This window comes from Desmodus rotundus, chromosome 5, assembly GCF_022682495.2.
Source record: "Desmodus rotundus isolate HL8 chromosome 5, HLdesRot8A.1, whole genome shotgun sequence".
Lineage (NCBI taxonomy): Eukaryota > Metazoa > Chordata > Mammalia > Chiroptera > Phyllostomidae > Desmodus > Desmodus rotundus.
Window position 1 is genome coordinate 71,451,012 of NC_071391.1, and position 144,179 is coordinate 71,595,190.

The window sequence follows — 144,179 nt, forward strand, 5'->3', positions numbered from 1 at the left end:
GGGAAAATAATTGAAATGTAAATGCAGATGCTTGGAAATGCATGGACCGCCCCCCCCCCCAAGCATCACTATGCATAAGTATTTACTCTATTCAAGAGGAGAGGCTGCTGGAAAAAATACCACTACTTTGATCTGATATGATGTTTGGGTGAAGAAGTTAGGAATGATAATATATTCAACTGGAGAAGGTGAGGTATGGAAAGAAGCAAGAATCCCCTATAAAGCAGCTGCTTCTTTAAAGAGAAATCCAACTCCCTCAGCTCTGGCCACATGCGTTCCAGGAGGAAGGAGGAAGACAAGGGGAGCAGTGCCAGAAAGACCTATGTTGGCAGCTGAAGCTAAAAAGGAAAAGGGCAGCAGGCACAAAAGAAAAGCTAAAAGAAAGGAATTAAATTCTTTCTTTCTTGAAACTCAAGATCTTCTAGTGATTCTACTTCTTTGTTCCCCTCTCATGCCCCCACCCTTTCTACTCAGAGACCTTTTTAGGTGTGTTTTTATTCCGAACTTGAAAGTTACTGAACCATGGTCTTGTGCTGGAAGTTTAGCCAGTGGGATCTGGCCTGGTCACTCAGGGAAGGGAAGCTCACCCTTTAAAAACATTTTGTTTCCTTGCGCTGTCTCTGGACTGTGCATAAAAAACACTAGAGCTTGAAAAACTAGCTTGGTGCCATATTGTCTATGCCTCCTTTGAGTAAACATGGTAGGATTTGACCAGAGGAGGAAAAATTTAAGTGATTTAAATTTATGTTTGCTGGCTTCTAGGCTTTGTAATTATCTTGACATGCCTTTGGTGTCCAGTAAATTCCTTGCATACTGCAGGCACACAAAACATTTTTGTTGAATGAATTAATGAGTAACAAACATATCTACTCTCACTGAGCAACAATTTATATTTTCTGAGTTGGTACTAAATATAATAAGTAAACCAGACTCAAAATTAAGTTTCCATGCATTAAAACACATGTAGAGACAAATGAGTGTATTTAGCAGGACATTACTGAAATTCATTGGAAAAGGAAATGTGGAAGAAAAAACTAGTAAGCTTCCTTAATCAAATTTATCATGAGTACTAAAGTTCTGTAGATCTTAGCCAGAAAAATACAAAAGCCCTTGCAATTTGAAAACATGGTTAGAACATTAATTTATTTCTGCAAAGTGCTCTATAGAAGTTCTTAGAAAAATAGAAATCATGTCTCACAAGATTACCTCTCCTTTCAAAGAGGTTGTAAGGAGTGGGAAGTCTTTAGGGAATCACTAAGAATATGTGAATGATGATGTTCAATAAATTCTTATTTATCTAGAAAGTTCCATAAGTTGCCCCAAATTCCATTTCATCTGACAAAAGATCTGATCAGAAAATTGCATTTCTTTTTATTCAGGATGATGAAAACCTTTCGTGGAGATCCCGGGCCGTTCTTATAGGACGAGAATGTGTGTAATACCTCTGAAACCTTGGTCTTACCGCAAGTTGAGACCTAAACTGAGGCTGATACTGAAGAAAATTGTGTCAACTTCGTTTTTTAATTGAGGAGGGTACTATTTGCTACCAACGCAATTTCAAATCTTTTTCCTCTCAGAAAACATCACGCTATGTTTTAAAGAAAGACAGTATAACCCAGTGGCTAAGAGTAAGGACATCAGCTTCTGACAAGCATGCATTCAAATATCAGCTGTTTAAGTGTGTGACAATAGGCAAGTCACTGCACCTCAGCCTCAGCTTCAGGTCTGCAAAACGGGAATAATGAGAGCCAGGGTTGTTGTAGGAATTATGAGAAATGATACTTTGTAAACACACTCATGTCCAGAAGACATCCTGTGAATGATAGCCATTATGATAATAATTATTATTCCCATCATCACCATCATCGTTTTACATAGAGAGATACCCTTCACCCACCCCTCACCCCAGCATCCAATGCTTCTTACTGAGCCCAATGTCTCTGCATGAAGAGCCTGGAAAAAATCAAAACCCCTGTGGTCACTGATGCCATTCCCTAAGCCCAAGTATGGGGGGCACAGTAACAATCACCTAGGACGTCTAGACCATTTCATGTCTTCACAGCTCTTATTAACTTGTCACAAGACAGTTACACCATCTGTTCTGCTTGAACAAGCACAGAACAGATGGGCTGGCTCATTCAGCCCAGAAGGCCGAACAGTTATTTATCCAGAGTCCCCTGTTGCTGCCCAAACAACAATATTCTAAAAGAAGTGTGGTGTTCACTTTAGATGTCTATAAAACGTAACTTCTGGATCTTTTGATTTTCTTTTTTTGCCAATTTCATTCAACCCAAGGAGAAAAAACCTTTGATCTTTCGCCAGTTTCATTCAACCCAAGGAGAATAAACCTTTGATCTTTTGCCAGTTTTATTCAACCAAAAGAAAAGAGAAAAAGCACAGAAATAATTTAAGTCTATTATTTCTAGCCACTTTCATAATTGTCATCATTAGCTCAGTCACAAGTAAAACATGCCATAATTTAAGTTTCTCAACTTCAGGATAAATCTGCTTACCAAATGGTATAGGCACTTCAGTAAGTTTACCTGCATGTACTTTGTTATGTGGTCATGTTCTGGTGCTTTATCAATAGTTGGAGGGAAGTCCAGTCTGGAAACTTTTTGAAATCTCACCTTCACCAATCATATTATTGCATAAGTATATGAAATGTATTGTTTAAAAATTCAAACAAACCCAGCCAATGCATATATAACTACACACACATGCTTGGAAACATGCATATATACCTTGGAGTCCCTATAATTAAGGTAGACTTGGGTCTATCTAAGAAATAGTATATATTAAGACAGAGGCCAGGCAGGTAACATAAGTAAGTAAAGCCAGAGGTTAGAAATAATTGCCTCTCCCAGTCTTATATATTTTTTCCCACTTTTGTTGGAGGAATGGATGCCAGAGAAATACTTTTTTCCCCACTTCTACCACAAGAAGAGAAAGTCTGCAGTGAATGTGTGGACATTGAGCAGCTTGTGATATGCCCCACTTGACTGGGGAACTTGATGAGCAATGGTTAACAGCAGAGTGGGGAGGTCAGCAGGGACAGTGAGACCCAGCTCCAGCCACGGCTGCCACCTGTGAATGTAGACTCCGCTGTCACCTCTTCCTTTCTCTTCCCTCCTTTCTCTTCACCCAAGATAATCAGAAATCTAGATATGTACATAAAAAATCCTGTTTTAAAAAATGTTGACAACTGCTTGATATGTTTAAAAATACAATGCAGAACAAATAAATATGTCTATATGTTTGCAAGAGGAAGCTGACATATGAGTCAACAGTTTGTATCTGAAGCAAACTAAAGTACCCCTGACAGCCTCTTGAGTGAGAGGTGAGACATGGTGATTGGGAGAGGGAATGGAAGATGGCTCTCTGGTTTTAGACGCAGACATCAGTCCGTGTCATCCACTGGGATGGGGGACACATAGGAAGGAGCAAGTGGGAGAAAAGTATGAGTTTCATTTTGGACATTGATCCTACGTACTCATGGGACATCTGGGAGGAGAGATTTAGCCTGGAGACAGATTTCAGAGGCATGGAGTACAGGAAACTTTGGGAATAGCTGAGATGATCCAGGGAGAGCCAATGAAACAAGATTAGAAGACTGTGGGTAATACCCTGGTAAACATCAATATTTGGAAATGGGGGTTAATTAAAAATGTTCATAAAGGAAGATGAGAAGGACTATCCAGAGAAGTAAGAGAAGAATGAGTACATTTTAGTATCAAGGAATTTGAGGAAGGAAGAAGGTTTAAGGAGAGAGCCATCAACTATGTCAAATGTTGCAGAAATCTCAAGCCAGCCAAGGGTGGAACAGTATCCACTAGATTTGGCTATGATATGTCACCAGAAGCACTGTAGTGAATAGGAAGTCAATGGCGCCCTCAGCTGGGAGCTCAGCCGGTTAGAGCCTCATCCTGATACACACTGGGGCTGCATGTTCGATCTCGGGTCAGGGCACATGCAAGAATCAACCAATGAATTCATAAATAAGTGGAACAACAAATCAATGTTTCTCTCTCCTTCTTTCTCTCTCTCTCTTCCTCCCTCCCTCCTTTTCTCTCTCTGTCTCTCTCAAATCAATTAAAAAAAAAAAAAGGGATGTCAATGGCATTTGGGGTCAAACCTGAATTTGGAATTCAGCTTTACCACTTAATGCATAATCTCAGACAGTAAAATACTTATCGCAATTTCAGTTTACTCATCCAAAATTGGAGATCATAATATCTACATCACATGGCTTTTGTGAGAATTTGTGATAAGCAAAATAAAGCCTCTATCCTCAGGTAGCTTATGTTCTCGTGGGAAAGATAGTCAATAAAATACACAAGTTAATATATAATGTCAAGAAGTGACAGGAAAAAAGCAGAAAGCAGAAAGTAGTGTGAAGGATTACAGAGTAACTTGGGAAGGTGGGTAGATTTTCTATTTTAACCTGGTAGAGAGGTTACCTTCGAGAAAATGACATTTGACCCAAAATTTGAATGGCAAGAAAGGAAGACATTTGATGATCTGGGTGAAGTGTAAAGGTCCTGTGACAGGAATGGGTTTGGCCTGTTACAGAATATTAAGAAAATCGGTGTGGCTAAAGTGGATTAGGGAAGTATAGGAGACAAATTCAGAGAGGTGAGCTGGCCATAAAAGGAGATTAAAGTGTAAACTAAGAATAATAAGCCATTGGAGAGTGTTGAGTGAACATGGAGGTGATGTGCAGTGATTTACCTCTGTAAGAGATCTGTTTTCTGTGTAGAGAATAGGATGCTATTGCTGAACCAGCAAGACATGATGGAGGTTTGTGCAAGGTTGCAGTTGGGGAAATTCAGGATATATTTCAAATGCAGATTCAACAGGGTTGGCCGATGGACTGGATGCGAAGTGTGAGGACTTGACTTCTGAATCTTTGGACCTAATCATGGAGTGAATGACGGTACCATTTTTTTCTTCCTTTAAAAAAAATATTTTATTTATTTATTTTTAGAGAGAGGGGAAGGGAGGGAGAAAGAGGGAGAAAAACATTGATGTGTGAGAGATACATTGATTGGTTGCCTCTTTTATGCACCCAACTGGGGACCTGGTCTGCAACTCAGGCATGTGCCCTGCCCGGGAGTGGAACTGGTGACCTTTTGATTGGCAGGCCAGCATTCAGTCCACCCAGCCACACTAGCCAGGGCAATAGTACCATTTCTTAAGAAGGGTCAGACCTGTTGAAGTATGGGATTTTAAAATCTTGAATAAGAATAGGAGTTCTGCTCTGGACATGTTAAATTTAAGAGACCTATTAGACATCCAAGTGGAAAGTTAAGTAGGCTTGTGGGATTTGAGAGGGAAAGTAGAAGCTAGAGATATCAGTCTTGGAGTATGATAGGGCTAGATATGATCATCCAGGGAGGGAGTGTAGATAGAGAAAAGGTCCTGTGACTGAATTCTCCAAAGTTTAGAGCAAAAATTCTCCAAAGTGGTATGAGCAAAACCAGGAGATTAGAGCATGGTGACCTGAAGGCAAAGCTGAGAACGTGTTTTAACAGATAAGATGTAACAATTGCATCAGATGCTACATAGAAGTTGAGTTTGATGAGTTTGTGGATTGTACCTAACCTTTAAAATCATTGGATTTGACCTTTTTGAGGAAAACCACTTGCATATGAGAAAAGAACAGCTTCCCTGGATTCATGGAAGCAAAAGTCTACTTGGAATGAGTAAAGGAGCAAAGAGGATAGGTAAAGAAATGGAGACAATGGGTCAAATTTACTAATTCTTAACATCTACAGGAGACACAAATCCCTACAAGTTTTATGCAGAGTTTTGGGTGAATGGCAACAAGCTGTGTTTCCCAGGAACAGAAACTATGTCATTCACCATAGATTTAAAGACCTATGTCTCTGATGCTCGGCACTAGAAGGCCCAGGGGCTGGCCCAGCACTGCCAACACTCTCAGACTAAACTGAAAGAGGAGGCACCTTCACCAGGTGCTGGTTCCCTGCTGTGGTCAAGGACATGGGGCTTCCAGCCATTTAAAAAAGAAGGGGGAAAAAAAAGGAAAAAAACAGCAGCTTTTGTTTTCCATAAGTTGAGTCCCTTTGAAACTTCACTTTAAGCCCCAGCCGAGGGGCTTAGTTGGTTGGAGCGTTGTCCCGCACGACAAAAGGTTGTGGGTTTGATTCCCCGGCAGGGCACACACCTAGGCTGTGGTTCCATCTGGGTCCGGGTGCCTATGGGAGGGAGGAAACCAACTGATGTTTCTCTCTCCCATCAGTGTTTCCCTCTGTCTCTGTCACTTCCTCTTTCTCTAAAACTCAGTAGACATATCCTTGGGTGAGGATTAAAAAGTAAATTTTAAAAAAGTTAAAAACAAAAAGCATTAAAAAATCTAGTCTCAGCTTTGAAAGATTTTTCTAGGCTAAAATAGCGCCTCTGTGTGACCTCTAGTGGATGTTATAAAAATGCAGCCCAAGCATTCTATTTTATATGAACGTATTTGAAGACAGCTTAGAAAAATGAAGTTTTATAAACCAAATGATATTTCCTATTGTATATACTCAATTATTCTTATATGTATAAGAATATGTATATTACTGTTAATGTATACAATAACAGTAATATAGGATCTAAATGGTATATAAATACACTTATAAGTGTATAAATGAAAGTAAAACCCAAATATAACAGTATAGACTTAAAAAATGTTTTTTACCCACCAGGCAAATGGTAACTGTAGGCTGGGTTTCAGAGAGACAGTTAAGTGGTCATTCTCCATCCATTCACAGAGCTCAAACTAGACTTTAAACTTTACTTCAAGAGGGGAGGGGGTGTGTGGAGGTAGAAGAGGGTATGGGGGGATAAATGGTAATGGAAAAATACAATAAAATGTTAAAAAATGTTATTGGTATCAAAATATAAAAATATGTATGCATAATAAATGTTTATGAAACATTAAAAAAAACTTTCCTTCAAGATACCATATGAACAAAATTGGCCATTTTGCTGGCCTCTCCTTTTGTAAGAATTGGCAATACAGAAGACCTAAAATGGTGTTTCTATGGATGGTTTTGAATAAAGAGGGCAAATATATCATAGAATCTGAAACGATGTACCTCAGAGCCTGCAGCATCTGCTCGTAGGAATTTTTAGAGAATGTGGGCATGACCTGCTATGGGTTCAACAATCCTCCTCAGAAAATGTCAAGCTCTGTGAGTAGAGGACTCATGTTTTACAATATTTTATTTCTTCTAGCAAAGCTGGTACCCAAGCGAGTTGCAATAAAAACCTGTTGATTTGAAGAGCATGAAGTATGCTCCTAGTAATCACTGAGAAGGAACTGTGAGAATGAGGGGCTCCAGCAATTTCAAAATAACATCCATGAGGAATTCTGAGGGTTCGAGAGCATATCTTTCCCCAAGTGAACCATCAGTGAAAGCTGTCAATACCACGGAACTCATATACTATGTGTATGTGCAACAAAATCCTTGGATGAGTTGACCTATCTAAATGACTTCTATTCTTCTGGGCCTGACATTTGCAAAGTGGGGTCCCTGGGCTTGCAGCCTCATCATCTTGGAACTTGATGGAAATGTAAATTCTTGAATCCCACCCGAGACCTACTGAGCCAGTTCCAAGCACTCTGCTTTTAATAGGCTCCTCGGTAAATTCTGATGAAATCTGAACTTTGGAAACCACTGTTATTGGCCATACCTATACTGATAAAGACTGAAGATGCTATTGTGCTCTTCAGGCACTTGGGGAAAAATTGTTTTTCATTAAATAGAAATAATTCTTCAAAAAATGAGGGACAGCATTGCAGATACTGATACCTAACTCATTTTTTCCCTAAATATAACAGCTTATTTGGACATAGGCAAATAATTATAAAAGTAGCTCAATAACTTCCCAAAAGACCCATTTTTCTCTTGAAAGTCATGGTTTTGCAATAAATACTCATTCTGATATAAATTAGACAATTTCATACCCATTTCACAAATATACTTCCTTTGTCACTGAGATTACCTGCAGGTGGATTTTTAATGTGGCATTCATCTTTCTTAATATAAAGCTCTTCTTCCAGTACTTCCTTAATTCTCTTATGTGGCTCACAATATAAAAATTTCTTCCCTATAAAGACATCAACAAAATTGGTTATGTATAATAAATTCTTCCCAACCTTCTAGCCATTACACCTACATGAATGTCTTTTTTTTTTTTAAGACATATCCTTCTATACAAATGCAGATGATTTTCCTTGCAGACTATTTTTGGAAGATCTCTTTCATTCTGGCTTCTGGTTCTTTTTTGGTACTTCACACTTCCATATAATTCCAACTTTTGGGGTAGCTTAAGATACCTCTTTTAAGTATTATGAAGAAGCTAATGTCTTCATTAGCTTCAGGAAAACTTTCATTTATTCAGTAAATTCTTATTAAAGACCTACTCTGTGCCAGGCATTTGGCTAGGTAGGAGCAATGCACATAGCCATGAATAATTCAGATGTGTGCATAGAGTCTACAATCTAGACATATAACAGAACAGCCTCACCATTATTTAATAATCGTTTTTTAGAGGATGCACCTGAATTGTAGTAGTGAACCACTTATGGACAAATGACTGTGCTGGCCTCTAAACCTGACCCTGTAGGGACTCTCTGCAATGGTGGAGAACAGTACCATTTGTTCTAAGTACCTTAGTCATATTTCTTCAGCTCTGTGCGATCTGACCCCGTCTGTCTCTCCAATCTCTCCTGCCGGCCTTTCTCTCATTCTCTAAACTGCAACACGGCCCTTCTGCCCATTCCCACATTCTACATTCTCTGTCTAAACTGTCTGTCTCCTAATTGTTTGCCTGGGTAACTTCTACTCAAATTTCAGGAGCAGCCTTAAATTTCAGTTCTTGAGGAAAACGTTTCTTGACTCCACAATCTTGAAATGCCCTTGGTTTCTTCTTCTCATACTACTTTCCTCTTTTCTTTCATTTCACTTATTGCAATTTATCTATGGTTTCATTTAGTTTATATACAATTACTTGTGTAATGATTAGTTTAATATACGTCTTCCTTACTAGACCATAAATACCCTAAGGGCAGGGATGTCTGTTCAGTCAGCAGAGTCCTAGAACAGAGGTTGGCATAATAGACACCCAGCAAAAGTGTGTTCAAATAGAACTAAGCATTGTTAAATTGGATAGAGCTCAAGGCCATTCTGTGTGCTTGTCTGCCAGTGTGGCCTTGTGAGTGTCAGGAAATAGTACTTCTAGTCTCAGTACTCAAAAGCTCAATGCAAAGAACCGTGGAAAACCTAAACAACCAAGAACTTTAGCTATTCAAGATTTGACTTTAAACTCACAAAGACATGGCAGGTGTCTCATCTTTTCCAGACTAACCAATAAAGAACACATGTGAATAAATTGGGCTTATGTGCAGGCTGGCCCAAATGGGGCAAGAGACCTGCTGCTGCAGGCCGTGGTCCCCGGCCGTTGCTGGTCATGAAGACCCACACACCCCCTTAGACACAGACAAGGTAGAGATACTTTGTACCTCTCACTCTTGTTTCCCCACCGGAGACCTAGGAGTCACATGAATAAGAGATGGGGTCAGCAGTACTCCAGTTTAATTTCAGGATAAACTTTTTTGGTTAAAGTTTAGGCAGAAAAGGTTTTAAGAAATGTGGCAGGGCTGGCTTTAGCTCAGCAGGTACTTCGATTGAAGAAATGTGGCTAAGGAGGAAGAAAAGCCTAAAACAAGTCAGTAGAAAGGAGGAGATCACCTGCCCTAAGTTCAAGTGTTCTGACACATTTCAGCCCTGCTGCGTCAAGAATTTACAGAGGATATAAGCTCCTTCTTTCTCTCTGCTGCATAGAATTCCATCATGTAAATGTACCATAGTTTTTTGATCCACTCGTGGGGAGAGGGGAGGGGATAGTGGGAAGAAGAATTTTCAGGAACTACTATAAAGGACACATGGACAAAACCAAGGGGGAGGATGGAGGCGGAGGAGGGAGGTGGGTTTGGCTGGGGTGGGGTGGAGGGGTGGGGAGAAAATGCCGACAATTGTAACTGAACAACAAGAAAAAAAAAGAATTTACAGAGGAAATCACTAAAGGTTTTGAGGAACTGTAAAAAATGAGGGTAGAAAAGAGCCAGTATAGGCAAATATTCCCTGCTCCAAAAAAGAAATGAAGGAAGGAAGGAAAGAAAAGAGAGAAAAAACTAGCAACAGCTTAATGTTGATCTTCACCAACATTTTGAATGAATTGGTCAACAGCATGATTGTGAGTACAGTGAGGAGTTGTGTTTACTAAGTGATAAGGACTGCTGAAAACATTATTATTCCAGACTCAACTATTCTTTGTTTTTTTAGTTAGGAGATAATAACAATTGCTATAATTTATTGAATGCTACTATGACCTAAACATCTTACATATATTATTTCTCTTTCTCATAATTACCCTATGGGTAGATATAATTATTCCTATTTTATAGGTGAAAAAGTAACTCCTATGTCACAAAACTCATCAAAAAAGTAAAAGCCTTGCCTACCTGACTCTTCCAAACCCAAATTACTAAACAAGCTAGATTAGCCAGATGTACCCACAATGTATCTGCATTTCAGCAAGGCATTTGATAAAGTGTATTTGTAGGAGACAGAATGCTCATGCCAAAGATGCTGACTGACAGGTCAGGGGCTACTAGAGACTCTTCTTGGACTTGTTGAGATCATCTAATTTGCTAATTTGGATGTAGGAACTGCCAGCAAACCCTACAAATGTGAGAATGGCAGAAACTTGGCGCCTGGCAAACTCAGGACTCACAGGGCAACTTCCATATCTGGAATGAAGTGCTAAAATCTATAGGATGCTATTAATGGGGATAAATGTAACATGTATCTAGGACCAAACAAATTAACTGTATAAGTAGAGCATAGAAAAGGCCTGGCTGAAGTATTTTCAAATGTACAGAGGACAGGAAGAGAAACTACGGGTGTCATAGACTGCTTTTGTCAAATGTGTTAATAATATAAAGTGCATGCCAAAATAGCTAATAATGTTCAGATCAAAGGAGGTTATAGTTCCACCACACTATTCTAATCTGATCATATCTAGAATACTGGATTCAATGATTTAATAAAGTGGAGAATATTGGAAGAGATCAGCCATCATGAGGAATGTGCTATAAATTATTTCAAAGGTAATACTGAAGTCTGTGAAAGATTGATGGGTGCTCAAATCAACCATTATTTTTCAAGGATAGAATTCTATAATTTCAGTGAGAAAGGACTACATTTTATCTGTGTATTTTTAAGAGCAGATTTGTGATTAAGGAGTTGAAGCTGTAGAGCAACTGAAGACCTTTCCAAAAAATAGACTGAAGACTTTTCCAAAAAACATTTGAAAATTGAATGACTACTTTGTGTGGGTGTGAACAGCCTGTCTCTACCTAGGCTGAGGCCCTAAAAGGAGCCTTTCAGGGAGGCTGAGGAAGGAACTGTATATGCCCAGACCCTGACTTTGTGAGCTCCAGATAGTTTACACTCTTGCCTGTCAATTCATCACTCAGTTCCCTGCAACTCACCCAATGCCTAGCATGCAGTAAGGAGTCAGTATTTGTTGAGCCCATGAGTGAATGATTAGGTCTACCTATTACACTTACAACTGCAGGAATAAAGAACCTTGAAATTCTAGCATCTTTAATGGGAAAATTCCCAGATAGAATTTTGTCAAAATAAGGAATTACTTAAACATATTAAACACTTTAAAATACTGAATTCAGTTTCTCTAAGGCCTCTGCATGATGTTGATAATAATAATAAAAGAAATGATGTATCATAATCAGTCATATTAGGGCTGATGCCAATGGAACAGGCCCTTTCACCAGGAGGCCGAGGTTCTGCGACTTTCTGATGAGAGGTCTTGCGGGAGGATGGTGTATGATCCCCTGGGGTGGGAGAGCTGAGTCTCTTCAGCCCAACCCGTCCTCCTGGGGATGGCTGAGCACAGAGAGAAGTGGAACAGAGACAGCTTTCTAAAGAGGCAACGAGGAGATATCTCAGAAGGGCTGGCAACCACTCGAGTTCCTCTTTGGCTTATTATTTTCACCATCATCGTTCCTTAGCGCCTACTGAAAACCTGTGGGGATCTGGGGACCGTGAAATACCTGTAAATTCATGGAACAATATGGATGAGTGCTGCAACCTGGTGTGGACTCAAGTTACAACAACGTCGGTTCTAACTGTGCACCAGAACTGCCTTTACTTATTTGAATATTGTCTGTGCATTTGGCAGGGAAGAGAGGGGACAGCAGAGTGTTAAAAGGTGGCCTATAATTGTGAGGTTCTAGAAAGATTAGGTAATAATGTATGGACTGAAAGTCCAAGAGATGAGAGTTTAAGTATTTTAAGTATTTCTCCAGCACTGACTGAGTGACCCTGGTCATATCACTTCCTTTTTCTAGTCTAGACTTCAGTTTCCAGGTTTGTAAAATGAAGGAATTGGCAAAAATGATCTACATGTTTCCCTGTATAAAAATTTTGTTTTATTATATATTTTAAATATTATATATAATATTTTAATAATTTTATATATACATTTTTTTCAACACCTTCCAGGCCAATGTCGCTACCAACTGTCTCAGGCTACCCGGGGAAACAGACGATGCTTTCTGCCACAGTGCCATCACCTCTCCCTTTGCCAAAACAGCAGCTCCATCCCCTCCCTCCAAAATCTTCTGGGCTTCAGTCAGTCTCACTCCGGTTTCCCTGTTCCCTTCTCACCAGTTCTCCACACTGCATGTCCCTCTGTGCACGGTCCGTGGCTGCTGGGGAATACACCTTGTTTGCGGGATTCCTGGGGGCCGCTGGAGCTGGGCTCCCAGCGAGCTCCGCACCCCAGCTCAGCCTGCTGCCGAGGCTGCTCCGCGCTGCGGCTCGCCTCGGGCGCCACCACCGTTGTCATTACCACCACCTTCTCCACCCTCCTGCCACCAGTGTCTTTGACACTGGCCTCCTCAGCTCCGCCGCAGGCTGTGGGAGAATGCGAGGCGTCTCCGGTTGCCGTAGTGACTACGGATCCTCCCCGCCCCCAGCCGCTCTCTGCAAGCATCTCCCCAGCCCCAGGGGTTCCTGGTGCCCTAGGAGCCACCAGCTGCAATTAGTTACTGACCAAAGCAAAGGTCTTGCGGTTAATCTCTCCTGTGTTCCTCACATCAGTTTCGCAAGAGAGACTTTACTATTCTCTGGTAAGGAAACAGATTCAGAAATAGCTAAAGAAATTGTCTGAGGCCATACAGGGAGGAAGTGGCACAGCGGGAATCCTAATTCAGAAAAGTCTAGCACAGGAGCCCAAAGAATAATCACCTAAAGGAACAGGTAGGAGCGGGAGCTGGTATTGGACAGGTGAGTTGAAAGTAAGGTCGCTGGTTTTACACAGTACTTACGCTTAGGGTATCCACTCCCTACTACACACACAACGTGACTGAATAAATGAATGTTGAGGATTCTCAGCTTTTGGATTCTAAGTTTTTATTGTCGATATTAAACAACTCTTGCAGTTTCTAAGCACTTTTGTATATTCACAATCTATTTCAATTTATACGAGGTCTGTCAGGAAAAAGTCCAGCCATTGTTAATATAAGGAGAGCAGTTTGTGCCACAGGGACCAGAATGCGCATGTGTGAGCAATGACAACTTCACTGTACTAGTCAATGGGGGCAGTAGAGCTGTTGAGTGAGCATGTGTACTGTGTGGTTGTCACATTCAAAATGACTGAGCAAGTAGAGCAATGAATCTGCATCAAATTTTGCATCATGTTTGGTGAAACATGAAATCACCCAGGTGACTGAGCCCCCGTACAGCCCAGATTTGTGCCCTGTGCAACAAAACTAAAATCACCTTTGAAAGGGAAGAGATTTCAGACCATGGATGAGATTCAGGAAAATACGACAGGGCAGCTGACGGTGTTGGGAAGAACTGTGTGAGATCCCAAGGTGCCTACTTTGAAGGGGACTGAGGTGTCACAGTCCCATGTACAGTGTTTCTTATATCTTCTTAAATAAATGTCTCTATTTTTCGTATTACATGGCTGGATACTTTATGGACAGACCTCAGTATACTCAATTTTCCAGATGAGGAAATCATATTCAGAAAAGTTTGATTTGATAGCAAATGGGAAAATTTAGAGTTCTATTTGTAGCCTGAGGTTTTTTCTGTGTTGTTTTTGCAGCCATATAGAAAGGCTTTTTGTTGTGTTAATTTTATGAAAGCTCAATGTTCATTATTTTACAGAGTTAAATAGTTCTTTCTACAAGTGGCAACCAAACACCTGCTTCCACTTCACCCCAGAGACAGCCACTTTTACCTCTTTTGGCTGATAATTTATTTTTTACAACCATATAACCAAATGCTCATTTTGCTGTTATTTATTTTTCAATTTTTGGTGTCATATATTGATTTTCTACTATGGAAGATGAGAATTTAGTTAGCGTTCATGCTCACCACCTCACATATACTTACCACCCCCTCCAATTGCTAATACAGACAAGCTATAATTTTGGCCGGAGCATTTTATACTACCATGACTATGTAAACTCCCATGACAACTGCACTAGGTAATATCCTATGGTCACTTTTCTCTTTGGAGTTAATAATTGCCTTGTTTTTTAGTTTGCTTGATTTTTAATGTCCTTATACTTATTAATTCCCAAACTCTTCATCCTTGTGTAAATTCGTTAATATGTCCAAACACATGAGGGATTCTATCAGTTTCACCTTTTCTACAAAATCCCTTTTAGAGAGCTGGCCTGGTTGGTTGCTCTCTAGGCCTAAGGACTTCCCTTCACCATCATACCTCTCTCCTGCATTCCATCCCTTATTTGTTAATCCCATCTTTTTCTCTTTCTTGGTTTACTCATTGTTTGGTGGAGCGTATCTCCAGTAGCACTTTGAGAAATGGTCCATGGGAGATAAAATGTCCAAGTCCTTACAGATTTGCAAGTGTCTTTATTTTTCTCTCTATCAAAGTAGAGGTCTAGCCGGATAAATAACTCTAGATTGGAAATAATTTTTTTCCTCAGAATTTTTTATCCTCAACTAAGGACATGCTCATTGATTTTAGATAGAAGGGAAGGGAGGGAGAAAGAGAGGGAGAGAAATATCTGTGTGAGAGAAATGTTGATTGGCTGCATTTTGTATGTGCTCCACCAGGAGACCAAATCCGCAACCTAGTTATGTGCCCCGACTGGGAATCAAACCTCAGACAACACCCAACCAACGGAGCCACACCAGCCAAGGCATTTCCTCAGAATTTCAAAGTCATTGCATCCTTGTCTTTCTGGCATCCACTGTTGCCATAGAATTCTGATGCCATTCTGTTTCTGTTCCCTTGTTATAGGACCTGTTTTTTTCTTTCTAGAAACTTGGAGGAGTTTTGTTTGTCTTTATTATTCTGCAACTTCACACATCTTGATATGGGTCAAATTTTCAAACCATTTTGCTGGGGACTCGGTAAAACATTTCAATCTCAAATCTCATGTCCCTCATTTTAGAGACTTAAAAAAAAATCACTTTATTGCAGTGACTTTGCTTTCTCTGTTCTCTCTGGAACCTTGTTATTTGTATGTTAGATCTCCTGATTTGTCCTCTAATTTTCTGACCTAATTTTTTTTTTAACTCTCACCTAATGACATTCTTTCATTGCTTTTAGAACAAGGAAGGGGAGAGTTAGGGGGAGAGAGAAGCATGTATTGGTTGCCTCCTGTTCATACCCAGATGGGGTATCACTCACGCTTGGACGGAGGATGGGACCCACAACCTAGGTATATGCCCTAACTGGGAATCGAACCCACAACCTTTCAGTTAGGGGATGATGCTCCAACTAACTGAGCCACACCAGCCAGGGCATGACCTGTTTCATATTTCTATTTTTGCACTATATTCTGGGAGATTTCCTCATTATTTTCCATTTTTCATTTCTGCTATCATGTTTTTAATTTCTCAGAACTCTCTGAATATTCTTTTTTATATAACACCTTGGCTTTATACCTCTGAGAATATTAATAATATACTTCATTTCCAATGGTTTCTTCTTATATAATTGTTGTTTCCTCCAAGTTACCTATTTCTGTTTGTTTTGGCCTCTGTTTTAGTAGCTTTCCTCTATCTTCAGGTGATCCTTTCCTGTCTTGCCCTTTCTAATAGTGCAGAATATGAATCAGTGTACACAGGTGGGCCTTACTGACTGAAAGTTTCACTGGTGGGTGATCTGTCTGGCTGTTTAGTTGGGGACCTCTGATGTCAGTATTGTAAGGTCTATCTCTGGAACTGCTCTGATACTCCAGGGGGTGTCTCCTTCAGTCTCCCTATTGGTGGGTATCTTCAGTGGGGTGCCAGCACCCTGGGAAGTGTGTTGGAGAAGAGAAATGAAGACTCGACATGGAATTACCCTGTTTCACTATGGTGGTCCTGCTCCCAGTTAGGCTTTGTACCTTCCAGTCTAGAAAGTCTGACGTCTTCCACAGAATTACCTCCAGCCACCTTCTGGGGTTGGGTCATCCATCTAGTAGCTCAGAATAAGGGAACTGAAGGTCTAATTGCTTTATTTTTATTGTGATAAAGTATAGGTAACATGAAGTTTACTATTTTAATCATTTTTAAGTATAAAATCGATGGCATTAAGCACATCCATAATGTTGTACAGCCATCATCACTATCTATTTCCAGAACTTTTTCATTGTTCCAAACAGAAACTCTACCCATTAGACCAGTATTCCCAATTTCACCCTTTTCCAGCCCCTGGTAATCTCTATTCTACTTTTTCTCTATGAATTTGACTACTTTAGGTGCCTCTTATAAATGGAATCATACAGTAGTTTTCCTTTTGTGTTTAGCTTATTTTACTTAGCATAATGTTTTTAATGTTCATCCATGTTTAGTATGTATTGAAACTGCGTTCTTCTTAAAGAATGAATAATATTCCATTATATGTATATACCACATTTTGTTCATCTGTTCATCTGTTGATGATCATGTGGATTGTTTCCACCTTTTACCAATTGCTGATAATGCTGCAAGGAACATTAGAAATTGTATGTTTGAGTTCTTGCTTTCAATTCTTTTGATATGTACCTAGAAATGGAATTGCTGGATGACACGGTAATTCTATGTTTAAATTTTTGAAGAACCATCAAACTTTCTCAAGTGGCTGTACAATTTTACATTCCTACCAGCCATGCACAAGGTTTCCAATTTCTCTATGTCCTCGCCAATATTTGTTACTTCTCTCCCTCTCTCTTTCCCTCCCCCTCTCTCTCTCTCTTTCTCTCTCTCTCTCTCTCTCTCCTTTCATAATAGCTATCCTAAGTAGTATGAAGTGGTATCCCTTTGTTGTTTGGATTTGCATTCTTCATATGACTAGTGGTGTTGAATATCTTTTTATGAGCTTATAGGCTATTTGTACATTTTTCCTGGAGAAATGTCTATTCAAGTATTTTGCCCATTTTGAATTGTGTTGTTTGCTGTTGTTAAGTCATAGGAGTTCTTTATATATTTTGGATGTTAATCTCTTTTTTTTAAATATATTTATTGATTATGCTATTACAGTTGTCCCATTCCCCCCACCTCACTCCACTCCATCCTGCCCACCCCCTCCCTCCCATATTCCCCCCCCTATAGTTCATGTCCATGGGTCATACTTATAAGTTCTTTGGCTTCTACATTTCCTACACCATTCTTACCCTCCCCCTTTCTATTTTCCACCTATCATCTATGCTACTTATTCTCTGTACCTTTCCCCCCCTCTCCCCTTCCCACTCTCCTATTGACAACCCTCCATGTGATCTCCATCTCTGTGGTTCTGTTCCTGTTCTAGTTTGCCTAGTTTGCTCTTGTTTTTGTTTTAGGTGTGGTCGTTAATAACTGTGAGTTTGCTGTCATTTTTACTGTTCCTATTTTTGATCTTCTTTTTCTTAGGTTACTCCCTTTAACATTTCATATAATAAGGGCTTGGTGATGATGAACTTCTTTAACTTGACCTTATCTGAGAAGCACTTTATCTTCCCTTCTATTCTAAATGATACCTTTGCTGGATACAGTAATCTTGGATGTAAGTCCTTGCCTTTCATGACTTGGAATACTTCTTGCCAGCCCCTTCTTGACTGTAAGGTCTCTTTGGAGAAATCAGCTGACAGTCTTATGGGAAGACCTTTGTAGGTAACTGTCTCCTTTTCTCTCGCTGCTTCTAAGATTCTCTCCTTCTGTTGCATCTTGGCTAATGTAATTATGATGTGCCTTGGTGTGTTCCTCCTTGGGTCCAGCTTCTTTGGGACTCTCTGAGCTTCCTGGACTTCCTGGAAGTCTATTTCCTTTGCCAGATGAGGGAAGTTCTCCTTCATTATTTGTTCAAATAAGTTTTCAATTTTTTGTTCTTCCTCTTCTCCTTCTGGCACCCCTATAATTCGGATGTTGGAATGTTTCAAGATGTCCTGGAGGTTCCTAATCCTCTCATTTTTCCGAATTCTTGTTTCTTCATTCTTTTCTGGTTGGATGTTTCTTTCTTCCTTCTGGTCCACACCATTGATCTGAGTCCCAGTTTCCTTCACATCACTATTGGTTCCCTGTACATTTTCCTTTGTTTCTCTTAGCATAGGCTTCATTTTTTCATCTGGTTTTCGAACAGATTCAACCAATTCTGTGAGCATCTTGATAACCAGTGTTTTGAACTGTGCATCAGATAGGTTGGCTATCTCTTCCTCGCTTAGTTGTATTTTTTCTGGGGCTTTGAAGTGTTCTGTCATTTGGGCCATTTTTTTTTTTTTTGTCTTGGCGAGTGTTACTTTAAGGGGCGGAGCCTTAGGTGTTCCCTGGGGCGGGGTAACACTGGTCGCTGCACAGTGATGCTGTACGTGGGGGAGGGGCCGAGAGGGAGCAATGGCGCCCGCTCCACTCTCCACCGGACTCTAATCTTTCACTCTGCTACCCACAATCAAACTGGGCCCCTCTGGTGCTGGTTCCCGAGTGGGTGGGCTTGTGCACTCCCCAGGCCCCTGTGGGTCTCTCCAACGACCTCTCCTGCGAGGCTGGGAGTCTCTCCCGCTGCCGCCCCAACCCCCACGGGCGTTTTCAATCAAAGGTTTGAAGCTTTATTTCCCAGCGCTGGAGCCCTGGCTTGCGAGGTCTGCTTTGCTCCCCGCCGTTTGTCTGGTTTATCTGTGCATGAATGTGGGGCCCCGGGGTACTACCCGCTGCTCTGCCTGCCCCGTTCTCCACCATTCTGAGTCCGGCCCTCTCGGCCTATCTGTGCGAATGTGGGGCCGCAGGGTCTGTCAGTGGTCAGACTGCCTGCCCGTTCGTCCCACACTCCACCAGTCTGGGTCCCGCCACGGCCACGCGAGTCCTCTCCACCCCGGTACCCGTCTCCGCCCCTCCTACCGGTCTGGATGAAGGTTTATTTTTTATTTCCTTGGTGTTGGACTTCCTTGCCATTGGATTTTCTGTCAGTTCTGGTTGTGTGAGGAGGCGCAGTGTGTCTACCTACGCTGACATCTTGGTTCTCTCCTTTGGATGTTAATCTCTTATAATGTGTATGGTTTGTAAATATTTTCTCACGTTTCATGGGTTGTCTTTTCACTTTGTAGATAGTGTCCTTACTTGATATAAAACATTTAAATTTTGATGTAGTCCCACTTATCTAATTTCTCATTTGATACCTATGCTTTGAGTCATATCCAAGAAATCATTGCTAAATTCAGTATCATGAAGATTTTTTCCCTATGCTTTCTTCTAAGAGCTCTGTAGTTTTAACTCTTATACAGGGTGGGGGGAAAGTAGATTTATAGTTGTTAATATGGAAAATTATACAATAATAATGATACAAGAATAAACTTTGTATTTTACATATTTATCACTAAAAACCACTTTTGCCTCATCCTGTATTTAGGTCTTTGACCATTTTGAGTAAATTTTTGTATTAACATTATAGTGTGATGCAGGAGTCCAACTTCTTTTTTTTGCATGTGCATATCTAGTTTTCCCAACACCACTTGTTGAAAAGGCTATTTTCTTCTTCCATTGAGTTGTTTTGACAGCCTGGTTAAAAGTCAGTGATATATGTCTTGGCCAGTGTGGCTCAGTTGTTTGGGCAACATTCCGTAAACTGAAAGGTCACAGGTTCAATTCTCCGTCAGGGCACACTCCTGGGTTGTAAGTTCAGTCCCCAGTGGGGGCATGTGCAAGAGGCTCCAAATTGATATTTCTCTCTCTCTTTAGAATCAATACACATATCGTTGGGGGAGGAGTAAAAAAAAAAAAGCCAATCATCCACAAATGTGAAGGTTTATTTCTAGACTCTCTATTTTTTTCCATTGATCTATATGTCTATCCTTAATGCCACTACCAGAATGTCATAATTAACATAGGTGTCTAGTAAGTTTTATTTATTTTTAATTTTTATTTTAAAATTATATTTTATTAATTATGCTATTACAGCTGTCCCAATTTTCCCTCCTTGTGTCCCTCCACCAAGCCTTACCCTGCTGGTGCTGGCAATCCCCACACCATTGTCCATGTCCATGGGTCATGCATATGTGTTCTTTGACTACTCTATTTCCTATGCTGTGCTTTACATCCCTGTGATTATCTCTGTAACTTCTAATTTGTACTTCTTAATCCTTTCAACTTTTTCACCCGTCCCCTCAACAGCCCCCATCCCCTCGACACCCCATCTGGCAACCATCAAAATGTTCTCTGTATCTATGATTCTGTCTCTGTTCTGCTTGTTTATTGTTTTTTGATTCAATTGTTGATAGATATGTATTTGTTGCCATTTTATTGTTCATATTTTTGATCTTCTTAAATAAGACTCTAACATTTTGTATAATGCTGGTTTGGTGATGATATACTTCTTTATCTTTTTATTGTCTGGAAAGCTCTTTATCTGACCTTCAATTCTAAATGATAGCTTTACTGGGTAATCTTGGTTGTAGGTCCTTGCTTTTCATGACTTTGAATATTTCTTGCCAATCCCTTCTAGCCTGAAAAGTTTCTTTTGAGAAATCAGCTGACAGTCACATGGGGGGTCCCTTGTAGGTAACCAACTGCTTTACTCTTGCTGCTTTTAAGATACTCTCTTTACCTTTAACCTTTGGCATTTTAATTATGAGGTGTCTTGGAGTGGGCCTCTTTGCATCCATCTTGTTTGGGACTCTTTGTGCTTCCTGGACTTGCATATCTATTTCCTTTACCAAATTAGGGAATTTTTCTTTCATTACTTTTTCAAATAGATTTCCAATGTCTTGCTTTCTCTCTTCTCTTTCTGGCACCCCTATGATGCAAATCTTGGTACACTCGAAGTTGTCCCAGAGGTTCCTTACACTATCCTTATTTTTTTGGATTCTTTTTTCTTCTTGCTGTTCTGATTGGGTGTTTTTTGCTTCCTTATATTTCAAATTGTTGCTTTGATTCTCAAGTTCATCCACTCTTCTGTTGTTTTCCTGTAAATTATTCTTCATTTCACTTAATGTGTTCTTCATTTCTGATTGGGTATTTTTTATGCTGTTGATGTTACTGGGCAGCCTCGTGCTGTTCCAGAACAGTTAGTGACTATCTATTGCTTGCCACTTAGAGGCATAACTCTGGACAGGAGTTTGGTAAAAAGGAAAGGGGTTGCTTATCTAAAAGTTGTATAGTTTTGAATAGTGGTAGGTTTCTGCCTCAGGGCACCACTCCCTTTAAAATACCCAAAGACAAACAGCCCTGCCACAATCTGCAAGTTCAAGAATGCACCTGAAATCCATTTCCCACTCCTAAAAGTACTATCCTTTATGAAATGCAGATAACTGAAGAAGGTTCCCAGCCATGGTTCAGCTAGCACTGCCCCTTTTTGTGTGGGACCGGTTCCTGAGACCACAGGTTTTCTGGAGCTTGGCCACACGGTCTCCGGGGAACCTGTGGTCTCAGGAACCCAGGCTCCCCACAGCCAACTAGGGTCACCAGGGGAGGGGAAAGAGCTGACAGACCTTGTGCTTCCTGATGCACTCCATCTAAAGGTCCTCTTCTAGAATCCCATGCACGCTGGAAGCCAGTGGGAGTGTCCAGTTTCTAACCAATGAGAACTAATGTTGGCCATGTTTGCCTTTGCCCCTCTTCTGGCCAACAGACTCCATAAGGGAGCAAAGTCTCCAGTCACACATGCTCTGTACAAGCTCCCTTCTGCTGAGCCATGAGTTGCCCAGCTGCCTCTAGCAATTTTCCTCTCCTGGCCCCTCCCTTCATAGGGAGGTCAAGCCACTTCTAATCTTCAATCCTGCCTTGGGGTTTTCTCCCTGCCCCTGCCTTCTCCAGTGATTTGGCACGAACCCTCTGTCTGACTGAAGTCCTCACTAAGTTTATTGAGCATCCTTATAAATAGTGTTTTGAACTTTGCATCTAGTAAACTGCTTGTCTCTGTTTTGTTTAGTACTTTTTCTGGAGTTTTGTTCTGTTCTTTCATTTGGGCTGTGTTTCTTTGTTTCCTCATTTTGGCATCCTCCCTGTGTTTGTTTCTATGTATTAGGTAAAGTGGCTATTTCTCCCCGGCTTGGTAGAGTGGCCTGATGTAGTAGCTGTCCTGTAGGGTCCAGTGGCACAGCCTCCCCTATTACCCAAGCCAGGTACTCAAGGTGTACTTACTGTGTGGGCTGTGTACACCCTCCTTGTATAGTTGACCCTTGATTACTGTTGTCACATCCAAGATCAGCCACTGCCTGTGTTCTGACTGGGGTCACACAGCATAAGCTATAAAGTGATCCTCAGATGGCTGCTACTTGTGGTGGGCTTCGAGGTGCCCTGTTGAGGCCTAACTGTGAACCAAGGCTGGCTGCTACTAGTGCTGTGCCTGGGGCAACTTGGCAAGAGGTATGGGGCTTGCTGAAACCAGATGCTGCTTGTTGGAGATAATTTAGGAAAATCTGAAGCACAGGTCAAGACAAGTCATTCATATGGAAAAGCCACTGGAAACAGTTTGGGTGGGCCCAAACATTGAGTGGGGCAAGGCCTCAGAGAAATCACCAGAGTGGGGCAAACAGTGTGAGCCAGGTTGATGGAGTCTTAGATGTGGCTCCCACTGTCAGGGCAGGGCTCAGGAAAGGAACAGTGGCTTCTGTCAGCACTTCTCTCTGGGAGAAAGCTGCCCCCTAGCTCTCGTCCTGGTGCTAAACAATTCAGTTCCTCCCCAAATGTCTCTGGTGCATTTTACTCAGCTGCCACAATCCTGGAGCTCAGAGTAAGTGAGTCTAAGTCTGTGTGTGGATCCTTTAATAGGATCTGCCATGGACTTCAGAAGTTTCTGTCTTTCACAGCCTCAATCCTCACTGGGTTTTGCAGACAGAAATTATGGCTTCTTGTCCTGGCATTGGAACCCTGGGCTGGTAGGCCTGGTGTGGGGCTGGGACCCCTTGCTTCTGAGATATCCCTCCTGATTTTTAGCTGCCACACGTGGGTGTGGGACCAGCCTGTTCCACATCTCCACCCCTCTTAGTAGTCATGTTATAGTTTCTTCTTTAATTCTGTAGTTATAGGACTTCCATTCAGATCAATTTCTGATGGTTCTGAATGATGGCTCTATAGTTTAGCTGTGATTTTGATGTGATTTTGCAAGGTGGCAAGCAATGTTTATCTACACCTCCATCTTGACTTGGAAGTCACTGGTGATATCTTTTCTAGTAAGTTTTAAAATCAAAAGCGTGAGGCCTCCAAATTTGGTGCTCAGTAACATTTAGTACTTTTCAAATTGCTTTCATCATGTTTTATAGTTCTCAGAACAAATGTTTTGCATTTCTTTTGTTAATTTCAAGGTAGTTTATTCTTTTCTATGGTATTGTAAATAAAATTGTTTTCTTAATAATTTAACTTTCAGTTTGCTCACTGATAATGTTTAGAAATACCATTGATTTTTATACATTGATTTTGTATCCTGGAGCATTGCTGAATGCATTTATTAGTTTTAGTAGTTTTTTTTCCCAATGGATTACTTATGATTTTCTATATACAAGATCTTATCATCTGCAAATACATGTACTTTTACTTCTTTTCCAATCAGATGCCTTTTACTTTCTTGCCTAGTTGCCCTGGCTAGAATTTCCAGTACAATGTTTAATAGAAGTGGTGAGAATAGACATCCTTGTCTTGTCCTTGATCTCAAAGGAAAAACATTCACTAGTAAGTTAGGATATTAGTTTTGAGTTTTTATAGATGCACTTTATTGGGTTTAGGAAGTTCCCTTCTGTTCCTACTCTGTTAAGTGTTTTTATCATGAAGATTAGCTATAGCTCTTTGCTGTGTTATTTTACTGGTTGCTTTAGTGTTTATAGTATACATCTTTAACTTTTCACGGGCTGCCTTCAAGAGGTATTATACCACTTCAGGTACTTCAGATATAATTTAAGAACCTTCCATTTCTCCCCTCCCAGCCATTACATAATTGTTGACATACATTTTACTTTTAGATATATTACAAACTCCATACAAATTAATATTTTTGTTTAAACAATTATCCTTTTAAATACTTATTTTATAAATCTGTATTACAACATTTACTTGTACTCTATGATACCATTTAGGGTATTTTGAGAAATCACAAACATTTGAAATTATCTTTTTTATATGAGTAATAGTTTTTTTTTTTTTACCACCTTAACCCATTTTTAAGTATTATATATAGTTACATTGTTGTGTACCATTTCTAGAACTTATTCATCTTGCAAACAGACACTTTATACCCACTGGAGACCAACCCCCTATTCCCCCCAGCCCCTGGCAACAACCCATCCTACTTTCTGTTTCTGTGAGTTTACATACTTTAGATTTCATAAAGTCATATACTACATGTCTTATTGTGACTGATTTACTTCTTTAGCATGTTCTCAAGAATCATCCCTTTTCTAGCATGTGACAGGATTTTCTTCTTTTTAAAGGATTAATGATATTGTTTTATGTATATACTACATTTTCTTTATTCATTCATCTGTTGAAGGACATTTGGGTTGCTTCCACCTCTTAGCTATTCTGAATAATAATTTGGGTGAGCAAATATCTCTATATTTTTATATTAACCCCCTATCAGATACCTGCTTTGCAATTATTTATCCCATTCTGTATGTTTTCCTTCCCCTTGAAACGCCTCCAGATTTCTATTATTTATCTTCTCTATATTGATTTTTTTTCTTATTCCTATACTGACTTTTTCATTTCTAGTAAAAAATATATAAAATCCTTCCCAACAAGATCATTCCTATTTGGTCTCCTGTTCTCACACCCAATTCACTTAAAAACAAAAAGATTTTATGTATTTATTTTTAGAAAGGGAAGGAGAAAGAGAGGGAGGAACATCGATGTGTGAAACATTGAGTGGTTGCCTCTCAGCATGTCCTCAGCCGGGGACCTAGCCCACCAGCCAGCCATGTGCCCTGACTGGGATTAAACTGGCGACCTGTTTGCAGGATGATGCCCCATCCACTGAGCCACCCCAGTGAGGGCCCAGTTCACATTTCAATTTCCCATAGCCTGTTTCCACTCTCACCATGTTATTGAATTTAGTCTTTTGAAGGTCACCAAGTACCTACTAATTTTCAAGTCAAGCTATGCTTTCTCACGTTTCTTTACCTCTCCAGTCTCATTTGACAATGATTTACATCTAATTTTTTCTTGAAAACATCCTCTTGGTTTCCCAAACTGCATTTTCCTGACTTTTCTGCCACATCTGTAGTGGTAATGTCCCCCTTGCTATCATTGTTCTTTACAGAATTTCAAACTCATCAATGTAGATATTCCTTCAAGTTCCCTCTTTGCTCTTTTTTTGTGTGAGGGGGGGCAGGTGGCGCTGGTTGTGTTCTGTATCTAGATCTGGGTTGTAGTTACATGGGTGTGTTCACTTTGTAGAAATCACCAAGATTTATGAATTTCACTGTTTTCTATACCTCTGCAAAATTATACAAAAATTAAGCATATTTTAGTTAAAAAATTAGTGTGAAAATTTTACTCTCAAAAAGTATGGTTTATTTTGATCAAATAAAAAGGAATTATGCAATTATTATTTTTTCCTTTTGGTATCCAATATGAAAAAGCTTGGAGATAATTTAATATCAGTTGTAGTAATTGCAATATATTAATTTAGGTGGTGTATTTCCTTTTTTCTCCTCCTAAATGGCTTTTGATTTTCTTTCTTTTTTTTTTTTTTAAATTTATTTATTGTTATTTAATTACAGTTGTATGCCTTTTCCCCCATCCCTTCACCCCACCCCAGGCTTTTGATTTTCTATTCCCAATTATTTATTACATGTTTTAAATTATATACCACCTGAAATCTTTTTGGGAACAAATTATTGGTAAAAATAAGTTTAAAATTTACTGTTTACCACATTAGAAAATGTGGTTACTATTCTCTTTTTTATTTTAAAAAACTAAAAACAAACAACAAAAACAGAATGGCTTATCCTTTTCTCATTTTAATTAAAATATTGGTATGTTCAATAGATGGAGGCAAAACCCAAAGAAATTTCCTTGTAAGAAGTTATACATTGTATTGTTACTATATTACTTTGTGTTAATGGTACATTAATAAAAACTTGGTAGATTTTTACATTTTGTGTTTAATTCTATAGATCTTGAACACATCTCCAGAAGTCATTTCCATCTTCTGCTTAGTAACAGGGAAACTGAATAAGCTATGGATGTTTAATGCTTTGTTTTTTCCTCCAGAGAAGTATTGAATAGATGCTGTAATCACTTTGATATCCCAGTTTCTAACATTCCTGATCTAAATTATTTTTTTAATTTAATTTTTAAAAATATTTTATTTATTTATTTTTAGAGAGAGGGTAAAGGAGGGAGAGAGGGAGAGAAACATCAATGTGTGATTGCCTCTTGCACACCCCCCACTAGGTACCTGGCCTGCAGCCTAGGCATGTGCCCTGACTGGGAATTGAACTGGTGACCCTTTGGTTCGCAGGCCAGCACTCAGTCCACTGAGCCACGCCAGCCAGTGCCTGATCCAAATTATTTTAAAAGCCAACAAAATCCTTCTTATAATAATTAAGTCATCTTTTCTAATTTGTTGAATGTTGTCAAATGGACTATTTTCAGACAATTATTTTGCTTCCTACCGTGCCATTTAAGGAGAAACTGCTCCTTCCAATTACAAAGGGCTTCTTGCTTGGGATTTTAAAATTCCAGTGAATAGGTGAGATCATTTTTTTTTTTTTTGGATAATTCACAGGACTCTGCAGTCCCAAGGAGGATATACCCCTTAAATTTGGTGAAGAGATACTCATATGCCCTTACTTGCTATGGGAAACAAAAGGATGAAATTAATCATTGCAGAATATCTAATTTTAAAAATCAATTTTACTGAAGCATAACTTATGTACAAAAACTTAATTCCACTTAATGTATAGAATTCAGTAACTTGGGCAGTTGTATACTCATATATCTACAAAACTACCCCTATAATCAAGATGCAGAACATTTCTACCACTTCCATAAACTTCTTCCTGCCTTTAAAAACTGACTATTTTTAATGTGAGAGAGAGACATCCATTGGTTTGCCTCTCATACATGCCAAAGTCTGGGACTAAAGCCACAACCCAGGCACGTACCCGACTGGGAACTGAACCAGTGACCTATCAGTTTGCAGGATGACACCCAACCAACTAAGCCACACCAGCAAGGCAGGTGCTTATGATTTAATGGAACTTGTTTACTTATGTTTTATGCCATAAAATGCAATTTGCTAATGGTAATTTTTAAATCCTCAAACACTACCATAAATAAACTACATAAAAATAATATGAAAGAATAATGAATTTTTGTTATAATTATTTGATAAACTGGTGGTACATGGATGTTAACATTCAAGACCACCACAGATGAAAAGCTGTAATATTTAATCATGAGCTTTCTGGAAACTTAGTTCATGACAATGGGTGATTTACTTAACCTCCGCTAGCCCAATTTCCTCATTTCTACCATGGCATTACCTCCTGCGGTTATTGTGAGGCTCACACGAGATAATAACGTGTGTGAGCACCTAGAGCACAGTTGGTACGTATTATCCCTTTTCTTCTAGGAGTAAAGTGCCCATGTATCAACTTAATCGCATTTTATTCTGCAATTCAATAACAAATTCACATTTGTAATGTTGCAACCTATTAAAAATCAGGGTTTGATTATCATCTCCATTAATATCCAGAAGTTAGAATTTCTCTAAAGTAATCTGACCTAAGGGGTAAATTTCCTAGAGATCAAACCTGGAAGTAGGGAGTTTTTCTTCCAAATGACACTCAATATTAAAGAGTTTTCTTTTTCTAAATTGTATTTCTTTTTCCAATTGTATTTGATTTCTAATAAAATCAAAATTGTAACTAGCCAATTTTGAAATGTGTTTAAATGATAATACCAAACATTTAAAAAAGAGTCAATGATTATCTAACTTTTGAGTATACACTGATGGATATTAGGACTCTAAAGAAAACGTGCTTTAAATAAAAGTTAATTGCATGAGAATAAAACAACTTTGAGGCTATCTAAATAATCAAATCTCTGACATAGAGCAGGAGACATCTGGCAATGTCTGGAGACATTTTTGGTTGTCTCAAGTGGGGAGGCGGAGTGGGAGGCGCTCCTGACATCTAGTGAGTAGAGGCCGAGAAGTCTGCTAAAGATTCTGCAGTGCCCAGAATGCCCCTACGACAAAGAACTACTTGGTTCCACTGTCAATAGAGTTTGAGGAACCCTGACATACTTACTTCTCTAGATGGACTTCAATAGCTCTTCATTGTCTAAATGTGCAGACTAAAATCAAAGGAATGGAGAAAATAACCCTAATATAACGTTTCTCCCTTTTGATTCTTTTTATAAGCTTTGCTTATCTTTGAATAAGAAACATGCAGAAGCACACGAAAGCAAATCTGAACTCCAGTCCTTTTATTCTGGAATGCGCCCAGAAGGAGCTGTTTCTTGTATGTCTTCATGTGATTCTCTCAGCACAGCTACGTCTTAGCCCTAGAATCCCTCCAAACAGGATATGCTTTCTGAGTTATTAAATTGAAGAGTGAAAAAAATCTGACAGTCACATGATTTTTGAAATAATGGCAGGCTCACTTTCTCATTTTTTGACTGCTAAAAACTGTCTCTATTTAAGGCAGCTATATCTGAAAAAGGAGCTCTAATGACTGCTCAGGAGTTGATGCTCCTTATGAACTCACATTAACTCTCCAATGATGTTTTCCTAATTTTCAAGTACTTTACATCTAGTAGAGATGAAATGCTGAACCTATTATAATAGAAAGAGAAGGAAGAAAACAAATTAGGCAGCAACTTGCTCTTATATTTTTTATAAGCTATACATTTCATTAAGCAGATTTTCTGCTACTCTGAGATCCTCTGGCACTCATGGTCATGGCAATGCCATTGAATTCCTAGTGAGAACAATTAGGTTTACCCAAGTTTCAAGTGGACAATTAAAGCAATAAATCAAAAATGAATGCTTTTGTTTGCGTTTTCGTTCAATTTTCTCAACATTAACAAGACCCATCACAAAAAGGGAAAAAGTTAGGTATGAATTTAAAAGAGCAATTCATTTACTAGGCATAGAGAAACTGAACATAGAAAGAGCAATAAGCCATTTTCAATTCCAAGGCCCTGGATTCATTCTGAAAATACATTTTCTCTCAATCTCATATCTTTAAGTCCTTGTAATTATTTGCCGAAATACTTTTGCTTTATTTTGCCTATTTCCTGAGTTTTTTCTTCTATAGGAGACTGGTGACACCTAGTAAGGACCTTGGAAAATGAGGCTGGCATTTTTTCTAAGTGTGGAGGTGTTTGGATTCTTGAAAGCAGCTCTATGCTGCATATTTTACTGCAAAGTCATGAGAGGAACTACAATACATACAGGAATATAAAGCTTGAGCTTTTAAATCTTCAAGGATCCAAATACCTAAAGCACGAAGGACATTTCTGCTTGAAATGCTGGGTAAGGGAACCCACTTAATAGCATTTTTTGGGAACCTACCATGTCATAGGTACCTTATCCACACTGCAGCTCATCTATTCCTTGTCGAGCTCTAACATGATAGATATTATCTCCATTTCACATAGTCAGAAACTGACTTTATTTGACCAAAGTCACACATAGATGGCGATCAGTATCTGAACCCAGATTTGTCTGGTTCAACGTTTAGTTTCTCCTAAGTATTCTGCTGTGCCTAGGGGGAATGTTTCTGGCATCTGGACCTGCCCTGTTCAGGAGAGCAGCCACCATTCAAATGTGGCTGTCTGAACTGCGGTGTGCCATAAAATACACATCGTACTCTGAAGACTTACACTAGGAAAAAAGTAAGATATCTCAATAATTTAAAATGTGTATTTCATGTTGAAATGAATACTTTGGATTAGATTAAATAATGTGTATTATTAAGATTAATTTCACCTGTCTAAGGTGGCTACAGAAAAAAACTAAAAATTACATAGGTGGCTCACATTATGTTTCTTTGTGGCAGCTCTGATTTAGATCATTTCTGCTTAGGTTTCCAGAAGTAAAATTAAGGGTTTCAAAGGGAAATTTTCAGGAATTTAAATCACCAATAGTTACTCGATCCTTAATTTACTGTCTTCTAAACTTAATAAACAGAGATCTTAAATTCCCTTAGAGAAAGCACTTCATGTTGCACAAATTAAATGGTCACCTGGTAACCCTACAGAGGGACCAGAGCACACCATGATAAACTAATTACAGTAAAGGCATAATCAGTGACTTTGTGGTTATATTTTGTACCTCCCAGTTCCAGAAATTCCTAGAGCCATTTCAGGCAGGGTGAGGATGGTATGTGTGTCAATCAGGAATCAAGAACCGATACAGAGGTTTCATTTTATTATGGGACACAGGTCTCAGAGCAAGTGCTACTTCTGTGGGACTCTTTCGATCATGATGTCCTAGCAGAGTGGTGGGTGTAGTAATAGATGCCAATGAATAAAAATTATAACTAGGACTCTAAATCCCATCACTGTGGTAGGTTGTGGGCCAGAAAGCTCCCCAGAGAATTGTATTTAAGATTAAAAAAACGAAGTCAACTAGTTCCACTGTGGGCGTATGAATTACGATGTGTCCCTTAAACAATGACAAAAGGTCACCTCTTTTTCAGGCATATAAGTTAATTACAATTAAAGCCTTAGTTATGAAAAGACTCTCTATTTTTTTAAAGGAGTCTTTGGATAAACTGTACAAGATTAGAGAAAATTTTGTTTGCAAACTGAGGTATTTAGCCCTTTTAAAACAAACTGGAAATTATTGATAAGTAATGTAGTCAAAAGCATAATTAGTGAATGCTTTCTAATGACAGAGGTGTCTAGTAAGTACTAAGAAAAGCATAAAGGAAGCAAACAATATAAAGTCTGCCCTCAGGGATGGAAGGGGTTTCCATGTATTAGCTGAGTGTTGTGAGGACTGGAAGCCAAGGCCTAGTTAGATCTCAACTCAACTCCTGATCAGATTAAAAGGTGGCTTCTTGGACCCTATATTTAAGTGGAAAGCTTATGTAAAATCATAGATGCAACTCATTCTCAATTAAGAAAGGACCCATGGGATCTTTGCCTTTCAGATAACTAGGCAGCCTCACTTAGCAGTCTACTGGGATAGAAGGGATCCTGTTATATTGTCACTGTCTATTAGCTGTACCTGTCATTTGGTATCACCAAATTGGGCCATACTGAACAGAAAGCAACCCTCACTTTCTGCCAAAACCCTTGTATCATAGATACTGATACTCTGAAACCCAGGAATGTCCTTGCCTGATAACATAACATAAAATAAAACAGAGAGTAAACATAACTGAAGATAACATAAAATAACTGAAGTTCTCCTAACTGTTGAGGTAGTGTTTGTCACAATGATTCAGATCATATATTAACTCTTCAGAGACAATCCAATTTTGTTCTACCTAAAAACTGCCACATATATTTGACTAAACACTATTACTTAGTCTAGGTTGATTAGGTCACAAGGGCTGGCTCAAAATGGACAAACTTTGGTGGACATTTAAAAAATATAACTGAAGGAAAGGGCCACTGTTTTAGTGCCCTTTGTTTAGTGCGTTGGTCCTGGTGTTGAGAAGTTGAGAGAAAAGCATTCAGGAATAGTCACAGAAGGGTTGGGAGTCAATGGGAAACTGCTGCTGGAAACACTGAGAGTAGATAGTAAATAATCGTGCTGGATAAATAAATATGTATAGATCCAAGGAAGCTATATACAGTTAAAAAAAAGAATTCATGCCTTTTTTTGTTGTTTGAAACTTTTATTTTCTTGATTATATTTATAGTTTTGTCACTATCCACACTGTGGCTTTTTAAAAAGCCTCAGCCACTGTGTGTGATTCTAGCCCCAATATAATAACCATCTCCTCACTCTTAGAATTCCTTTTCCCTTGGCACTTGGCCTTTCTATGCTTTGTATAAAATGAAGACCCTGGAAAATCAATACTTCCTTGTGAACTTGAATGGCTATATGAGCAGTGCCCAAACCAGCAGGACTAGAAAGGGAAAACCAGCTGGGTGATAGATATATTATGATCTCTCGGACAAAGCTGTAGCTGTGGGTGTGTCACAACTAAAAGGTCACGCTGACTCACCGGTAGAGTAAGAATTATGTAGGTGGACCAGGGTGAGGTAGGGCTGTCCTCAGGACTGTGTAGTTGGGATAGGAGAGGCAGTATATAACATCCATGGATTAAACACCCAGCTAACTACTCTCCTGAAAATGGTCTAGGTTCTACAAGACAAAAAGCTAGGTTCTTGACTGTATTAACTTATCAAGATTCAAGTCACTATATAATATGTTCATTCTTATGGTTTAAAATGAAAGCAAATGGCTTTGGTAACACAGAGATGACAGCTGAACTGCACCAGTATATTTAAGAATTTTAAATTGAATTCTGAGTTACCTTACCTTATAAAAATACATGTCAATATACTAAATATTAAAGATTCAGGATGGGGGATATTTAAAAATACGTTTTCCTTGAATCAGCACCAAAAATATCATTAGTTTTCTGTACACCTCGTGAAAATTTTTAAGTATAGGTAAGTTAAAATTATTCCTGATAAAAATCACACACTCCACAGAAATCATTAAAGATATATCCAAACAACTTTCAAATGCATTTTGACATCAAGGCCAGGCAATTCACTTGGAAGGATATAATGGGTACCACTGAATTTTTGTAATAAGACTTCTGATGTCAACTTTGTACTATGGGGATTTTTGACATCTCACACAAAGGAGGCACTGGTACTTAGAAACTTAAGAAAATGATTAGAACCGTTAAGACTGAGGTGAAGAATTTGTGCAGCCTTCCACAATTTCAAAGAGGTAGTGATAGACACTTGTCCTCCTGGCGATATCAAATGCAGTTTCTTCCAAGTTGTTTTTCAGACCTGGTTTGATGTAGCGGTTCATCAGGAGGAGTTCTAGAGTATCTTTGCTGTCTCTGTTCCCAGCAGCAAGATGTAAGGGGGTCAAGAGGCCTTTTGTTTGGGCATTGATATCTGCACCATGCTGAAGTAAGAAAGAAGCTACTCTAGTATTATTCCACTTACAAGCACTGTGCAGGGGTGTCCAGCCATCCACAGTCACTGCATGAACATCTGCTCCTTGTGCTATTAGCTCACGGACAACTTCTAAGTGTCCGCTGTAGGCTGCTCGGTGAAGAGGTGTATACTCATCTTCATCTCTAGTGTTCACATGAGTGGCCTTTTCAGAAAGTAGTCTCTGCACTGTAGTCAGCTAAAAAGGAAAAAAGAGATCTTTAAAAAACCTAAATCAAAACTAAGCAGTAAATTGAGAAAAACTGTCTGGTGGTGCTATATTGAATTAAGTTAAATAAAAACCTACTTGTTAGAAGATGACTTTAAAATAAAAATAAGATTTCATGTTTTGAGGGGAGAGGGCAATTGATTTGAGAATGGGCAAGTTATCCCTGGCTGGTGTGGCTCAGTAGATTGAGTGCCAGCCTGCAAACCAAAGGGTTCAATTCCCAGTCAGGGCACATGTCTGAGTTGTGGGCCAGGCCCCCAGTAGAGGGCACTTGAGAGGCAACCAGTGATATTTCCCTCCCTCTCTTCTACTCTCTTTAAAAATAAATAAATAAAATCTTAAAAAAAAAGAAAAAGAATGAACAAGTTCATGTTAACCATAAACTGTTGATTCTAAGACTGTGATTCTCTTAATAGCAAACCATTAAGGCTTATTGCACAAAAGCTTTAGCCTAGATAAGTAATACAGGCTATAATTGTTATTTAATATTTTATATGTCAGCTGTAAAGAAAACATAAGTACAGATTGATTTTTCTGTAGGAATAGCACACACACACCAATATACGTAATGTATAAAACTTTTAAAAATAAACTTCTTTATCAGAATGTAATGGTAACAAAGAAATCTAGACACGAAAGAACTCAATTCCTTCTAACTAAAACAACCCTAGACATGTGTTTTCAGGAAGTAATTTTCTGTTTGGTCTTTGGATGTCTGGTGAGACAAAGCATGCTCCAAAAATGCAAGACATTTTGTTATTAGTTTACTAACAGAGACATGCAGGAACTTAGTCAAGTGATGTAGAAGTGACTGAGTGGGAAGAACAGACTTTTGATGACAAATAGGATCATCTTACTTTGATGATCCTGGGCAAATTAATATTCCTGAATCTCAATTTCTTAATTTGTAAAAGGGAATAGCATTACCTATCTTTAGGGATATACAAGGATTAAATCAAACAATGCATTAAGGTACATGGTACAGTTGGTATCCAATATGTTAGTTCCCATCCTCCCTTTTCTAAATAGGACGTTTCTAAGATGATCCTAATGACAATATAAACGACTTAAAAATACAGATTGCTTGCCATCTTTATAGTTACTTATCCTTAAGCTCCCTCCTCCCCCAAATACCTAATTTGACTCTTTATAGCTTACCATGTGCTTTCAATGTACATCACCTCATTTGATCCTTAAAACCCTGTATAAAAGTGGCAGGTATTAAAGTGGCCATTTTTACTGATAAGAAAATAGAGGTTCAGAAATAGTAGGTTTTGCCCAGAGAGAGTTACAGACCAAATAGAGATTCAAGGACATGTCTTCTGTTTCCAAATCTAATACTTTTCCTGTTACATTATGATTTCTTCCTTAATTATTTTTTTTACCCGATTTTTTTCAGCAGCCCAAAGAAGCAATTTGCTTGGATCTTTTTCCATTTTTTTTTCTTGCAATTGATACCACTCTTCAGTCTTTTCATCTTGTTCCTCATCGTCATCAGAATTCCCTACCCAGTGACTTTGGGAACCGGTGGGAATAAGGTGTCCATGTGTTTCCAACAACTCAAGTTGGTTAAAGTGTTCAGAAAAGTCCAAGGAATTCTCTGGGTCTGGTTGTCCATCATTATTTACTTTCTCTTTTTCCATTTTTACTACTTTTCTAAACATAAAGCATTTCAAATACCATGGTACAAATAATCTTTTTAGAGATGAATTATGTCTGCTTTATTTTATTCCTCAAGATCTGAAAATACAAACAAAAATTATTAGCAAAACAGTAATTGAGGCTTTATCAACAGCATATATAAGTCTTATACACATACACAAATAAACCCTGTTTAAACTCGTTGGTGTTTATTGATACCCTTTATATTCACTAAGTATCAGAGCTGATAGATTTCAGTTATCTGTATCTTTAATAACCTAAAAGTTCTTTTTTGCTGTTGTTGTTTTCTTCTAAGTCAGTGGTTGTAACTGTACAGGCAGACCTTGTTTTATTGCACTGTGCTTTTTTGTGCTTCACAGAAAGATGTTATGTTTTTTTACAAATTGAAGACAAGACCCTCCACCAGCAAAAAGTTTACCATTAGCTTTATTTCAGTGGTCTGAGGTATGCCTGTTATTTATTTTAAACCTACTGGTTTAGAGACTATATTGTATTATGAAAAGAGTGAGAAATGCTTGAAGCTTTTAAATTATAACTAATAAAACAGACACATTTTTTAATAAACTAGACACACAGATACTGTAGAGCAGAAACAAAAACTTCTAAACAAAAATCTATTTGAAAGAATCAGGGAGTCTTAGAGATAGAGTAGCCCCAATGGACATGTGTCCCAATCTCTCATCAGTGCAGATATCTTTATCATGACATCTGTAAAGGTTATCCTATTTCTACTTTAATAATTTCAGGCTTGGAAAAATTCACTGCTGTAAAAGTAGTCCGATTCATTGACAGACAACTACCGTTCTTAATTAGCTTCCTGTTTTGAAACTGAATTTTGGCTGGGATTCACCCCTCCATTTAACAAATATGGCTGGTGTGTGCCAGTCTCTGGGTACTAGGACTCAATAATGAACAAGATCCACATCTGAACCTCAAGAAGCTTACGGTCAGGCTGGAGTGACTGGCAAAGACAGCAGGGTAAGTGCGATGATAGGACAGTGTCCAGATACAGTGAGCGTTCTGGAGGGTCTAAATTACCCTGGACCTAAGGGATTAGAGAAGGCTTCCCAAAGTATGTGATGCTTATTCTGATAGCCTGCCATATTAATTTGTAAACCACTATCAGCTTAAAGAGTTACACAGCATATTAAATGTTAACCAATCAAAGAAAATGAGAAGAATGGATATTTTAAAAATACCATTTCCACTTATCGGAGTGATTACTATGTGAGGTATATAAATGTCTAATTACTATGCTATACACCTGAAACAAGTATTATAATACTTCATTCCAACTGTGATGGAAAAATACATTTTCAAAAATACCACTTTCAGCCTCCCAACTCTATTTGTTTGAGATCATCTCTTTCAAGGCTCTTTTCAGATGTTATTTCTTTCATTAAGTCTTTCTTGATCTTCCAAATTATCTTCTCCTTCTCTTGTTTCTACTTTTTTTGTGTGCTATATATTGTCTTATTTCACCACTAATTTTTGTTGTTTTGGACTCTTAAAAGATAGTAAGTTTACATATAGGGACTATATTGAACTTATATTTATGTCCCACTTACATACAGAAATATTGTACAATTAAATTTAATTAAAACCCTATCACTTGATTTTGACTGGAATGGATTCTGAGAAGTTGCAGAGTTAGTCATACTCCTAAGATATTTATTTCTTTATACCTAATTTTACAAGTTTAATAGTATACAATCCTAATGTAGCATTAGATTTTGTTACTAGTGCCAAGAGCATTAAACTTGAGTTTAAGTCTATCACTCATGACTAGTACCTTCTGGGGGCCTGTTACTTCATTGTAAAATGTAAGGATTTTACTAAGGAACTTCCAAGGCCTCTCCAACTTATCAGTCTATGACAGACACTAATGAGAATTGCTTTATATTTAAATAGTTCTTTCTTTTTTCTTTATTCTCAAGTTATTCCCTGGGCTTTGCAAAACAAAAGTGACCATGCATCAATTCATAAAACAACAGATACTAGTAACATAAAATTCACTTGTTAATTACATCAATTTATAGCACAGATCTCATGGCCCACATTTCCTTTTCATGAAGACTCTCTTTAAAAAAAAATAAATTTCGAATTTACTGCTCCAGATACAATAATACTACACATAAAAATTTCTTGGATTTAATTTAAAAAGTTAAACCCAGGTGCATCTCATTGATTCAGGTTTTAAAAAGTCAATCAGGCTTCTTACTTGATTATATTCCACCCGGAAGAAATGGGGGATGTTTCTTAACCTAAGGGGCACATTCACAAACAACTCAGTGACAGGTGGGGCCATAAACCCCATTTTACAGGTGAAGGAAGCTGAGGTTCGAATAGATTAAAACAACTTAGATAACGGAACTTCAATGGAATTGAAAGGCTTTTCTAAATCAAAAGTTACACATTATTTTTTACTGCACTATATTCTCCTGCCAGCACAAAGCAATACAGATGTGCCAAATCCAGGTTCAAGGGCTAAGGGGAAGCAGGGGAAAGCTTGTAAAATTGAGGATCTGAATGCTCTACCTCTGGGGAGTGGGAGTAAGGGGGAAGGCCACCAGTCCCGGCCTCCGGCACCGGCTGGTCGCTTCACAGGACCGGGAATAGCTCTTGCGGCCTCCGGAACAGCCGACAGCAGTGTCCGTGACGCGGCCGGAGTCGACAGGTGACCCACCCCTACCCTCACAAGAGTTCTTCGGTGGCACCAGGCGACCTGTAACCCTGGTACTGAGCAGGGAGGAGCTACCCACCTTACGGAGGATAAGCCGCCGCTGAAAACCTCGCTTCCGGGGTTAGTCCCAAAGGCTACTCAGGATTGGCTCTTATACGAGGGCGGGGCCTCACTGCTACTTTCCCTGCTCCTTCACTTATTAGACAGCCAATGAAAGTCGAAGAGGACTTGAAGTGCTAGCGTCATCAATGAGGTATCGCGAGAGAAAGAGTTGGCTCTTTTCTCCCGCTTCATTCCGGTTTAGGCCAAGCAGTTCTCAGAGGCGAGCTCAGGCTGGTCTGGTGCTTTTCTGCTCACGAATCTCACTACTTCTTCCCGGGTAAAAGACAGCCTTGGGTCCCGATGATGTAGCTTTGGAGAGTTTTACGAGTGCGGTAATTTAGGAGTCGTGCCCGTCTCCTACATTTGCAGCATCCCGGGCGGAAGCCCAAAGTGGATTGACCCTCTTTGAAGAATGGGCCGAGGGGGCTGGGGAGGAGCCCTTGGAGGGTTCCGCGTGGGGCATGCTGAGGCTTGAAATCACCACGGCACTGGGGATCTGGACGTGGGAGAGGTTGTTTAGCGTAGGCAGCCGCTCCTCCCCAAGTATGCTGGCCGTTTGTTTTGCTGGCGGCTGCTGTTTCCCCGTAGACCACGTGTTTCTGTTTCTTGACACTTGCTCTAAACGCGGGTCCGTTCTCTTTACAAAACTAGCCCATTCCTTTAGAAAATCATGTGTCTAAGCAGGAAGTAGAGATTCGCCTCCATGCCTCAGAGTAGTAGCCTATACATGCACCTTAAACACTTCTGCACATTCAGAGTTGTTCGTGTGCTAAACCAGAACTTAGCGTGTGTGACCCTTTTTGCTCATTAATTTAGTAGTTTCCCATAGGGCATGGAAAAGGAATATAGAAGATGAGCCTAATCATAATGGTGAAACTAGAATGGCACTCATTTCTATCCTTAGCTCTTAAAAGTACGGTAGGTGCTTGGATGAAAAATGGGACTTCCACTACTGCCAGTATGCCTTTTTAAAATGCGTGTTTTATAATAATATGATTTTGTTTTTAGAATTTGGAACCGAGTGTGTGTTCTGACATTTGAGCTAAGGACCAGGGGTTACTTGGAGAGAAAACTGGTCCTCGAGTAACTGGACTGACCACAGAAATGAGTCCTGCAGAAGCCCTGTAAGCACCTGTCTTCTGGAATATTTTTGTTGCTTTGGGTTTCCAGAACCTGTCAACTCTGATCAACCTAAAAGAAAACATTTAATAAATTAGCACTAAATAGCTTAACTATAAATAAAAGTGATAGTCATTAAAAAGAATATTTGGAATGTTTAAAAACTCACACTATGTTTATTAACTAAAAGGTAATACGCAGCAATAGATTGGGTCTTGCAGTAATTTGGTCGTGTTGCTATAGTATGTAAATTTATGTTCTTAGGTATTGTCTTAAAATATTGGATCTATAAATATTCTTGAGCTTTCATGATAAAGTCTTAGTTAAGGGAAGTCTGTTGAAGCACATTTGTAGAGGACTAAACTGCTGTAGTAATTGGAAATAGTTTTGAGTAAAATGAAAATAAAAGGAACAATTATGTGGAAAAAGCTTTAGACTTGCAGTCGTTCACCGTAGTTTCAATTCCTTCGTTAATTCTGTGTGATCTTGAGCAAGTTAGCAATTTTCTAAACTTTGCCTCAGTGTCTTCATTTGTATAACTGGAATAAAAATGCCTTTCTCCGATTTTGATACGAGAGTCATATGAAAATACTTCATAAGTGTCTGTGGAAACAGGGAGGTAGTGTGATCTGAAACTGTTCATATCTACCTTTTTATACATAGGAATCAGAACTGTGTGCATATCATTTTTAAAGTTTATAAAACGAAGTGTTTTCTGGAAAAATCTCTTGCATATAAAGATTTGAATTTTGGAGATATATTTTAAATCTGTAATGATAGTTTAGTGGAAAATAGCCTGAATTTTAAAACGATTTTAGTCTAGTTTCTAATACTTAGTTGTGCAATAAATCAGCTAATTTCTCTGTCTAGCCTTCTTATTTTTCAGAGATAGCAATAGCTAACTCTACTTGTGTGAGTTGAGATGAGATCATAGATATAAAAATACTTTAAAAAATGTTAAAACATACATTAAGTTTGAGAGTATTAGTAACTATTATGTTGCTGCTTCCCATGAAAGTACCTTTGAATACTAACCAATGTGAATGGAATTATACATAACTCTGTTTTGTTTCTTGACCAAGTGTTTGTTAAGGAAACACTTCACATTGTATAGAGAGAGTCAAATAAGCAACTTCAGGGGCCTGAATGTAAGTTACTAATTTATTAACATGGAATATACTTATAAAATAAGAGGAAGGGCTTTTTAAATTAACCAGTTAGCTCTAATTTTCCCTAGAGGAGTACAGAATGGATAAATAGCAAACTTAGATAAGGTGTCAAATCCTCTTGGGTTTTTGCTATGAAACAGAATAGGAAAACAATAAAGCTTTTAGGTCCAGGGTACAAATGAGTGTAAAACTGGTTGTGACAAAGTTATAAATTTTTGAAGCAGTCACAGACCTTTTTAAAATTTATTTACATTGGTTCTGTATTGAATTAGTGTTAGGCAAACTATGTGAGGAGAAAGATCTTTTGAATACTTCCAATTTTCAGACCTAGTTTAAAGACTAGAAAAGTGATTTTACTCCAAAACTGCTGTCACTTATTTTATAAGTTTTGGTTTCAATTTACCAGAACATTCTTTTAATGAGTTATATTGAAACATTTCTTTTTTAATACAGTGATGATGAAAATACGTTTAAAATCTTAGTTGCAACTGATATTCATCTGGGATTTATGGAGAAAGATGCAGTCAGAGGAAATGATACATTTGTCACACTTGATGAAATTTTAAGACTTGCCCAGGAAAACGAAGTAAGTTTGGTTAATGTTTTTGCAGTTTCTCCTGTGTTCCCCTATTCATCAGGCTCCTTTTCCTTCTTAGAATTAGAGGTTTGTTTTGTATGCTTATGGGCTCACAGTACCTGTTTAAATAACAATATACTAAAAACCCAGCGCAGGTTTTGTGTGCTTTGTGCCCTGAATTCAAGTAGGATCTACTTTTGAAAACACTCTGTAAAAATTCACAAATACCGATGAGGTATTTTCTGAATGCAGAAATGCCATAGTTTCTACTTTCAAGGAACATATAGCAGACAAATGTGAGATAAGACAAATGTCTAAAATATAAGGTCCTATGTGATAAGAACCAAAAGAAAATTATAAAGAGCCTTTTCTGTGATTTTAGACATAGAAGAGATGATATTTAGATGAGGATAGCAAGCGGAGTTCAGTGAAGGAGATGGCATTTAACTTGGGCTTTCAAAGGTAGTCTTTGGACCATGAAGAGCATAGAGAAAGTACATTTCAAGGAAGGAGGAGGAAGGGCACACAGGTGAGACAATATGAGATATGTTAGGGGAACGGCAGGTCTGGTCAGCTCACCGGTAGGCCATGTATTTGTCAGAAAGCATGTTGAAAGACCAGAAACGTGGTTTGAACTGCATTAAGGAGAACTTCAAATTCTAGATTGAGGAGTTTGTACCCAATTCAGTAGAAAGGCTTCTGGCCACAGGGTATACAGCATGAATTGGAGACCAGTTTGAGGCCTTTTTAAAGTGGTAGCGGGGGCTGGGAAAGAGGAAGTGAATGCAAGAGATCTTCCAAAGATGGGATTCGCATACTTTGATTGGTTTGTTGTAGGACGTGGGAATGAGGGAGTAGAGAATGGCAGTGACTCTAAGTGTGTTAAGTTTGGGAAAATGGTGGTGCCAATAATAGAAATACGTTTTAGGTAAGAAGGAACTGCTAGGAAGATGATGAATTCTGATTTAGGTCATTTGGGTTGGGAGATTCCAATAGGACATTCAAGGAAACATTCCAGCAGGCAGTTGAAATGTCTGTCTAGGGCCCAAGAGAATCCTGTCCTTTCTTTTCTAACTCTAAAGTGTTAAAATATTTTTTTTTTTCCTGAGTATAAGCTTTTTATCCTACTTTGGCCTTTTCTTCTATTTTCTTTTGTTTTCCTTCCCTGCATTCCTTAATTTTAACTGTCCCCTCCCCTCATGGCCCCATGCTGATACCTCCGGATGCACATTACATTTACTTGTTGCCTTCATTTTTCCTGACTCTTAAGTCCTGTATTTTGTAGGGCCTGCGCCATCTACCAGCCTTATTTCTACTCCCTAGTTCCTTAGTGTCTTTTTTTTTAACTTTAATTTTGAAACAATTGCCAGTCTTAGAAAAGTTGCAAGAATAGCACAAAGAATTTTTTACCCTTCACTCAGTTTTTCCTACATTTTACCACATTTGCTCCATCCTCTCTCTGTTTACACACACACGTAATTTTGCGAACCATTTTAGAGTACATTGTGTATATAACAACAGTGGGCTTACCAAAACCAGGAAATTAATATTGATGCAATACTATTATGTAATTTTAAGATGTTACCAATTATCTTGGTAATGTCTGTTACGGCAGTCTGGGGGCAGGTAGGTGGTATCCAAATCTGCATCCAAGACTGCATTTTGCATTTAGTTGCCATGTTTCTTTCGTCTGTTGTATCTGTCTGTGTCTTTCATGACTGACATTGTGGAAGAGTACAGGCTAGTTATTTTGTAGAACATTCCTCAGTTGGGTATGTCTGACACTTCCTCATGATTAGATTCACTTTTGGCAGGTGTACCACAGAAGCGAGTCGCTGTGTCCTTCTCAGTGTCCCCTGGAGTCACAAACCAGTTTCTAGAAATTAAAAGAATTTTTTCTTCTGATAAATATACATAATAAAATTTACCATCTTAATCATTTTTAAGTATATACACTTCAGTAGCCTTAAGTACATTGACATTGTGTAACCAATCTCCAGATCTCTTCATCTTGCAAAAGTGAAACTAACCATTTAAACAACTCCCCTTTTCCCCTTCCTCCTAAAATTTTTATTTGTCTTGTTGTTTTGTTTCTTCTATGCTTTTGGTTACAATTGTTTTCTTCCATTACTCAAATCATGTTCATTTTTGAAGATCATTTTTGAAGATCTAGCTTAAATCCCAAATTTTATTAAAACTTCTTTGACTACTGTAGAAATGGAACATTTTTCCCTTTCTGTCCAGGTTCTTTGGTTAGTCTGATAATTACACTGACAGATTAACAGGAGAAAAAAAAGTTTCATACATAAAAATATGAGGCTACTTGGTAATCAGGTAATTGAGGCTTACCTACCATCCTGAGCAAAAGAAGAAGGGGTTCCAGGTGGGGGGCTTTGAAGGGGAGGAAGGCACTTCACAGGAAGATGGGAAGAGCAGATGCTTGGTAAACAAATGCTTGGTTTGCTATGCAGATAAGTCTTTCTGACTTTGGTAATAGCTTTCTTGCTGGTATAGGCTCTCTATCCAAACTCTTGGCAGTTAAGGGAGAGGTAGAAATGTTTTTCCTGAGTCAGCTGGGTCTTGATTGCCTTCAGCACAAAACATGCCAAAGTAGCACATTTTGGGGTGGCACATTTGGGTCCCCCTCACTACTGTAGCCCACAGTGATTTGTACTGCTGGGTTCCTTTGTTTTTTTATAGTTAAAAACTTAAGTAAATTTCTTCAGGTAGGTTGTATCCTTCTTGAAAGCATCAGTGTGTTGGACTTTATTTTGGTATGGTTTTGTCCTCTCTGGTTGTTGCTAGAATATTCTTCCTCGGAGTCTCATTTATCCTTCATAGTGCCACCGTGCAGGCAAATCCCTCCCAGCCTCACTGTCCTCGGAGGAGTATCCTTTCCTCAGAACTCATTGTAATGTCATCTCTGCTCCTGGTTGATTTACATACCCGTTCCAGTGCATGTTAGTCTGACTTATCTTAAATGCATAAGTTTGTTTCTTCCATTGATTTTGAACATTGTTAGGATAGGAATGGTATTTTATTTATCATTGTATCCTCAGGGCCTAGTGCAGGGTATTGTGTATTGTCAGTAATGAGGTCAGGGACATTATCTATTTTGTATATTGCTGTTTCCTTAGCTGCCACTGCCTCTAGAAACTCTAAATAATTGTTGAATAAATTGCATGAATGATTTGGATTGAATTGGCTCTTTTTCATAGGTTCTATTAAAGCAATGAGTTTATTCTTGGTTTGACTAATGGGAAAAATGTGGTCACTTTGGGTTGCAACAGTGAGAAACTTGGTGTTGTCATTTAAAGATAGATTTTTTTGAAGGTGGCCTAGGAACCTAAATTGTAGTCAAATTAATCACCAGATTGGAAGGTCCTTTGAAGGAATAAAATACAAAATTTTACATTTCCATATAGGATAGCATTTTATATGATATGTTTTTCCACCTCTTTCATCTGTTAGAAAAATTTTATCTATAAAACATACTAATTTTAACACTTTTCTGCTGATTAGGTGGACTTTATTTTGTTAGGTGGTGATCTTTTTCATGAAAATAAGCCTTCAAGAAAAACGTTACATACCTGCCTGGAGTTATTAAGAAGATACTGCATGGGTGATCGTCCTGTACAGTTTGAAATTATCAGCGATCAGTCAGTCAACTTCGGTTTTAGTAAGTAAGTACATTTACATAAAGTTCCTTAGGTAGGATATTTTCTGTATAAGACACACAAACACATTAACAATGAGCCATTTCTCTTTCATTATAACCTATTTTCATAGTAAATGTAATTCTTTGAATTTTCTGTACATCATTATGTTAATTTCTGTTTCTCTAATTAATTGTGGGACTGAGTATCTTCTTGAAATCTTATTTTTACATTTTGGTATCTTCTGTTTATATCCTTTGCCCATTTTAAAAATTGGGATTTTTACCTATTGCTACTGACTTTGCAGAAAGTATTTATATATTCTAGATACTAAGCTTTCGTTAGGCATGTATTTTTTTTCCCCAATCAGCGGATTATCTTTTGACTTTGTTTATGGTGCCGTCCGTTGAATGAAGTCGGACTGAAGGCTTTTTTAAATTTTATTTAGATTTATGCTTTTGGGACTTATTTTGATATCTACCAAGAACCCCATGTCATGAAGATCTCAAGGTTTTTCTTAAACATTGTATTTAGGATACACTTTGGATTTAGTTGAAATGTTCTGTTAGTCTTCAGCCTATCCCAGTTTCTTGGTCTTCCCATATATTTTATGGCCCTGACACTTTTGAAGTGTACTGGACATGTATTTTAATAGAATGTCCCTTGATTTGGCTTTTTCTCATGATTAGACTAGGATTATGTTTTGGGGGGAAGAATATTCCCCACAGAGGTAAAGTGCTTATCAGGAGTACATGCTCTCAACATGGTTTTTCACGGGTGAGGTTACCGGTGGTCACTGGGTTAAGCTGGTGGCTGCCAAGCTGGTGGACACCAGGTTCCTCTGCTGTCAAGTACACTATTTTTACAGTGGAGTTTCTAAGTGTAGCCTGCGCTCAAAGATAGGGAATTAAGTTCTACTTTCAGGAGAGAGGAAGAAGTATTAAAGAATTTATGGCCATCGTTAAAACCACCACTGGAACATACTAAATATTTTGGGAGGGATATTTTGAGTCCAAGCAACTATTCTGTTTCCCCTCAATGTTTGTCCACTAATTTTAGCATGTATTAGTGGCTCCTGCGTTTAGCAGTTCTACTGTGGTGTTCTAATGATGATTTTCTATTTTCCACATTCTTTGCACATTTATTTATTGACTGACATTCTTTAGTAAGAAATATCTGTCCTTTGTCTCATTTATGTATTTATTCAATTGTCTGTGTCATTAGGAACTAATTCAGTTTATTAGTATGAACTCATTTTTTTTCTTTGGGTTAGAATTTAATACTTTGTGATCTATTTTGTAGTTTAAATAAATTTTACCAGCTTTAGCCATTGGGTGTTCTTTTAGACTGCCTCCTGTATCCTTTAGACATAGTAAATTTTTGATGTAGGAATTTAGTAGATGAAGGCAGCATCTCATATCTCCATGAAAAATATGGATTATTCAATAAAAGTACTAGAAGAAACTTTTACAAGTTTTTTTGAAAATCTAGATGTGGAAAAGGCTTTTCTAAGTATGGCACAAACCTTGGAGCCTTAAGAGAAAAGATTAGTACTTTTTCTTTGGAAAAGTAAATTTCTGTGTGGCAAAAACTGCCTGAAATAAAGCCAAAAGTGAGAGTTCAACCAGGTAAAATATTTGCAACTAATTCCAAAGTAAGGTCTAATTTCCACAATAGGTAAATAGTTCTTTCAAGTCAATAAAAAATATCTGAATTAGTTAAAAAATAGGTAGAGAATAAGGACACAGCTCACAGAAAAGGAAATAAAGTTGCATTTAAATGGATTAAAAGAATATAAAAACTATAAAATGAAGCTCATTTATAAGAAAGATACAAAATGAAGTATACTGAAATATTTTTCTCCTATTGATTAGCATAGATCAATGATTTGCAGTCCTGATGCACATTATTGTTAACTTAGGAATCTTAAAAAATATTTATGCTCAGTCTTTAGGCTGATTAATCTCTTTGAGTGTGTCATGGACATTGGTATTTCTTGAAAGAGTCCTAGATAACTCATGCAGCTAAAATTTAGAACCGCTCGCATAGATTTAAAGGCTTGATAATAAAGTATGTTGTGGAGTAAGGCAAAACTGTCTCTCGTGCATTGCCATTGTATTATGTGTAGATTTGTTCAGTCTCTGTGGAGGGAAGTTGGCAGTAGCTGTCAAATGCATAAATGCACACAAATTCTTTGACCCAGCAATTCCCTTCTAGATATTTTCCTATCCTCTTAACAAGGGTAGTGTTGTACAAGATTACTGACTTGAACGTTATTTGTAAAAGACTGGAAATGGTCTAAATATCCATTTGTAGGCGACTACTTAAACACATTATAATAATCAATACCATGGAATACTGTCCAGCCAGAAAAGCACTAGGAAGCTCCTCATGTACTGACGTAGAATGATTTCTAAAATATGTTAAATGATAAAAGCAGTGTGTAGTAATCTATGTTGTGCTATTATTTGCATGAGAAGGAAGATGCATTTATTTGCTTTTACGGGTATAAGATAATTTTGCAAAGATACACTAGAAATTGTTAACATCATTTGCCTCCGAGCAGAGGAGCTAGACAACTGGGAACAAGAGTGGGTGGGAGATTTAAGTTGCACAAGTAGTAAGTGATAGAGCTGGAGTTTTTAGTTTAGGTCTTTTGGATTAAAAGTGGATGTGTTTCTTGCCCTCCCCTTTTACAAATAAAAACATTGTACAATGACTTTTAAAATTTTGAAAACCTATCAATGCCCCATTAATTAGATATACCACTCTTTTATACAGTTCACAAGCATCATTCATTGTAGGGTTTTCTTTCAAAAAGCATAGTACTTTGACATATTTTCAAACTTGAATTGAAATGAATTGTTGCCTGTGATTTTATTTTTTTAAAGTTCCAAACTTGTCATTTTTCCACTTAGATCATCCAGTTTGTCTGTAACTGCATTATTTTTTGAAGGAGGATACTGGGGGAAACAGCTTTTGTCTCTTACAGAACCTTTAATTACCTTCTTTTAAAAAATTTTATTTTTTAAGGTTTCCATGGGTGAACTACGAAGATGGCAATCTCAACGTTTCGATCCCGGTGTTTAGTATTCACGGCAATCACGATGATCCCACGGGGGTAATTATTGGGTTCTTACCATGTGTTGAAATTTTAGAAATGATTTAGTGTGTCTGTAGAAAATAATTTTTAAAGGAGTTAAAAAGTCAAGTTGACTTTTTATCATTCATACATGCTTTTATACTACTTTTTGAGATAATTTTTAAAAATCTGGAATAATAATTGGTATGTGATGTATGCTTTTACTTTATTAGAGCTGAGATTAACAGTAAGTAACCAGGAGTAGGAATAAGCCAACATCTGTCTTTTGTATAATGCTTTACAGTTTACCAAGTGCTCTTGTATCTCGTATCTCATAGAATCTCACCTGTAGGAAATGATTATTTCATCAAAGTTTTAAATGTAAATTAGGGCATCTTATTATCTGTTTATATGGAGGCAATAATAGAGGTCCCTGAACTGAAAATATCTTTTCGTGTTATTGGTAATGAATATTATAAATTACTAGTTATCTAGTTCTCCCCACCCCCGCCCACCCACATTTTAAGTGGCCTGCTTAATATTACAAAACACTTATTTCATGGCTAGTTTTTAATTTTCAGTGGCTAAGACATCATAAGTTTTGATGAAATGTTCATTTTCTATTTAGCATGTGATTCCAATTGCAGGTAATTTCTGATAGAAAAATATAGAAAAACTTACAATATTGTAACTTTGTTTTGAGAAGACACTATGGTAATCTGTTTTGTCACTAGTATATAGAATCTGTGCTTTTATAACTAGTGTATGGAATCTACTTTAATAGGTGATAATATGATATGCAGATTACCTATTTTTAAATGTGCGTTTCTATTCTTTGAAAATACTCTGCACAGGCAGATACACTCTGTGCCCTGGATATTTTAAGTTGCGCCGGATATGTAAATCACTTTGGACGCTCAGTGTCTGTGGAGAAGATAGACATTAGTCCAGTTTTGCTTCAAAAAGGAAGCACAAAAATTGCTTTATATGGCTTAGGTAAGATGGATTTATTATTTATGTCAATAAGTATTTACTTGTTTAAGCAACTGGAAAATCACATTCTGGAGTTAACTTAGTTGCTGTTTGGAAAAACGTGAGGCAAATCTGTATTCTTTATGAGTTACTGTAAAAATAATAGGAGGTTTTGGTAGAAATTTTTTAGTATTTAATAAGAACCAATAGACCTACTACTTGTTTTTAATAGCAGTTTTGGTGAAAAGGTATTTTTTTAAGTATCTATTTATTGTTCATTTTTTCTTTCTTTTAGACTTAGATAATCCTGAACATTACAGTTCAGAAATAATTAGAAAAACTGCATTTTGATATCTTAGAAATCTTTGAAAGGTCTAAAGCTTCTCTGTCCACTGTAGTAATCAGCCTCATGTAGATGCTGAGCACTTGAAATGTGCCTCATCTGCACTGAGATATGCTGGAAGTGTAAAAATGCATGTCAGATTTCCGAGATTTAGAAAAAATGTAAAATACCTCATTAATATATTGGGTTACATGAAATCTGTTGAAATTAATCTTACCTGTTTTTTTAGTTGTTTTTTTATTTAATGTGGCCAGTAGAAAATTGTAAATTATATATTTGGCCTACATTAGTGACTCATGCTATATTTTTATTAGACGAAGCTAGTCTAGAGCTGTCATCTGTAATGCTCAGAAAATTTGCCTTATCAACATCACTATCTTCAGTTTATTTAGTGTCTAGTAGGTAAAAGTCTATTTGCTAGGCTTTATTCCATGTGAATGAAAGATCAAAGACATTTTTTAATAATTTAAAAAATATTTTATTTATTTATTTTTAGAGAGAGGGGAAGGGAGAGAAAAAGAAAGGGAAACAAATATCCATTGGTTGCCTCCCGTACACCCCCAGCTGGGGACCTGGCCTGCAACCCAGGCATGTGCCCTGACTGGGAATCGAATCAGTGAATCAGTGACCTTTCAGTTTGTAGGCAGGCACGCAATCCCCTGAGCCACATCTGCCAGGGCAGATCAAAGAAATTTTTAGAAAAATGTCTATCTTTCTTTAAAAAGTCTATTTTTTGTATCTTCCTTGAATAAGTTAAGCTTGATACTTTATTTGTTTAGATACACTAGCTTTATTGTGTTTATTGTGTATGGAATATTATAAAAATTATATTTCATATTAAATCAACCTTGTACCTGGGGAAAAATTTCACATTCTAGCCTCAAAATAGGTTTTATTATTTTTTGAGTGATTTTGGTGTAGTAGAAGTCACAGAAGATCTTATTTATTTCACTTGCCTTTGAACATATTTTTAAAACAATAAATTATGATGGATGGTTCATTTAAATACTTTTTCTCGGGAGCTTATAGTCTTTGTTCACTTCATAATTTCTCTAACAAGTAGAAAGCGTCATGATTATTTATATTTTAGAGATAGGGAAAATGAGGTTGAGGTATATGTTTGATTTTGCAAGTGATAGAGCAGAAAGTGAAATACATTAAAAAACCCTACCAACTGGTATTTCAATCACTACAGTGTTAGGGTTCCTAACTACAGAAAGTGGATGATCCTGTTGCTTTCAGACTTTAGAGATCGCATTGTGCTTCAGTCATCCAGTTTGCTCTCAAACTCTCATCCTATTCTGTTCCTTAACTGGATACTGTCTGCCCTCCACCCCCTACTCTCACCCCATCTGTTCTCTATACACTCAGAGAACTGTTTTTATAATTAGCAGATTCCCTCCTTTCATCAGCCTCTTCTCTGAATGTTGCCTCTGGTCTCTGACTGGCCCTGAGGTTACTGTATGTCCCACTCAGTTCTCTCACAGCCTTTTTGGGGCTTCAGGGCAAGGGGGTGGGCTAGGGCAATTCCGGTTCTCCTTGTTCCCTGCTTCCTTTCTTGCCTACAAATTCCTGCTCCCTTGGAGCTAGTTGCCAATGGGCTAACCTGCCCTCTCCTTTCCCTCAAAAATTTTCCCAACCTACAAATATCAGTGTTCTCTGTGCTTTAAGACTTAAATAGATCAACCTTCTAATGCCCTCGACTGGACTTTTCCTCCCTGGTAATGTTATGCAGCCCACTGTCTATTCCATTGGTCACACCAGGAATTCTCTTTAGAAGCTAGGCCTCTCCTAGCTCTTATACTTCTGCGTTGTTGGCTTTCTCATAGGCCTTCCCTGATCTCTACATAAAGTAGCAACCCTGTCCCTTCACTGACATTCCCCATCTTAGCATCCTAACTTTTTCTCCTTTTGTAATACTTAAAAATTGTAATTTGTGTGTTTGTTTACTTGTTTTTGTTGGCTTCCTCGGCTAGACTAAGCTAACCCTTTGGGTTAGAGGAACAATTGTTTAAAATTCATTAAATTATTAAGAAGCACAATATTTTTATTAAAAATGCAATAAATATGACTACTATGTGTAAATGCATTTATTTTTTTATCTCATCCCTTTTAATGTCTTCCTGTGTATTTTATGATGTGTGTTAGATCAGAAGTACCATGCACTTACAATAAAGGGATAGTGAAAAACAGTTTTAATAGAAATTTTAAGAACAGTTTTAGTATAGAAAACTCAAATTTTTATTCCACATTTTTCAGATTTTGAAGGTACATATTCCCTACAGGAAGACATTCTTTGAGTGTGTTTTACTGCTCAGCACTTGTCATGCAAGGAGCTGGAGCACACTGATTTGCAGATAATGATTCAAGATTTCACATACATCTCTAATAGGAAAATGAAATACTTTGAGATGAGAAGCACATAATTTAGATGCAAAACTATTCATTTTTTAATACCAAGTAAGAAACCGGTTTTAAAGTATTTAACGTCCATTTCAGGATCCATTCCAGATGAAAGGCTATATCGAATGTTCCTCAATAAAAAAGTAACAATGTTGAGACCAAAAGAAGATGAGAATGCTTGGTTTAATTTATTTGTGATTCATCAGAACAGGTAAAGTATTCTCTGGAAATTGTTGTGTCAAGTATTGAGGTTCCCCAAATCTCTGTTTCCAGTCTTACCTATTTGAGTCAAATGGTCCTCATTCTTTGAAAGTTGTCAGTGCCGGGTCAGGCAAAACTTAGATATGCTTTGGTGACTGTGTTTCAAAAGTTTTCAACGTATATTCATAAGGCATAAGAATGACCATAAGATGAATATGCACAAATTGAGCAAAGCAGAGCACTGCCAGTACATTATCCCATGCCGTCCCTGACCCCATTTCCTTCTGCGTACCCCAGAGAAGCACAGTCTCCAATTTTTATTTACTAAGCCCATTGGTTTTCATTATTGTTTAATCACATATATGTCCATAATGAGTTAATTTAGTTTTGGAATAACTGGAACCACACTGTAAATTTTGCAGCTAGCTTGTTATGTTCAACATTACAAGGTTTATCCATTTTGATGCTTAAAATTAAGTATTAATTCATTTTTACTGGTGTATACAGTTTACTTTCCTCTTGTTTTTAAAACCTTTTTGTTATGAACATTCTTATATACATCTTCTGGTACATATGTGCAGGTACTTTTCCAGAATATCACGTATAGCTAGATCGGCTTTCTTTTGTTAGTTTTAAGAAGTTTAATCTTGTTGATAGGGTGCATGATTGATTGAAGAGAATAGAGACTTGAATAAGCAAGATGTATTACGTGATCATTACAGTAAAAAATTGTGAGCCCTGACCTGTGCGGCTCAGTTGGTTGAGTGTTGTCCCACAAAGCGAAAGGTGGCCTGCTCGATTCTTGGTCAGGGCACACACCAAGGTTTTGGGTTTGGTCCCCATTTGGGGCACTTAGGAGAGGCAACCAACCAATCTATGTTTCTTTCTCATGTTGCTGTTTCTTTCCCTCTCTCCCTTCTCTCTCTAAAAAGGAATAAATAAAGTCTTTAAAAAAATTTTTTTTAAGATGTCAGTGAGAATAATATGTAAGGGACAAAGCTGAGAAGTTATTAAGGAAAAATCTAAAGGGATTTGGGTTTGATTTTTAGACCCTAGATAAATGTTTTCTGCATAAAAATATTCCTAGATACATGATTCCGCTCTGACTTCACTTCCTCCTCTTTGCTGCATTCATTCTACTCAGCTACACATCTTGCTGTTCTTGAAATCACTGAACACTCCCACCTCTGTGCCTTTGCCATCTGCTTATCCCCCCTCTGCCTAGGTCTCTCTTCCTTGCATGCTAATCCCTCACCTCAGTTCTCTGCTCATTTGTCACCTGTCAGAGAGGCCTTTCCTGACAACACTGTATAGTGACGTCCTCCTTCCATGTCATTTTTCTTTTACTTTTCTTTATAGTATCTATCAATACCTGACAAATACATATATATCTACCATATGCGTATGTATATACATATATATCTTGTATTATTGCTTGATTTCCCTAGTAGAATGAAATGTTCACTGCTCTGTCTTAAGTGTCTAAATATTTGTTGAATGAATATTGGTTTGCATTAAATGAATGCTAGGTCAAAGTATTTGAACACTTTTACTTAAATTCTCAACTATGTAAGTTGGTGTTAAGAAAAACCTTTCCTTGTCCTTACACACCTTGGCTTTTCACATATCTTTTAATATTAATTAATTTAGGTATAAAACCAGAGTTTGTAAGTCACTTACTTACATGATATTTAATATGGAAAAAAAAAAACCTCATCTCTTATATAAGATTAGCATTTTTATAATCAGTAATAAAATAGGTGATGTTAAAAAATGACTAGGCATATTTAGAGATTTGTTTTTACTCTACAATGTTTAGGATTAGCTCTCTTTTATTTTCTACATTCTTTCTTGTTTTTGCTGTATAAGTAGACCTGTTTATAGGTTTTTGCTATTTTCTGACTTGCGCAAAGTGGACTATTCATTCCTCTGTAAAGCCTTCTGTGATCTGCATCTAAATGTAGGATTGACTGCTTTCTCTTTTGGGTCTCTTACCTATCTGTCCTGCAAATTTTTAAGCCCCTTGAAGAATTAGGTAATATCTTTGTATTCTCAATCCCTTGCCCAGTTTTGGTACATAGAAGAATGTAATAAATCTTTAATAGAAGGATGTAATAAATCTTTAATGAAAGGAGAAAAAAAGATGTGTATAGAATACCTAATATGATATTTTTTCTATGTTTCTAAACATTTATGTTATTTAATTTTTAAAATCTTGGTATAGGAGTAAACATGGAAATACTAACTTCATTCCAGAACAATTTTTGGATGACTTTATTGACCTTGTTATCTGGGGCCATGAACACGAGTGTAAAATAGCTCCAACCAAAAATGAACAGCAACTGTTTTACGTGTCACAGCCTGGAAGTTCAGTGGTTACTTCTCTTTCCCCTGGAGAAGCTGTAAAGAAGTGAGTAATTGTTATATTTTTGAAATCAATTTAAAAAACACCTATAATATTCTAATCACCTTACAGTTTCAAAGTACTGGTGGTATTGTCATTTATATGATAGATTTATTTATTTATGAAGATTGATCATTTGATAATAGTCTTGCTATTTTCCCAGATTTTAAACCATTTTCAACACAACAGCATCCCAATGGTGTTAATAATTTTGCTGCTTATGAGGCAAATTCAAAACTAACATTTTTATTAAATTTTGACTTAGACTGCTACAGATGATTACGAATTTCACAATGTTCAATAATGAACAAATTTACCTAAAGCCATTTATGAGGTTTTTCTGGTAATAAATGCAATATTACAGCATATCTCATTTCTTTTGGGGGGAATTATGTAATAATGTAGTTAATGGTGACTAATAGTGGTTTTACCCTTTAATCCACTCAAGTCCTGACTATTAAGATGATAATAATAGGTTTAAAGAATATGGAAGTAGGATGTAAGTTTGCTCTTTTTTTCTTCATATTTCTGCAGCTAATTTATTTTATGTGTGTATGTGCACATATACACACATAACACATATATGTGTAAAACTGTATACCATATATGCTATTATCATGGTCCTCATAACATTGTATTATCCTTAACTGTTATGTTTGTCCTCTACTAAACTGTGTATTTGTTCAGGCAGGAAAAATGATGGATAGTGTATTTTATTCTGAGGAAGAAGAATATTTAACATGTTCTCCCATGACATAACATTAAATTGCTAAAGATATTTTTAAGGGTATGATTTTATAAAGAATTATTTTGTAGAAACTTAGAAATATGATAGTTTTGCTGTGCACATTTTCCTGAGGAAATCTACATTGTGACTAGGCTTTCATTTCCCTCCTCATTTCAGACATGTTGGTTTGCTACGTATTAAAGGAAGGAAGATGAATATGGAGAAAATTTCTCTTCACACAGTGCGGCAGTTTTTTATGGAGGATGTTATTCTGGCTGATCACCCAGACATTTTTAACCCAGATAACCCTAAAGTAACCCAGGTCATACAAAGCTTCTGTTTGGAGAAGGTAATTCATCTAGGTAAAGATCAATGAGATCTACTTTAGTTGAGATATTATTTAAATTGAATTAAATACTGTGGTAGAGGGAAGTCACTGTATTTGTTACAGTCTCATGGAGCCCTTAAGGAACCACTGTTGTTCAATAAATGACTTTGGTTGAGTCAAAAATCCTTTGTTTTAAGTCTTCCAGATGGAAGATTGTTAATTATAGAAGAAATTTTAATTAAGCCCCTCTCCCAGTGCCTTTCTCTCTTCTCAGACACATATGTAATCTTTTCTCTCTTTTTATCCTGATTTCATAATTTGTTCATTTTATTCATGAAAGCCAGCAGTGGCTTTGATGGGGGAATGGTAGGATATTTTGATAGATGAGGAGAGCCTTAACCTCTTTAACAATCTCCATGGGCCTCCCTTTCACCCTCAAAGCTACCCCTTTATTTATATATAAATAAAGTCTTAAAATGTGTTAGTTATATACCCTGTAGCTTCCGCATAAGTCCCATACCTCCCCTTCCATGCAGACTGCCACCCCTAAACCTCTACAGAAATTCTAGAACCACTACAGAAGTTGGGGGAATCCATTTAAGAATATGTAAGCTGACAGCTTAATAGCATTAATTGCTGACACTCAGTTCTTAGTCTGTGCTGACTCTTCTGGTTTGCATTTTATTCTCATAAGAAATCCTATGAGGTAGTAATAATGATAATAATTATCACTGATATTCATTGCTTACTTATATATTATGGGCACCATGGACAACATTTTGCATTTAATCCACTCAACAATGCTATGCATAGGGAGGTTCAACTGTCCACATTTTATAGAAAGAGGAACTGAACCTTACATAAAATGACTTGCCCAGTGTAACAGCTTTACCAGCAACATGTAACTGGCAGAACTGAGAAGTTTAAGAGGATGCTGGTTTCAAGATGATTTGACCCAGAAACTCAAATTAAGATTGTGTTTCTCTGTCTCTGACTCTGTCTAGCCCCATGCCACCCATTCTCATGGTTTCTGTTTTAAACTTTGCTATAAGGAAGACACTTTCACATGCCAGCTCACAGACTTCCATTATCCTTTTGGCTGAAGAATCATTTTTTTCCCAGTAGCTCTAGTAAAACCCCTAGCATTGAGTTTCATTGGACTGAAGCCATGTACTTGTCCCTAAACCCAATCTCTGAAACCAGGAAGATGGAAAATGAATTCATTGGTCAGGCCTTAGTCAGGGAACCAGTGGTCTCTCTCAGCCCTGGCACTATTGACATTTTAGACTGGGTAATTCTTTGTTGCAGGAAGTTGTTCTGTACATTGTAGGATTTTAACAGTATCCTCTCTGACCTCTACCCCACTGGATGCTGGTAGTGTTCCTCCCCCCAGTCATGACAATATCTTTATTTTGAGATTGAAGAAATGCTCGAAAATGCTCAACGGGAACGTCTGGGAAATTCTCAACAGCCAGATAAGCCTCTTATACGACTGCGAGTAAGTTCTATTTTATTTTATTTTTGAGTAAGTACTATTCTAAATAAGTTGAATTTTGTTGATTTTCAGAGGATAGTACAAGGGGGGACCCCCAAATAAACAGAATTATCTTCTGGAAGGTGGGGCCCTTGTAGTACAGGCTTCCCCTGCTAGGTGAGTGTTTTAGGAACCCATCTGTATTAGTGTACCAGCTGACGTTGTGAGAGGCTGCGTTCAGCTTCAGTGAACTTCTTTTGAAGACTCTTTTCAACGCATTTGCCCATTTCATGGTGGCTGAATTACGAGTGCACCTACCTGCACCTTGCTGAGTGAGGTGTTTTTGACCAAAAGCGCCATGCTCCCCATGCCCTACCCTCCCGATTCAGCCGATATTGCCCCAAGTGCCTTCTTTTCCCCCAGATGAAAAAAGTCCTCAAAGGGAAACGTTTTGCTGATGTGGAAGAGGTGAAACAAAGAATGGGAAACACTAAAAGGCATCAGAATTGATGAATTTAAAAACTGTTTTGAGCAATGGAAAAAATGTCTTGATAGGTGTATTGCATCAAATAGAGATTACTTTGAAGGTGACTGAAGTTTCAACATGTAAGAATAAATAAAATTTTTATAAATAAATTCTGGGGTTATTTTTTTGTGAGGTTTATTTCACTTTCTCACCTTTGCCTATGTGATCCTGCTGCATGTAATGTGCTTCTCTTCTGTAATTTCTCCTTCAACAGCCACTTAAAGCTTCCCCTCTTCAAAGAAGCCTTTCTTGACCTCCCTTCAGAGTCCACGCATCCTCTTTGGTGCCCTCAGTTCGCTTGTGCATACTTCTTACAGCACCATTTCCTTCTGCTTGCAGTCATTATTTCCGTGTTTGTCTTCTCAGTCAGCTTGTGGATTTCTTAACAACCAACGTTGTGTTTTATTCATGGCTGTATCCCTGGCTTTTAGCAGAGTGCCTAGCACATTGTGAACACTAAATAAAGTTTGCTTAATGAACAAGGATTGTGAGTCTTAGGAGCAGAAAATTACAAATAAAGCAGTGCTGGAGTATAATTGTTAAAATGTCTGAAGAGCTTGGGGAGATCCAATAGCTTGAGCATTTCACATTTTCTGTTTATATGCTGGCAGCTGTGGAGTTGGTCTGGGTAACACATAGTTGCTTTGGGAGAACCACATAGTTCTCTGTCAGGGCAGAGGATTCCATGTTTCTCATCTATACCATTAGGACCAACCAGACTTAAATAGAAAATTGGCATTCCTTTTCCTAAACTCAGTAAACTATTAATCATTAATGAAACAAATGAACAGATATTTCCAGGTAAATAATATTCAAAGGTACATTGTATCAACTAGGGGCCCCATTAATTCATTGGTTCAGTGAACCAATATTTATTGAATACCTTCTGTCCCACGTGCTGGGGGACACAGCGATGATAACATGGATGAGGTGTTGAACTTGGGGAGCTTATGGGAGGTGGAGATGTAAGGCATGATAAACAGCGAGTAAGCGAACAAAAGTCAGCTCATGCTAGGTGTGACGAAGAGTGTAAGAGGGCAGAGGTTAGGAAGTAGTCTGGAGAGGCTTGTGATGCAGTATAAGGTCGGTTCCCAGAGCATCACATTGAGAGCAAGAACTAGTTTAGGAACGTGATTACAGTTGACTCTTGAACAACACGGATTTGAACTGGACAGGTCCACTTTTATGTGGGTTTTTCATTAAATACTGTAAATGTGTTTTCCTTGTGGTTTTCTTTTCTCCAGCTTACTTTATTGTAAGAATACAGTATATTATACATATAACATACAACATATGTGTTAACTGTTTATGTTATTGGTAAGGCTTCTAGTCAACAGTAGGCTATAATTTTAAAAAAGATTTTATTTATTTTTAGAGAGGGGGTAGGGAGGGAGAAAGAGAGGGAGAGAAACATCAATGTGCAAGAGAAGCGTCGATCAGTTAGTTGCCTCTTGCACATCCCCAGCTGGGGCCCTGGCTTGGAACCCTGACATATACCCCGACCAGAATCTAACCGGCGACCTTTCAGTTTCAGCGGGATGGTGCCCAGCCCACTGAGCCACAGCAGTCATGGCAGTAGGCTATAATTTTGGAGAGAGTTAAGAGTTATCTATCTCTTAGAAAGAAATGTAGTATTATTCTTTTTAAAGGTCCTTGTACCACTATAGACTTCTTTACAAAGAGACTGCCTTGAGAGTGATTGTTCTAAGTAGATTCCATGTTTTGAAGGGTATATATTTCTCAAAGCTCACAGATTTGATTCTTTTTGTACATGGGTTTTCCCAGCATTTATTCTTGTCTAGAGTGGGAGAATATATGTAAGAGGGTAGATCTGTTAACTAATGCATCTAGGGTCAGCATTTTATTTTGGTGGAGAATTTTCTTTCTGTTTTAGAAGTTTAAAAATTTGTTTAAAAATTCCACCACTTGCTGTATCTTGACACCATCAAACAAAGTGTTTTAAGTAAGCTTATAAATCTTTGAAGCTTTATTTTTTCAGTAGAATAAATGGTATAATACCATCAGTATCTTTAAAATGAATGGTAGAACATTAACTTATTAACATAAAAGAATTGAGCATAACCTAAATACTGAAATGGTAAACTGTTGTTATGTAGCCTTCATAGCTTATTCTGTATTTCCAGGTGGACTACAGTGGGGGTTTTGAACCTTTCAGCGTTCTTCGCTTTAGCCAGAAGTTTGTGGATCGAATAGCTAATCCAAAAGATGTTATCCATTTTTTCAGGCGTAGAGAGCAAAAGGAAAACTCGGGTAAGCAAATTATTTTTACAAAGAAAAAAATGCTCTTACAGGGCTTATGTCTTTAATAAAAGAAGTATACAATAATAATGGAAAATGTTATTGTATGATTCTAGTATCTTAGTCAAATAAACTGATAGTTGGGATAGTTAAATTTCTTGTCTTCTAAAATTTAGATAGCAATTATTTTTAAAACTTGCATGGATATCAAAAAGAAATGGAGGCGTTCTCTGCAGGTGTACTTTTTTAAAATAGTGCTGCTGAGTACCAACAGACACCGACTTTACAGATTAATTGCTCAAAGTAAATATTATTTATTATACATTACTCATGTTCAGAGAATATATTCTCAAATTTTGCATTACTAAGTAAAGTACTTCAGCTTTAGAGTATAGCGTGATTTGGGAAGATTCTAGTTTGTGAAGTAGGAGGTGTCCTACAGTTTGATGTTTCTGATAATTAGATAATTAGTTTCCAATTAATAATTTCCTAAAAATTAGTTGTCCTTATTTTAGCATTTATAAGACAGGTGATCTGATGGAAATAGTTGACCTTTGAATGGCATGGGTTTAAATGTACAGGTTCACTCATACATGGATTTTTTCAATAAATATGTACAATGCTGTATATTCCATATGATTTTCTTAATTACATTATATTTCCACTCGTTTGCCTTATTGTAAGAATAAAGTATAATACATATCACATACAAAATATGTATTAACTGACTATTTATGTTATCCGTAAGATTTGCAGTGTACAGTAGGCTGTTAGTAGTTACGTTTTGGGGGAGGTAAAAGTTATACACAGATTTTCAACTGTGTATTGGGTCGGCACCCCTAACCCTCATGTTGTTAAGGGGTCAGTTGCAGTGTTTCTTCATAATAAATATGTTAAAAATAGAGGCTGTTTTCCTTAGAGCTATTGAGTCATAATTTTCATAGAAAAATATGAACCTTGTTTACAAGTAAGCTACCTAGGTTCTTATACATAAACTTTGATTTAAGGGGCTTCTATTTTTAGTGTCAAATTGTTATTAAAATTGTGTATACTGTTAATTCAACCTGAATAGTCATTTAGATATTTAAGTGGAGCTCATAGAATACTGTTTTAGGGGGAAAAATCTGTATCAGAGAATTGTATTTTCATGCTTTGAATTTTAATTAGTTACTTATTAATGGCGCTTTAATTGTCCATCTTTATCAATCCTTGAAATTTTATGAGTGTAGCATTTATAATAGAATATAGAACTAGTACAGTATGTTACTTGAGTGTTATTTATAGTCAGTTTTGTTCTAATGATTCCTTTTTATTTAAACATTAATTGCTTAATTGAAACAATGACCCCTTTCAGTGTTTTACTGAAAGCATTTTTTGTTGTTTTTAACAGCTCTACTACTTAAATACAGGTGATACATTTTGTAAATTACTTTACCTGATGTCTATAAAATCAGGATATTAACTGTGCCTGCCTCATAAGATCATTTACACGCAGTGTAATTGCTGTTACACGGTGTATAAATGATCTTAACATAGTGTCTGGCATTGTAAAATGTAGTAATCATATTTATGAAGTTACATGAATTCTACTCTCTTGAAATTCAGAAACGATTTTTGTTTTATTGTCCTTTCCACTTTGCAAGCGGCACACTGAACGTTGTGCCTCTTCATCCTCTAGGCTGTTGCATGTACTTTCCCCTCCACCTGAAATAGCTTTTCTTCTCCTGCAAGACTTGATTCAAATGATAGCTGCGTTGGATAACTGCACAGTATTCTCAACCTTCTTTAAGAAGAATTAGTTTGTTTCTTCTCCATGTGTCATATTCTCTGATCTTACCTTTCTGTAGCACCCATCACCTTGTAAACACTCATCACCTTGTATTGGTTTTTATCGGCAGGGATCCTATCTTTTTATCATTGCGTTTTCAGCACCAGTCCAACACTTGCTATGTAGTTAATCATTTGTTTCCCTGACAAAGATTATCAGCAGAGCAGATACTGGACCTTACGCTTCCTGACGTCCTGCCCAGTACTCTTTTTATTCTTCACCTGCTGTTTTTTGAGACAACCATCCTGCTTAGGAATGCAACAAAAGTGCTTTAAGTATACATCTTATTTATCTCACAGAATATTAAAAAGATATGTACTTCAGAGCTGAGATTTAATTAAGTTAATAATTTTAGTTTTTCATCAAGGACATTCTAAAGAGAATTTTTTGTTGTTGTTTTGTTTTGAACTATATGCAATGATGACCATGGTAGAGTTCTGGGCTACTACTCTGACTCATTCCAAGGCACTGGCAGTTTCACCCACAATTGCTTTTGTATTATCAGTGCAATGTCATTATAGTGGAAAAAGTGAATAACATCTTAGTGTTATTATTAAAGTAGTTTTTACCTTGAGTACCTCTTGAGATGGCTTGGGGAGCCTCAGAGGTCTGTGGACCACTGTGTAAGAATAGCTGCAGGACATGTATTGGGATGGCCAGAAAGTTCCTTTGGTTTTTCCCATAAGATGGCTCTAGTAGCGCTTAGCTGTCTTTACCTTCATCCGAAACAATTTTGTTAGATGGTATTGTGACAGCTGTCATCTCAGCATGAATTTTAAAAAAGTTTTTCAAAATTGGTGAATTTTTGTATAGCCATTTTAATACCAAAGATGGGAGAAAATATGCAACATTTTTGGCATATTATGCTTTATTATTTCAAGAAAGGTAAAAATGCAGTGTATAGAGAAGGTACTGTGACTGATCGAACGTGTCAAAAGTGATTTGCAGAGTTTCATGCTGGAGATTTCTTGCTAGATGATGCTCCACGGTCATGTAGACCAGGTTGAAGTTGATAGCGATCAGATCGAGGCAATAACTGAGAACAGTCAATGTCATACCACGTGGGAGATAGCCGACAGACTCCAAATATCCAAATCAATAAAATCATTGGTGAAAATGGAAAATGTGTCTTCTACTCTATGGAAAAAACCATATGGACTTTTTGGCCAACACAATACTACTTGGAGATATGGAAAACAAATAGACTTTAGGGAAAAGACTGGCTATTAGCAAAAATCCCATATTTTTGCCTCAAAATTTACCATATTGAGCAAGCTGACAGTTGATAAAGGTTGGCTGTACTTCCTCTGCTGGCAGCAACCTACACTGAGTTTGGGAACTTTACATTATAATAGAAGCTGCTATTTTTTCATGGACTTCTTTTTTCTAGGAGAAGAAATCAACTTCGGGAAGTTCATTACTAAACCTTCAGAAGGAACAACTCTAAGGGTAGAAGACCTTGTAAAACAGTATTTCCAAACTGCAGAGAAGGTAATTTCTTAATTAGTTCACAGTTTGAATGATGGGTATTTTATAATAACAGATTTTAATTTAGGATATGTATAATTGATAGTTTAGATAAAAGGGATCCTCAAAATGTTTCCAAGAAATAGGGTGGCAATTAATTGCATCCATTTATAGCTACTATACACCAATATTAATGTTATTAGTATTATTGTCCTACTATTGTTGATGTCGTTACCCTGTGTTCTTTTTATTGCTACTGCATAAGTCTGAGTCCAGGATTTACATTTCCTGCATCTGGATGTAATTTCAGAATTACATTATTAATATAGCCACAGGATTGTGAAGCTACTCTTATTGTTATGAGTATATGCCACCTCAAGATCCTCTGGTTGTACTAGTTTCCTACTGTTGCTGAGACAAATTCCACAAACCTAGTGGTTTAAACACAATACAGGTTTATTATCTTACAATTTTGTAGGTCAGGAATCTGGCACCAGTCTCACTGGTCTAAGATTGAGGGTCAGCAGGGCTGTGTTCCTTTCTGGAGGTTCCAGGATAGAATCATTTCCTTATCTTTTCTAGCTTCTAGAGGTGCCCACCTTTTGTGGTTCATGGGCTTCTTCTTCCATCTTCAAAGCCAGCAATATTGTATTTCTCTGGCCATTTTCCTTCAGTTACATCTCTCTCGGACTCCCTTCTTCAGCCTTCCTCTTCCACTTTTGAAGATATTCATAATTACACTGGCCTCACTTGGATAGTCCCTGATAATCTGATTTTATAGCCAGCTGGTTAGTAACCTTAGTTCCATTTTGCTATGGGATGTTTTCAAGGACCCAGAGATCAAGATGTGGACATCTTCAGGGGGCCATTATCCTGCCTACCACATGGTTGATCTAATCTTTTTTAATCATCAGCTACTACTTCTGGTCTCTGTATCCCAGCCCCTCAGGCCTTCACATTTTTACTTGTCTTGTATTCCTGCTTCTTGTTTTCGTTTTGCTTTTTCTGGCTCTTAATATGTATCACCAGGCTTAACTATGGTCCATTGTTTTGTTTCCCCTTCAATAACTAGATAACATATGTCTTTTTCCCTGGAAATAATATTCTGTAATTTTCCTTGTTCATATAGAATTATTTTGTAAGGAATAGACACTATTTTCTGCATCCAGTGATTCGTATCCCTCTTACAGAATGTGCAGCTCTCACTTCTGACAGAAAGGGGAATGGGTGAAGCAGTACAAGAGTTTGTGGACAAGGAAGAGAAAGATGCCATAGAGGAATTAGTGAAATACCAGTTGGAAAAAACACAGCGATTTCTTAAAGAACGTCATATTGATGCCCTAGAAGATAAAATCGATGAAGAGGTGAGTAACTAATTTGGGGGTAATAAGTCTATTTAGATGGTCTCTCCTTAAGAGTAGCTCTGAGTTTCATTCTGGTAAACCACTAATTACTTACTCTGATTTGTTTCATTTTCTCATCTGTAAAATTGAGATCATAAAATGAGATTTAAGTCAGAAAATAATAAATATCATATAAATATCTTAAATATGATTGATACCCAATAAATGTTAGTTTTGTTCTCCATAGATGGTATCTTCTCTGGAAGATCGTAAAAATGCTTTAAACTGAACTTTGTAGGATACAAATTTCTGTTCATTTCAATTTTTTAGTAGTTTGTTTGAGATTTTGAATTTCATCTAGAAAATGTATTCTTCTTAAGTATACAGGCAGTGGAAGAATCACAGAGAGAAAACTTTAGACTACATAAAAATTTTAAATGTTGAATGAGAAATGTAAAAAAATAACTAGAAAGTATTGACATAGGGAAAATATTTGTATATGGGCAGAAGAAGGGTTAATACTCTTATATAATATTAAAGTGCTTTTATAAATCTTAAGAATTTTAAACATCTCAATAGAATAATGAACAAAGGGCATGAATAGATGGTTCACAAAATAAAATGGTGTTTAGCCTAGGATAGTCAAGAAGCTCAAATTAAAAATACAGCTGACTCTTGCACAGCATGGGAGTTACGAGTGCTGGTCCCTGTGTAGTCAAAATTTTGTATATCACTTTTGACCCAAAAACTTAACTACCGATGTCTCTTAGTATTTGTAGGGTACAGTTTCTACCACCCTGAACCCCAGTACCAAAATCCATGGATGGTCAAATTTCTTATATAAAATGGTGTAAAACATCTGATATAGTCAGCTACATTATTTGTTGAGTTCACTGATGTGAAACCTGGGGATATGGAGGGCTGACTTGTTTGTTTATTGAAAAATTCTACATGTAAATGGACCTGCTCAGTTCAAACCATATTGTCCAAGGGTTGACTATGTTTTTTATTATTTAAAGCAGCAGTAGTTTGAGAAAAATATTTACTATGCTGCTGCTGGAAGTACCAAGTTTGAACAGCTGCACTGAAAAGCAGTTTGACAGTGTATATCAAGATGGTTAAGATTTAAGCTTTAACTCAGCTCTGGGGAATATTTAAAGATAATAGTGAGGTACAGATTTGTATATGGAGAAACTCAGTGTTATCTGCAGAAAGGAAAAATTGGAAAAGTTTTATTAAAGTAAATGTTGACAGCCCTAGCCAGGTAGCTCAGTTGGATGGAGCATCATCCCATGCACCAAAAGGTTGTAGGTTCAAATTTTAGGGCACACACCTAGGTTGCAGCTTCAGTCTCTGGTCAGGATGCATTTGGGAGGCAACCAATTGATGTTTCTCTCTCTCTCTCTCTCCCTCTTTCTCTGCAATCAATAATCATATGCTCGAATGAGGATTAAAAAATAATAAAATGAATGTTGACATATACATACTAGAATACTATGCAGGCATTAAAAATTACACTTTTGAAGACATATTTCCAATGTTAGTGAGAAAAGAATTTAAAAAATGTAAAACTATACACAACGTGATCTCATTTATTTTTATTGTGTGTGTGCAAAAAATGGAAGATTTCTGAATATTGACTTTTGTATCCCATTGTTTTGCCAAATTCATTTATTAGATCAAGTGGTTTTTTTGGTGGAGTCTGTAGATTTTCTGTGTACGCTATCATGTCATCTGCAGACAATGACAGTTTTGCTTCCTCCTTTCCAATTTGGATGCGTTTTATTTCTTTTTCTCGTCTGATTGCTGTGGCTAGGACTTCCAATACTATGTTGAATAGAAGTGGTGAAAGCAGACATCCCTGTCTTGTTCCTGATCTTAGTGGGAAAGCTTTTAGTTTTTGCCCATTGAGTACATTTATAAGATGGAATACTACGTAGCAGAAAGAAAGTAGGAGCTCCTACCCTTTGTAACAGCATGGATGGAACTGGAGAGCATTATGCTAAGTGAAATAAGCCAGGCAGTGAAAGACAAATACTGTATGATCTCAACTATAAGTGGAACCTAATCAACAAAACAAACAAGCAAGCAAAATATAACCAGAAACATTGAAATTAAGAACAAACCAACAGTAACCAGAGGGATAATAGAGAGAAAAGGGAGAAGGGTTGTCAAGGAACATGTATAAAGGACACATAGACAAAGCCAAAGAGGGGTAGGATTGAGGATGGGTGGTGGGGATGGCTGAGTCGGGGGGAAATGGAGACAACTGTACTTGAACAACAATAAAAAAAAATTTAAAAAAATGGAAGAAAATATTCCAGACATTATCAGTGGTTATGTTTAGATAGTGGAATTACAGGGGATCATTTTCAGTTTTTTCCAAATTCCCTCTAAACAGAAGAACAAAACATTATTTTAAAAATTCATTTCCTTTGACTTTTATTTTTTATTAAATGACTTTTTATTGTACTTTTTTTCCATTGCCGTTTAGTTCTCTTATACTTCCCCTCACCCCCCACAATCATCACACTATTGTCCATGTCTATGAGTCCTTTTTCCTTTTTGCTCAGTCCCTCCACCCCCTACCTGCTCCTCCCTTTGCTGTCATCCTGCTCTCTATGAATCTGTCTCGGGTTTGCGTTTTAGTTCAGTTTGTTCATTAGATTGCACACAGGCATGAAATCATATGGTATTTGTCTTTGTCTGGCTTGTTTCACTTAGCATAATGTTCTCCAGGTCCATTCATACTGTCATAAAGGGTAAAACTTTCTTCTTTTTTATGACCGAATAGTATTCTGTTGTATAAATGTCCCATAGCTTTATCCACTCATCCACTTAATAAAAATTGTAGAAGAAGACATAGGCAGCAAAATCTTGGGCATAGCTTGTAGCAATATTTTATCAGTTATATCTCCCCAGGCAAATGAAACAAAAGAAAAATAAATGGGACTGCATCAAACTAAAAAGTTTTTGCAGAGCAAAGGAAAACATCAACAAAATAAAAAGACAACCTACAGAATGGGAGAACATATTCATGGATACATCTGATAAGGGGTTAATATCCAAAATTTACAAGGAACTTATAAAACTTAACAGCAAAAAAAAAACCCCAACTAAAAAATGGGCTAAGGACCTGAGTAGACACATCTCCAAAGAGGACATACAGATAGCCAATAGACATATGAAAAGATGCTCAATCTCACTAATCTTCAGAGAAATGTAAATTAGAACCACAATGAGATATCATTTCACACCTGTCAGAGTGGCTATCATCAATAAATCAACAAACAGCAAGTGCTGGCGAGGATGTGGAGAAAGGGGAACCCTTTTGCACTGTTGGTGGGAATGCAGATTGGTGCAGCCACTGTGGAAAACAATATGGAGATATCTCAAAAAAAAATAAAAATGGATCTGCCTTTTGATCCTTTGACTTTAATTTTAGTGCTTTTAGTTAGTTGACATGATTCTTTTAAAGCCTTATGTTGTCAAGGATCAACTAGTAATATTCAATGAAAAGTACTTCTTAGGACAGGTAATCCACTTTCTAAAACCACTCACTGGATTCTGGATGTGTTGGGTTCATAATTTTTTAACATGTGGGGATTTCTCAGTTAAGTACAAGAAATAAAACATGACCATCCCTACTAAAAGTAAAATACAAAACTGTAAAACTCCTAGGAGATAACACAGGAGAAAGCCTAGACAACCTTGTGTATGTTGATGACTTTTTAGATACATTAAAAGCACCATCTATGAATGAAATAATTGATAAATTAGACTTCATTAAATTTAAAAACCTGCTCTGAATAAAACAAGAAAATGAGAAGACAGGCCATGGATTAGTAGAAAATAGTTGCAAAAAACATACCTAATAAAGGACTATTATCCAAAATACAAAGAACTCATAAAATTTCAAGAAAACAAGCCAATTAAATAAATGGTCCAAATACCTTAATAGACACCTCATCAAAGAAGACATACAGATGACAAGTAATCACATGAAAAGATGCTCTACATCATGTCATTAGGGAAATGGATATTAAAACAACAATGAGATATACCACTACATAATTCATTAGAATGGTCAAGATCTAAAACTCTTTTTTAAAAGTATTTTTTGTTGATTATGCTATTACAGTTTTCCCAATTTTTCCCTCTTTATCCCCTCTCCACCCTGCCCCCACAACCATCCAGCATTCCCCCCACCCTTAGTTCATGTCCATGGGTTGTACATATAAGTTCTTTTTTTTTTTTTTTAATTGTTATTCAACATATAAGTTCTTTGAGTCCTCTGTTTCCTATACCATATTTTTATCTCTCCCCGTCTATTTTATTCCTACTAATTATGCTTCTTCTTCCCTGTACCCTTTCCCCCCATTCCTCCCTTCCCCCATCCCACTGAAATCCCTCCATGTGATGTCCATTTGTCTGATTCTGTTCCTGTTCTTGTTTGCTTAGTTTTTGTTTTCATTGTTTTTCTTTTCTTTTAGGTTCATTTGTTGATAGTTGTGAGTTTGTTGTCATTTTACTGCTCATATTTTTGATCTTCCTTTTCTTAGATAAGTCCCTTTGATGTTTCATATAATAATGGCTTGGTGATGATGAACTCCTTTAACTTGACCTTATCTGGGAAGCACTTTATCTGCTCTTCTACTCTCAATGGTAGTTTTTCTGGATAGAGTAATCTTGGATATAGGTCCCTGCCTTTCATGACTTCAAATACTTCTTTCCAGGCCCTTCTTGTACTTTAAGGTTTCTTTTGAGAAATCAGCTGATAGTCTTATGGGAACTCCTTTGTTGGTAACTGCCTCCTTTTCTCTTGCTGCTTTTAAGATACTTTCCTTATCTTTAATCTTGGGTAATGTGATTGTGATGTGCCTTGGTGTGTGCTTCCTTGGGTCCAACTTCTTTGGGACTATTTGAGCTTCCTGGACTTCCTGGAAGTCTATTTCCTTTGCCAGATTGGGGAAGTTTTTCTTCATTATTTGTTCAAATAAATTTTCAATTTCTTGCTGTTGCTCTTCTCCTTCTGGCACCCCTATAATTTGGATATTGGAACATTTCAATGTCCCAGAGGTTCCTAAGTCTGTCTCTCTCTTTTTTTAATTCTTGTTTCTTCATTCTGTTCCAGTTGGGTGTTTATTTTTTCCTTTTGTTCGAAAATGTTGATTTGAGTCCTGGTTTCCTTCCTGTCACTGTTGGTTCCCTGAATATTTTGCTTCATTTCATTTTGGGTATCTTTCATTTGTTTTTTCATTTTTCAACTGAGCTCAATCAGATCTGTGAGCATTTTGATTACCAGGGCTTTAAATTCTCCATCCAATAGGTTGCTGATCTCCTCTTTGCTTAGTTCTCTTTCTGAGGTTTTGCTCTGTTCTTTGATTTGGGCCATATTTCTTTGTCTTGGCGCAGCCCATAGCTTGTAAGGGGGTGGGGCCTTAGTATTCACCGGGCAGGGGAACCTTCCTTGCTCCCCTGTGGCACTGCCTGTGGGGGAGGGGCCAGAGAGGGGACAATGCAGCCCACCTTCTCATCTCTAGTGCACTTTTCAACGGACTCTTGTGTGAGCCTGGGAGTTTCTCCCTCTGCAGCAACCCCAGTCAGAGCCCACAGTCAGCTCTCAGTTTTCCCCTCAAGTAAGACCCTCCTGTGCAGCCTATGGAGCTCAGCACCCAGCCTGGCCCCCTGAGATCTGCTGCCTCGCTGCTGTTTTTCTGAGTTGGCAGCTGTGTGGTCTGCTGCCTTACTGGTCTTGTTCTGGTTAATTTTTTCTTTAATTCCTTGGTTGTCGGAGTTCCATGCAGTTTGATTTTCTGGCACTTTTGGTTGTTTATTGATTTTAGATTGGTTGTTACTCTCCTTTTGGTTGTGTGAGGAAGTGAAGGGTTTCTACCTACCCCTCCATCTTGGGTGGAACCTGATGATCCAAAATCCAAAACTCTTGACAATCCAAGTGTTGGGGATAGTGTGGAGCAACAGGGGTGCTCATTCATTGCTGGTGGAAATGCAGAGTGGTACAGCCACTGTGGAAGACAGTTTGACAGTTTCCTATAAAAGTAAGTGTACTCTTCCCATATGATCCAACAATCGTGCTCTTTGGTATCTGCCCAAAGGAGTTGAAAACATGTCTAAACAAAAACATGCACATGATGTTTATGGCAGCTTTATTGCCAAAACTTGGAAGCAACCATCAGTGTCCTGCAGTAGGTGAATGAATATGTAAACTGAAATATCCAGATGGTAGAATATTATTCAGCACTAAAAAGAAGTGATCTATCCATTGAGCCATGAAAATATATACTACTGAATATTAATTACTTAATTAAATGCATATTTATATTAAATGCAATTATTATTAAGTCCATACTACTAAGTGAAAGAAGCCAGTCTGAAAAAGCAACATAATACATGACTTCAACTGTAACATTCTGGAAAAGGCAAAACTGTGGAGACAAAGAGATAGCGGTTGTGAAGAGTATGGCAGGGGTGGGGTGGATGAGTAGGTGGAGCCCAGGATTTTTAGGGCAGTGAAACTACTATGTATATTATAATGGTGGATACATGTCATTTGTTCAAACGCATAGAATGTATAATGTAACACCAGGAGTAAATGCTGCGGTAAACTATGGAGTTTGAATGATAATGATGTGTCATGTAGGTTGATCAGTTATAACAAACGTACCAATTCTGGTGGGGAAGGTTGACAATAGGGAGGCCGTGCATATGTGGGGCAGGAAGTATATGGGGAACCTGTGTACCTTTCTTTCAATTTTGCTGTGAAACCAGAGCTGTTCTAAAAAAACACCAAGAAACCCCCAAAACATGACCATCTGCACCTGGAGTGACATCATGACCCCTGCCTGAGAGCCTGTGTGTGCACACATGTGCACACGTGTGCACGCATGGTGGCACAGGCTAGCTAAGAGCTAGGACTCTGGATCAGACCACCTGTGTTCAAAATCAAAGTCTTACTAGCTATGTAACCAGTGAATTATTTAACCTCTCTGCTTCAGTTTCCTCATCTATGAAATGGGGGTAATAATAGAATACAAGTAGCAAACACAAGGCCTGCGGGCCGAATCTGTCCCTCCACTTTGTTTCTACCCGGCCGCAGCACGGAGCTCCTTGCCCCTACTTAAGAAGTAGTTACATTTATACAGTTATAAAGTTACATTCTGCCCTTTGAAAGGCAACCGCGAGGCTGATGTGGTCCCCGGTGAAAATGAGTTTGACACCCCTGTAATAGAACCTCCTTCAAGGTGGGTGCAATACGTGGAAAGTTCTCAGAACACTTGGCGCATAGTGCCTGCTCAGTGTTTTTTCTCTCTCGTTTCTCTTCTGTGAATGACTCAGCACTTTTACATACTATGTAATCTTTCTACAATACACCCTCGGATGTGTATTCTTAGTCTCTATTGCTGAGTCTTCTCATGTTTCCAATCTCTTAAGTTGGAGTCCCCAGAAATCAGTCCTTGGACCCCCTTGTTCATGCACACACTCCCTTGTGTAGTCTCATGCAGCTTCGTAGCTTTAAATATCTGTCTGGTGCTGACTTTGGAAAGTCAAGCCAAAACCTCTACTCTCAGCTCAAGACTTGTGTAGCTCATAGCCTGCTAAACATTTCCACTTGGATATTTAATAGACATCTCAAACTTTTAACATTTCCATCATAATTGCTAACTCTCAGCCCCTGCTCTGTTTGCAGTGTTCTAATGGAAGCGTCATTCTTCCATTTGCTCAGACCAAAATCATCCTTGAAGTTGTCCCTTACTCCTCTCTTTCTGTACCTGTCTCCTGTCTCTAAATCCTTTTGGCTCTACCTTCAGAATATATACAGAATGTACTGTAACTACTTACCTTCCTCACTACCGATGGTCAAAGGTATCACCATTTCTTAGCTAGATTATCCCAAAAGCCTCCAAACTGGTCTCCCTGTTTCTTTCCTTGCCCTTTCGCCATCCCTTTATTCTGTCCTCAGTTCTGCTGTGGGTGATCCTAAAATATTCCTATTCAGATGAAGTCACTCCTGCCTTGCAAAAAGTCCATATAGTTTGCTACAAGGCCTTATTCAATCTGGCTTTCTGTTACTTTTTTACCTTCATATTTAATCTAGCCACAGCAACCTTCTTGCTATTTCTTAAACATACCAGGTATGCTTCTGCCTCAGTACCTTTGCACATATTCTTTTAAATGGAATAATGTTTCCCAGTTATTTGCAAGATTGATTCCTTTCCTTTTAAAACCTTTGCTTATTATATATTACCTTTCCAATAAGGACTTTCATGATCATCCTATTCAGATTTTACCCTCGTCCCTTTCCTTGTTTTATTTTTCTCTGAGCACTTATCATCTTTTGCAGAGATTTCACAGGTTCAGATATTTGAGAAGACTCACAAGACTCCCTGAGCATACTCAACTTAAGATTTTCATCTAAAGGCAAAGGTTATAGTACAGGAAGAACAAGAGTATAGGGAGGCATAAGGAATCCTATTTGCCTATAGTGTACCCTGAATCGAACACCAAGATCTGTGTGGAAGTTCCCAGCGGGTCTTTTATGCCCCTCTGGTAACAGAATCAAGTAATGCTGTCCAACTAGTTATGTAGATTGAAAACCATCGGGAAATAAACTGGCCGTGGGAATGCCAGACGTTCCTCAGACATAAAAATAGAGCTTTCGCAGTTTAGCTTTAATTAATCCTACATGCCTTCTATAATACAGTATAACTTCCAGGTGGCATGGCTCAGTTGGTTGAGCATAGTCCTGCAAAGTGAAAGGTTGCAGATTCCGTACCTGGTCAGGGCTCGTGCCTGGGTTGTGGCCTGGTCCCTTGTTGGGGCACGTGCAGGAGGCAACTGATCAATGTTTCTCTCCCTCACTTCTGTCACCCTTCCCCTCTCTCTAAAAATAAATACATAAAATATTTAAAAAGTATAACTTCTTTTTTTCTTTGCTTTTTTTTAAACATTTTATTATTTTTAGAGAGGGAAAGGGAGGGAGAGAGAGGGAGAGAAACATCAATATGTGGTTGCCTCTTGCTCACTCCCTACTGGGGACCTGGCCTGCAACCTAGGCATGTGCCTAGACTGGGAATCGAACCTTGGCCCTTTGGTTTACAGTCTGGTGCTCAGTCCACTGAGCCACACCAGCCAGGGCAAAATACAACCTGTTTTGTTTATTGACTACCCTTCCTTACACACACACAGATTATGAGCTCCAGGAGGGCAGAATTTTTTACTATTCATTGATGTATTCTCAGTTTCTACAGTTGTGCTTGGTGAATAGTAGGTGCCTAATAAATAGGAGGTGAGTAACTTATTAAATGAGTGGAGCTTCTCTCTTAACTACATAACTATATTAGGAGACCACTTTGAAGCCAATGAAAAAGGAATCTAGTGTCCTTCATGACATCCAGACCACGGTCAGCAAACAGCCAACATTCAGCAGGTGACTGTTGAGAAAATGGGTCTCCAGGGGCCCACCCACTTCAGACACTATTTCAGAGTCTCCTGAATGTCTGCAGCTAGATGCTCAAGAGTGATTTGAGCAATGTCATAAATAATTCAAACCTTTTAAAAGCGAGATTTTTTAGCTCTCTTGCTGAAGTATAACCCCCATAGGATATCGGAATTCTTTTCCTCTGCAGTCAGACAGACTGTTTTTCAGTGACATGGAACATTTTGGCAGCAGGTAATACGATTTTGTTTCAGGCCAATTTTTTTAAAGTACATTTCTGAAATTTTAATGTAAGCCACTGGGAAACTATGATTACTTTAATCAGTCTTTTGTGAGACAAAAGTACTTAAGTTTCCAAGTTTTGTGTTGTAATGGAAAGCAACTGTTGATCACCTGTAGCCCATTGTTTTATGATTTAATAACAGGAATAAGCAACATGTTTGTTATTTACTCTGTTATAACCTAGGTACGTCGTTTCAGAGAAAGCAGACAAAAAAATACTAATGAAGAAGATGATGAAGTTCGAGAGGTAGGTTTTCTGCTGTGAATTCCTATGCTTACATGTCAGTTTGTTAAATTAGAGTAACTAGTAGGTTTATTTAGAGTAGTCAGCCCATGGTGGATAGGACTGAGCAGGAGTGGCCGAGGACAGGTGCCTTTGGCTTGTTCCAGTCCAGCCTATGTTATTCTGCTTGTAGATGTTCTCTTTTTTCCTTTGCTTTAGTCTAAAATTTATTTGTGGGTGTTGGGAGCGGGGCTAGCATATACAACAAGAACCCTTAATCAGAATAATACCTAATTATTACAGAGCATCATATCAGTAAAAGATAAAACCTTACTCTACTGAGCCAATATTATTTTAGCAAAAAGGAAGAAACTTAGTGTTTTTTGCTTAGCACTATTAGGTAAATGTATAGTGTCAGCTGGCCTTTCCAAAATGTTGAAATTAGCTTAATCATCATCATCACTGTCTTCTCAGTCTCTTTGGAGTTTAGGAGCTTGAGACTGGCAACCATTTGCTTCAGTTTTGGGCCCTATCTGGTACTTGGTGAATTCACAATTGTAATATACCTTCCTATTTTCTTATTGACCTTAGTGTTTTTTTATTGCTATGTAGTATTTAAAATTAATTTTATAAATTACTCACTTTTGTGATTTTGCTTTCATGGCTTTCATTGAGCATTTTGTGTAGGACCTGTTATGGGTAGCCATTCTGCGTTATATTGAGAATACAAATATGAAAAAGGTATGGTCTGTGTCCACCAGAGACTCTCAGTTTAGTTGGTGAGACAGACATATAAAAAAAGAAAATATTAAATCTTAGGAGCTGAAGTTTTATCTTTACGGAATTAGTGCAGTTGTTCTACTCATCCATTTTGGTTTCCTAAATATTTCAGAGCTGTAGCTGACAAGTGGTGAATTAGAAAGAGTTGAAGTGCTTGACACATCCTCTAGCTTTTACAAGCTCCACTATTTTCTGTGCTACAATAAAAAAAGGAATTAGCAGGAGTTACCCCCTTCCTTCCATTTGTTTATTTATTTATCCTCTCCCAAAGGTATGTTTTATTGATTTTAGAGAGAGGAAGGGAGAGACAGAGAGAAACATCAATGTGAGAGAGAAACATTGATTGGTTGCTTCTCATATGCTTCTTGACCAGTTCAGAACCTGTAACCTAGGTTTGTACCCTCAGTGGAAATTGAATGCACAACCTTTTGGTGCACGGGACAACATTCCAACCAACTGAGCCACCTGGCCAGACCCCCCTCTTCCTTTTAAATAATATGTTTTGCCTTATTTTAAGCACACTCCTTAGGTAAAAGTCAGTCCCTGAGACACTATGAAGGAAAAGGAAAAGAACCCTGCTTGAGGAGATGAGATTCTCAATTTGCCTTTTTCCCCCTGAACTCTTCCAAAGGAATCCCTGTTTTAATAGCTAATATACTAATGACTATTATGTAATACCACAGCCTTTGATGACAAGCAATTTTAGACCCTGACACAGGAAAAAATCAGTTCTCAGTTAATTCTATACCATCTCTGTAGGCCCTGAGACAGACTCTAAGCCCCTTTTTTTCCTTTTTAAAATACCTTCCAAGCCTAAATCTGATTTCCTTCACTGGTTTCACTACTAATATTCCACGCTTCCTACTTAGGATTTTAGATTGATTTAATAATGGCACTTCCCTGAAATTTTAAGGAATAGGAAAGTGACATTTTTGGTGTGCTTTTTTTTCCATTTGTCTTATAAAAGTTTGATGTTCTGTGACTCCCACTTCCACATCCACGAAGTGAGAAGACAGGTGAAACTGAAGGACATACGGTGGGGCGGAATTTGAACCCGACGATTTCTACCCGCAAACCTAGACTTTTCCACCATACTGTGTCGTATCATAATTTTATATTACAATAACATTAACATAATGCATGGCCAGTGATTGGCTAAAATTTTGAAACTGCTAAAACTATTGTGCAGCACATCAAAGTCACTGTTCATAATAAGCACAGAAACAACTGCTGTGCCATTTACAAGATGGTGTTTGGAAGCTAAGTGGAGGAGATAAGATTAGGGATCTCCTACCACACTTACTATATTTGTACCCATCGTATAGAGTGCCCTTGAAGCAGAAAAGAGAGTTTTCCAAGTGGCAAGAATGAATGCTTACAAAGAAATCATTTCTAGTTCTTAGATTATTTGACTTAAACTTGATTACCTCTTTTAATTGGACAGATTACAGAAATATTTTCTTACAATGGATGCTTTGTGTTTGAAGCCACTAACCTCAGTTTTTAATTGCTCTTTTTAAGAGTAAGAGTGAACATTTTATTCGAGGAAGGTAGGGATGACATGACAGATTTCATAGGGGAGTTTTTCAGAAGAAAGAACTTCTGAGTTTAGATTTTCAGCTATATTTTAAGACCAGTGATCAGAGCTTCCTAGGTAAAGTTTTAGCATGCTATGGTGTGTTATACATTTTTTTAATTCTCATAATACTATTTAGAACTTGACTAATGGACAGTTGGAGACTTTCCCAATCTGTAATTCACAGCTTTGCAGAATCATTTAGCTCAGAATATAAATCCCAGTACCCAGCTTTAATTATTTGAACAAACAAAAGCATTAGCCCTTCCACTTAGAGGGGGAAAAAAAAAAAACATGCTTTAAGGTCTCTTGTTCACATAGAAAAACTCTCAAGTATTTTCTTTAATTATAAGTTCACATTTAAGTAAAAAGCCAAATGGTAAATACTTTAGGCAGGCCATATATGGCCTCTGTCACATACTCTTATGTTTAAAAAAATTTTTTTTGCATTCCTTTAAAAATGTAAAACTATTCTTAGTCTGATCCACAGTCTATAGTTTATCCGGCCTCTGATTTCTTAATGTTCTATCTGAATTTGAGTCAGGGTAGATGTCCTCTTTCAAATGGTAATACCAAGTACTATTATCAAATAGAGTGAAAAGGCACCCCACAGGATGGGAGAAGATATTTGTAAATCGTATATCTGATCAAGGCTTAATATGAAGACTATAAAGAGCTAAAGTTAAACAACAAAACAACCCAATTTAAAAATGGACAAAGGACTTGAATAGACATTTTTTCAAAGAAGATATATGAGTGGCTAATAGGCACATGAAAAGAAGCTCAGTCAGCATTACTAATCATTGGGGAGAAGCTAATCAAAATCAGGAGACACTGGCCTGGCCCTGTGGCTCGGTTGGTTGGAGCTCGTCCCCTACACCAAAGGGCTGCAGCAGGTTCAGTCCCCTGTCAGAGCACCTCCCGAGGTTGTGAGTTGGATCCCCGGGTTGGGGTGCATACGGGTGGCAACCAATCAATGTTTCTCTCTCACATTGATGTTTCTCTCTCTCTCTTTCTCACCCCCTCTTCTTCTCTCTCTAAAATAAATACGCATATCCTTGGGTGAGGATTTAAAAAAATTAAACAAAACAGACCAAACAGGAAACAGCACTTTAGACCCTTTAGGATGGAGAAATTGGAACCCTTGTGTATTGCTGCTAGGAATAAAAGGTTACATGGGAAATAGTATGAGGGTTCCTAAAAATTAACCATAGAATTACTCTATGGTCTAGCAGTTCCACTTCTGTGTGTTTACCCAAAATAACTGAAAGCAGGGACTCGAACAAATATTTGTATACCAATGTTCATAGCATTGCTCATAACAGCCAATAAGTAGTAACAATCCAAGTTCCTATTAAAAGATGAACGGATAAACAAAATGTGGTATATACATCCAGTGAAATATTATTTATCCTTAGGAGTGAAATTCTGATTATACTATAGCATGGATGACCCTTGAAAACATTATACTAAGTGAAGAACGCCAGACACAAAAGGACAAATATTGGATGATTCAGTTACATGAAATACCTACAGTAGCCAAATTCACGGAGACAGAAAGTGAAGTAGTGATTACCGGGGGCCGGGGGGACTAGGGAGTTACTGTGTGATACCTGCAGCGTGTCAGTTGGGACGGTGTAGAAGTTGTGGAGCTGGATGAGTCAGTGGTTGCAGAACAGTGTGAATGTACTTAATGCCACTGAATTATTCATTTAAAGTGGTTAAAATGGTAAATTTTTATGTTGTGTATATTTTAATACAGTTTTAAAAAGTAATACGTTTCAGGATAGTATGTTTTCAAATCTCGCAAGAAGTATGTGGAAACATCGTCTTGTCATTGGCTTTAGATCTACACTCATGGGGTAAATTCTCAGATGTGCTTCATAGATAAAGAGTGTGTCGCACAGGAGAGGCAGAGTTAAGACAGTATTGAGATGTATGAGATATTATAAAATGAAGGTACAGTATTTAGGCAAAGGGAAAGTACAAAATTTGGAAATGATGGCAATTCATTCTAAGAAATAATAAAAAGGCATTTACATTAAAAATTTTACTAGATTCTGCCAAATTGTTCCAAAGGTGTTACACTAGTTTACTTTCCAGCCAGTTGTATTGGGGAATGCTATTTCCCCACATCCTGTCCTGATGTCTTACCTTATCTTTTGATCTTTACAAATCTATAGGGTGAGAAATTATTTCTTGTTGTTTTTAATTCATACTACTTATGTTACTAGTGAGTCTGAGCAGTTTATATAAATCATATGAAAAACCTGGTCATCTTTTTTACCTAGAAATTTTTTGGGGGGGAGGTAAGCTAGGGCATTGTCTTTCTGTAATTCAGGGGTGTCAAACCCATATTCACTGGGGGCCACGTTAGCCTCACGGTTGCCTTCAAAGGCCTGAAATAATTTTAGGACTGTATAAAGGTAACTACTCCTTAACTGTTAAGGAGTTGAAATTACAGTCGGCCCTTCGAAGGCAACCGGGAGGCTAATGAGGCCCCTGGTGAAAATGAGCTTGACGTCCCTGCTCTGATTGATTTGTAAGAGCACCCGTGTGAAAGTGGGCACACTGTGTGTATATACAGTTAGGGTGTTTGTCATGTAAAATAGTAGCCACCTATTCCTGAGGGGTTTCTGTTTGTTTAAATCCAGAATGGGTGATGAATTAAATGCCTTTTTGGCATCTGTGGAGATAAGCATGTTGGAGTTGGGGTGGGGAGGGAGTCCTCCTGTATTCTGTGAATACAGTGAATGATTAATGTTAATACATATCCTATTATTGACTTATCCTCAGTATCACTTTGTGAACCTCCTGGTAATGGGTATACTGGTCTTTCCACGTGCTCCTGGATTCTCTTTGTTTGCTTTAATATTTGTAAGATACTATAATTTTCTTTTTGTGCATGCAATCCTTTGTCAGTTTTCAGTACCATTTTCTGCTGGCTTTATAAAAAGAATTTGAAAACCCTCTCTCTTTATGTTCTGGTATTATTGAAATAGCAGTGGAATTATCTGTTTTTTGAACATTTGGTAGAATATACCTGGCTGTCCTTTTTGAGAGTGTAGTTAATTTAGCAATTTTCTCAAAAAAATTTTTTTTTATAATTAGTTTGTTAAGACCGCCTATGTTTTCTTAGCTCAGTGTAGGTCACTTATTTTCCAAATTACTTAGAATTGAGCAGAATATTTTGTCATGGTTTTAAAAATGTTCTTTGGATCCTTTTTTCCTCCATTCTCATTTCTTTGCTTTAATTTAGTAATTTAACTTATTTTTGTAATTGTTCTTATTTGTTCTGATATGCAGTATTTTTATTGCCATTTTCTAAATGTTGACAGAATTTTAGTTTTGTAGTTTGGAATCGGGTTTTGTTTTACTAATTTCCAATTGTACTGCATGGTCATTACATAGTACAATGATACTCTTTTTACTATTTAGAATTTAATGATATTTTTCTTAGCAACCCACTATGTATCAGTTAAAGTATTTCATGGGGTCTTGAGAAGAAGTGTGTTATTTTCAGAGTATATAGTTCAACATGTATCAGTCAGATCTAGCTTGTTAATTATATAATTAGATATTCCTTTTTTCTTTAAAATCTACTTTTTTTTAATGTACAGCTGGTTCTTATTATTTATGGTGGTTATGTTACATAAAGTCACTGTAAACACTAAATTAGCAAACACTGAGCTGTATATCAAGAGGAAATACAGGATTAGGTTCCTGCCAGCTACGGCTACAACGTTTTCATCAACCGAACAATGTATAACCTTTTTCATGTGTGTTTCTGTTTAAAAACACCACATTTAATGTATATTCTTCATTTGTTAACATTGAACTCTTGGCCAACAGCCCAGTCACTCATATCTGAATGAAGCTTACCTAGCACATGTATGCCCTCTGTGAGGCACATTACAGCCTTGTAATTAGGAACACAATACACTGGGGAGCCTTTTTACATGTGAACTCACCCAAAAGCACAAAATTGTGAAAAACGTGACACTAAATGTATTACAGAAGGGACACTTGTTTAAAGTACAAGAGCTGAAACAAGAAGGCTGTCACTTTGTTTGACCACATCTGTGTATGTGTGTGTCAGGCGACTCAGAATTCTCACCACTCTACACATGTCCATGGATAACCAAGAAAGTATTAGGAGTGCAGTTTTTTGAGTTACAAATAAATTTTGGCAAGTAGGTGAATTTGAAAACATGGAATCCAAGGATGAGGATTGACTGTACTTTATCTGGGACAAGAAAGATGAATTGAAATCTTTTTCTGCTGTTTAAAAATATTTTTTTTGTGGCCCTGGCTGGTGTAGCTCAGTGGATTAAGTGCAGGCCTGTGAACCAAAGCATCACTGGTTCAATTCCCAGTCAGGGCACATGCTTGGGTTGCAGGCCATATCCCCAGTATGGGGTATGCTGGAGGCAAGCATACATTGATGTTGCACTCCCCCTCTCTAAAAATAAATAAATAAAATCTTTTAAAAATATTTTTTTTGTTGTATTCCCTAAAGTTTTTTCTTTTTGCGTTGGGATGCCATGTTGAGCCCTTAATGTACTGAGTTAGGTGTTGTTTCACTTCAGCTAAGACCATCATTTCAAAGCTGGGTTTACTTTTCCCCTCTCACCTACTTCATTCCTGTTTCCACCCTGCCTGCCTCATTGAGCTGTGTGTCCCCGTATTTCGTGGCATTGCATAGAGCTTAGAAATGCTCTAGCCACCCCTCCTTAGCCCCAGAAGTTATCATTTCAAGGAAGAAAGACTGTTGTCATGGCCTCTTGATATATGTAGATCAGTTTGGAGAGCTCTACACTGCCCAGGACTCTTCTCAACCTTCTCCCTTAACCAGGTCAAGTATTCACCATACCCATTAACTTCTCATAGAGTTTTGTGTTTGGGGGTTAGAGCTATTTTCTAATTTTACTGAAAATGTGTTGTGTTTTATTTTTATTTTTCCTTGTTAAATTTTGTTTGGTGTAGGGGAGGAGATCAGGGAACATTGCTTTTATTCTATTTTTAATAAGAAAATCTGTATTCATTTCAGAGTTAATCAGAACATTTTATAAATCTCAAACTTGTCTTACCTAAACTATTTCTTCTTCTTTTTTTTTTTTTTTTTGGCTTAATCCCTTAACCATTTTTACCCTGTCCCCCAATGTCCCCTCCTCTGACAGCTGTTAGTCTGTTGACAGTTTCTTACCAAATTAAAATTTGTAGCATATTTTTGGTTTTTATTCTTTTTCTATGCTTTCAGTTGCTATATTTTACTTAATTCTTGTTATCATATATTTATGAGATTATTGCTCATGTTTTTCTGATTACAAAAGTAATATTTTCAAAAAAGTATATTGTAGAAAATTTGTAATGTTTAAGAATAAAGAAGAAAACAAAACCATCCTAAAATTTCATCACCAGAGATAACAGCTACTGTTTATAAATTTTTTCTTGTTATTTATTGAGCCCATTGTGCAAAGTAGTACAAATGGTAACAGTCTCTTACAAGTGATGTTGAATTAGGGGCAATTGCCAGTATTTCTCCCAGTTCTGAAAGTTTGGTTCTGTGAAATGTTTTCTTTCTTGGTAAACATTTCAAATGGTCTCATTTTACAGGTAGTATTGTAAATTGATCTGACAAATGATAGGTATTGAATTTGATTAATAGGGGAAGGATGTTCCTTGTTTTACATTCTTACAGCATGGTTAGTGAAAAATAATAGCATAGACAGGTTTTCAATATTAAGTATTCATGTACATGATCAGACTAATGCCTTTTAGGACGCTGCATCATCTACTACTGTGCACTTTCTCCGTTACTCCCTTAGGCCATGACTAGGGCCAGAGCCCTCAGGTCTCAGTCTGAGGGCTTGGCTTCTGCCTTTGGTGCTGATGACTTCATGAGTACAGATTTGGCAGAACAGGTGGCTGATGACTCTGATGATAGCATCACAGCAGAAGTCAACAGAGGAAGGGGCCGAGGAAGAGGCCGAAGAGGAGGAAGAGGACAGAATTCAGTGTCAAGAGGAGCGTCTCAGAGGGGAAGAGGTTAGCACTGAATACACTACAGTCTTTTGCACACATTTAACTTGGCCATTGTGTGGGAAATACAGAATTGTGTTGTTGTTAGAATGAAGTTACACGTCTTTAAAACAATTTTTATAATGCATAAAGTCAGTCTTTAGTTCAGACAAGTATATTTTACTCAAATAAATTTTGAATAGCTGTGTGCACACAGGGTTTTTGTTGCTCTTAATACACATACATATTTTTTAAAAGAACACTGTTTTTCACATAGTACCTTTAAGTGTGTTTAATGTCATATTTTCTCTTATATGTACTAAGTAATAGTAACAGCAAAAATACACTGTTGAGAAAAATGGCTTTGCCCTGGGAGCGGGAAGAAAACTCCAGATCATAAAAATTACTTTGTTACTGTCATAAGATACAAATGCCCACATTCTTGTGAAGTGGCTTCATAAAATTTGTTTGAAAAGAAAAACTACCCCAAAATACAATTTGATTTATTAAAGCAACTATTAACATTTATGGCCATCATTGTGTTTAATATGACACTATTATCACTGAATAGTCCAAACAATAGAAAATAGTCACCCAGTGACCTCCTGATGTGATATAGAAATCCATCCCCAGGAATATTTAAAAATTATTTTATTAAATATTTTTAATACGTATTTTAAGGTGGTAAAACGGGTAGTATTTTAATCCAAGGGTAGAAATCCTCATTTTCTAGTGATAATTGTTATCATTGTCCTTACATTTAAAAAGTTGTTCCTTAAATTTTAATTGGAATAGTATGAGCCAAATGTGGTAGAAGTATAGTTTCAGAAATTTAACTGATCAGACTCTAGATGTTTCTTGTTTATATCACTGACTTTTAATATGTAAACTATGTTTTGACATTACTTTATTTAGATTTCATTTTGTTGATGTTTAATAAAAAACTTTGGCTGGTGATGGGATTGTATATTGATTGCTCATTGTTGTGACAGCAGGCACTGGTCTGGAGACTTCTACTCGAAGCGGAAGTTCAAAGGCTACTACGTCAATGTCTAGAAATATGTCTATTATAGACGGTGAGTACAGACTGCAAATTATTATCTAGCAGTTATTTGTAGATTCCAACACAGGAAGACCTAGGAAACCCCATTAGTAAATCTCACTGGCTTGTCATCACTGAGGAATCAAAAGGGTTATTAGAGTCAAAGGATAAATTATGCTAATTTAAGAGATCTTCAGGGCTTCTAGTCATGATGGAGGCATAGGTAGACATGCTTCTCTTCCACACACAACCACAAAAAGAATTACAACTAAGCCTCAAAAAAAATAACACCCAGAATGGTCAGATCATTGAACTGTATAGAAGTCCGACAACCAAGGATTTAAAGAAGCGCAGAGGTGAGGAGAATACGGTGTGGCACAGAGAGGCAGCAGGGGTAGAATGGGTGGTCCCACATTCATGTGTGATGGATAAAAATCTGGAGGGATACTTGGGGAGCAAGCAATCCCAGCTCCAGGCCAAACCGCATATCCCAGGGTTCTAGGACCAGGAAGATAAAGCCCCATAACTTCTGGCTGTAAAAACCAGTGGGGATTGGGTTGGTGCAAGGCTGCCAGTTTTTCAGGAGAGTCTGTTTAAAAGGCCCGCACGAACTTAGAATGTAAGCAAACATCTACGATGGGGTTCACCACCAGGGCAACAGCTGGAAGGGCACCAGTCACATACCGGAAATGGGTGAAGTGACTAGAAACAGGATGAGTGCTGGGCAAACCTATAGAAGCCAAGCATCGTCCCCTGTACAATCCCTCCCCTGACACAGAGCCACAAAGCAGTGAATCAGGTTGGCAAATACCTAAGGCACTGCCCCATACAACTCAACAGGTGCACTAAGACAGGGAGTCAAAACAGCTGTACCTAATACAGAGAAACAAACACAGGGACACTGCCAAATTGAGGAGACAGAAATATGGCCCAAACGGAAGAACAGAACAAAATTCCAGAAAAAGAATAAAACAAAACAGAGGTAACCAACCTATTAGATGTAGAGTTCAAAACACTGGTGATCAGGATGCTAAGAGAACTCATTGAGTACAGCAACAACATAAAGGAAGAAATGAAGGTCACACTAAGTGAAATAAAGAAAAATCCACAGGGAACCAACAGTGAGGGGAAGGAAGCCAGGATTCAGATCAACAGTTTGGAACATAAGAAGGTAATAAGCATTCAACCAGAACAGAAACAAAACCAACAATTCAAAAAAATGAGGATGGTATAAAAAGCCTTTGGGACATCTCTGAATGTGCTAACATCTGAATTATAGGGCTGCCAGAAGGAGAAGAGGAAGAGTAAGAAATTGAAAACTTATTTGAAAAAATAAAGAAAACTTCCCTAGTTTGGTGAAGGAAATAGACATACAAGTCCAGGAAGCACAGAGTCCCAAACAAGCTGAATCCAAAGAGGACCACACCAAGACACATCATAATTAAAATAGGAAAGGTTAGAGATGAAAAGGGAATCTTGAAAGCAGCAATAGAAAAGCAGAAAATTACCTACAGAGGAGTTCCGATAAGACTATCAGGTGATTTCTCAAAAGAAACTTTGCAGACTAGAAGGGACAGGCAAGAAGTATTCAAAGTGATGAAAAGCAAGGACCTACAACCAAGATTACTCTGTCCAGCAAAGCTATCATTTAGAGTTGAAGAGCAGATAAAGTGCTTTCCAGACAAGGTAAATCTAAAGGAATTCATCAACAAGCCATTATTACATGGAATATAGGGACTTATTTAAGAAAAAGAAGATCAAAACTAACAGTAAAATGACAACAAACTCACAAATATCAACAGCTGAATCTAAAAAAAACAAACTAAGCAAATAATCAGAACAGGAACAGAATCACAGATATGGGTATCATTTGGTGGGTTATCAGTGGGGAGGGGGAGAAGGGGGAAAAAGTGCAGGGATTATGAAGCATAATTGGTAAGCACAAAATAGACAGGAGGTTGTTGAGAATAGTATAGGACATTGAGAAGCCAAAGCACTTAAATACAGGACCGATGGACATGAACTAAGGGGGGGTTGCTGGAGTGAAGGGGAGTACTGGTTGGAGGGGGGCAACGGGGGAAAAATTGGGACAACTGTTCATAGTAATAGTCATTAAAATATACTTAAAATTAAATATCTTCATTGATTGGAGCTCTTGGAGAGTGAAAGCTTTAAAAATTAATTTTTATAATTTCTTACTTTAGATAACTTTGATTACTTTTATAGAAGGATCACTAAGACATAGGAAAGGTAATTAATTGGTCAGTATATAAACTCTGGTCAAGAGAGAAGGAACTGCTTTTTGTTTTTAACTTTTTTTAAAAGATTTTATGTATTTATTTTTAGACAAAGGGGAAGGGAGAGAGGGGAGAGAAACATCAACGTGTGGTTGCCTCTCATGTGCCCTGTACTAGGGACCTATCTTGCCACCCAGGCATGTGCCTTGACTGGGAATTGAACTGGCGACCCTTTGGTTTACAGGCCAGCACTCAATCCACTGAGCCACACCAGCCAGGGCTAAGCATTATTACTAGAAAGTTGTACATCTGTACATCAAGGAAGTTCTCCCTCTGTATGGAATTGGCTGCATCATGTCAAGGATATTGTGCTTATGTTTGGAACTATACTTCAGGAAGAATATCAGCTATGTGTAATCATTCAGAAGAGAAATCCTGTAATATAAACAAAAAACATGGTAGAAAGAATTTGGAATACCTGACCTGGGAAAAATTCAAGTCTTTACATAAATTAAGTCCTATTATGTGAAAGAGCAGATAGATTTGATTTGTATAGTCCCAAAGGTGGTGGTTTAAATCAGTTTTGAAGTCTGGAGTCTTATGAATGAGAAGATAGCTATTTCTTCTCACTAAATAAGTACTCATATGCAATTGCACTCAATTTCAAAGGGTTCAGGGAACCCCATGAAATCCATTCTTGGGTTCCAGATTAATAACTAGTAGCCCAAGGAAGATAAATAGGAAAAGCTAGAACAATTCAGATATTTTAATTTATTAATTTGATAAAATCAACCTGGAAGACTTAAGAACAACTTTGCCTACTTCCTCACTTACAGGTGGGGAAATTGAGCTAAGCAGTTTGCCCTAAGTTGATAAAACTGCTAAAAGCACCAAGAATAGCTTGTTTATGAAACAGTTACTCCATGCCTCTCAACAGCTCTATGGCACAGATACTTAAATTATCCCTGTTTTTGGTGTATGGGGCAATGATCCCACCAATTGAGCCACACTGGCCAGGGCTAATTATCCTTGTTTTACAGAAAAGGAAACTGAGGGTTTGAAAAGATAGGCAACTTCTAAGGTTTCACAACTAGTAAATTTTAGAGCTTGGATTGATCTCACAGTGTGTACACTCCAGAACCAGTAGTTAACCACTGTACTAATTTCCAGAGCAAGATAAGATTAGAGACCTAGCTACTGGTTCTCAGTAGAGGAGTCTTTGCATTATACAGAATAACCTCTCAATTAATGTGAAGGTGGAGGCCGCTGCCTCAGTAGGAGGTGAACTGTGACTCCTTCAGAGGAAGTTTTCAACATTTATTGGAGGGAAACTCACATTGGAAAAAGGATATAGGGTAACATCAGTTCCATTAGACTCTTAAGGAATATTCTTATCAAAGGAGATCCAGCTGAGATCCTGGTCTTTTTTTTTTTTTTTTTTAAATCCTCACCTGAGGATTACTGACTTTAGAGAGAGAGGGAGAGAAACATCAATCAGTTGCCTCCTGTATGAACCCTGACTGACGTCAGAACCCGCAATGTAGGTATGTGCCCTGGACTGGGGGTCCAACGTGCAAACTTCTGGTGTAAGGGACGACGCTCCAAACAGCTGAGCCACCCAGCCAGGGCAAGAGCCTGGTCTTTTGACTTCAGAAGCATGATGTCTTCGTTGCCATTTAGGAAATGTCATCCAGAAAGCTGCTTCATTCTTGGCAGGCTTAAGATAAAAACAGAGAAGGAGAAAGAAAGAAAAAAGGCAGCCTGATGGCTGAGTTCACCGTATAAAAGCTTTGTGACTTTGGACAGGTCACACACGCTCCTGGTTTGTTTACATGGACACTGAGACTCTGTCCATAATCTCTGCCATATTGGGTTATTCTGAAAAACAAGCAGAAAACTGGCACTTGGTAGGCATTTATGAAAGGTTAGTTATTGTTATATAAAAAACAACAGAGGGAGTTAGAAAAGTAGAGTGAATAAAAAAATACATATATTTTAAAGCCTGTTTTCCCTCCAGCTGGTTATTTGGTATTCTGCAGTTTCACTATGATGAATCTATATAGGAATTCTTTTTAATCCTGCCTGGGATTTATTGGGTTTCATGAACTGTGAATTGGTATTTTTCATCATTTCTAGAAAATCCTTAACTGTGATCCCTTCAATATTACCTCTTTTTTTTTTCTCCTCCTTTCTGTGTCTTTAATTAAGTATTAAATGTAAGGCCTTTTCACTTTGTTCTCTCATGACTCTTACTTAGCCTCTCTGTGTGTCCTGTTGTTTTATTTTTCTGTGCTACTTTGTAATTATTTCTGATCAATCTGCAGTCCACTCATCTACTCTTAAAACTGTCTATTGTAGTTTTCATTTTTAGGGGGGAAGGGAGGTTGAAATTCTACTTAATTCTTTTTCAGTATGCTGTCACTTTTAATAGTGTTTTAAAAAAATTCTCTGAAAATATATTTAAGCCTGTCTTTAATTTTTTTGAGTGCGCATAGTAAGGATATATATTTTTTTATTCTGTGTCTACTAACCCAGTATCTGAATGTCTTATCCTATTGTCTGTTTCTGATTGCTGCTTCTTATTTATGGTGACTTGTTTCTTTGTATGCTTTGTTATCTCTAGTCCTCCCAAAATTAACAGTAGCAATAATTTGAGATCTTGGATGAAGATGTCTTCCTCCAGAGTAGATTCATATTTGTTTTGTCAGGCTTACAGGGTACCACTAGTCTTAGGCCCTTTGAATTTCAGATTATGCTTTGAGGACCAGCCAGGGGATGTGTACTTATAAAATCCTGTTTATGCCGGCTTCTCTCCTTAACCATTGGTGTCTCAGCTTATGCTAGGGAGCAGATGCATTAGGCTCCCCACCTTGGGCAGGCCTTGAACTGTGGTAGCTCCTTCCCTTTCCTTACAGAACTATAAAAAACAGTGTTAATATTTGCCCAGGTCAACAGGTGTCCTCAGGGAAAAGGACTCTGCTTTACGAGCCTCTCTGAGTTCTAGCTTCTCTTCAGTTTTTGGCCTGTTAATTCCTTACTATGTGATCAACTCTTCAGTGCTATTAAGGTTTTTAAAAAAAAATGTTTAATGTAGTAATTTGGGTTGTTTTCTTCTGAAGTATTTGTCTGAATAATCTAGCCTACAATGAAGAGGTACAGAGGTTTCCTTCTTTATTATCCTCATTTAAATCCAATCCGAGACTGCCCCCTTTGCAGCTAGAACTCTGTCTCATAGGGATTTTGTGAGCCTTTTTTTTCACTTTCTAACACCAGCTCCTTTCAGAATCACTATGCCAGTGAGACTTTCAAAGACATTCTTTAATGACTCCTGCTCTGTTATCTATTGATAATGTGGAATAAAGCTGCTTTTGTAGAGAAAATAAGAGACCAATTATAGTGCTTTAAAATTGGCATGACTGATAATATTCATTTATAACAGGAGGCTATGTAAGTAAACCAATTTAATATGAAACTTAAGATTTCCCAAATTGTGTTGCAGGGGAAAATCTTACGTCTTTTGCAATGGATGGTTGTGGTTAAGAATCCAGGCTCTAGAGTCAGACCTGGTGCAGTCAGCCAGCTCTTTACCTGCTGGCTTCGTGTCCTTGCACTGTGAGCACCCCCAGAACAGGGGTTGCATTATTTTGTTCATTATTGTATCCACGGTGCCTGGCCCATAGTAGATACTTGTTAAATACTTTAGAATGGCTGAATAAAAATTACTTGGAGATTGTGTAGCTCAGAGGTTGAGAGCAAGCTTCTGAATCCAGAAAGACCTTGGTTTGAATTCGGACTTGGTTTACTAGCTGCGTGTCCCCCGGTGGATTAGTTTAGCTTTGCTTTTCTAAGCTGCAGTGTCCTCGTGTGAGATGGGCGATGACTGCTTCGACCTCCTTGGGTTATTTTGAAGATCAATAGGAAGATGCATGTGAATACCTGGCACGGTAGCTATTCGTATTATGCCCCAGTAACTGTAAACTATTATTACTCTATAAGCTTTTGATCCCTTAGCTATAAAATTGGCAGTGTAGTACTTCAGAGAGTAGTTCTGACTATTAAACTTATGCATATATATTGCTGAGTACAGAACTTAGTAAGAATCAAATGATTGCTGCTGTTAGTATGAGTGGCAATGTTTATAATAAGCTTTTGAAAACGGATGTTTTATAAATTAATATAAATTTGTCTTTTATATAATTGATTTGGTCTAATGGTTTTTCAGGTTAACTGATCACCTCCAGCATTGGGTCTTTTTTGAAAAATGAAATTGACTTTTTAATACATATGTGGAAAACATTTCTATCAGATTAGATTTGGTGTTACTCTGATAAAATAACCCTGTTGTGCTAACTATGGTTACGATAACTTTGGGACAAAAGCAACTTTAAAACTGTAACTATTCTAGGTCCCTACTATAAATGGAGAAATGGAGAGATAAATAAAGTTCAAATTCTATTATGACAAGCTCTGTGCAGTATAGAGATTTGCTATTGTACTGGAATTGTATTGGAAAAGGTAGATATTAACGTTTAAAGCCAGCACTGGTTGTAAATAAAAGTTGACAGCCCAGAATTTTCCATTGAGGTTTGTTTGCAGAGAATGGTGACTCAAATAAGTAAAAGATACTTCTGAAGCCTCTGCCTTTGCATTTACTGTACCACTGAGGCTGCCACTGCTGCTAATACCTTTGCTACTACCGTTACTAGCAACATTCTGTGAGTGCCTACTACTTTTGGACACTTGCCAAAGCAATTAACTACCTTTTTTAATTCTTTCAGTGAATTTCTGCATGAAGTATTATTAGCGCTATGTTACAGATGTGGAAACTGAGACTCAAACCAGAGAACTGGTCATCCATAGTCACCCAGCTAGCAAGTCAAAATGACCCTGACTCTAAGACCAGAGCTCTTCGCCTCTGTGCTGTATGGCCTTCCTAAGAAGGCTTATTTTCTGACAACACCATCTCACAAACTTTTATTCATCTTTTGCTATTTACTGGAGATAAAAAAGAAAGGATCGTGTTTTCAAGGATCTGAGAGTTTGAGGAGTTAATTAGTACATAACTTGAGCAGAAGTATTCTTTGAAAGAGTCGTGATGACTGACTTTTAGTCAGTTACCTTGTCCAGCTTTCTGAGTAGGCTGTGAGGCCACTGTAGAGCAGGGCAGACAGAGTTCTGCTTCTGCCCTTCGTCTCTCCCTGCAGGTAGACGTCACAAATTGGGGAGAGGGCCTGGAATAGGAAAAATGAACAAATCATTTATCTAGGCTAGGTAGAAAGATTCCTGAGTTTTCTGACAGGGAAAATTTCGAATTTTGTGGGATTCCTTGAGCATTTAATTTTTCAAGCTCTCTTTTTTACCTCCTCTTGTCCTATTTGTTTTGGGGGGGTGTCTTGGGGAGACTTTATTTTATATTAGGAAACTGGTAAGACTTGGGAGAAAACAAACCTCTAATTGGCTGTTTGAAATTTATCGTAGGTTTTTTAATACTCTACACTTAATTGAAATGTGTGTGGCAGGGGGTAGGGCCATGTGGGTTCCCCATACCACCAAGCAATTCTCTGGAGACCAGCTGGGAGTTCTACATTTCACCTTAATTCTGATACTATGTACCCAGAGACAACATCAGATTCTACAGGTGAAGGGCTCAGTTCCACAAGTCTGCCCCTCTCCACTTCAGATGTCAATCTGAACCCAGTGGTTACCTGTGCTTCTCACTGATTGGCTGTAAATCAGAGGTTCCCAAGACTCCCTCCTTGGGTTTGATTAATTTGCTAAGGCAGCTCACAGAACTCAGGAAACTACTCACTTACTAGTTCACTAGTTCACTTACTAGATTACTTGTAATCAACAGCCAGACGAAGAGATAACATAGAGAAGGAGCTTGTGTCCTAAGGGAGCTTGGGATCTGGCATGGTGGCGCATGGAAGTGCTCTGGTGCCGCACCTGGAAGCCCTCCAAACGCCTTCCTTTTGGGTTTTAATGGAGGATTCTTTGTGTAGGCACAGTTCATTAAATCATCGGAATCATTGGCCCTTGGTGGTGACTTCCAGTCCATCTCCTCTCCCGAGAAATCTGGGAATGGAACTGAAGTTTCAACCCTCTATTCATGGTTGGTTTCCGTAGTAACCAGCCTACAACTTTAGGCAGAGTCCTGAGGTCACCGGATTAACATATGATACCTTTATAGCTCTCATCACTTAGAAAATTCAAAGGGTTTTAGGGGCTCTGTGCCAGAAACAGACAAAACCAAATATACAGGATTGGGCTACAGTTGTGAGTACCTGAAACAGTATTCTTATATTATTAATTTATTAATTACTGTGTTTATTATTAACCTACTTTTGCCCACCCCTGTACATTTCTTACTGTAAAATCATAATATCACAGTTTAGGGCTTGGAAAAAATAGTTGACTAAGCTTCCTGTTTCTAACCAAGTTTATAAAGTTAAAAAAGTAAGGGTTCAGAGTAAAGTTTTATGATGAAATAAAAGATAAACTGTTTTCTAGAGTTCCCCTCTAGACTATTTCTTAAGAACTGAGAATGGTTAACAAAGTAGAGGAGAGTAAGAAAGCTCTTACTGGAACCATAGCTCCTACCATAGCCACGGGGAAAGGTGTTGCAAGCTGTTAAGAGAAGGGAGACACTAGGAGGGTTACCTAAGGGATCAGATTTTGTCCTTCAGGCGTTTTTCTATAAAATATTAGTGTAGGGGCCCTGATTAGTGTGGCTCAGTTGGTTGGACATCATCCTGCAAAATGAAAGGTGGTGGGTTCGATTCCCAGTCAGGGCATGAGCGAGAGGCACTGATCCATGTTTCTCTCACACATCGATGTTTCTCTTCCTCTCTTTTGTCCTACACCCCACTAAGAGTAAATATATAAAATTGTGTGTGTGTGTGTGTGTGTGTGTTTAGTGTAGGTGTCTTTTTGAACACAGCTTGTTACTATATTTGTATAAGCCGAGATATATGAAACTGGCAGCTAGACATTGATTTATTTGAATATACAATTGCACCTCCCCTCAGATTTTAAAAAGTAGAAATGGTTTTATAATTAGTCATCAAGGGATTTTGCAGGTAGGACTTAGAAAATTTTCAGCTAAAGAAATGTGCAAATTTTTCTAAGTTATTTTAAGAACAACAATGGATATCTCATCTTTTTCATTATAGCCTTTAAACCTACAAGACAGCAGCCCTCGCGAAATGTTGCTACTAAGAATTATTCAGAGGTAAGAAAAAAGTTTAATAGTTGTGTTTTAATAATTTATGTATTCTGAATTATAAATTGTTTATTCTTTCATTGACAGAGTAGATTTTTAAAAAGTGTGGAATATTAACGAGAGAACTTTAATTATCTAGATAGGGCTTCTAGGATTTTTTTGTTTTGTTTCCCCCTTTTTTAAAATAATGGATCACATGATTAGAAATCCATAAATGTATGTATCTAGTAATGTTTTAAAGGATAACAGTGTTAAACCAAAAGGATCCATGCATGGGATATTAATATAGAAGGTGGGAATTTAGTGCATATAAAGATTTTATTTATGGCTGGCTTCCTTCTGCTGTGTATATTCTCATAACACTGGCTTGTGTCTTAATGGCTGAAGCTAGACTCAAGAAGCTCAAAGGTTGGAGTCTTAAGGACCTCTGTGTTCAGCTCTAGGTAGAACACGGGCCTCTGCTCTTCCTGTGTATTTCAAGAAGAGTCCAATAGGGGCTTGACTCTCCTGTTACCTCACTTTCAGAATCCATGTGTCTTACTCTCAAGCCAGTACTCTTCCCTCTATATCAGGGTTTCTCAGCAGCAGCACTGTTGACATCTTGGACCAGATGAGTCTTTGTTTTGAGGGACTGTCCTGTGCATTGTAGGATGTTGAGCAACATCTCGACCTCTACCAGCTAGATGCCAGTAGTATCCCCCTAATTCTGACAGTCAGAAATGTCTCCAGACATTTCTAAATGTTTCTGGGATAGGAATCATTGTTCTGTATCATACTGCCTCAGCAGCTTTTTCTCAAATTTTATTCTTCTTGATCTCTCGAGTATATGACACAGTTGATTGCCATAATTTGCAGAAAACTCCTTCTCTGTCCTTATTGTAATCTTGTTCTTTTATCTCTCTTCATCTTTCTGTTTTTTCCTCTTCTATTACTCACTTATATCCGGGTGTACTAGTGCTAACTTTTATCCTGGGCTTTATGTCATTATTTTTAATTAACTATTGCCTGCTAAATGCTTCAAGATTATATCTGAAAACAAAATTATCAACATGTTTGCAAGGTACCTTCCTTTCTAGATTTTTCTATTATCAGGGAAGTATATGAGTTCAAAAAGAACAAATGATGCCAAACCAGCTTTTTTTCCATTTTTTAAAAATATATTTTACTGATTATGCTATTACAGTTGTTCCATTTTCCCCCCATGTATTCCCCTCCCCCCTGTACCCACCCTCCCACCTGCATCCCACCCCCCTTAGTTCATATCCATGGGTTGCACATATAAGTTCTTCAGCTTCTCCATTTCTTATACTATTCTTAACCTCCCCTTTTCTATTTTGTACCTACCATTTATGCTTCTTATTCCCTGTACCTTTTCCCTATTATCCCCCAACCCCCTCTCCACTGATAACCCTCCATGTGATCTCCATTTCTGAGATTCTGTTCTTGTTCTACTTGTTTGCTTAGTTTGTTTTTGGTTTTTTTAGGTTCGGTTATTGATAGTTGTGAGTTTGTTGTCATTTTACTGTTCATAGTTTTGATCATCTTTTTCTTAGATAAGTCCCTTTAACATTTCGTATAATAAATGTGGTGATGATGAACTCCTTTAACTTGACCTTATGTGGGAAGCACTTTATCTGTCCTTCCTCTCTAAATGATAGCTTTTCTGGATAGTGTAATCTTGGATGGAGGTCCTTGCCTTTCATGACTTGAAATACTTCTTTCCAGCCCCTTCTTGCCTGTAAGGTTTCTTTTGAGAAATCAGCTGGTGGTCTTACGAGAACTCCTTTGTAAATAACTGCCTTCTGTTCTCTTGCTGGTTTTAAGATTCTCTCCTTATCTTTTATCTTGGATAATGTGATTATGATGTGCCTTGGTGTGTGCTTCCTTGGGTCCAACTTCTTTGGGACTATTTGAGCTTCCTGGACTTCCTGGAAGTCTATTACCTTTGCCAGATTGGGGAAATTCTCCTTCATTATTTTTTCAAATAATTTTCCATTTCTTCCTCTTCCTCTTCTTCTGACACCCCGGTGATTCAGATATTGGAATGTTTATCACTTAAGCCTCTCCTCATTTTTTTGAATTCTTGTTTCTTCATTCTGTTGTGGTTGAATGTTTATTTCTTCCTTCTGGTCCAAACCGTTGATTTGAGTCTTGGTTTCCTTCCCTTCACTGTTGGTTCCCTGTTTATTTTTCTTTATTTCACTTTGCATAGTTTTCACTTTTTCCTCTATTTTGTGATGATACTCAACCATTTCTGTGAGCATCCTGATTACCAGTGTTTTGAACTCTGCATCTGATAGGTTGGCTATCTCTTCATTGCTTGTATTTTTTCTGGAGCTTTGATCTGTTCTTTCATTTGGGCCATATTTCTTTGTGTAGGTGCACCTGTTATGTAGTAAAGGGCAGAACTTTAGGTATTCGCCAGGGCGGGGCAACCCATGTGGCTGCATTGTGGTGTTGTATGTCGGAGAGGGGTCAGAGAGGGCACAGTGCTGCTTGCTCAGCTCTAGGCTGGCTTTCAGTCACTTTTCCTGCTACCCACACACAAACTGGACCCTTCTGGTGCTGATTCCAGGGTGGGTGGGTTTATATACGTTCTATAGGTCCTTGAGGGTTTCTCCTACCAACTCCTGTGAGGCTGGGAGTTTCTCCTGCCACCGCAACCCCCACAGGGTTTTCAGTTAGAGGTTTTGAGGCTTTATTTCCCAGAGCTGGAACCTTGGGTTGCGCAGTCTCTCGCGCTCCTCAGTTGTTCCTCCTGGTTTATCTGCATGAAAATGTGGGACCTCTGGCTCTACCAGCCGCTACCTCTCCTGCCCAGGTCCTCCAGCCATGACCTTGCTGGTAGTCCTCTCCACCCCAGCTGCCCATCTCGCCCTTTCTACCAGTCTGGATGAATGTTTCTACTTTAACTGCTTGGTTGTCAGAGTTCTATAGAGTTTGATTTTCTGGCCATTCTGGGAGCTTTTTGTTTTTAAATTTGTTGTTGTCCTTTTTTTGGTTGTGCGAGGAGGCACAGTGTATCTATATACACCTCCATCTTGGCTGGAAGTCCTTTTTTCCATTTTTTTGATTGGGGTTACACAGTGGTAGATTAGGTAGATATTGAATGCATTTGATTCCTTCAAGGCCCATAAGGCAATATTCTGATAGTTTTGTGGAAAAAATGCAGAAATACTGACTAGATTCTTAGCCACTTGTACAACTGTGTTCAATTACTTTTGATTAATAAATAGTGTCACCCTGGAGGGGGAGATATTAGGTGTGACCTTTTCAGTATTTTGCCCTTGTCTTTATCGTAGATGAAGACATAGCAAATGTGTGTATTAAGTGTCAAGATAACACACATTGTAGATGAATGGGTAGCATTTTGGATGTTAGAATCAATAATCACAAGTATCTTTACTGATGCTTAAAACCAACAAATGGTATTTAATATAGGGGTAAATGTATCAGATAGATAGATACCTGGTACTTTCCACCCAGTCTTACCCCGTATTTGAAATTTGAGATGGAACACTGGTGATCAAACTCCTCATTAGAACCCAGGAAAGTCACAGGGCACTATCTGCACACGGCCCTGTGTGAGTCATTCGCCAGGCGAACTGCACGTTCCTTCAGGTACCCAGGCTGCCCTGGCGACCAAGAGGGAAGTGAAGCCACATGTGTTGTGTAGAGTGTATTTGTGAACGGAGAGTGAGGCCAGGCTGAGCTCTGGTTTTAATAGTTGCTGATTATGTGATTCCTGCCTCCTTTATTGTGATTTTTTTGTATATTTAAAAAAGCTTGGGACTCAGTTTAATTCATTTTTATTTAGAGCTATTTGCTGCTTTGTTTTTTCCCCCGTAGGTGATTGAGGTGGATGACTCGGATGTGGAAGAAGACATTTTTCCTACCACTTCAAAAACAGGTCAAAGGTAGGTGCAGTGACTTCCTGCAAAAAAAAAAAAAAATCTGAAAAATTAAAAATAGTCCAGAATTTTACTTATACATATTTCTATGCCACAGATGTTTAACAGATTTATTTACAACTAGTCAAGTATGTAGAGAAGTGAAGAATAGACCCAAGGACTGCTTCACAGAGTTGATGCAGCGTTTTCATTGAAAATTTACAGAACCTGTAATTTTTTTTTTATGTTTATTACTCAGTGATTTTCTTGATGGAGTGTTATGTTCTCTCCAATTAACAGAAAATAATTTTGTATTTTGTTAAAACAATACTTCGATTTCTCTTGATTTCAACTTTACCGTCATATTTCTGTGGACTAAGTTACAAGGGTGCTTTGCTAAACACTGAGAAGAGGATCATGCCGACTTTCTCTGCCTTCGCAGAGTACCTGCGCGCTTTGTGTCCTTTCGATCTTGCCTTTTACTGTAAAGCTTGACTTGGTTCAGTATTACTGTTTACTTCTATGTTAACATTTTCAGTGAATACAGCTTAACAATAAAGCTCGGTTAATGAAAATTTTTACGTAAGAAAATAATCAACAGCTTTTTTATACTTATGTTCTCCGTGAGCATTACGTTAGGTCTGATGGCGGACATAATGTTTTAATAACCTCACTTCTTTCAGGCAACATAAATTATAGTAGAAAAGAGAGATGAACACATTTCAATCCATTAAGGGATGACTGAGTTGGTACATAATTATAGGTGGAACTTTTTTTTAATACAAACTAGGTTTGAGTACATACAGGCTCTCAGAAAAAGGAGCAAGAAGTGTGGACTCTCATAGAAGAAAGCTTTATAGAGGGAGTAAAATGTACCTGAGATCTTAAAGATAGGAATTACTTGGATTAGGGGGGTGGAGAAAGACAGCCAAGAGTAACGGCAGGAGCAGGAGTTTTAAAATAGGGGGAGGTTAAGGGAGAAGCTCTGCTTCAGTGTTTCTCAAACTTTTGTCATGATCTTAACTGATTTTTCATTACCTGTGTATAAAAATTAAGTTTGATTTAAATTAATTGAAATGACTTAAATTTAATTTATAAATTAAATACTAAAGAATGGCATTTTGTTGGGTAGCATTGAGCCTGAGACGGCCAGAAACCATTGTAATATCTAAGATTTTTTACCTACTCCATTCCCTGGAATACGTTTTCATTCCTTAGGTTTGAGAATATGTGGTTTATGTGAATTGAGGGTCTGTATTGGAAAAACTGTTAAGTATAGTTGCACACCCACTTTTTATTCAGTTAAACCTTATGCTGGGACCTGGAGATAAAAAAAAAAAAAGAAATGTCTCTTTCCTTCCCCCAGTGTGCACTTTAGTGGCATGCTGGTCATGGAGACCTAATAACCCACCAAGGAAAATGAAATCTAAGGGAAGTGCCAGTGTTTTCCTAGGACAGGTCATTGAAGGTTTTACAGAGAAGGTAGGTGAGGTTTGAGCTGAAGATCAGCAGATACTTGGAGGAAATCATCAGGGTGCAGCAGCAAACTAATGTCACAGGCCACAAGCATCTGCTTTTGAAAGGGTGATCGGGCAAGGCCTCTGCAGAGGTCACATTTATGTTGAAATTTTACGGTGATAGAATTTAGCCTTGTAAATTCTTCCATTGTTGTAGTGGGAATAAGAGGATGCTTTCAGATTTGATAGAGCTGGCAGAGAATAACCACCCTCTCCTCAAAGCAGCAAGCGTGAGAAGACCCAGTTCCATCTGGCCGAGTAGAGGAGAGACTGAGGAGATTCTATTAACCCTCACAGTGGGAAGAACTAACATTTTTGGCCTGCCGTTTATGTGCCAGGCACAGCCTCAGGCCAATTTAACATGTTATCTTATGGTTATAGCACTGCTACGCCTGACTTACTGGCTGAACGTCTCTAGAGAGGAATTCTGATTTATGGCTTCAAATTATATCTGAACAAAAATGGAGAAAACGTACACTCCTGGCTCTCAATTTGATGCCCCCCATTCCCTTATTTTTGAGCCACATGAAGCTAATCAAATCAAAGACTATTTGACATCCCAGACAAAAGCCCATTTCTTCACCCTGCGGTTAAAACAGAATTAGGGTACTTGCTATGATGAAACGAGTCAGCGTTCATCATAGGCGCCTGGCTTGTTTCTGGGCCCTGTTGGTTTTTCTAGGGAGAAATTAGAAAGCAGGGTCAGGTCTCAATGGGTGCTTCTTTCCATAACCCTCCACCTTTCCCCAAACCCCCAACGACAGTACATCAACCTGTCACCTGAGCACTCTGGCTTTATGCTTTTGATGATCTTCTCCTCCCTGGAAACAAGTCAGTAACTAACCATTTCCTGCTTAGGTCAAGTACAGAGATGGAGACTCCTGAGGTGGATCAGTTGATAAATTTCTCGATCCTCTGCCTCTAAAGCTGTGTTGCTCAACAGATCTTCCTGTCCTTTACTTTTGTGCATAAGAACTTGTGGATATTTCTGTTTCCTTCTGACTAAGACCTCTTGATTCTCAACCTATTTGCCCAGACAAGACCTTCCGACATACTTATTTTGCTATAATAACATCCCAAAGTTGGCTAAGAATTCACACTGTTTTGATTTAAAACAGAAGTCAGCCAACTTTCTTAAAGGGCCAAATGGTAAATATTTTAGGCTTTGCAGACCAAGAGGCAAAATAAAGGACATTGTGTAGGTACTTACATAACCATTTAAAATGTAACCATTTCAAAATGTGAACATTCTCAGCTCACAGGCAGTTAAATACAGACAGGCTGGATTTGGCCCACCAGCCACAGTTTGCTGGTCCCGGAGCCAAGATGACTTAAATTTTATATCAGTAAAAAGACAGCCCTGGCTGGCATTGCTCTGCAGATTGGGTGCCGGCCTGTGAACCAAAGGGTTGCTAGTTTGATTCCCACTCAGGGCCCATGCCTGGGTTGGGGGCCAGGTCCATGTTTGGGGGCGTGCGAGAGGAAACCAGTCAATGTTTCTCTCGCACATCAATGTTTCTCTCCCTCCCTTTCTCTCTCTAAAAAATAGATAAAAGCTTAAAAAAAAGACACAGGAATATGAGTTCTACTACCACAATTTAAGCTTCATAAGGGTAAGAATCATGATTTTTTTGTTCAATGATATTTTCCAGGGCCTATCATAGTACCGGCAAGGAGCAAGTGCTTAGTAAATATTTTCTTTTTGATTTGGATTGAACACAGATAATACAAAGAGGCAACTCTAGAAAGTGGGGAGCCTTCCCTAAGCTCCTTTTATCTGTTACAGCAGGGTCCTCCACCTGTTTCGCACCAAGGACTGGTTTTGTGGAAGACAATTTTTCCACAGGCTGGGGCTGGGGCTGGGGCAGGGGCAGGGGTGATGGTTTCGGGATGATTCAAGTGCATTACACTTATTGTGTACTTTATTTCTATTATTACTACATTGTAACATATAATGAAATATACAACTCACCATAGTGCAGAATCAGTGGGAGCCCTGAGCTTGTTTTCCTGGAACTAGACGGTCCCGTCTGGGGTGACGGGAGACAGTGACACCAGAAGTGTGTTCCTTATGTCCAGTCTACTCCATAATCTCATTGTGGTTGCTGTCACTGCAGAAAAGCCTGCTTCTCAAAGATAGGATGTTGGAAATGGAAGCAGGCTTTTCTGTGCTTTTGTGGCAATCTTGGGATGTTCTGCCTTGACTTTATGTTTTTATTTTTTTTTGCCTGCAACAGTCTTTTTATCTTTTTTCTTTAAGGCTACTGAAAATCTGCACATAGACAAGGCAGTTAATTCTCATAATAACAATACCTCCGTCCACATAGTCAAGGCCTCCATCAGATTCCCCAGTGAGCATGGGGTATGTCCCATTCTATTCCACAGGTCCATGTTCTTGTGAGTGTGGGATTAGGACGAATTCTTTCTGGAAATACTAGCTTCTCACAAACTGCCTCCTTGAGCAGTAAACACTGTACTACTTCACTGTGAAGAAGGAAGGCGGAACACGGGTTAAATTAGGAATTTTGCTCTCGTGATATATATTCTTGTAACATGTAGGTCATGTTGGCCTCATGGTCAAGTCGTGTCATTCACTCTGATAAGCACTCCATCAATTCTCAAAAAAACTGCAGCAGCAGGATGAAGCTGGAAGACGGTACTCTCATTTTCACACCTAGACTTGAAACTCCATGATTATGAAGTTCATCCTCAAACAGAACTTTTTCAAAAAACTTAATCTGTTCTCTGGCTTTCAGTTTCCCTGTATCTATATGATCTGTTGTTGGTACAACCTTTAACTTGAGTGATTCTCCAAGTAATGTTCCCTTACAATCTGTTGTATAGGTCCAATGATACCTCCTTGGGGTGTTCACCCTCCATCCTGCTTTCCTCCCACTCTTCCGCACAGGCTCCTCTGAGCATTCCTTGGTAGCTATTTACACATCTTAAAGCATCTGTAGCATTGAACTCGATCCCAAAGCCAGAACAGTGCTGGATTCTTAAAATGTTGTCTCCAAACACCATTTTGGGGAGGGATGGTATATGCAGTTCATCAGCTAACTTCTCCATGTCCGTGCTCTTCATGATGTGGATCTTGGTAGCTGCCAGCTTCCAGGGTCCGAGTGGCTGCTCTGGAAGCCATGGATCATCATGGCCCAGGCAGGGCCCAAGGGCCGCCGAGGACAGGCCGGAGGGGCAGCGGCAGCAGATACCAGTTCTCTGCCTTGCTGCAGCCCTGCCTCCACTTTAATCTGCTCACTTCCTGCTGTGTGTGCCGCCCCCCCCAACTGGCACAGGGTTGGGGATCCCTGTGTTATAGACACCTGAGATTTGAATGAAACAGTGTTTCGATGTTGCCATAGTTTGCGGGAGTGGGGGTGGTAGTAGACACTATAATGGTAAGTAAGCGCCTGTGTAGTGCTTCATGTGTCAGGCACTGATCTAAGTGTTTAAGTATATTAACAGATTTAATCTTGAAAAATTATTATCCTCATTTTACAGTTGAGAAAATGGAGGCACAGAGAGGGGCAGTAACTTGCCTAAAGCCGCATAGCTAGTAAATGCAACGCTGGAACTCAGACCCTGGCCTCAGAGTCTATTTCCTCACCATTAAGTTTTTACTGCGTCTCATGTAGATAGAAGGGAATGTGTTAACAGTTTTGTCCATGGCTGCTACTTAGAGTGAATCACTGAGTTTGAAAGGCACCGTTGCTGAGTTCTCTGGTTCATTTTCTTTGTTTTCCCATGTTTTTGCTTCAGGTGGTCAAACACGTCATCATTTTCAAGCAACCCCATGTCACAGAGCCAAACAGCTAAAGGGGTCAATTTTGATTCAGATAAGGTAATAAAGTTACTGTTATATCTTAACTTTTAACTGCTTATAAAATTTAAATAAGGACTGCTAAGCTACTTGCTGGAAATTATTTTTTGTAATAGTTTGAATTGATAACCTTTCTTTGAAGTATAGCTAGTAGTACTATCAATAAGTACTATCTGTTGAGTGCCCATCAATATAAATACCTCAGATTTGTAAAAGGCCTGCAGATTTAAAAAATATTATATTCACTCACCTCTGATTCGCTCAGTTAACAAGAGGATCAGAGTGCTTTTTTTGGCTTCTTTCATTTATATTTAGAGAAATGATGGTGATGATATCCTGAAAGCTTTTAATATTACTTTAAAGGTATTTGTTAAATACCCACTTTACGCTGCACACATTTCGTGTATAAGATAGTACATGGCTGTGATTTCTTGTCCCAGGTGTGTTCAGATAGTGACTGGAATCTGAAATAAACTCCAGTCCAGTGTGGTTATCTGGACCAGACAACTATAAAATCCCTTCTAATTTACACGGGAAGGAATGGGAGGAGGTAGAGTCAGGCCTTGCCTCTTGCCTTTATTCATTTGTTTTAACTACACTGAATTAAAGCTACATGACTGAAGGATACTGGCCTTTCCCTTTCCTCCATGGCTGGCATTGGAATGGTTTTTGCTAATTTTTGTTGAATTGTTTGAAGGTGTTTCTCTTAAGCCTATCACCTCTTCATTTATTTATTTTTATTTAGAAATTTTTAAATTATGGTAAAAACACTTGACATAAGGCTTTACTGTCTAAACCATTCTTAAGAGTACAGTTCACTAATGTTAAGTGTATTCACGTTGTGCAACAGACCTCCAGAGCCTTTTCATCCTCCAACACTGAAAATCTCTGCCCATCGAACAACTCCCTGCTTCCTCCTCCCCACCAGCCCCCGGCAGCCAGCCCCTCGTTCCGTCTCTGAATTGACCGCTTGGGATACCTTATATCAGTGGGATCTTACAGTGAACGCCTTTTTGTGACTGGCTTCTTGGAGCATAATGTCCTCCAGGTTTGCTCCTGTTGTGGCGTGTGACTCACCCCTTTCATTTCGAGCTCTGGCAGCTGCTCTCATGTTCCATGTGTCCCAGCTGTGGTTTAGAAACTGTTTGAGGAGAAGATGCACCAAATCAGGCTGCAGCGAGAAATTACAGCTTGAACTCCATCAGTTAAATTCTAACATGTTTCCTCCAGGAGGGAAGTGAGAGGTTGTCAACTGGTTTATTAACTTCAAAGCATCTAGAAGTACCTGTGTTTATATATTACAGTTTAAAAGTCTATATAGTTCATTTTAATGGCAAAGAAGGATTATTAGCAAATAACTCTATTAAACTTCAATTTGAATTTATCTCTGGTTTATTAACAAGTTCTACCTTTGGTAGCCAAAAATTAATCAACAAATGAAAGTGCATTTTTATTTTTCAAGGCATCCATTTTTCACCAGAGATAGCTCGCTTAGCAAACATTTGAATATGTTAATACCATCAACAAAGCCTAACATCAAATAATTATTCCTTTTTATTAATATCTTAAAAGAAATATAAATCAAAAATTTGAAAATTATGCTTTTTCTTCTGAATATTTAGTTATAGAATAATAAGAATTAACTTAATGTTATCCTCATCAAATTATATAGTTTGGTGTGAGGTTCATTAGTTTTCTTTCTCTTTATTAAGTTCTTGGTTAATCTCTGATACTCTTATCTCTTTTTACAAATCATATAATCTGCAGCCCAGCAGCATGGGGACTCTGAAAGTGAAATACTCCTATTTCTTTTTTATGAAATATTTCAAAGGTTGCTTTGCTGCATTCTTTTCTTGCATCAGTGCTAGAGTAGCTATTTATTTCTAACACTAAATGTGTAATAAGAAAAATAAATTACAGCTATTTCTGAGTTAGATGATGTGGCTTCATTATGTTTTTGGCTGAGCTTTCAGAACATCAGATACTCCAATAATATGTAAATGGAAAATACCTATTCAAAAACCAAATGGAAATGACTGGAAGAGTATTTATTTTTCTGGCTTGCCCACACCTTATTTGTCTTTATTAAGGTCAATAGCTGAGAGAACTGTATATAGTCAGTATTGTAGGTATATATACACACGTATACCAGGATAAATTTTTATTCTTAATACTTGCTAAAAATTTAATCAGACTTATTTATTTCATCAGTGAAATAGCTAGTAACAAAGCGGGGAAGAGAAAGCATGATTGACAAACTGTTCATATATATGAAGGAAGTGGAAGAATGAAAGCCTGCCTCATGTGATAGGAGAACATTACTCTTACTGGTGTTGTTTTGCCCATAAGAACTTCTGCCTTGTCTCAGGGAAGCGTGGAACACTCACTGAAGTAACATTTGCATGTCGTTGCAGGACGACGATGACGATCCTTTCCTGAACATTAGTTCTTTAAGAAGAAACAGAAGATAATTATTTAATGGCACTCTGTAGTTTTGAAGATTCAGGAAAAATCAAAACATTGCAGGCTAAGAGTTTACAGCAGAAGATTTTTAAAGTATTGCCGTTAACTGAAGAATTTGAAAGAGACTTACTTAACAGGGAGATAATGTCTAAGAATTTCTGTGTTTGAGTATCATTCCCTGAACATGACTCCATTACTTGAGAACTTCCCAGCTCAAGGACATACCGTCTGGCCTTGGTTTTTCTCATTTTTATATCTGGTTGTTAACATTACATGGTGATGCTCTGTAAAATTTAGACTGTTACTTTCCTGACATGTATTAGTGTATACCTTAGTGAGAGCTTTGCTTAAATATTAGTCTTGAATAATGATTAAAATAAATGTGCCATTATACATTTTTGCTTCACAATCAAAGGCTACGTCAGTATTTTAATGTACTTACATTTAGCCACAGTTGAGAAATAGAGCTTATAAAACTTAATCTCTTTATAATCTTAATGATTTCTAAAGATTCTCTATTTGCTGAAGGTGAAACAGCCCATGTGAAACTGTGCCTAATCTCGCTGTTTGTCACTGAGTATGTGTTCTCTCTCTAATGGTTGTGGTAACGTTAGCCACAGAGACTGAGATGATTAAGATGTACCTTATACTTTGAGTAATTAGATATGTTTGTATAAAAAAATAGAGCAAATGATCAGAATTACTGACTTTTTAATTTTTATGTGTAAAAGATTATGTTCCAGTAATTTTCTCCATTAGTCTCTATTTTTCATGGTTCTCTCTGTATCTCTCTCATCTGTTTCTAGGAGGAAAAGAGAGTCTTAAAAGGCCCCTGAGAGTATGCCTTCTTTTCTCCTGGGAGGCAGCTATATTTAAAGACTGCTCACGGGAGGTACAGATCTTGGCAGGACAATAGTCTGACGTTTCCTCACCTGCGGAAACAAACTTGACTGGGCAGTGTTCACGTTAAATGGCTTAGTCATACCTGGAATGTGTTATATGAAAGAACATTTGCATAGTGGCTGCCTTTATATTGTACCTCTGAAATGACCTAAGTCAAGAATGGTGATGTAACATTCTAGTGAGTTTCTTTAAAAATACTTTCTGTACCTAACTTGAGCATGAGGATGATTTTAGCAGGCAGCATTAACTCAACGAAGGCATTGTCCTGTGAAATATTCTCAGGCACTTCTGCCCGCCTTTAACATTCCCGGTGTCGGAATGAAGCAGAGGTGAAGTAAGGATCGAGAGTTGCCCTGCATGATGGAATGGAAGCCAGTGTGGGTGGCAGTCTCTGGCTGGTGCAGCCCCTGCACGGGCAGCATCAGCTCCTGGCTCTCTGCACCTGCCGTTGAGATGCATGTGCTTGGGCGAGTGTCATAGTGAGGGAGGTGGCTGCCGAAGCGTCCTGACAGCTTCCTGAGAAAAATGAATAAGGCTTTCTCCCTTTCTAAAAGTGTGCTCTACACTACGAAAGACGTGCTAAGTGTGATGCAGTTAGCTCCAAGGAAAAGTGATTCCACAGCTGAGAGAGAGGTGAGATTCCCTTGAACTAGTCATCGTGTCACTAGTGTGTCACTTACTGGAAATAGGGAAAACCAAACATGAAGGAAGAACTGTGTGGTAGAGCGTTGTTGCTCAGTGAAGTGTGCCATATTATTCTTGGTATTCTGTATTGATGCAGTGCCATTGAGGGGTTTGCGACAGTTTCAGACGTGTTAGCGTAGGTGTGTAGAGGTGATTCCAGGTGATTGTGGAGCACCGGCCATTGCTGTTGGAGGCGGAGAGCAGCGATGAAAACATCCTGAGGAAAAATCTTTCTGTCATTTACCAGAGAACATACCTCTTTCTTGTCTTTTGTTCCCTATCGTAAAAACACAGTAGTGCATTCACAAGGTAACGGATGCATTGTAGTTGTAGGAAATATATGTGGTGTTGGAAAATTCAAGCACGTAGGTATGTAACTTTTAATTCAGGTACATACACCTTTTCTAACCCTTAAAATTGCAAAATACAGTAACAGAAAAGTCACGTGGTTTAACAAATAATTATAAAGTGAGCACTAGTGGCATCTCTGCCGCTCAGGGAATAGAAAATCACAAGTGTCTGGAAGCCCGCTGAGTGAGTTCTCTCTGAGTGACCCATCGCCTTGACTGTAATTGAGAAGCTCTTTTTCTTGCCACAAGGTGGTGCTTCCACCATTAGATGGCAGACAGATGATGCAACTGCAAATCCACAATGAAGTTAGTGTCGTTTTGCAGTAAATTTGGAACCTATGCAATAACACTCTCCCTATGCAGTAATGCCAAAATTAGCCTTCTAGTCTTACGTGTACATCGTTTCACCTATTTCACCTGGCTCAGCCTGTTACCAAGGGAATTGCCAGCTTGATAAATTTTACATGTAAAAAGGTTCAAGAAGAAACTTATGCTTTAATAAACAAAGAGAAAAATCCTTTATTAGAAACATTGAATTAAAGTCTCCCATTGTGCCCTGGCTGGTTGGCTCAGTTGGTTGGAGTGTTGTCCTTTATACCAAAGGTTGCGGGGTTTCATTCCCCATCAGGGTAAATACCTAGGTTGTGGGTTCGATTCCTGGTCTGAGCTCATGCAGGAGGCAAATGATCAATGTTTCTCTCTCTCACTACTCCTCTCTCAAAATCAAAGTATATCCTTGGATAAAGATTTTTTAAAAAAGCCTCCCATTGTAAAATTTTTCTGTTGAAATGTACCGTTTAAAAAAATCTTTCCCCCAGTGTCATCTGATGTCCTTTTTTATGTCTATCATATATTCATAGTATTTTGTGTTTTCTTGTAGAGCTAACTACCGTTAAGATTATTATAAAAGTTTTATAGAATAAAGACTTGGTTTTTGAGTCCAAAGAGCTTCCATGTTCTTGAATGAAAAATGTCCACATTTCACCATATGCTTACCTCATTCCCTTTAATATTTTTGAACTTAATGTTTATTAGCTAGATCTGAAAACACTAGAATTTTAGTTTGATCTCTGTGAGCCAGTTCACATGCTCACAGACTGCCATGCACATTTGTGTATCTTTACCGTGACGGATCACTAACTCTGATTTTAATTGTTTTTAAATTGTAAGGGCAACACATATTCTTCAAAGTTCAGACATTGAAAGATGTATCAAAACGTGTCCTCTCCCCTGTAATCCTCTTCCCAGACATAACCTCTCAACCATTAGATACATATTTCTCCAATTACTTTTCTCTGAATGACTAGTAACAAAAATTAGTGAATTAGAACCCCAAATTGAAGAGTCAAATATTTTAGTCCCCATATCAAAGCATATATGTTCACCTTGGTATTTACCTTCACATTCTGAGTGTTCCACATTTGTTTTTTTTCTTTCTTTTTTTATCTTTCAAAGACAAAACCTTACATTTCTCACACTACATTTCATCTGGTCACCACTCTTAAGACACTGACGAAAGCCCACACTACTCTCCAGTCTGAAAGGCAGGCGCACACTGAGATTTTGGAGGCATTTATACAAAAATAGTTAAACTGCAATGCTTTTACCACTTGCAAATACGACATACAAATGGACATTTGTGAGTTTCTTAAAGCAGCAAGAATAGAGAAGAATTTACTTGCTTTTTACCAGAATTCACCAATTTTTAACATTTTGACGTTTTAAAAATTATGTATGTGTATGCTACATACACATATTATGTACACATTTAACTTTTTTCAACCTTTTGCGAGTACATTGCAAAGGGCAGTTAATGCTTTTTAAGCCTTCATACTTAAGCGTATATTCCCTAGGAATAAGGATTATCTCTTACATAGCAACGGTATAGTTACCAATTTCAGAAACTCTCACAGTGATTTAGCACTTTCCAGTCTTTTCCATATTCCAGTCTTTTCAGTTGTCTCAGTAATTTCCTTACACAGCATATTTTTCTTTCTAGTCTAAAATGTAATTCTATTTTTTGAATATGTGGAACATTACCATGCTTCCAGAAATCTAAACCATTCAGAATGTGTACTCAAATTGTAACTCCCTTCCCTCTCCTTTTCACTCCTTTCTGCTCCATTGGTCTGTCTCTTCATTCACCAGTAGCACAGGTTCAGATACGGAGGCTGTGTAATGTGTTTAATGTCTGATAGGGCTAATCACCCCTCATAGTTTTTCATTTTCAGTGTTTACCTAGCTGTTTTTTTGTGTTTGTTTTTCCAGATGAACTGCGGTATCCGTTTCCTAGTGCTAGCAGCTGTATGACTTCTCTCACGGGCCTTTACGTCCGATACCCACGGTGCAGCATGTATCTGTAGTCCGTACTTTTCACTGCTTCTCATAATTTACACTCCCACCAGGAATACAGGAGAGTCCTAGGTGCTCCCTATCCTTGCAGTACTTGGTGTTGTCAGTCTTTTTTATTTATTTATTTTTATTGTGGCTTTAATTTTCATTTCTCTGATGATTAAAGATGTTGAGGAACATTCAAATGTTTTTTGGCAATTTTGAATCCTTTTGTGATACGTGTTCACCTTTTGCCCATTTTTAAATAGGTTGCCTTCTTAAAATTGATTTCTAGGAGTTATGTTATTTTATCTAGGTGATATTCATGTATTTTAAAATTCCTTTATTAGATATATATATAGCAAAATCTCCTCCAGTCTGTGGCTTGCCTTTTCCTTCTATAAATGGTGTCTTGTAGAACAGAAGTTCTTAATTTTAACGAAGTCCGTTATATCAATGGTGAATGTTTTGTGTCCTGTTTGAGAAAACTATTTTCTGTCCTAAGATCAAAGAAATTCTGTGTTGTCTTCCAGAAGCTTATCTGATTGTCTTTCACATTTCACTGTACGGTCCAGCTGGGAATTGATTTTTGTGTGTAGTGTGAGATAGGCACTTTGTTTCACTTGCACCAACATGTTTGGTGAAGTGACTGTCCTTTTCCCCTGCTTTGCAAAGATACTGTTTTCTTCAGAGCTTTGAGGGAATTTGTTGAGAGCTGCTTTCCTGTATCCAAAGGGTGCGGAGCTTTTCTCTACCATTGTCAGGTGTCCCAGGCGGTCCCTTTATTGCCACTAGTTGGTAGGCCAGACTTCAAGGACCACAATAGCCAGGAGCAACAATGAAATCACCATTATCAGCTCACAAGGTGCTGCTTTTCTGTCCACCATGTTCACATGCCGGGTTTTGGTGCGAAGTTTCTCATCTTTGTTTTCCACCAAGTGGGCAAGCTCATCAATCATCTCATTCTGTTCATCTATCTCATTCTTAACCTCTTGCCCCATTTGTTTTTGGCAATTTAAGATGGAAGAAAGGGCATCAAGCCCTGTGTCCCCTGGATGATTTTCTGCTGCTGTCGCCAGATTTCACCAAAGCTCAAGCCTCTGGTCTCCGGCTCCTCAAAAAGCCAAGGGCTGGATACGCCTCACTCAGCCCGTCCTCTCATCAGGCTGGGCCTCACTTGTATTTTCTCCATTTCTTTCATACTTGTTTCATTGTTGAGTTTTCTCCGCAGTCTCTTGTGCGATTTGGCAAGTCGAACCATGTGGAGAAGCCTGGGCTCCGGCGGAGGCAGGGGGAGTGGACTACAGTCATGTGAGGAGAGACCGGGGTTGGTGGCTCTGGGGAGGGTACAGAAGGGACAGCTGCCAGGATCCCTGTGCTGAGTCCCTCTCCCACACTGCAAATGCCATCTTTCTTGCAAAACATCTTAATTACTTATTAAGAGACCACTTTATACAGATCTGTTTTCGAACTTTTAATTACCCTCTATTGCTCTATTTGGAATTAATTATTTAGGTTTATAATGAGCCTTTTTATCTACTATAACAAATCTTCCTTTTTAATTTTTCTTCCAAGGGTATCTTGATAGTTCTTGGCTCTCTAACTATATATACTGCTGTGACCTAATGTATGGTTTTACAAAAATAACTGCGTTTCAGTTTGGTTGTAATTCTTACCTACGGTCAATTGCAGTTGATTTAATTTAAAACTGATCTAATTCCCAGACTTGACTAGACATTTTCTTTGATAGCCAAAGAACCTGATTTTGGTGATTTATGGATAGACATTCTGACAGGTGTGAGGTGATATCTCATTGTGGTTTTAATTTGCATCTCTCTGATGACTAGTGACACTGGCCATCTGTCCTCTTTGGAGAAATGCCTGTTCGGGTCCTCTGCCCACTTTTTAATTGGTTTGGTTGGTTGTTTGTTTTTGATGTTAAGTTGTATGAATTCTTCATGAATTTTGGATATTAACATCTTATCAGATGTATCAGTGGCAAATCTCCCATTTAGTAAGTTGTGTTTTTGCTTTGTTGATGGTTTCCTTTGCAGTGAAAAATTATTTAAGTTTAATATAGTTCCATTTATTTTTTCTTTTGTTTCCCTTGTCCAAGGAGATATTTCAAGAAAGAAAAATTACTAAGAGCAATGTCAGAGAATTTATTTTCTATGTTTTCTTCTGTGTTTCAGGTCTTACGTCTAAGTCTTTAATCTATTTTGAGTTTGTTTTATGTATGGTGAGAGAGTGGTCTTGTTTCATTTTTATGCATGTATCTGTTCACTTTTCCAACATAATTTATTAAACAAGTACTGGCAAGGATGTGGAGAACAGGGAGCCATCATTCACTTTGGTGGGATTGCAAATTGGTTCAGCCACTATGGAAAGCAGTATGGAGATTCCTCAAAATATTGAAAATAGTACTACCTATGACCCAGCAATTTTATCCAAAGAAATTCAAAACATTAATTTGAAGAAATATATGCAGCCCTATGTTTGTTGCTGCGTTATTTGCAATAGCCAAGATATGGAAGCAGCCCAAGTGCTCATCGATGGACAACTGGATGAAGAAGACGTGGTGCATGTGCACGATGGAATATCACTCGGTCATAAAGAATGAAATCTAACCATTTGCGACAACGTGGACCCAGAGTGTATTATGCTAAGTGAAATAAGTCTATAAGAGAAAAGACAAATACCATGTGATTTTGCTTCTATGTGGAATCTAAAGAACAAAATAAAACAGAAACAGACTCATAAATACAGAGTACAAACTGATGGTTTCCAGATGACAGTGTGGTGAGGGGCTGTGGGAAAAAGGTAAAGAGATTAAGAAGTGTAAGTTGGTAGATACAAAACAGTCACAGGGTTGTAAAGTACAGCATAGGAAATGCAGTGAATTCTATTCTACTAACTATGTATGCTGCCAGGCGGGGTACTTGACTTATTGAGGGAATCACTTTGTAAACTATAATTTTCTAACTACTGTGTGGCAACCTGCAACTAATGTAAAATAACATTGAATATGAACTGTAATTGAAAAATAATACAAAGAAACAGATTTTGGTTGCTAGAACTAAAGCTTGCTCTACGAGATTAGGAAGGTACCCTCTCTTTGCCAGACTCTCTGTTTTGTACCTGAAATGTATGTCTCCTTCACTTGGCTTTAGTGTTCCTCTGCACATTTGTGACGTAGCTCAATCAAGAGAAGGTCATGATGCTTCTTATGCCCCCACCTTCCTTTCCTTAGACCTATTTAAAGGGCATGGTGTCTTTTTCCCTGCTTTTTTGAGAATTTGCCTACATTTACAAAACATTCAACCCAAGTTTTCTTCCAGTTCTGATTCTCACTACCCAACGCTCCCTGTCTCTCCACCCACCACTTCCCTTTCACCGTCACTTCCAGCTCCCTGACACAGCCGCTTCCTTGTGTTCTGCAGGGTCCCTTCTTATCAAATGCAGCTGATGCTGTGAAGGGACCGAGGAAAGGAGAAAAATAAAGGAGAGAATTGTTTATTGAATTGCTATTCCACGCCAGACTAAGGTATATACATTTATGCTATCATTATTTATTTCTCAGAACAACACTATAGAGGAAGCATTATTATTTTTTGTATAAGTAAGGCTTAAACATAAGATCACACAGTAATAAAAGGTAGAGCTGAGATTGAAATCTAATTCTATCTGAATCCAAATCTCAGTCGTTCCTCATCACCATACTGTTTCCCATAACTGAGGCATGTCCTGACTTAACAAAAACCGCCACTGAACAGGGACCGTACAGAAATGGAGGGCTACGTCCAAGGCAGAAAGTGAGCTGGGTCTAAACTTGGTGACTGGCCCAGGCAGGGTGAACCCCGGAGGAGGGCTTTCTTTTGGAGAGAAACATTTCAGGGTCTACAAGGATCCAAATTAAACAATAAGTGGTACACATGAGTGACCTGTTGACCAAGTACTTGAGGATATTGAAAATTCAAATGGCTTCCAATTGGTTTAGATTAAATCTGTAATAGATGGTAGACTGAGAATAGGCTTCCACTGGGATTCTCAGGATTGATTTAGTAAGTTTAATGTGTCAACTAAAAATCTGTTTAATAATGATTTCCCACAGGAAATATTTCTATTTTTTGTTTTTTTCCCCAAATCACATTTATTAGTTTTCTTCTGATTATAAAAAAAAATGACAGGAAACCCCAAAATACTAAACAGCATAAAGAAAAATATGTATGTAATGTATAATATATACATATGTATGGATATACATTTGTGAATATAGCTACTGTGTTCCTGTATGATAAATTATTACATGTGAACTTTTTGCACACAGAATGTGGTCATATTTAAAGACTGGGTAAAACTGATACATTCCCTTGTTGTATGGCCAAAGGACATGAGTTAAAAAATGACAGACTAGGAATGCAAACAGCTAACCTAAGACTTTATTAGTAATTAAATTAATTTGAATGACAAACCATTTTTAATTGTCAAAATCGAATTCTTTCATTCATTCAATATTGAGTGCCCGCTGTGTACCAGGCACTAAGCAAATGCCAAAAAACCCAAAAAACAATAGACACAGTAGACATAACCTCATGGAACTTAGTCTAAAAGAAATATACCATTTATTGAACTCTTTTTGCTTGCCGGGATTGTACTAAGCCCTTCATAAATACTATATTTTAACTACCACAAAATCCTACGTGGTAAGTATCTTTACTGAATTAGGAAGCAGAAGCTCAAAAACTGACCAGCACAAGGCACCCGGCTGTCCTGGCTGAGGACTGAAGCCCAGCTCCGACTGGCTCCTCAAATATCCCCATTAGCTTCTGGGTGATGAGTTGTAAACCCCAAAAATCATTGAAAGAAGCCTTTTATAATGTAGTTCAAAAAATCAAATAAATGACTAGGTGTGGTTTAGGGTGCAGTGAGAGAGATGCTTTCGTGTTGTGGGGGGCAGTATAAATAGATACATCCTTTTTGCAAGCAATCTGGCAAAATTACCATGAGCCCTAAAACATTTTCATCTCATTTATCTGGAATTCTGTTTTTAGACTCTGCCCTAGGGAGAAAATCAGAAATGTGTTCAAAGATTTATGGACAACTAACTGAATATTTGGTTAAAAAATAGAGTATATGTAATATACTCTATATCACATATATGATGTACTCTATATTATCAAATTAAATGGTATAATCATACAATGTTTGAAATTTGCTTCAAAATAACCTGGGCCAGGGGAGGGACAATGGATTGGAGCTGGAGGATGGGTTCATGTGTGTTTATTATACTCTATTTCCATATATAAAGCTCTAAAAATATTTATGTAAAAATATGATTTAATCAAGCATTTATTATAGTGAAAAATATGTTGTGCTGTGGTATTCCATGAGACAAAACTATACAGCCACTAAAAGGGCCGAAACTTTTAGTAAAAGTTTCATGCAAACTTTTGAGAAAAATTGAGTAACTTGGAAAAATGCTCTCAGAATAATGTAAGCAGGACACAAAACTGATAACAGCTCACTTAAATTATGTGAAAAGGTTTAAAGGAAACACACTAAAATGTTAATAGCAGGATTGTGAGGATTTTTATTATTTTGACCTTTTGTGTTATTATACAAACACCATTTATATTTAGGAAAAAAGGTAGTTTACAATCCATCTTTACCTGTAACAGGTCCCTTATTATAGTCACTGTCAGAGGTGGTCACAGTTCTGATCAGCCAACTGAGCTGACGTAACCTGGATGACAATTTTTGATTGTACATTAGGAGATTATTGGCAGAGAGGAAATCGAACTGCTGGCTTTGTAAATTTATACCCTACCCCTACCGCAGGATGCGGCCAGGTGTGTTTATCAGAGATATTTCCATTGTCAAGGAGTGATGGGAAATTAACAGCTCTGCTTTAGTTCTGAGTGCTTTGGAATTTTTGTCTTAAAAAGACTTTAGTAATTAAGTTTACATGCATTAAATATTTAGTAAGAGCCTGCTCTGTGCCAAGCACCATGCTAGGCTCAATTGAAAAGATGAAAAGAGCAGACTGCCTGCACTCCAGGGAGCTCCGTCTAATGGGAAACGCTGATGTCAGTTGTCGTTAGGTGGTGCGGAAAGGAAAGGCTGTGGTACAGGTCAGCCCAGCATGAACCGTCAGGCCCAGGTGGGGGTCCACAGCCTTGCCAGAAGTTACTTGCTGCTGTGATGTTTTGTTTAGCTATTAAATTTGCAGGTATACTATAAATGGTGCAGTCGTTTTTCTCACAATTTAGATTTTATTACTCTGCCCCTAATTTCAGGTTTTTATGATATCCTTTTTTTCCAGTTTTAACTTCACTGTTTTAATATCATGAAATACAAGTACAAAACATTATATAAGTATACTTTTTACTACATGGAGATGTAATAATACATTTGTGTTTTTACCAAATTCTGTATCACCCACTAGTAGCCACTGTATTAATAGTTTTGTATGGGGATTTTCCACTATTCCCATGAGGTTTTATTGTGAATAAAAAAGCTCACAAGTCTTTTCAGCCATTGCAGGTTTATATGTATCTTAATATTTCTCTTCAGGTGCTTTAGAGAACTACTAAGAAATACAAATTCACCTTAGTCAAGAGTTTTGAGTTTTGAGTAATTTTGCCATTTCCTGTTGGCTGAAATCTCCCTTATGCTGGCATCGCAGAGGCACTCTGCACTTGCGGGGGTAAGAAGATGTATTGTCTCAATAGCCCTCTTAAGGTCTGGACAGGCAGATGACCATTTCCTGAAAAGTACAGAAAATCATAATAAGTAGTTATTGGCTATGCAGTAATTCATGAAACTCCATTTACATGAGACAAATAACTGTAACAGAGGACCATAAAGCCTCACATGTACTAAAGAAAACAAGTTTGCAAATATTGAACTGACTTTTCTCTAAACTGGCTTAACCACATCAAGTGAGAGGAGAGTAACATCAGCCAAAAGAAAAAGTGAACCGCTAAAGGGTCCAGAATTCACCCTCCATAGCACACGTTAGTCTTCAGCCGTTTCAGCTAAGACTTTTGTTCCGACAAACAAACAAAGAAATGATGAAAGCAGCATTTACTTTGTTGGAAATGAGAAAAAAAATACTGCTAATTCCGTGAAGTATTTGAAACTAATTTTGTTTTTATAAATAAACTAAAAGGTATTTATCGTTCTAAAAAAGGTTTAATTATCATTCTTACTGTTAAAAATCATTCAAAGGTATGTCAACCTTTAAGGATAAACTTTGGAGTATTTAGAAGATCATGTTTGGAAAACCAAACCACATTTTTAATTGCCTGTATTATGCTTTGTTCTTGGTAGAATCATCTTTGTTTCTTCTCTTTATGTCCCAATTATAAACCTGGCCATAATGACGTCGGTGGTGGTAAAGTGATCCCCCCAAAAGTAAAGGTCTTCCTCAAGAGAATCAAGATTCTTTGTGGCAGTTGATAAATTCTTTTCCAACAATGCCCGAGCTTCATCAATATCCTATTCAAGCATTGCATTAGCCACCAACCATAGACACACTTCATCAGTAGGAGGAGCTGAAGCTTTGTAATACAGGCTACCGGCCATTCAGAAAATCCTACAGGTAGGATTTCAGAAAATCTGGACTCCAGTGAATTGCTGGACACATCTTCCACATGTATTTTAGAATTTCTAAAGTCAGCCTAATTTTATGAATCTGACCTTTTAGCCTCCTTTTCTTTTGAGCAAGGTTGAGTTCCATAGATTTATACGCCGGTACTGCTCATCCAGCCTCTTTAGTACTGTAACCGCAGGCTCCTTCCCAGGCTGTAGGATGAAGGAACTCACATCCAACACAAATGCAGCCACAGGAATCCCTAGGTGGAGCCACCGTGGTCTCTGCAGCCACTTCTAAGCCACAACCATTTTTAGTGGCCACCATCTTGGAGAAGCCAGCATGTGACTCCTTAGTGGTATTTTTTTTTAGTCTGGTTGGTCAAGATCTGACTTTTACCTTCAGATCCTACTTGTTTTCCTCATTGTGCAGTTTTTGTCCTCAGAGAGGTATGATCCTCATGTTTCAAACACCACAGACTTCCTCTGTTCTATTGCCTGCAAACTGAAATTTCAACTGTAATTGCTAGATTTGTCTTTATCAGAGCATGAACTGTATAACATAGAAGCAACATAAAATTAACATGAGAATAGACAGCTTGTCTTTTTTGGTGCTCAAAACTAATGGCCTCGAATGGTAACTTAAAAAAAAACCTTATTGAAACATTTTTCAAAACAGCATAAGATTGGTGATAGCTATTGCTTACATCCTGTGAAAATGGGTTGCAGATCCAGTGATGCCTTCTAGAAATAACTTTTAACAAAATTTTCACTTGGTATTGTTAAAAAAAAAACCCCATTAATCATTCCTTCCTCAATAAGATGCAGTATTAACCAAGTAGCTTAAATATCATGCTTAATTATCCTCTTATTTCTGGGGATCTGATTTGAAACAAGGCACACAGCAGAAATAATGGAGAAGAAAAATAGCTCAATAGCAATTAAAACCTAGAACTGTTGCTAAGAATTATGACTCAACCTGTAGGATTTCGGAAAATCCCCTTGAAACACTAATTTCATGGTTCTACCCATCAGAGCATCTGTATCGTCTTCTCTTTGTCCCCTGGGAGAGCTCATGAAAAAAATCCTCATTTTAAGTGTTTAATGAAGAACAGAGCCAGAAAATACAGTTTTCACAGAAAGTAGGTTTTACATTGAATTTAGAAGATGGAAGTTTATATAATTTTAAATGATTAAAATTTAGATATATCTCAGGACCCTACTAGAGAGAAAAAGGAGTATTCTGAATTAGACTTGTACCCCGGGCTGTCTGAATCCAGGGATGCTGTCTCTGGCATGATACTCCATCTCCCCTATGTGACGACTCTGTGAGGCTCTGGGAGGTAACAGTAGGTGTCAGCATTCCTGGCCTGGAAGAGCTGACAGGTTAGTGGGCAAGACTAAAGATAAGTCACAAACAGGATACAACGAGGAACACCAGGGAACAATCACATGTTTGGAAGCACTTTTAAATGAATAGATTTGGGGACGCTTGACCCCACTTGTTCTGGGGCTGTGGCAGCTAAGTGGATGAGAAGTCCTCACAACACTTGAACTGGGTCCTAAAGAATGAAGGAGAGTTTTTCTGGCTCTGGGGCTGGGAGAAAGGATGGTTCAAGACAGTTCTAGAGCATCTTCAAATGCATCATGAAGTTGGTGGGCTGTGGGATGACCCCAAGATTTTAACCACGGTGAACAAGAGAACAAAAAAAAGGAGCAAGTATAAGAAAGTGAGGAACAGTGGGACATAATGAGTTTAGTTTGGAGCTTACTGAATTTTAAGTGTGTGGGGATATTCCAGGTGAAAATGTCCATTCAACAGTTGGATATATAATACTGATCTGAGCTTTCAACAGAAGTGGTAAGTAGAGATACAGGTCTTGGAGTCATTGGTGAGTGGCAGTTCAACCAGTGGAGGTGGCTGAGCTCATCCGGGGGGGACAGTTAATTCAAGAGGAGCAGATAATGGAGAGCAGCATCCCAGAGCACCAACACTTAACTAGCAGTTCTGTGGTACAACTAATGCTACCATTTATCTGCGTTATGTGTTAAGTGGGCTGTTACGACTTGGCCCAAGAACCATGCCTCCATTTATAAAACTTTCTATGTAAAGTGCAGAGTAAGTTCAAGCAAATTACAGAAAACTTTGAAGCCACAAACTATAAGATGGAGCATGGGCATATTTTCTATCACTTATCCTAACTATGTCTTTTTACCTAATGGCTCCAGTGTACTGAAATTTGGGAACCAGTTCCTAGCATAACCTGCCCGCACGCTTTGTGTTTTTATTGCATTTGGGAATATCTTCAGCCATGCTTTATGTCTCAGGCCTACTTGGTTCATTTGTAAATCAAGTTTGCTGACTTACTTTTGCCATTAACACAAACTCTGAGTGACTGTTAAGTGCCTGGCATGGTGCTAATTGCTCCTTCTTGTCCTCTGTCTGCCACTGTGATTGACACCAGAGAAGAATTGTGGCAGATGCTGAGATTTTAACTTTTCAGGAAACAATATTGGTGTCAAATTAGCAATTGCTTGTGGTGCCAGGAATGTTGATACGGGGAAGCTGTCAGAAACACCTCTTTCTAAGGCCTCTGTGTGATATTATTATTCTGCAATTCTTCAGCTAGATTTTATTATAATATTTGTGAAGTGATTTATTATTTTTCGTTTTTATTTCAAGTTCATTTGAAAGAGTTAAACACTAAACTCTCTGTTCTCTGGTATGTTCAATACGTGTGACTATTATTAAAGACAGAAATATGCATAATTACTATTTGGCACATACTGACTCCACAGTGTCCTTGGTTTTCTTCAGAAGGCACAAAAGAAAGAGCTGTTTCATTCTGTGACAGCGGCTCTGAGCCTTCCCAAATCTCCTTAGTAACAGCAATGGCAATGTTGCAGGACCAATGAGGCCTCTGAGGAAGAAACTTCGTCTAGTAACTTAGTCTTTGTGCGGGGTTGATGGTGGTGGTGGTGGGGGGGGGATGTTCTTGTTTCATTATGTACTGGGTTGTCCCAGCAGTTCAGGTTGTGTTGGGGACAGTGAGCTGGGCTGGGAACTCATGGGGACTAGGCTGAGCAGAGAGCAGCTGAATGCTTGGGAAAGAGGAAGAGGAAGTGATTGTAGACCTTGGTCATTCTCAGTATGTTCTAACTATTCTGCACTCCAGTCCAACTTCCAACTGCCAGCACCAGTATTAATGAGCCTGAGTGCCTTCTCTTTTCTCTGGAGCCCATTTAAGCTGCCCAGTTGCTAAGTCAGGAGTGTAGGAGAATTTATCATACCCAGGAGGGGGCGGGGGCGGGCAGCCGTCAGCCAGTGATTGACAGGAATTGGTGTGTAGCTATCTCATCTCCCTCACTCACTGGTTTGGATAGCTGATGTATATACTTTACACTGGTGTCCCAGCAGGGTTAAGCTCCAGTCACTCACAGTGGCAACTGGCCTGACAATACACTTCCCTTCCTTGTCTCACTTTTCCAATCTCCTACTGGGATTTGCCTTCCCCTCCAAATAAACCCTTGGTCTCACTAGATTTAGGTCTCATTCGAATCTTTGTCTCAGGATTTGCTTCTGTAGAAAGCCAAGAACTAAAATATGGTACTGCTTCTTTCAGAGAGGAAGTTTCAAGCACCTGGCCCTCACACCTGCAAGATGGGAACCTACAATGATCAGGCAAGGAATCAAAGCTAAATCATTAGTTCAGTGGTCCACATTATGCTTACTTACCTTGGATATTTTTTTCTCTGTGCTTGATGCTGACTAGCCCTCTTCTGCCAATACAGTCCTACAATACACTGGGCACAATTCAAGCAACCAATATTCTGTTTGCTAAATTACTGTTACATTCCAGCCTTGCCTTCCCCAGATGGTGCTAAGTCATCTTGATGAAGCATCAAATCTACCCAAGCTCTTGAGTTAGAAGTTTATAGCATCTCTTGGTTTATTGCCTGTAGATAAATACCTATTATTTCATCTGCCTGGCACCCCTATCCCTTCTCCTGGGATCAGTCACATAATTCTCTTTTCTAACCACATAATTCCATGGCACCTGCCAGGTCCACTGGCAAAAGTGGAGGACTTCTGCTTGCCATTCTCTTCCCCCATAGGTGCTTAAAGAGTGAATGTGAAGTGAAAAATGAGACAAGGGTGGACTTCTTTGAACTTGCTGATAAAATAATGGAGAAAGATGGGCTCAAACCTCTAGGAGGGGTTGAAGTCAAAGGAAGATCTTTCATATTTTTCATGTTTGACTTCAGACTGAACTTAACAATCATCTTGACTCCTTCCTCTGATCTATGTCCACCTTGCTCCTCCCCTTCCTAGCACCTTGATTTAGGTGTTACCTACTCACCTGGGTTACTCAGCCTTCTAACTTCCTGCCTCAAGCCCAGCTCCTCCATCCTCCTTTAAGTTGCTGCAGTGATCTTTCTAAAATGCAAATCTGATCTTGTTGGTCTCTTACAGCCCTTCTGTGAATTCCCATTGCCCTCTGCAAATCATTCAAATTCTTGTGGAGCCCTTCTTGTTCAGGCCCCCGCCTCCCTCTCTGGGCCTCTCCCTCCATTCATCTTCTTGCAGGACACGCTCCATTCTTTATCCTTCCACAGTTGGTGAATGTGTCATACTCACACTCCGTGTCTTTGCAGGTACCATGATTCCTTCCTGATAGAGTACTCCATCTTCCTTCCTCTGCCTCCTCCTCCACGACCCAACAATCTCTTGCTGGTCCCTCAGGACTGGGCTGAAGTGTCACTTCCTCTGGAAAGACTTTCTGACTCCCTCATACATGGATAAGTACACCTTGTATTTCCCTATGGTAACACTTAACCAAACCATTGTCTAATGACTCAGGAATAGGGCAGCTTGACCTGTGTCCCTGCAGTTTGAGGGGGTACAAAAGCTGACGTCTAACTTTCCTGGAAAAGTTCCAAAGTGAGAGATGTCTGGGATTCCCCTCATGGCCCAGTGGGAAAAGAGGACTGGTGGGAGCGGACCTTTCTCCAGGGTTTAGGTGAGACAAAGGTGCAGGCTTTCCCTTAGGCCAAGTGGACACCTAAGATTGAGTCATTTGATGGAGTCCCAGCCTGATGGCACCACTCAGTTGGGTAAAATGACAATAGAAAGGGTCTACCTGGGACATTTACAAATAGTTAACCAACAACTGCATCCTAGTACCAGAGTGCAAGGTAGGGTGGTGGGGGATCCATACAGGGGTCTCTGAAAACCCCACATATACCGGCCTTCACCAGGGCCAGTAAAGTTGCATAACTTTCCCAGGATTTTACAGCTAGAAAGTGACAAAGCTGGAGTTTGACCCTGATCTCACAGGATCAGGTAAGTGAGTGGTGGGACAGGGGTGACTGGGAGAGACCTCACACTGGGAGTGAACACACAGATAAGACATCAAGATATCCTGGAAAAGTAGGTGGGGAACAAAAAAAACCCATGGGTGATATCCCTGACTACCGCTTCAAAAACTTCCATGGCAGAAAACTCACCCGCTAGTGAAGAAGTGGGCACATGGCTACCATTCTCTTTGGATTCTTTGATCCTGTCAAAAGAGTTTTCTGCTTTGTAGAGTTTCCTTGAAAAACAGCTTCCCACATTAAGTCTAAGTGGAAGGAAACAAAGCTCAAGCTCCTCAGCACGGCTGAAGTCTGGTCACTGAAGTGTCTTGGAGGAACATTGAACCCAGAACCACCAGGACTCAGGACTCACCTCAGCACTGGAACCGTGCCAGGGTTGAAGCCCAGACGCAAACCAGTGGAGTTTATCCTTGTCGCCGAACAGGGGGCCCCGGGGTGGGCAGACCCGATCTTTGCATTGTGCCCCATACCATCCCAACTTGCCCCCGGGACAGCTTCCACCTGCTCCCGTTACTAGAACGAGGCTTAAGCAGAGCCTGAGCAGACAGGTGCACTTTAGGGAACCTGGTTTGGACATTCTGCCGGAGTTTTAGTCTTCGAGGGGGAGCCCGCTGGGGGTGGGGGAGCAGCCACGGAGCTCGCGGAGCAGGAGCGCGTCACCGTCGTCGCCAGAGACGCGGCGCTGCCCAATCGGCGGAGGCGCAGGGACATAAAAGTGCGGCACCAGCCCGGAGCGTGTGGATTCAGGGCTGGAGGCCAGCGGTGAGAGGGCGCCCCCCAGGCGCTGAGAGGCCTAGGGTCCTTCCCCCCCGCCCCCCCCCCCCCAGCCCCGCGCCCTTTCCCGAGCCCGCTGGCAGCCAGACGACGACACCCAGACACACGGCCCCCTGGGTGCGGTGGCTCCTGAAAAATGGTCCCTCACTGGGTGCTGCTCCTTCTCCTCCCCTTGGTGGGAGCCACGGAGCTCTCCGAACGCCAGGTGGACGATCTGGGCCTGGAGGCGACCCTGCCCGCACCCAACGCCTCGCACTTCTTCTGGAACAACTACACCTTCACCGACTGGCAAAACTTTGTGGGCCGGCGGCGCTATGGGGCTGAGTCCCAGAACCCCACGGTGAAAGCCCTGCTCATTGTGGCTTACTCCTTCATCATCATCTTCTCGCTCTTTGGCAACATCCTGGTCTGTCATGTCATCTTCAAGAACCAGAGAATGCACTCTGCAACTAGCCTCTTCATCGTCAACCTGGCCGTCGCCGACCTAATGATCACGCTGCTAAACACCCCCTTCACTTTGGTAAGGCCGGGGCTGGGCCGGCTCCGCGCTCTCCCTCAGGGCCTTCCTGGCTCCGTCCCTCTCTGTTTGCCCACCCTCCACGGGGCCACCACTACTTCCCTCCTCATTTCTCTGCTCTCTCTCCCTCTCCCGCCTGTCTTCCTGCCTTAAGCTCCCTTAGTCTCTTTTCTCTCTTGCCCTCTCATCTCTAATTGCTCAACTCCTGTTTTTCTGTCTTTTTGTCAGTCTGTCTCTCCATCTCTCTTTTCTGTCTCTCTGTGTCTTCATCTTTTTTTCCTCTCAGTGACTTTCTGTGCCTCTGTTTGCCTGTCTCTGTTTCTCTCTTTACCTTTCTCCCTTTCTCTCTGACCTTTCTTGTTGGTGTGCCCCCTCTCCCTCTTCCCCTTCCCTCCCCCTCCCTCTCCTTCTCTCCCACCTTCTAAGCCAGAGCATCTGCAGCTGGTGACATTGGGATAATGATTTTAGTGTCTGCAGCCAGTTGTTGTGAATGAATGATCATTTCCTATTTAATTTTAATGTCACTGTGCATGAGCTTGTTTGATAATTGAGCAGTAAATCTGAGCCCTTTGAAATGTCAGCAGAGTTGGTTAGGTTACCTGCCCCTCCTTCACCAGAGTGCAGTCCATCAAATACACCCCCCTGCAGGTTGCTGCTTTCTGCCACAGCTAAAATATCGAACAATTGCTAATTGTTAATGGAACCTTACGTGCATTTTCCTAGACCGATTCTTTCCATTGCATTTCTCTTCTGTGCTTTGACAGTGACGCTGTGCATGAAGTCTGTGTTGGGGACGAGATTGGGCCCCAGAGCTGGAGCTGGCCTGGGGTATCTGCACATGGGTGGCGGGTGACCCTCCTCCCCGAGCCGTGGCTGCTGGGCATTCGTAGTGTCATTTTTGTCCCTCTGTGACTTGTGAATGGGGTGCTCATGGATGATTTGAGACTATGAGAGCTTTGACTGAGTGATGATGATGACAGCTAAATCTTATGGTTTTGTAGCACGAGCTTTTTCAATATGTAGAATAACAGTTTGTAGAATTTGAGTTATTACTAAAGTAGTATCTCTTCATATCTCTTTGTATCTCATTGTGGCTCTGTCTTTGTCACATTTTAAAACTACGTTCTCTTGTCCTCACTTATGAAAACACTATTCACATTTTGCAGACGAGGAAACTAAGGTCCAGAGATATTCAATCCCTTGTCCAAGGTCACTTGACTAAAAATTGGCAGAGCAGAATGAGAATTACTTCCCCCGACTCAAGTCCACTAAGCCACCGCTCTTGGACCATGTTAAGCTTCCACTACTCCAAACCATGAGCTTTCTCTGTCCTCCTTGCAGCCTACATCTAAAGGATTCCTGGCCACTCAGGATCCTCTAGGTACTAGCCCAGGATAAAGGGGCTTCCAAATACCCTTGCCTCCCTCCCTCCCACTCCCTCTGATGCCTTGAAGCACAAGAGAGTGCATTTCTGACTCCCCTTGACTCCACTTTTGGCTTCTGACCTGACAATCTGCAATGCTGGGTTTGGGCTGGGCCACCCGGGCTGGGCACTGGAGGGTCCCAGGACATGGCCTTGTGCTGCTGCCCGTAGCAGGATGCATGGCTAGATATGTAACAGACATGAGGGTGGGTGGGGAGGGAGGCCAGACCCCAGGCCAGGTTGCAGCCGAAAGCTGGCAACCCCTGCCCTGGGGGATCTCCTGTGCGAGAGGGGATGTCAAGGTCCTGAGAAGTCAGCCCCATTTCCAGATTCACCCAAAGCAGTGTGGCCTTCAACCTGACCCACGTACCTGTCCCAATACAAGCTCCCACCAGAGATTCCAAGGTGCTGGCAACCAGGGAGAGTGTAAGTGTTGGGGGAAGGTCTTCTAAAACTTCAGCCAGTCTTCTCCACTGGATAAGATGTCCTGACTTCAGGCCAGTTGATGACAATACCCTTCCCCCCTGGTCTCTCTTGCTGTCCTCTTTACACACTATATCAGCATAAAGCCTAGCTCTGGTCATCAGGAGAACAATATGCACAGTTCCCATGGCAGAGGCATACACAGTGTGGTGGAGCCCAGAGGAGGTAGTCATCCATCTTGACCTGCCCGAGACCCACGCAAAGGTCAGAGGAGACCTTACAAACAACACGACATTTCAGAGGCCAGGATGAGTAGGAATTTCCCAGGTTGAGATGAGTGTTTCGTGCAGACAGAGGGACCTGGGAAAACAAAGACAAAGGGCATTAAAGTTCATGTTGTGTTGAGGGACCACTGAGTGCCTCAGTGTAGCTGGAGCAATGGGGGCAGGAAGCACAGTGGAGGAGGCGGCAGGGCAGGGGAGAGGGGAAGGGAGCCAGAAAGGAAGGCTGGGCCCAGGCTCTGAATGGGCCTGGGTGCTCTTAAGGCATCTGGCTCCTCAGGGCCATGATGATTCTAAGCAGGAAGGTAATAATGTGGTTTAAGAAAGGTATGATCAGCAAATGCATTGAGTATGGGAGGTGAGGAGTAGGCATAGCAAAGATTTCTAGCTCTGTAATGTTACTGGGCTGCTCCGAAGCCTCAGGTCGCACGCCCTTGCCTATTCCAAACACAATAAAGTCCATGATCTGCTGGCCAGGTTTCATGAGCTGGCCAGACTTGTCCCTCTTGACTCTTCCACACACTCCAGCCCAAACCATTCCACCCCAAATTCCCCAACCAGGTCCGAGATTTCAGTTGCAAGTGGTGCTTCGTTCTTCCGCATGTGCAAACCCTCCGTATCCCTTAGAGCTTATCTCAGATGTCTCCTGTCACAGTAGTGACGGTTGGCAGTGCTATGGACTAGGCACTGTTGTACCTACTTATGATTTTCATGACAAGCATGCGAAGAGGGTTGGCGGGTTGGCCCCATTTTATAGGTGAGGGAAGTGAGACTCATAGGGCCTAAGTGTCTTGCCCAAGGTGACAGGTATAAGTGGCGAATACTCTGCTGTAAACCACTACACAGTATTCCTTCTCTTGGGCTGACTTGCTCTATTTTTTTCTATCATTTCTCCGTCTCTGGCCACTCCTACCCTGTCTGGTGGCCCCAGTGCCCTTTGCCTGAGTCTTCTATAGGGCATTAAATGCCTTCTGTTTTTTATCCAAGGTACTTGAGCCCTCCTTTGCCCCGCATAGAAGCTCCTTTATCAGAATCAATGCTTGACCTGTCTCAGGCATGGCATGTTACTCACAGGAGCTGCTCAAGCATAACTGAGTGAGCAAATAGCCCTGGATGGTGTGCGATGAGGCCTAGACCTGCCCCTAAAGCCTTACACTGCCCTGGAGGGCTTGTCTTCTCTTTCTTCCCCACCACCCCGCATTTGCCCCTGCCTCTGCCCCTGCCCACACATCTTCAGGCCTCTGGCTCTACTTCTGAGACGATGTATTGCAAGGCCTGCTTAGCCAGCATTTGAGAACATAGCCCGAGTTCAGTGCTGTGACTTTTCATCTGTGTCTTCCCCATTATTCTGAACTCATATGGGCCAAGAATTAGTTTATTATTGCCATAAAAATAGCTACTATTTATTTCTTTTTTAAATTTTATTTATTTATTTGTGAGAGAGGAGAAGGGAGGGAAGAAGAGAGAGAGAAACATCAAAGTGTGGTTGCCTCTCATGCGCCCCCTACTGGGGCAACCTGGCCCGCAACCCAGATGTTTCCCTGACTGGGAAATGAACCTGTGACCCTTCGGTTTGCAGGCCAGTACTCAATCCACTGAGCCACACCAGCCAGGTTATTTTTTAAAATTTTATTTAAAAAGTTACTATTCATTTCTAATATCTTTCTAGCAATCTGCCAAACATGTGTCTCACCCTTTATAGACTTTTAAAACACTGAATCCTTACATAAGCCTACAAGGTAGAGATTTTTAAGCTTTAATTTTTTTTATAAATGAGGAAAATTAAGTTCAGAGAGATTACATACCTTGCTCAAGGTCACACAACTAGAAACTAGTAGAGGCTGGAAGGCTGAGTTACAAGGGGACAAGACTGGGGGATGAGGAAAGCTGAGATGAGGCTGTAATGATCCAAGCGAGAGACGATGGCCGACTTCACTAGGGGAATGACCTTGGAACTGAAGCCAAAGTCCATGTCTTTTCCACGCTCTCCTGGCACCTAACAGTGCCTGGACCCAGCCACATGATTAGAGTTTGTTCAATTGAGTAATTGACAATGAGTCATGCTAGAAAAAGTCATGTGTGACCCTCAGTTCAGTTGTGAAGAGTGGAAGGGGGAGGGGCTGGAACACGCCTTCGAGGCAGGTTCTACAGAGACCACGGGGTTGGGGTGGGGGCTGTCAGGGTCAAGGCCTGTCTGTCTCCTCACCTCAGCGGGTTTGCTTCCAGGTCCGCTTTGTGAACAGCACATGGGTCTTCGGGAAGGGCATGTGCCATGTCAGCCGTTTCGCCCAGTATTGCTCCCTGCACGTCTCAGTACTGACACTGACAGCCATTGCCGTGAACCGCCACCAGGTGAGGGTACCTGCCCCAAATGCCCTGTCCTTCTCTCTCTGCCTTGGTCGTCCAGAGGGGTGTGGGGCCCTTAAGACCATATTTTAGCCTATTTTCCAATGAATGCATTTGTCTCATTGGCCAGTATGAGTGCTTAGATTAGGTTATTAATCTCTTTGTGCTAGGTGCTGCAAAAACTTGGCCTCGTTGCTAGCATCTCAGAAATTAATGAACATGCTTTATGGGTAGATAAGCAAACCTGGCAAATCACAGATGAAAAGAGAGTAGCAAATAACTATAGGCTGGAGACAAGGCTCCTGGCTGAGAGATGGGTATTCCATTGCCCAAGCTGTCAGAGGAGGAAAACAAGCTAGGGCACCCAGGGGGGTCAGCAGGCATTGGGGTGGGACAGGCCTGCCCCATCAGACATGCATGGGGGGATGTGGTTAAGGGAACTGAAGAGGACCTGTGAGTGTCCATCCCAGAAGAGCACGGCTCAATGGCAGGTGTCTTACACTAATTCAGGGGACTCAGGCTGTACACTTGGGTCTCTGCTGAATCAAGGAATGAAGGCTCAGAAAAGTGCGTACGTAACATTTTCCAAGATCTCATGCCTGGCGAATGTTGGAGCTAGGGTTAGGACTGAGGTCTGTTGGGCTCCAAGCCCATGCCCTTGTCACTAGTTCATCCTGCTCTGAGAAGACTCAAGGACACCTACAAGGCCAATATCATAAGGGCCACCAGGACAAAGAGAGAGAATTTATTCTGAGCAGCTCCAAGATGTGCCACAAGGACCAAAAGACAGGAGGCTTCAAGATGCAGATTCGGAGATGCAGCTTAACATGAGGGAGAGTTTTCTAAAAGAAGTGTTTGAAGGTGCACAAAGCTGCCTGGGGAGGCAATGAGTTTTACGTCATATTCACGCAAGGTCTGATAGGGTATTTTAGAGGCCATTCATGTGTCTGATAGGGAACTGGACTTGGCAAACTTTTACGACTCTTTGCCCCTGCAGTGCCATCATTTTGGCATTTATATTGCAGATGCTGTGGTGCAAATGTTTGCACACAGATGTTTCCTGCCTTTTCTTAACCTTCTCCCCTAATTCATCCAGAAGGACTCTGGACTGCCTTTGCCTGGCCTATGCTTACTCATGAACACAGCTAACTGAGAGTTGACCTTTGTAAAGGTGGGTTTGAGGAACAGGGGGAAGTCTTACACACACTGACCATGTGGCTGTGACATGTACCCGAACATGGGGCCCCATCCCAAAGCCAGTGGAGTCTTTGATCAGAGTCTGGGGCCTCTGACCCAGGCTTCCACTCCTTTCGGCGACCTGAACAGCAAAGGAGTGTGAGGGGCAAAGACGGCAAAGTCCAGAGTGGTGCTGGGCCATTTCTAAAGCCTAGTTACTTCCTCCTGTAAAACCTTAAAAAATTTGGAGAAAAATTTGGGAGGACCCATGATGAATATCCAGTGTGTTTTGGGGATGGGGTCCTGAGGTGGTGACAGCTCTTTATGACCTCTGCCCTTAACCCTGGACTCACCTGTCCCAAACTGCCTATTCAAGACATAGTGATTCTAATCTTAACGTGAGGATGCAGTTAAATTCCTGTTTTTTAAAAACTTTTACAACAATCAGTTGGCATACAGTTCCAAGATGATTTTCAGCCTGAAGCTTATAACATTGGCTTTATTATAGGCCTGGGAAAGCTGGGGTCCCCTGCAATTTTGGTAATGGCTTTCATAAACAGTGCTGTGAACCCCCCAATAAATGTCAGCTCCCCATGATCAGTGGTGAGAGTCTCCCCTCCCTGAGTGTCACCCTCAGACCCTTTTGGAGCCCTTTGTAACCTAAGGGGTCTAGAATCCCGGGGAGATGATATCAGATCTGGAGGTGGAGGCTGGCCAGGGCTGGTCCTCTGCCAGCCTTGCTGTGGGGCTGCGGGTGTCCTGAAAGCAGACCCCGCCCTTTGTCCCTCCTCACCCCCTCAACTGCACCCTGGTCCTGCCACTTAGGACCTTCAGTTGGCATTTGGGCTGCCCGGGGTATCTGAATCCAGATGTCACCTTCCCACCCTTGGAGGTGGGCTGTGGGATGGTGTAGCTCAGGGGCTCAATAATAAATTAATGGGTGCTTTTCCTTATAAATAGGATTTATATGCTTTATTGTGACATGTCATCTGGATTTCTCATTTGATTCAAAACTTCTTCAGCCAGTGGTGCAGTTTGCTTGTTTTCCAGGTCATTATGCATCCGTTAAAACCCCGGATCTCCATCACCAAAGGTGTCATCTGTATCGCAGTCATCTGGACCTTGGCTACCTTCTTCTCACTCCCACATGCTATCTGCCAGAAATTATTTACCTTCAAGTACAGGTGAGATTAACAGCCTGGGGACTCAGAGGACTTCGGCAGAGGGGAGCCTGCCTCTCTCAATCTCTCCCCTTCACTTTTTCTGCTTTTTCTCATCTTTCCTTCTTACCAACTTTAGCTCCTTCCTTATTCCCTGTCCTGTTGGTCTTCAAGGCTAAGGCAGTATTGATCAGCTACTATCACAGGGAGCACATACTCCCACAGACTGAGCTCTGAAATCACCAGGCCTTGTTTAAGTGGGGTTCTTTAAATTCTCTTGTACAACCTACAAACAAAATATGTATCTATGTGTCTGAGGCAGGATGCTCTACCTCCCATTCAGGTTTCTTTCTCACACACTCTCTCAGAATGAGAATTTCTTTCAAAGCACTCAGTTTTTTAAATGTAAGCACTAGTGTGTGCTACTCGTTTATAAAGGCAGATGCTCCCACTGGATTGTAAGGTTGGGGAGAGGTGGCCCCATTTCTGATTTTGCTACCTTGGTATCTGTAGCATATAACTTACCTGTCCCCACATAACAAGCCCTTAACCCATATTTACTGAATGAATGAATGAGCTTGGAGTGATTTTTGTCAGTTCATAGTAGTTTTAGATGAGGTTCCTTAGAAAAAAAACCCTGAGATAAAGGGAGGCCATTGTGCCTATGATTTTTAAAGGAAGTGCCTCCAGGAGTAATGGGTAAGGGAGTAGGGAGGCAGGACAAGGAAGTGGTAGAACTTCAGGTAGGGTGCGATTTGGGAGGAAGCTGCGGCCTGCTCCCCAGGGAGCTCGGGTGACAGAGTTTGCCAGCCTTGAGGCAGCTGGAGCTGTGCTTTCGTTTCCAGGCCTCCCTTGGAAAAAATGCTACGTCGGGCTCCTAGTGGATCTGTGGGAAGTGTCTTCAGCAGCCCTAGGGTAGTCCTAGGCACCTAAGAAGGTCACAGGTACCAGCTATTTTGGGGAGGTCAGGCAGGAGCTCTGGGCCTAGCACTCTAGACAGGTAATGGGGGTCTGAGGGCACTGCTGGTGTGTCCCCCAGTGGCCACACGCTGCCCCACCTGAAACAAACACACATTCTCCTGTGACACAAGCAGGGCCAAGAGAAAAAACTCCGAAGGCTGATTTCAACTCACCTAAAAGGCTCCCTCCCGAATTCTAGGATGCAGGGATGAGTCACACACCCAAACCCGCCAGCCCTCGGACTCCCCATCTGCCTGCACACATGGAGGGCTATTTTTTTCTGCTAATGAAAGCAAGGAGAGTTCTCTCTTTCTTTCACTAGTGATGCCCATCATCACTACCACAAGAGCAACATGCATGTGGTGTGATGAGAAAACAACCATTTTGAGTTGCTGCCTAGGTGTTTTACAGTCTGCAAACCTGTTCACACTGAGTCTGGACATTTAGATAAGGACTGGAGCTGAGGATCCCACCATGAGCTCCTGCACTGCTTTTCCTGGGCACCCTTTAAAATGACCCCCCAGAGGTGAGCCTGCAAAAAATGAGTGACTGCTGCCTCCACCCCTTGTAATAGGTGCTTACTGCCCTGCTCTCTGTCTCCTGCTGGCTGATGACCTGGGAGGGAGGACTACCCTTCCCCCAGCTCAGGGCATCCCTGTTCTGGGATTTGTAAGTCCTAAGTCTTTGACTTTACTTCCTTTGTGTGAATGTATTGAAATGGTGCCTTTAAAATGGCCCCAGGGTTTTTTGAGTTCCCCAAGATGGGAGCCTGGAGACCAAGGGAGCTTCCTGCTGCCCCATGTGGGTGGCTTGTGCCTCCTCATTCAGCAGGTCATAATCTACATATTCTTAACACACCAGCTCTGGGTTTTCCAACCCACATGAAGATTCCTAAAAAGCTTGAAGAAGACTAGGTAGATTGCATAGAAAATAAGCATGTTATTCCGGTGTTGCTACTCCCATTATCAAGATCCATCATGCACTTTGGCGCATTCCTTAGTTCCCCTCTGCAATGGGAATAGGTGGTTCAGTGGGGAATTCCTGAATACAGTGTGCTCCCAGGATGAGTTAGTTCTAACAGGAAGAACACCCCTGTTGCATTCATTTAATGAACAGATATTTTCTGGGTCTCTATTATGGGCTAGGAATAATACAATGTTAAGGGGACACAGAGAGATCCAGGTCTATTCCCTCTCTTTATAGAACTCCCAGCCTAGTGGGAAAGCCAGAAAGCCTAGTGGGATGACCAGAAATGTAATCAGATAATTAGGCTGCAGCATCAAAAGTGCTGTAACAGATGTACCAGAAGCCCAGTGGAGGGGAGGCTAGTGCTTCTGGGGCTGAGGCCTTCCCAGATTAATTGCAGCCCCTCCTTCTCTCTCTCGGTATCTCTGTGTCTGTGTCTCTGTCTCTCTCCCTCTTTGCCCCCAGTGAGGACATTGTCCGCTCCCTATGCCTGCCAGACTTCCCTGAGCCAGCTGACCTCTTCTGGAAGTACCTGGACTTGGCCACCTTCATCCTGCTCTACATCCTACCCCTCCTCATCATCTCTGTGGCCTACGCCCGTGTGGCCAAGAAGCTATGGCTGTGCAACACGATTGGCGACGTGACCACAGAGCAGTACCTGGCTCTGCGGCGCAAGAAGAAGAAGACCATCAAGATGCTGATGCTGGTGGTGGTCCTTTTTGCCCTCTGCTGGTTCCCCCTCAACTGCTATGTCCTTCTCCTGTCCAGCAAGGTCATCCATACCAACAATGCCCTTTACTTCACCTTCCATTGGTTTGCCATGAGTAGCACCTGCTACAACCCCTTCATCTACTGCTGGCTTAATGAGAACTTCAGGGTGGAGCTTAAGGCATTACTGAGCATGTGCCAGAGGCTGCCCAAGCCTCAGGAAGAGCAGCCACCCTCCCCAGTCCCTTCCTTCAGGGTGGCTTGGATGGAGAAGGGCAATGGCTGGAGGTCTCCAGTAGTCAACGGCCTCCTGCTCTCCCCTCAACTGCAGTCGGGGAAGACAGACCTGTCGTCTGTGGAACCCATTGTGGTGATGAGTTAGAGATGGGTGGGAAGAGGCAGGGGCAGGGCTCTGTCTCCAGTGGAGACTGGGAAAGGGCCTGAAAGCGGGGCTTGGAAAAGAGCTTGTCCTTTCATAAATGCCCTTCATCATGCTGGAAACAGGTTCCTGCAGAAGCTCTAGGACTCTTGAGTTCTTGGGAAACAGCTTAGCTTCCTAAGCCATGTTCGATGTAAAAACTAAAAGGCACCTACCAATGAGACACATGTTTATGAATTCCTGTCTCAGAAACGTTATGAGGCATATCAGCCTGGTTCTGTGAGCCAGAGAACAAGACAACTTCAGCACAGACAGAGGCTGAGTCAGGCAGCTGCTTCGCCACCCTCCCTACCACTGAGCATCCAATAAAGGACACCTGAGCTGTACTTTGGGTGTGGCTGACCCAGATGCACAGAGCTGTGTTTGAAGCAGGTTCATTGGCCAGTGCAAGGTTAGGGAGCCAGAGCTAGTATGGAGGCTTTTACGCCTCACTTTCTGAAGTCGTTGGACCAGGATGAATCACAATTCTGTTGTGACTTGTCCTGATACGTGACAAGAAGGACCAATTTGGTTCTTTAAAAAAAAAAAAGAACAGAAAAGAAAAATGATTATTAAAACTTTGGAAGATTCAGAAAAGCACAAAGAAGAAAATAAAAATCATCCCCTTCTCCCACCAACTTGTGATAGTTGTTAGCTGTGGATTTACTTGCAAATTTTCTTTCGTGTATGCACTTCTCATTTCATTGTGAATTACACTTTTTCCATGCAGAGATACAGGGGCATAGCAGAGAACTCCGGAGTGACTCTCCCAGGAATAGTGTCCACCAGAAGAGTGAGAAAAGGTAGGAGAGGAACCCAAGGAGAAGACTGTCATGGAGTGGATGGACTGCCCTCATCTTGTGGTCAGTGGTGAGGGGCCTGGCTGAATTACCTCTTCTCAGATGGCAGCCATCCTGATGAGTCGGGGAACAAAATTCATCCGAGAGGTGTATGTCCTTTTCTCCTGCAATCACACAGAGCAAGGGGTGGGAAACATTGCCCTGCTTTCACAGGCGATGGGGGAGCAGGCCTTCAACATGCTGGAAATCATATTTTTAGACACCTCGTCCCCCAGCCTGTCTACACAGGCCATTTCTCTGTGTCGTCTGAATAATAAGCCTTCTTCATTGTCCGCGTCATCCTGGCAGGTCACACGTCACTTACAGAAACCTGTGGCATCCTGATAATCCTTAAGGACTCAACTTGCCAGTGAAATCTCATTCCAGAGACTATTTTCATCACCTGCCATCTGGTCCTGAGTGACTGTCATGCAGAAGAGAGATGTGTCAGGCAGAATGGATCTTGATTCACCAACCCTTCCCAATTGCCACTGTCACTGGTTTTAGGTTTCTTTCTAGCACCAGACAGATCCAGGGAGCAAAGCATGGATATGGAGCTGAGTGGAAAACCAAGGTTTGGGGAGAAGGGGTTTGTTCAAGGTTCACTTAGATCTCGTGGCTAATGGACACTGAGTTTGGTCATATCACTTGCTTCCCTATAGTGAACCATGAGGTTTTGTTATACTTTTCTATTTATGAGGATGTTTGGAAAGTTCAGGATATAAAGTTTGAAAAATCATCTTCTGAACAGTGGTAAAAAGTGACTTTCATAGAGCAGAGAGAGCTTTCTGAGCCCGTAGGGATCCCCAGATGGACTTTTCTGCCCAAATGGCTCCCTTGGCTGTGCCTGTTGTCTCTGTAGTGTCAAGAATCTTACCTTAATGCTGCCATAGAAACTCTGTGAACCAAGAAGAGAACAGGAAGCAGAGACACAATGTCAATTAACTTTGCCCCCTCTCTCTGAGAGTGTCTAGAAATATGGCCGAGTCACAGAGAAGCCTTTTCTGAGGAAGGACTCATTGCAGGCCCATTAGGTCTGTCTCCTGCCTGTACCTTGTCTGACCCCTCCGTAAGTCCCCTCAGAGCAAAAAAGCGATTTGTATTTGTGAACGTGAATTTTGTAAAAAATTTTTGAGTCTTTCCAATGTGCTGTAATGAGTACTTTATTGTAAATTGCTCCAGTCCCAATAAAATCATTTTGGGTGTGTGGACTGTGCTTTTCAGACGTGTGATTAGGCCACAGTCAGTAACCTTTAGAGGGGGGATCCACACAGGTCAGAGAAGAGAGCATGGGGAGCCCCTGCCCACACCCCTGCATGTTACAGCTGTGCATGAGGCAGCACAGACACTGAGACGGCGAAGAGCCATCTGAAGACCTCGGACTCTTAGTGTGGTCTTTCTTCCACTGAGCTGGCTGCCAAGTCCACTATCTCGTGATTAGGAATCTGTGCTGTGTATTTCAACTGAGGCTCCATCTGTCCCTCAGTGATTCTGGAGGAGGTGAAGCTGCCACTCAAGCCTCGAGAGCAGGTCTCCCACCAGCAGTGTGCGGTGTGTACCACATTCCTGTGTTTACCAGGGTGTCTGCCCCATGGGGTCTGGGGACCCCTGTCCTGCCCGATGAGGTGGGTAGGAGCCTTCATTGCGTACATAATTACCCTGATGCCATTTTTAAATAATTTCACAGGAGGTTGTACATAGGAGTAATTTACTGAGCCTCAGAGAAAATTTGAAAGAAAAATTAAAAGCAGAGGAGAAGAAGAAGGGAACTGAGATTTGCAAACACCTACTATGTGAGATACAGTTTTGGGAACCACCCTGCCTGGTCTCAGAGGCTGTAACCCCCCATGGTTAAGGCTGAGTCAGAGTTGGGACCATAAGCCACTAAGGAGACAAAGCTTATCTCCCTGGCAGCTGTGCCACCTCTGCTCACTTCACCCTGCTTGGCCCTGAGCTTGGCCAGTTAGCCAATGACAGGTAAGAATCCTCAAGGGAGGATCAACCTAAGACAGGCTCTGGTCACCAGGAATAAACTCGCAGGGAAGGACTCGGGGGGCTGTGGAAAAAGGGGATGATGGACCCTCGCCCCTCGGCTTTGAAATAGCCTGAGTCCTCATTCTGTCTGCAAGAAGTCTCCTAATCTCTTGGCTGCCTTACTTCCCTTGCCTGACTTAAACCTGAAGCAATAACAGAGGGCAGTGCAGTCCTGTGCTGGGAGGGGCGGATTCCCTGGGGAATCAGGCCTAAGAAAAATACATACATTCCTGTGAAACCTACTTAATTTGTACCCTCAGTTTAAAAGATAAGGGTCCAGACCTGAGATGAGTCTGGAGCCTAAGTTTTATAGCCCTCTAACTAATTGGCTGTAACTCAGAATAAGCCCTCAAAGTTCTCTGTAAATCTTGTATTGTTTAACCCTTACTGGCTGACAATGATTGATGAGCTTTATCTGTATTCCTATGCGAATGAACCTAATAAAAGCCCCTGGAGAGAGAGGCTCTGGGCCCTTCTCCTTTGAGAGAAGTGGCCACCTCTCCTCCCCAAGCAGATAATGTCTTGGTAGACTTATTCTTCATCCTAGGCAGACTGGGGGGCTGTGTTAAAGCCCCCCGACAATACAGTACTGAATGTTTGTGAGCTTATGATCTCATTCACCTTTATAGCAATTCTGCAAGGTGGACATTATTATTTCTACACTGCAGATAAGGAAACCAAGGCTCAGCTAACAATCACACAGCAAAATTGGGAAAATGCTACTCTTTGGAGATTAGGTTCTGACAGGGCATATAGTAAAGAATCTTAATATGTTTTGAATCCAATGTTTTATGTATTTCCTTGATTATGAGACACTTTTTGGATAAAACCTGTTAACTGTCCTAAGAACCAGTGCTTGAGTTACATGCTTTGGGAAGTGTTTGACTTTTCCAAGGTCCCCTGCAGCTCTGTGGCCAATGAGGCCTTGGTTCTAATACAGGCAGGACCCCACACTGCCTTGTGAGCTCAGTTCTGGTGAAAAGTGACTTCCAAACAAGCCCTAAGTGACTCCCAGATTGCTGGTGCCCTGCTTGCCTGCCTATGGCAGGCTGCCAAGGCAAACAGTACAGCTGTCTCAGCCAGCCCGGGCCTCGGGGTTCTCAGATAGCACAGGCAGACCTCAGCTAACCCGCAGTGCTCCAGGCTGGTTGTGATGTGCCTCCGGGGCCTCTGAGCCACAGTGCAGGCTCTGGGCTCCAGTGAAATGGGAGCTCTGCCAGAGTGGGCTGGTGGGAAACTGGGAAGGCTAGGTCTTGAGCAACCACTGTATTACAAGGTTGCTTGAAGGTGGTAGAAGATGCTTCTGCTGCTGTGGGATCATGTCATCAGCATCTTGCTTTGGCATCTCTGTGTGCTTGTCCCCCATCTTCCACCCCACCTCTCTCTCTCATTTCAAGGAGTGGTTAGGGAAGGAGCAAATAAGGTACATGCAATGCTGGATGCACTTTGAAAAACAAAACAAAACAACAGTGGTGTTTAATGTGAGAAAGCCCTGGGGTTCAGTCCCTTTCTGAGGTTTGTTGCCTCTCTTGCTGAGAACAAGCTGTCTGCTGCTTCATGGAGGCAGAGTGCTTGATGTTAACAGAATCCCATCCAGGACACCATAATTGCGTTTAGTCATCGGGTCTCCTGAGGCTCCTCTAGAGCCAATCAGACCTGTCCACAGTGTCCCCAGGACCCAGAGGACACATATCAAGCTCTCAAGGAAGCTCCTTCATTAGGTTTGAGATGAAGAGTATAGAACCTCACACTTCTTATCTAAATGGGGACGGGGGTACCAATAGGCAACCAGCTCTCTCCAAAGAATTTTTCCCATAAATTTCTCTCCTTCAAATCCAAGCCCTCCCTATATGCTTGATTTACCTTGAATTTACAAGAAAAGAATGTATTGCCCTGGCCAAGTGGTGCAGTTGGTTGGAGGTTCATCCTGTACAACAAAAGGTTGTGGGTTCCATCCCGGTCAGGGCACACACAGGAGGCAACTGGTGGATGTTTCTCCCTCAGAGTGATGTTTCTCTTCCCTTTCCCTCTCTCTCTCTCTCTCTGTCTTCCTCCTTCCCTCCCTTCCTCTCTCAAATCAATAAACATACCCTCGAATGAGGATTTAAAAACTTTTTTTAAAAAGAAAAGAAGGTGTGGTTTGAGGTCTGTTTCATGTTCACTGTGGTGTCCAGCTGATAATCAAAGAATTGGTCCCTTAGTGAAACTGAAACCAGAAGGATCCGACTCTAACGTCCCATGTAACAAATACTAGATGCTGGAGTTTGGAGGGGTTTGGCTGGGGTTTGGAGACTATGCTTGGCAGAGTGTAGGCAGTCAACCCAGACATGGCCACTTCAAAAGAAGAGCTGTCTAGCTCTGCTCTTCAGAAAGCAATTTTGTCAGCTAGAGGTTTGATTTTCCTCTCAGGGAAACTGTAATCTCTACTTTTCCTTATTATGTGAAGTTTTGCTGAAGTGCTTTTTCTCACCTAAATTTCTGTTTTATTGAAGTTCCTTACCTCTGGCAGATCCAAAGAGCATTTATTTGGCTATGAGTCCGGGACTTCTCATTCCTTCTTATAGATCCAAGATCATCTATACCTATATCTCTATCTCTATCTCTATCTCTATCATCATCTCTATATCTATATCATCTATATATCTATGATCTACTTATCTATATCCTCTATCTATCTACCCCTCAAAAACCAGAATTATCTTCTGGAGCATGGGCCCCTTGTAGTACAGGCTTCCCCTGCTAGGTGGGTGTTCTAAGAAACCATCTGTGATAGTGGACTAGCTGGTGTTGTTGTAAGAGGCTGCGTTTGGCTTCAGTGAATTTGTTTTAAGACTCTTTCAGTGCATTTGCCCATTTCGGGATGGGTGATTTATGAGTGCACCTGCCCACACCTTGCTGATTGTTCAGTAGTTTATGACCCAAAACTGGCATGAAGCCCATGCCCCACCCTCCCTATTCACCTGATCTTGCCTCAAACAACATTTTGTTTGTTTGTTTCCCTGGATGAAAAAGTCCTCAAAGGGAAATGTTTTGCCAATGTGGAAGAGCTGAAACAAAAAACAGCAGAAGCCCTAAAAGGCATCAAAATTGATGAGTTCAAGAACTGTTTCGAGCAGTGGAAAAAACATCTTGATAGCTGTATTGCATCAAATGGAGAGTACTTTGAAGGTGACAGTTTTAAACATGTAAGAATAAGTATACACTTTTTTATAAGTAATTTCTGGTATTTTTGGAATCCCCCCCCTTGTATATAAAAACTTTATGTTGAGCTCTTATCCTACAATCATACTAAATCAGACATGGTCCTAGATTTTTTGGTGGATTCCTTAGGATTGTCTGTGCACATGGTCATGTCATCTGTAAATAAAGACAAGTTTTCTTCTATCTAATACATATGACTTACATATCTTTTCTTTGTTTTATTGTACAAACTAGATTTTCCTGTACAACAGTGAGTAGAAGTGGTGAGCATGGATTTTGCACGTATTGTTTAGTTTTACAATTTTCAATTGGTTCCAAATTTTGGACATTCTAATAGGTGTGTAGTGGCAACTCGTTTGAATTTGCATTTTCGTGATGACAAATAATAGGGAGTGTCTTTTCATATGCTGATTTGCCATCTGTGTTTCTTCTTTGGTTAGGTGTCTGTTAAGGTCTTTGGTCCATTTTTCAATTGGGTTTGTTTTCTTAGTGTTGAGTTTTAGGAGTTCTTTTTAACACTCCTTCATCAAGATGTGTCTTTCACAAATATTTCCTCCAAGTTTGTGGTTTGTCTTCTCATTCTCTGGACATGATTTTCCACAAAGAAGAAGTTGTTTTAAATACTTTTGTCCCATTTTTATGCTTTTTATCTTCAAGAGTAATTGTCTGAACTTTCTCTGCCACCACAGACAGCCCATCCTTCCCGTGTCTGATTGTTTTTTATAATTTCTACTTTTTTACTGAGATTATCAATCTGTTCATTCACTATGAGTATATTTTCCTGTAAAATATTTGAATGGTTATATTAGTGGCTGCTTTAAAGTTCCTTGTCTACCTATTTCAACATCTAGGTTATTTTAGAATTGTTTTCTATTGGTTGATTTTTCTCCAGAGTATGGGTCATATATTTTTTTCTTTTTGCCTGTCTGGTGATTTTTAATTGATTAATATTATAATGGTGTGATGAAGACACTCTGGATTTTTATATTTCTCTGATTAAGTGTTTGTTTGGAAGGATCTTTTGTTTGTTTTTTGTTTGTTTTGGTCTAGGAGGCAATTGACCCTGATATTGCCTGTGGTGGGCAGCAGCTGAAATTGTTTTCGATTTCCTCAACTTCCACCTGCTATTTATTAGGTGGGTCCTCTGGGGTCTTCAAAACACATATGTAGGTCAGTGGTCTGGGAAGGATTTTAGCTCCATTTATATTAAGACTTTGTGGTTCACCCCTTCTGCAGCATCATCTCCTCTACGATTTGTCCCCTAACTTCCCAATCACTTCACAAGCACTGGCTTTTGGGCACCTTGAGCCTCATGCATATTGTGAAATGTCTGCAGACAAGCCTCAGGTTCTCAAATCACACGAATTGTAATGTATTTTAAGAGTGAACTCTTATCCAATTCCCGCATGCTTTTTGTCCCTTTCCCGTGCCTTCATATAGTTGCTGTAAGATATTTTTTCTAGATTATTAGTTGTAAGTACAGAAAGATTAATCTGACCAAGCTATTCTGCCATCACCATTCAATGAGTTTTGAAGGTAGTTTCTTGACTTAGGCTTTCCATACCCAATTAGAAGTATGAATTTGGCCCCACATCCAAATACAGAGTTGGCTTAGATTTCTAATTTCTTGTGGGTCCAGGATAAGTGGGAGGCTTCCATATCACTTCCCCAGGCCAGTCAGTATTCTAGTTCCACTTCCACCATTCAGTCAGATAGAACAGCTGCTTATAGGCTTCCCACTTTAGGCAGGTGCAGCCCCGACTCCCCACCCTCCATCTCCCATGAAAGTGGGCTTTGTATTCACAGAGGCAGTCTAACCTCAGCATTGGACATGTGTATTCAATCCTGATGTCCCCATGGGCATTCTGATATCAACTCCTACTCACTGTTAGTGTACTCCTTGTCAATGGAATTTACATTTTTCACGGAGCGTCCTACATCAGCCCAGTCATACATGTTGAACAAAATTCCAATAATTCATTTTGCATAAGGATTTCTTAAAATATTTTTTAAAATCTAGTTTCTATTATGCGTTAACCACTTGAGACACGATATGCAATTTCATTGATTAAAAGCTCACTTAAGACTCACCATACACCAAAAATGAGGTGTACATTTTAGACATTATGAGTACTCCAAAGAAAATTGTAATTTTATAGATAAATGAAAACATTCAGAAAAGATTTAATAGATACTTATTGATCCAGGCATTCTAAGTGCTAGAAATAGTGTAGTGAATTCTCAGTGCAAACTATTACTATGAAGCATTACTATCTCTTTTGTAAGTGAGGACATAGAAGCTCAGAGAAGTGAGACTGATGTAACTCTTCCAAGTTCACACAATTGGTAAGAAGTTGGTACTGGATGTCAGACCCAACTTTCTAGTCCCAGTGGTCATACATTCCACCACTATTCTGTGCAGCTCTGGGTCTTCCCAAGAGTTACCTGGTAGCCATCTTTTGAGGCCTGAAGTAGATAGCTCAAGGAGAAGGTGGACTTAAAGGGTGGTTTAAATACCTGGCTTTGATACTCTTGGGGATGCTAAATGAATTTGGAGCCTCCCTGGCCTATACCAGGAAACCCTACATCAAGTAGATTCTTGGCAGTCACTGATTTAAATTTGTGGCTTTAACAATGCACTAAGGGTAGCAGAAGTCTGTGATGTGTAGTAATTGACAAACCTGAGGCATGAATTTTTTTCATCTTTCCAAGTTTTTCAATATTATTTTTAAAGTTTTAAAGATTATTGAACATGGAAAATATCAAAATAAAAACAAGTCTTTGGACTAATTACCTTTATCCATTGTCTCACACTTTAAAGGCAGCTACTTTTACCCATTTGAGTGACAAACATGTAAAGTAGGTAGGATTAATGTAATACCCATTCCTAATCCTGTCTCCCTTGCAGCTAAGGGTGACCACATTATGGTTTGTGCTAAAAGTATAAGCTGGGTTGCTGGTGCTATCCTTTCTCTCTTACTTCTTATTCTTGTCTGGAATGAGGATTTAATGGCTAGAGCTGCAACATCCAACGTGTGAGCATAAAGAAAAGGCCAAGAGAATTGCAGTGAAGTTGGCTCTGACAATGGGTATTTCTGAACCATGTCAGCAGCTGCTTCCCCCGACACTGCATGCTATGGGGGTTGGTGGGGTGAGGTGGCCAGTTCTTCCTTCCACAATTGTCAGATTTCTCATTAATGGAAGTCAAAGCATGCCTAAATAGTTCACCTCTCTAACTTTAAATATTATATTTAAAATTGCCCTTTCTTAACTGAAAAATATAAAATTACTAAGAAAAAAATTCCCCTTTCTTGAATATAGATTCCTTGGCTTAAAACATGGGTAATTAACTCATAATCCCCTACTTCCTTTCTTCTCCTGGACTCTTTCCCAGGCCCTCAGCACTTCCTACTTTTGTTGGTTACCAATCATTTAAAATCCAAGTAGAGAGGTATCATGTTAGTCCGCTAGCTTGGCCATAACAAAATACTACAGATTAAACAATAGACGTTTATTTTCTGATGGTTCTGGAGGCTATAAGTCTAAGCTCAAACCAGCCATCGGGGTTGGTTTCTAGTGAGGCTTCTCTTCCTGGTACGTGGCCATTCTTCTGTATGCAGCAGGTAGGGATAGAGGGGGCAGATAGTTCTTTGATGCCTTTTCTTCTTATAAGGATGCAAGTCCTATTGCATTAGGGCTTAACCTTTATGACCTCATTTGACCTTAATTGCCTCCCTAAAGGTGTTATATCCAAATATATTCCTGTTGGGGGTTGGGGCTTCAACAATATGAATTGGTAGGGGTGGGGGCACACAATTCTGTTCATAACAAGTATCATAAATAATTTGATAAAACTCCCTTTTCTTGTTCTATTACATTTATACCACTTATTTTGATTACACTCTATGAAAAATGACTAAAGTAGCTTTCTACACTTACTTCTAAGAGGAAGTAACTGTGATTGTCCAGAGAGTAGAGGTTCAGGTTATGTCAAAAGAGGGGCATATTAGGAAGGATTTAAGTTTTTAATGTGAACAGGACCAATTCATACAGAAAAAAATGTAAAGAGAATTTTAGGCACTTTCAGTAAGTGTCGAGTGAGACCTAATTTGTCTAATAAGTAGAAGATAAAACTTGAGTGAAAAATGAAAACTTAATTAACTTAGATTGTGAGGTTGAATATAGGAAACATATGACTTTTGGCTAAAATGTAATTTGGAGGGCACTTAGGTGGTAGCATGAACATTTTCCTGTGTATCATTCTGAAGGATCTGCCAAAGCCTTGGGATTACCCCTTGAAAATATCAGGGATCTGCTGTCTTGCGTCAGTGAGACCTAACAGCTTGTTGTTTCCTTCTTTTGAAGGTCAAATAATGAAAGTTCAGTATATGTAGTTTGGTGAATATATGTCATTGGAACCATATGGTGCTAGACATAGACATCTCTGAGGATGTGTAGGACTTAAGGTTGCCCTCACACTTCAACATGAGGAAAAGCAAGTACAGTGGTTTAAAAAAAAAATACAAAGAGTGAACCAATAGCTTAGAAAACATGCTAGATACGTATTTTCATTAATTCTATTCAAGGAAAAGTGATTTTTGAGCCTCAGTCCCTTGGCAATGGATAATTTTATCTGGCTATCCCCTCCCCATTTTATTTTTACTAGCTGGAGTCTGATCTTGGAAGTGAGAAATGAATCACTGCTGCCGACGAGTCCAAAGGAAGGTGGAGCTGTTTTTGATGAAGGTTGGTATCATAAGTATATTTAAATAACACTTTAATTTCAAATTATTCTAAGTCTTTCTAACTAAAGTAAGTAAGAAGCAATGAGTTGAAATTACAAAGAGAAGCAATTAGATTTTGACAGAAGAGAGAAGCTCTCAGAGCAGTCCCCATGTGAGGCTTTAAAACATGGAATTGTTAGTGATGCTGAGCATCTTTTCATATGTCTCTGGACCCTCTGTATGTCTTCCTTGGAGTAGTGTCTGTTCAAGTCTTTTGCCCATTTTTTAATTGGGTTGTTTGTCTTCCTGGAGTGGAGT

The 144,179-nt window shown here is 39.4% G+C and overlaps 4 protein-coding genes and 2 pseudogenes across 7 annotated transcripts in view; 2 read left to right on the forward strand and 4 right to left on the reverse strand.

The window, feature by feature from the left end:
- C5H11orf97 (chromosome 5 C11orf97 homolog) overlaps window positions 1-13,089 on the reverse strand; it is a 20,467-nt gene extending 7,378 nt beyond the window's left edge. The window contains exons 1-2 of the mRNA XM_045183578.2: window positions 12,762-13,089; window positions 8,011-8,115 (exon numbers count right to left, since the gene is read on the reverse strand). Coding sequence (XP_045039513.2) covers window positions 8,011-8,115; window positions 12,762-13,089 — 433 coding nt within the window. The remainder of the gene's footprint in view (window positions 1-8,010; window positions 8,116-12,761) is intronic.
- Window positions 13,090-29,289: 16,200 nt separating this feature from the next.
- On the reverse strand, window positions 29,290-38,348 carry ANKRD49 (ankyrin repeat domain 49). 2 transcript variants are annotated; one of them, XM_045183563.2, is made up of 3 exons: window positions 38,244-38,348; window positions 35,205-35,559; window positions 29,290-33,789 (listed from the first exon to the last, which is right to left on the reverse strand). In XM_045183563.2, the coding sequence occupies exons 2-3, from the start codon at window positions 35,481-35,483 to the stop codon at window positions 33,328-33,330; spliced, it is 741 nt and encodes a 246-aa protein (XP_045039498.1). In that variant the 5' UTR covers window positions 35,484-35,559; window positions 38,244-38,348; the 3' UTR covers window positions 29,290-33,327. The 2 variants fall into 2 exon arrangements, with proteins under 2 accessions (XP_045039498.1, XP_024430408.1); XM_024574640.3 differs by lacking the exon at window positions 38,244-38,348 and adding an exon at window positions 38,020-38,237.
- A 74-nt stretch (window positions 38,349-38,422) lies between these two features.
- On the forward strand, window positions 38,423-105,065 carry MRE11 (MRE11 homolog, double strand break repair nuclease). Of its 3 annotated transcripts, none has more exons than XM_024574597.3 (20): window positions 38,423-38,543; window positions 39,275-39,390; window positions 41,008-41,140; window positions 44,654-44,814; window positions 47,821-47,908; window positions 48,724-48,865; window positions 51,684-51,798; window positions 54,013-54,198; window positions 55,097-55,268; window positions 56,665-56,745; window positions 59,392-59,518; window positions 62,725-62,825; window positions 63,992-64,165; window positions 74,068-74,130; window positions 82,291-82,510; window positions 83,479-83,559; window positions 92,935-92,993; window positions 96,834-96,901; window positions 102,151-102,232; window positions 104,626-105,065. In XM_024574597.3, exons 2-20 carry the CDS (start codon window positions 39,371-39,373, stop codon window positions 104,680-104,682), a joined length of 2,130 nt encoding a protein of 709 aa, XP_024430365.2. In that variant the 5' UTR covers window positions 38,423-38,543; window positions 39,275-39,370; the 3' UTR covers window positions 104,683-105,065. The 3 variants fall into 3 exon arrangements, with proteins under 3 accessions (XP_024430365.2, XP_024430364.2, XP_045039497.2); XM_024574596.3 differs by having other exon boundaries at window positions 38,424-38,543; window positions 83,476-83,559; XM_045183562.3 differs by having other exon boundaries at window positions 38,470-38,598; window positions 83,476-83,559.
- LOC112317515 (TIP41-like protein) lies at window positions 100,280-101,615 on the reverse strand (annotated as a pseudogene).
- An 11,189-nt stretch (window positions 105,066-116,254) lies between the features above and the next one.
- Window positions 116,255-116,863, reverse strand: LOC112317564 (prefoldin subunit 3-like; annotated as a pseudogene).
- Window positions 116,864-122,781: 5,918 nt separating this feature from the next.
- Window positions 122,782-135,105, forward strand: GPR83 (G protein-coupled receptor 83). Its single transcript, XM_024574645.3, has 4 exons — window positions 122,782-123,205; window positions 127,556-127,681; window positions 129,902-130,035; window positions 132,403-135,105. The coding sequence occupies exons 1-4, from the start codon at window positions 122,822-122,824 to the stop codon at window positions 133,025-133,027; spliced, it is 1,269 nt and encodes a 422-aa protein (XP_024430413.2). The 5' UTR covers window positions 122,782-122,821; the 3' UTR covers window positions 133,028-135,105.
- Window positions 135,106-144,179: the final 9,074 nt, after the last annotated feature.

Bases quoted from the DNA above. Each gene is read 5' to 3' on its own strand.
- MRE11 (XM_024574596.3), top strand. From the start codon at position 39,371: ATGAGTCCTGCAGAAGCCCT. The intron at 83,560-92,934 runs GTGAGTACAGAC...TTTTCATTATAG, and splicing joins AAATATGTCTATTATAGACG to CCTTTAAACCTACAAGACAG. The intron at 96,902-102,150 runs GTAGGTGCAGTG...TTTTTGCTTCAG, and splicing joins ACTTCAAAAACAGGTCAAAG to GTGGTCAAACACGTCATCAT.
- ANKRD49 (XM_045183563.2), bottom strand. From the start codon at position 35,483: ATGTTTAGAAAAGTAGTAAAAATGGAAAAAGAGAAAGTAAATAATGAT. The intron at 33,790-35,204 runs GTAAAAAAAATA...TTTCCTTTTTAG, and splicing joins GGGCTGCTGAAAAAAATCGG to CTGACTACAGTGCAGAGACT.
- GPR83 (XM_024574645.3), top strand. From the start codon at position 122,822: ATGGTCCCTCACTGGGTGCTGCTCCTTCTCCTCCCCTTGGTGGGAGCC. The intron at 123,206-127,555 runs GTAAGGCCGGGG...GTTTGCTTCCAG, and splicing joins TAAACACCCCCTTCACTTTG to GTCCGCTTTGTGAACAGCAC. The intron at 127,682-129,901 runs GTGAGGGTACCT...CTTGTTTTCCAG, and splicing joins TTGCCGTGAACCGCCACCAG to GTCATTATGCATCCGTTAAA.